We start from the raw sequence: 128,836 nt of genomic DNA, 5'->3' as shown, positions 1-128,836 counted from the left end.
GTCTATTCCATGGAGGAAATAATTCGTCTTCAACAAATGATGTTGGGAAAACTGGATTTCCACATGCAAAGAATGAAGTTAGACCCCTGCTTCGCACCACATACAAAAAGTTAACTCAAAATGGATCAGTGACCTAAACGTTAGAGCTAAAAGCATAAAAGCCCTATAAACAAAGCATACAGGTTAATCTTCATAAGCTTGGACATGACAATGGATTCTTAGATAAAACGCCAAAGCACAAGCAATGAAAGACACAGACGAGTTGAATTTCATCAGAATAAAAATTTTTGTGCACCGAAGGACACTAACAAGCGTGAAAAGGCAACCCTTGGAAGGGGAGAAAATATTTGCAAACTACATACCTGTGCGAGTTTAACCATCAGAATATATACATACGTGTATACGTAGAGCATTCCTCTGTATTGATGTACAGGCAGTTTACAATGTTGTGTCAATATCTGGTGGACAGCTGATGTTTCGGTCATACATACCAGAATATATTTTTTAAAACTTCTAAAACTCAATAACGAAAGCAAACAAAACCTTTTGAAACACATCGAAAACAAACAAACCCAAATTCTGCAACTAAAAACCCTCCTAAAACTCAGCAGTGCATAAACAAAGAATGAAAACACGTTCCACAGCGCCACAAGGGAACCTCATGCGTTACGTATAACGTAGCACCCACACACACGAATGTGGACATGCGGCTGCAAGGTGCTACACGGGTCGGAGCTGCGGGCACCGGGACCTGCCTGGGGACAGCCCTTGGCCAGTCAAGAATAGGCAAAGGGCCTGAGCAGATATTTTTCCAAAGAAGATTGATAAATGTTCAATAAGCACATGAAAAGCTGCCCAACATCGCTGATCATCAGGAAAACGCAGATCAAAATCCCGAGGGACCGCCTCACCCTCATGGCAATGGCTGCTCTTAAACGGGAAACAAGGGCTCGGTGAGGCTGTGGAGACACTGGAACCTCTGTGCACTGCTGGCTGGAATGCAAAATGGTGCAGCCACAGTGGAAAAAGTTCGGCAGTTTCTCAAAAAAGGAAACAGAATTACCATATGGTCCTGCAGTCCCGCTTCTGCGTATATACTTGCCAAAAATTGAAAGCAGGGTCTTGAAGAGGTGCCCGTACACCCAGGCTCACAGCAGCACTGTTAACAATAGCCAAAAGGGGGAAACGCCCCACGTGTCCACTGATGGGGGAATGGACGTGCATGGGGTGGTCCACCCGTGCAACGGGATGTTACCTGCCTTTAAAAAGGGGGGATGTCCTGACACGCACCACGACACGAACGGACCTTGAAGACCTTAGGCTCAGTGAAACCAGCCAGACACAGACAGACAAGTTCTGTGGGATTCCACTCATATGAGGTACCTAGAGTAGGCAAACTCATAGAGACAGAGAGGACAGTAGGGGCCACCCAGGCTGGGGGAGGGGAATTGGGAGTTGCGGCTCAGTGAGTGAAGAGCTTCTGTGATGGAAGATGAGATCGTTTTAGAACTAGGTAATAACGAGGGTGTGGATGTTGTTGAATCCAGTGAACGTGAACGTGGTAAAGGGGTGTCAGTTCACACACACCCGAGAGCGTGGCCACAAGTGGAGGTGCCACGTGGGTCAGAGCTGAGCGCCCCGGGACCTGTGTAGGGCCCTCCCGCTCTCCCACCCCCACCCCCCCAAGCCTGCCAGCTTTGAGGTCTGAAAGGGGCAGAATAGGTTGTGACGAGGGTCTGGCTCCCCAAATCTGTGGGCTGTGGAGGCGGAATCAGGCCCCAGCCTTATTCCCAAAGTCAGGGGCCTCAGGCAGCTGGGGGAAGGGCTTCTGGACCCCCAGACATACTGCATGCTCAGGGCCACCAGGTGTGGCAGGACAGTGTCGGAGGGAATCAGAACGCACCTCCATGGGCCTTCCCGGTGCCACCCCAGGCTTGAAGGAGCTGCCTGGAGAGTTTGGAAGGGGAGCATGGTGGGTCGGCGTTGGGGAGTCGGCTCAGGCCCCTGAGCTGAGAGGAGGGGAGGGGAGGGGAGCGGGAGCAGCCAGGAGAGGGGCTGCGAGTCCTTGTGTCTTGTCCTGGCCCCCAGCCTAAAGAGGCCATGGGGGGCTTGCAAGGGCAGCTCTCTCCTCAACACAGAACAGGCATCCCTAGGTGTGGGGACAGGGACACAGGAACAGGGACATAGGGACACGGGAACATGGGAACCTGGGGACACAGGGGTGGGGACACGGGGGCACAGGGACACAGGGACAGGGGCACAGGGCTGGGGACATGGGGATGGGGACATAGGGACATGGAGACATACGGACGGGGACATGGGGATGGGCACACAGGGATGGGGACACGAGGCCATGGGAGACACAGGGCCACAGGGACGGGGCCACAGGGACAGGGCCATGGGGGGATGGGGACACAAGGACGGGGATATGGGATGGGGACACAGGGTCGGGGACATGGGATTTGGCACACAGAGACATGGGAACAGGGGAGACATGGGGAAACAGGGATGGTGGCACAGGGATGGGGACACAGGGACATGGGGACATGGGGACACAGGGACCAAAGGATGGGGATAGAGTCACAGGGCCAGGGACACAGAGACTGTGGGGTGATTGTGGTGTGGCACTGGGTGACCACACCCGTAGGGTGGTGTCACACGATGGACAGTCACTGTCACCCTGCAGATTGCCACAGCAACAGTCCTGGGACAGTGGGAGGGAAAGCCAAAGGGCTGCACACATGGACCACACCCCACTCACCCCCCAGGCTGGCCCAGTTTCCTGATTTCACAGCGCAGTCAGAGCCCAGGGCCCCAGCCCAGCCTGGGCCATCCCAGCACCGGACAGGCCAGGCCTGGACAGAAGCCATGAGTCCTGCTGCCCAAGGACAGTCCTGGGAGTGGGTAGGGGTGACTCCCCTCCCCTCTGCTGCCTAGGGCAGGGCCACCTCCCCCCACCTGCTTTGGGCCTGGCTCACTGCCCACATCCCCAGCAGGACTGGCATGGTGCCCCCTGTGGCCCAGCTGGCCCCTCACCAGGCCCTGGATTACACACGGGGGCAAGGGTTGCCCCTCTGTCCTCTCGGTACTGGCACCTCCTGGGACCCCATCTCACTGAGGAGCCAGGACGGGACTAGCCCGAGGGGGAGGGGAGAGGACCCCAGATCCCAGCCCTGCATCCCAGCCCTCTCACCCGCCAGGAGCTGCCCTAACTCCTGCCTGGGGGTCTCCCGACCACCCGCCTCCTGCCGCAGCCACACCGGCCCTCACTGTCCCTGGGACAGCTGGGGCTCCGTTCTCAGGGCCGCTGACCCTCTTTCAGGGACCCCGCGACCATCCTCAAGGTCAGTCAGAGCCACCCCCGCAGGCAGCCTTCCCAGCCCTGCCCTTGGGAGCGCCCCTCCCCTTTGGCCGCTGGAACCCTCAACCCACTTCACGTGTCCCCATGGAGACAGTCTCCATGGTGACACAAGGGCTGCCCGAAGCTTGAGGACCTGGGCTTAAGGACCTGGAAGCAGGGCAGCTGGAAGAGAAGGAAGGACTAGCGCTGCTCACAGCCCCGCCCAGGCCTTCACGTGAGGGTGTCCCGCCATCACGTGACCTTGCCCACATGACCCGAAGCAAACGGGCAAAATGGACGTGAGCCCCCCGCCCAGGCAGGCCCTGCTCTGGGCCCTGGCCCTGCTGCTGGCGCTGGAGCTGCGCAGCCTGGAGGCCGTGGGTGAGTGCCGACCCGCGGGCCTCCCCTGCCACCCGCGCGTCCCCTGCCCGCTGAGCGTCCTGCCCTCCAGTCCACAGAGACGCAGACCCTGGCTTTCGGGAGGCCTACTTTGAGCAGCTCCTGGACCATTTCAACTTCGAGAGGTTTGGGAACAAGACCTTCCTCCAGCGGTTCCTAGTGTCAGGTGAGGTCACCCTGGGGACCGTTCCTGGTGACCGGTGAGACCCGGGGCGCCCCACACCTCACCCGGCCCCTTGCCTCTACCTGACAGAGAAGTTCTGGAAAAGGGGCGAGGGGCCCATATTCTTCTACACGGGCAACGAGGGGGACGTGTGGTCCTTCGCCAACAACTCAGGGTTCATCTTGGAGCTGGCGGCGCAGCAGGCAGCCCTTGTCGTTTTTGCGGAGCACGTGGGTACCCGCCGCGGCGGGGCCGGGGTGGGGGCGGCGCGGGGCCGGTGGGGGCGCGGGACCAGTGTCTGCCGGTCGCTTGCCCGCAGCGGTACTACGGAAAGTCACTCCCGTTCGGGGAGCGGTCCACGTGGCGCGGGTACACGGAGCTGCTGACGGTGGAGCAGGCCCTGGCCGACTTCGCAGGGCTGCTCCAGGCGCTGCGGCAGAAGCTTGGGGCCCTGGACGCCCCCGCCATCGCCTTTGGCGGGAGGTGCGTCCTCCTCTCCTTTCTATCCTGGAACAAACGCTTGCTTTTTCTCGGCCAGAATTTCTACGGGCCTTAGAAGTTTCAGGGCCCTTCAGGGGCAAGGAGTTGGGGAGTGGCGGCTCTGAGAAGGGAGAGCAGACTGGGGATGTAGGGGGCGTGTCCCGGCTGAAAGGTCGCCCTCCTGGGGCAGGTGGGCAGGTGCTGCGCGGGTTGGGGGCCGGCGTGCTAACCTTGCGCCCTCGCCCAGCTATGGGGGGATGCTCAGCGCCTACCTGAGGATGAAGTACCCCCACCTCGTGGCGGGGGCGCTGGCGGCAAGCGCACCTGTCATCGCAGCGGCAGGCCTCGGTGACCCCTACCAGTTCTTCCGGGATGTCTCAGCGGTAAGTGAGGGCTCGGGGCCCCTGGACAGCCCGGCAGCAGGGCCTGCAGCCACGCCCTCTCTTCCTCCAGGACTTCGAGGGCCAGAGTCCTGAGTGTGCCCAGGCCGCGCGGGATGCCTTCCAGCAGATCAAGGACTTGTTTCTACAGGGAGGTGAGGAGGCAGCCCCCCACCGGCCCCTGCCTCCCTGCCCCACCCCCTGACCCAGAGCCTGCAGCCTCCAGAGGCCCTTGTCCCGCCCCTCCTGCCAGACTATGACACGGTCAGCCAAGAGTTTGGCACCTGCCAGCTGCTCTCTGGCTCAAAGGACCTACTGCAGCTCTTTGGGTTCGCCCGGAATGCCTTCACCCTGCTGGCCATGATGGACTACCCATACCCCACCGACTTCATGGGGCATCTTCCTGCCAACCCCGTCAAGGCGAGGCGCCCGCTCCCGGCTGGCTGGAATCAGGGGAAGGCAGTGTCCCATGGACAGGGAAGGGGTGGTCAGTGCTGGCCAGCTTGAGGGCCTTGCACCTACTCTGCCACCTGGGAGCAGGGAAGGGTGAGCTGGGGAGGGGGCTGCATGTCTCAAGTGGGGGTCACCGGCTGAGGCACTCTTCTGGCAACCCCAGGTCGGCTGTGAGCGGCTGCTGAGCAAAAGCCAGAGGATCAAGGGGCTCCGTGAGCTGGCTGGTGCGTCTGCCCACCTTCCCAGGCTGCTGCCCTGTGAGGGGCCCGACGGTGGTGGTGGGCTGAGGAGTGAGGCCCAGTGAGGGCTGCATGGGGGCAGGGCACACAGAGGCCTCCACTTGGCCCCTGGGGAGGAAGTGGCCATTCCCTTCCTGGCCCAGCCTGGGAGCGGGGCTCCAAGGGCCCTCTGCAGTCCCCAGTTGCAAAGGGCGGCACGCCCTGCTGGGTGGGGGAACATCGAGTGGGCTGCCCAGCTGCCCTCAGCAGCCAGGACAGGAGCTGATAGCCCAGACCCCAGGCACCCCACTCCTCACTGGGCCCATGGGACCCCAGAGCTCCCAACACCTGCAGGAACCCTCCAAGGGGACAGGGTGGGTGTCCAGGCACCTGGCCCCAGCACACCTCTCCCCCAGGGCTGGTGTACAACTCCTCAGGCCTGGTGCCCTGCTATGACATCTACCTGCAGTACCAGGCCTGTGCGGACCCCACAGGCTGTGGCTTGGGTCCCAATGCCAAGGCCTGGGACTACCAGGTATGGGGGTGCTGGGGGCCTGCGACTTCCGGGTATGGGGGTGCTTAGTGAGATGGACCACCCCATCGACTTGACCATGGTGTGGGTGTCCCACAGGCTTGTACTGAGATCAGCTTGACGTTTTCCAGCAACAACGTGTCAGACATCTTCCCCGACCTGCCGTTCACCGAGGCCCTCCGCCAGCAGTACTGCCTGGACACGTGGGGCGTGTGGCCCCGGCAGGACTGGCTGCAGACCAGCTTCGGGGGGGGCGGTGAGGCTCGAGGCGGGGGTTGGGGCAGCATCCCTCCCTCTGCACTGGGCTGGCTCTGCTCCCTCCCACTCCTGGGATACAGCTGGGGTCTGATCTGGCCCCTGGACCAGAGATTTGGGGGCTGCGCCTGGTCCCCACCACCCTTGCTCTTTTAGATCTTACAGCCGCCAGCAGCATCATCTTCTCCAACGGCGACCTGGACCCCTGGGCAGGGGGTGGGGTGAGTCACGCCAGGCGGCCCCCGGCCCCACTGCCGTGTGGGCCCCAGCACTCTGGGCTCTGTAGCTCCTTCATGTACTGTTCCGGTCGTCATTGTTTCCTCCCCTCCCTCTGTTTTGGTTCTCTTCTTAACCTCTGATGGTGACCTTGCATCTGACTCATTAACCTTAGCCTTTCCTTTCTAACGGGACTTTTCCAGGCTATACAGCCACCTCAGTGCACCCTGAAAGCTGGGCTGTGTAGCCATCAGGTTATGCTGGGAGGGCTGAGGGTGAGCGCACACTGCACTCCTGACATGAGTCTCCTTCATTGACACAGATCCAGAGCAACCTGAGCTCGTCGGTCCTCGCCATCACCATCCAAGGGGGAGCACACCACCTGGACCTCAGGTACAGCCCTGCTTTGGGAGGGGTGCAGCTCCTGGCCTGGGCCGATGGCTGGTCACGGGCGAGGGTAGTATGAGTCTCGCTGAGTGCCCCCCACACCTGCTCCTCAGAACACCCCACCCAGAGGACCCGGAATCTGTGGTGGAGGCGCGCAAGCTGGAGGCCACCCTCATTGGCAAGTGGGTGGAGGCGGCCAGGCAAGAGTGGCGACTGGCACAGCACACGGGGCCTAGAGGCTGAGGGGCGCTCCCGCAGTGGGGCCAGAGAAGCCTTGCCCAGAGCAGCAGTCTGGGGAGAGAAGCCATGGCCCACCTTCCTAAACCCAGAGCTCAGCCCAGGGTGGGCAGGCCCTTGCCCGAGGGAGAGGCTGAACACTGGCAGCCTGGCAAGCATGTCCTGTCCTGGCTACGGCCAGGTCAGGAAAGCAGGACACTGAGCACAGACATGTGACCTCCTAAACTCACTGTTGAATAAAGCAGTCCTCAGCTCCACTGCTGGCTGTCTTGGGCAATGGGGACATGGCCTTTCCTGTGGCAGGCGGCTAACAAGGCAGGGCCCCTCTGGGGAGACTGGCTGCCTCCCAGGCTGCCTGCCTGGGGCCAAGCCTGGGCGTGGGCTGGAGAGTCGGCTTCTCAGCAGCCTCAGGCTGCACCCTGCAATAGGACGGGAACCGTCACGGTCAGGAGTCCCACACAGGTGCTGACTGGCTCCTGGCCTGGCAGGGGTAGGGGGTGACCGGGACTACAGGGCACCCCCCCAGCCTGGGGGGCTCTGCAGTGAGCAGCAAGCAGCCACAAGGGCCGGGACTGGAGACCACTGGAGAGACAAGCCACACACACTTTCCATGCACATAGCACGTGGGGCCTGTGAGTGAGGGGAGGCTGGGAGCCCCAGGGCACCCCAAGCCAAGTGGCAGGCCTGGGCCTGGTGACACTGGGACCGCCCCGGGTACATGATCCTGAGGGGCCAGAGGCTCTAGGAATGACAACTCTGAGACTCCCACGCCTGGCAGGGAAGCCGCAAGCAGGGGCCTGAAGCATCTTGCCCAAGTCCTTGCTCTGGGCACCACAGTGGCCATCACGGCCATCACCTGCCCCGTACAGCCGACACGTCCAAAGTCCCGCCACTGCTGGCAGATGCAGAGCTGACCTGTGGACCAAAGTGAGCCTGACCCAACTACTGCCCATCACTTCCACAGTGCACTTTCAGGGAGCCAAGACTTGTTTGAAGACAGCAGACACCAGATGGAACAAATGTACTTTTATCCCGACTGAAAGTCCATCTATTGGGCTGGCCTGGGAGCAGGTGACTTGCCTGCCCAGCCCCTTCCAGCCCGAGCAGGGCAGTGGGAGGATCCCTGAGTCCAACGTGTAAACACCACAGCCAGCCAGGAGCCCATATCCCCAGGTCACAGATGCCCCCAGACCCTCAGGTCAGGGCGTGTCCACAGGCTCTGAGACCCCAGGCTGAGCTGCACCCGGCTGTCCCCTCGGCTCCGGCCTCTGATCACATCCTGGGCTCCAGGGAGCCAGAGTAGCCCCGGGTGACAGAGGCCCCAGGACACCCACAAAGCCCTTGCACGGCCGGGAGGAGGACAGACGGGCCTCAGGAATGCAGTCAGAATTCGATTCTCTCAGGAGAAGGAAGAAGGCTCCCGGGTGGGCAGGGCCTCCCCGAATCACAGCGCTCATTTACTCCTGTCTGTTCCTGACGGTGTCCTGATGAGAACCAGGCGAGGAGCCGGGCCCAGCGGCCACCCCGAGCACCTACGGGGCCCCAACACGTCCCGGCCCTGTCGCCCACGAGGCCGCTGCCGTCAATCCGGCCTGGAGCACGTCCAGCCAGCTGGGCGGACATGGCACAGCCAAGGTCAGGGTCAGGGTCCTGATGACAGGAAGTGTGGGCCCGTGGGCAGCGCCCACTCGGGAGTCGTCCCGCCCTAGGCGGGGGCCCAGATGGGCAGGGGGTGAGCCTCGGTGTTGAACACGTAGGTGTCCAGGCTGAGCAGGTTTGGGTCGTCAGAGAAGAGCAGGTACAGGTACTTGAGCGTCTCCCCCAGAAAGAAGCTCTCCATCTTGTCCCTGGGCTGGGGATTGCTGGGGTCCTGCACATTGCTGATGGAGGAGTAGCCGCCCGAGGGGATCTGCACGAGAGCCCAGGCCTCAGCATCAGGACTGCGGGCTCGGCCCTCTCGAGGGCGGCCAGCCAGAGGCACCCTCTGAAGGCCCCTTCCCACCGCAGCACACACAGTCCCCCAGGGCAGGGACTGGAATGGGGAGATCACCAGGGCGCATAGGAGAACTTGCCGCCCTGGTGGTCAGCCAGCGTTCCTCTGGACGCCCCTGGGGGATGCCAGCAGCCCTCAAGTGACCAGATGGAAAGGGCCTTGGAGGTCTTGCAAAGGCCTTGAGGTCACGTGATGGGAGTAGACTGCACGGCCTCACATGCCACAGGGCAAGGGTCAAGTGACCTCTGAGCCGTGGCCCCACCTGTGAGACGGTCGGCCGGGCCTGAGCACAGTGCGGGTGGCGCCATGGTCATGGCAGCCGTCCTGGGGAGCAGCAGCCCAGAGGTCACCCCAGGTGCAAACGTGCTGTGCAGGCCACTCAGAGGACCCAGGAGGGACACGCTCCGTGCACCTCAGGCCCCTGCAGGGACCCTCGCCACACATGCTGGCCCCCTGCCCCTGGGTCGTGTGCACCCTGGGCCTCGAGGGACGTGCCGGGCAGCCGGGCCCTCCTGGCCAGGGTGTGGTCCCCTGGAGGCCACAGCGAGCCTGGCCGGCCCCCCTAGCCCCAGGCAGGTGGCCAGGGGCTCACCCTCGTGTAGGTGTTGAAGCTCTGCAGGATGTCCCAGCCCCAGTCCTGGTACTTGCGGTCGCCCGTGAAGCGGTACAGGTAGAACAAGCTCTCCACCGTCTCGGGCCGCAGCAGGTTGTGTCTGTCGGCCGCCTGGGGAGGAGCACGCGCTTTGGGTGAGCCCCGGCCACGCCACGCCACGCCGCGCCACGGCCCGAGCGCGCCCCGGCCTGGCCCACCTTCACCAGCACGTCCTTCCGGGCCGGCTGCGGGGACAGGTTGAAGTGCACGATCTCGGGGCTCAACCCCGTCTCCATCTGACGGTTCATCTGATAGCAGGTGTCCATGAGTGCCCGGGCCAGCTCCATGTGGTCGGCGGGCAGGCCGTGGTGGGCGCCCAGAGCCAGCGTCCCTGGCAGGAAGCACACCAGGTGGTCCTGAAATCAGAGGGTCTCCTCACCACCGGGGAGCCTGCAGCCACATGGACTCCACACTGGGTCCAGCGCCATCTCAGGCCACCCACGTCCCCATGAGGCAGCAGGCCTGGGTGCGTGTGACATACATGGTGGCAGAGCACCTGGGGCAAACAGTGGGCAGGGGAGAAGCAGCCAGAAGGACCCCCGCCTCCCGGGTCTCCCCCCGCTCCCTGCCCCAAACGCCGATGGAGCACAGGCTGCAGGAGGTGGGGGAGCTGGACCCCCTGGGGGAGAGGGAGGGCCCTGCTGGGAGAAGAGGGCTCTGGGGAAGGCGGCCTGGCACCCCACAGACCTCAGCTCCCAGGACGTCACAGGACAGCCCAGGCCGGGTAGCCCACGTCCCCCTGTGACAGCTCACACTCCGCAGTCAGAAGTGCGTGGTTCCCTCTAACATCCAGACTCTTGGAGCCTTGATACGTCAAGGACAGAGGAAGTGGCCCGAAGCCCCCCACACTGGACCCCCTGGACCGCCCTCCTGCTCACCATCTTGGCGCTGAAGCGGCCGTGGGTGAGCTCCCCCACGAAGGTGAGCTTCATTGGCTCGGACCTGCGCAGCAGGTGCCTCTTGATTCCCTCCACAGCTTCGAGGTAGTCCTCCAGCAGCCTGTGGGGACCAGCAGGTCGTGTGTGCGCACGCCAGGTGGGTGCACGGCCCCTGGGACCCGACGAGCCCACCCAGCTCTGGGGAATGCGGCCCCCACCCCCGATTCCGGGGCGCATCACCCCCGGGCTTGAGCCTGAGGCGAGTCCAGCTCCCGAAGGAGGCTGTATCTGCCCTCTGCACACTGTGGGACAGCTGCTCCACGGCTGTCCGGGGAAGCCTGAATTTCACGTGAGAGTGAAAATGCGCGTGACGAGGCCCACAGGTGCCTGGCTGCCTTGCTCCGGGCACCGCCGGGCAGAGCCGCGGGCCTGCTGAGCCTGGACCGCGGGGGCCGGCCACGCCCACCCCCTGCAGACAGGCCGGGCCAGGGAGGGGCCCGGGAGCGGGGGACCTGGGACCTGGGGACCCGCCCGAGGCAGAAAGCAGGCCTCACTGCGGCTCCTTCTTCCCGCCCTGGATCCACTGCTTCAGCAGGTACTCGTAGTAGCTGTCGGCCCTGGCGCCCAAGGTGAACACGCCCAGGTGGGTGAAGAGGCCGCTGTGCGTATTGATGAACATGGGCACCAGCCCGTCCTTCTTCCCCGAAAGGGAGTGGATGTGCCTCGTCACCTCCTCCGCGGCCTCCTGGGCAGACAAGGGGAGGTGCGGCTGAGGACCGGGCAGTCGCAGGGGGCTGCGTGCGCTCTGCCCCTGGTGGCTGATCCCTCCTCCATGGACACCCAGGCGGGGCCTCTGAAGAAGGATGCACCCCGCAGGGCAGGCAGGTCTGCGCCCTCCGAGGCGACGGGGCTGAGTGTGTCCTCTCAACAGGTCTCGGCCCCGCCGCAGGGGCCGGGGTCTGAAGACCACAGCCAGGCTCGGCGGGACCACCTGCCCAGGACGGCCACAGGCTCCTGCTTCCCACGGGGTGGGCAGGCACACCTGCTCTGGCCCCTGGGTTGCTGCCGAAGACACTGACCGCCTCGGAGCCCTCATCCACCTGGTGAACTCCTATTCACCCTTCAACACCTAAGCAGCCCGGGCTCCTCTGAGGTCACCTGTCTAGCCTGGGCAGCACCGTGTGTCTGTGCTGCCACAGCTCTGTGCACATTTTATCACAGTCCTCAGGACCCTGCAGGGGTGATTCCTGGTCTCCACCCGACACACACACCCACACCAATTCAGACAATTCTCTGGGGAGCGGGGTGGGGGCTGCCTGATGCCTTTTTGATCCCCAGCAACAGCCAAAGCCCGGCAGCATGCGGGTGCGGGGCGGGCATCTCCTGACAAGTGTTAGCACACCCACAGCGCAAGAGAAGATGGCAAGCTCAGTCCGACCACGGGAAAGGGACCTGAGAACGCCGTTCTACACAAAAACACACAGAGGCCGCCAAGTAAACCGAAGAGGCACCGCTGCTCGTGATAAGGGTTAAATCCAAAAGGAGACACCATCACACACCCCTCACGAGGTTTACCTTAACGACAGAAAAAACAGTGCTGGCTGGCTGGAGAAAAACAGAAGCTCCGTGCAGGGAGGGAACTGCGGACAGGAAACTGTTCTCACTGACCCAAGTGGCAAGGAAGTCACGAGCTCAGTAACAGGAAAAGACTGAAGAGGCCCTGCCTGGCGTCACGGAGGGAAGGGCCCGAGAGGCACCACACCCGTGAAAGCACGCCGACTGACGGACCAGACAGGCGGGCCGGGGTCGGGCTTAACGTTTGCTGTTCAGAGGGGCAACGTCTACAGGGAGGAGCCGAGTGTGGCGGGCAGGGGCTGAGGAAGGGCCCAGGGGGACAGTCACAGAGTCCGGGCTCCCCCTGGGGCCTGGCCTGGCCTGGCCGGAGATGATGGTGTTGGCCGCGAAGTATGAGTGCACTGCGACCTGCAAAGGAAAGTCACGACTTCCTGCTGTCTAAACTGTGTCTCAGTTTCCCCCCCCAAAAAAAAAAAAAAAAAAAGCTGATGGAACACAGGTCAAATTTAGAGGACACACACTTGCTGAAGGTTCACCCTCAAGAGAAGAGGCCCTTCCAACGTGGGACAAACACAAACCGCTCAACACACTTGACACATTACAAACAACATAGGTGGACCCGCCATGCCTCTTCCACAAGCGCAGCCTGTCAACAGCAGGGCGCCCCATCGGAGGAGCTGATCCCGGCCACCCTCCCAGCACGGACGTGTACCCAGGGTCTGCTCCAGCTGCCATCCGCACAGAAGCGGCTACAAACAACTGGTGTCCGGACACACAGCCCAGAGAGGGCAGCCACGACAGAGGCGGCCCCCGCACAGGCTGCAGGTGGACACAGGGCCACGCAGAGCACTGTGTGACAAGCCCCCAGCGCTGTCAGGGCCCTAAGGACACAAACAGGACAGTACAAACACAGGGCCGGGCAGAGGACTCACCCCCAGTCAGCGCCCTCAGGCCTACGCACCTGGTAGCAACGAGAAAACGGGACTCTCCAGAAAAAACAAACGCAGCAGGGGGTGGCCAACAACCAAACAACAGTGGTCTTAGGGGCCAGAATCCACGTCCCTGCGAGCCTGCACGGGCTTCCATGAGCCACGGCGCCTCCCGCACAAAACCTGCTCCAGCGAGAGACTCAGCGCTCCCTCCATACCTGAAACTTCTTAACTCCCGTGAGACGAGAGAGCTCTCGAAACTCCAGCTGAATGCTTGTCACCTCGGCCACCGTGCTGTCAGAGGTCCACCGGGGAGGATGCGCAGCGCCAGTGCCAATGTTTACATCGGAGTACGGGATCTTGGACGGTGTCTGGAACGCAGGCATTAGCCGATTTCCAAAATCCTCCTGACGCACAACACAGCGCTGAGTCAGCAATTCCTACACACGGTGGCCCCGTCTCCACACTACCACACTGACCCATCACCCGCTCCATCCAACTGAGCAGAGGGACGTTGAGTTTGCTGGCTTCACCCGGCCCCAGCACTCAATGGCAGCAAAACTGCTCTGAGGGAGGCTGCCTGCAGGCAGCAGGGGACAGGCAGGGCTGCTCCAGCTCAGGCCCGAGCACAGAGACTGGCTCCACGCACTGGAGGAGATGGAGCTGAAATAGCCCCCAACCCTTGAGGGAAGGAATGACTGCAGAACACTCGAGATTCGCACTCCCCAGGGAGACAGCCGACCTGGTGCTGGGACACTCACAGCCTTCTGCAGGAAGAGGACGTCCCCTGACAGGTGGAAGGCGCTCAGGAGCCCCCCCAGGATCCGGATTGTGCTCTCAAACAGGTTGACGTCCACGTTTTTCTGAAACTCTAACTTCTTGGACACCCACTTCCTGGCTTCTTCAAATTCTAACACATGAAACAGAAGAGGCACAGGAAGGCAATCATAGTCCCAGCGCCCCCCTGTCCACGGCCTCTGGCTCTACATGCATTCCCGTGTCTGCCTTTCCCTGCAGGGTCGCAACATCACTCCTAGTGCAGAGGCCCCGAGGCCTTAGTTCTGCAGACAGAAGGGAGGCAGCACACAGCTGGGAAGCCCCTGCACGTGGGGGCACATGCTCGTCACTCTAAGGCCAAGCTACACGGGACCACAGGAGTCACCACGTGGCAGGCAGTCTTCAGCCCAGGTCGGAAACCTTAGAACAGCTTTAAGATGCCACTAGAGAAACAGCTAGAAACACATTATCTTCATGTAACCCAATCCCTGTGGCATAATAGCGGTGTCGGGGAAGACTTGGGGCGCCAGTGGCTGCGTCGGGTCACGGGTCACCCCCCGAACCACAAGGCCCCTCCGATGCAACAGAAACATCCAGGGCCCACATTCGGCCCTCCAGGGGCCAGAAGGGACACCTGTCCTGAGCCAGCCCTGGACGCCTGGACGTAAGGGGACAAAGGAATTGCCCATGGCCAGCACGTCCACTCCTGGCACCCAGGAAGGGGGGATGTGCGGTCCAGAAGGGAAGAGCGCCACTTAGATCTCCTGGGCAAGGCTGGCCCATGGCCCGAGGGTCACCCACGGGGACCTGGCTGCACGGTAGACATGAGAGATACCTTTCTTCAGACCCAAGATCCACATGGTGTCCAGGGCGTCGATCAGCGTGAGGCCGAGGCCGAACCACTCACTGAAGGACCTGGACACGGGCCTCAGCTCGTCGTGGCCCCAGGCGAACTTGCGGTACCCGGCCCACGCGTGGCGGAAGGCGTCGATCACGGCCTTCTGGCGCTCCTTGGGGGATGCTGGGGGGTAAGCCGGCTGTGAGGACCAGTCAGCACTGAGACCAGCTGCTCTGGTCCCACAGCGAGCGACGCAGATGGGGGGACACTGTCCAGGCCACAGGAAGCAGGGGACCGCAGTGAAGGCCAGGACGCTCAGTGCCAGACCTGGCCGCCAAGCCCGGCCGTCCACCTGCACCAGGGGCCTGGCAGGGGTGACCCTCCGGGGCACCGGGACACTCAGGGAGCAAAGGTAACCGAAGCCCTGGAAGCAAGGCAGCTGTGCTGCGCGAAGTGGCTGTGAGGACGTCCAACGTGACAGGTGCCGGTGACCCGGACGAGAACACCTGAGAGCATCCCTCCCATGGCTGCAGGGCTGGACGCGGGATGACAGACCGTCCAGGACCCACGTGTCCTCACTAGCGCTCTAGTGCGTGCCTGGCCCCCGACGCCGGGCCCCCCGGGTGTCCCAGGCTGAGCAGCGCCCGGAGGCACAGCAGGCGCTGCACCGCCCGCCCCGCGGCGCCTCTGCGTGTCCACACCCCACCTCTGTCCAGATGCCCAGGTGAGGCCCGGGAGGGCGCAGGCGGGACCTTACCTGGCGGGTTCTGAATCCCGAGGGCCTGCGGGGAAGGCCTGGGGGGGCCCTCTGCCTTCCTAGAAGGGAGCTCGCTGCCCTGCTCTGGCTCCATCACTGCTCCCCTCCAGCTAGGAGGAGAGAAGGAAAAGCATTCAGAGCAGCTCAAGGGGGCAAATGCCCCGCGGTCGCTGCCCAACTCAGGCTCCCACGTGCCCTCCACGCGGCAGAACCGCGAGGAGGCGGGGCCCTGCCTCACCGGGCGCAGACTGTCTGCCTCAAAGGAGAACACACGGCAGACGTCACGCGGGTTCTCCCTGTTTTTCAGAAAAGCAAACAGCAAAGAGGCCAGCCTCCTGGTTGCTCACGTTCAGACCCGTCTGCCCGCGTACCTGATGGTTCTCTGCCCCTTTTCGTCCACCGCCTCTGCCCTCCTCTCGGCCTCATCCTGCCCCCTGTCCTTGAAAGTTCTGTCGGGGGCTCTGATCTGCAGGTTGGGTGGTCCCCGTCGGAAATGCCTTGGAAGCTTCTGGACAAAAACAAGAGTCACTCCTGAAAGGGCGCACCTGCCGAGGAGCTGCTGTCCTTTTCCCCCGGGGGCGCTCTCTGCGGCCAGACCCCGCCGCGCGGAGTGCCGTGGGCCGGCTGTGCGGCTGTGCTGTCCCAGGGGAAGGTCTTTTCACTTCTCCTGCGATGTGCAGATTTGCGGGGAGCTCTGGGTACCCGGACGGAAGCTTTGCCGACGGGCGAGGACAGCCCGGGACAGCGGGCCAGCCCTGGCCTGGACGTTTACAGGCGTCAGACCCTAAGGGTGGCCAAGAAGGGGTAGAACCACCGTGTCCCCATGGGCGGAGACGCAGAGAATGCTGTCGCTGGCCTGCGTCTGGGGCTCCCCAGCTTGGTCCTCGGAGTGCTGTGGCGGGGTGGCCGGGCAGCGGCAAAGCGCCGTGCGGGGAGCAGCCCCCATCCTGGCGCAGCCAGTCCCCACCAGTGGGTGTGCTCGGCCACTGCTCCGGGGAGAGAGGATCGCCTGCTTGTGAGCGGAAAACCCTTGCTCTTCGGGATCTGTGGCAGCCTCGGGAGAGGGTCTGTGAAGACATCTTCCTTGCAAAGATTCAAACCCCAGGAGCTGGGGCCCCTGGGCCAAGAGAAGGGGGCCTGGCCGAGACAAAGCACTGCGGCCAAAGTAGGCCTGGACGAGTGCTGGGGTCCGGGCGACAGAAGGTCTAAGAAGGTGGCCTCCAGAAGCCCAGCGTGCCCAAGGGGACTTGGGCCAGGGAAGAGGCACACACTCACCCCGTCACGTCCACGCCCCTCCTGGACACCAGCGCCCGGCTCATGGACATCGAGGTGTGGACGTGTGTCTTTCAGTTGGGGAAACGCGCCACCTTGTGCTTTCACACGACCGTGAAGGTCAGCGTGCGACAGCGCGGCCGCAGGAGGGACAGAATGCATGTGGGCTCTCGAGGGGAGAAATCTGGCCTTTTCCACAGGCCCTCACGCCAGACACGGGAGAGCGGCCTCCTGGCTCTCCCCAGGGCAGCCCTGCAGGGTGTGAGCCAGCACCTGGCCCGGATCCCCTCCTGGCGGCCCCGGCACCCAGCCAGCAGGGGAGGCTCCCCAGGTGCACAGCTCCCAGTTCTCCAAGGCCAGCCCCCGAGCCACCTGCCTTTGGAGGGGTCCTTCCCTGGCTCTCTGGCTGACCTTGGTGCCCTCTAGTCTCCACACCCTGCACTGCACGCGTGGAGCTGCCGCAGAGCTAGGCCTGGCCCTTTCCTCCAGCCTTTGTGGACGCCACGCACCCCTGCACCTGAGCACTCCCAAACCTGTATCCCAGGACGCAACTCTGACCCTCGGGGCCCCCACACCTCCGTCCGGGCACAGCCCGGGCCAGGACCTCCCAGAGAGAAGGGATGGGTTTTGTTCACACCCTGCCGGGGTCCGGCCCGGCAGGTGTGCAAGTAAGACGAGCAAAGAACATCCCTCCTCCTTTCCCTGCTACCACTTGTCCGACCAGCCCTGAGCAAGGAGGGTGAGGTTAAAGCCTGCAACAGACGGGAGAAAAAGAGTTCTCCCCAGTCTGCCTGAAACAGCACGTACTGCTCTGAAGTGCTTCCGGAACGGACCCGCTTACAACTCCACACACAGTGCATTCAAAGTACCTGCGGTGAGAGCCCCGGGAAGGTTTCTGGGTGAGCGTCTGCTTTCTGAGGGGCTGGCAGGACCGGTGGGTTTGCTGGTCTCATCCTCTGCCCTTCCGCCGACCTGTTCTCGGCTGAACAAGAGAACCTGTTTTATCTCAAATCCGCCACGAGGCCTGCAGGAGGTTCAGAGCACGCCGAGGACAACGTCCACACACGTGTTACTCCCTGCACAAGGACGTGGGGGACCTCAGAAGAGGCGCCAAAGGAAGCCAAGAATGGCCAAAGGGAATCCAACCTTTCCCAAAGCGCCTGGCGGTCCCGACGCCCACCCCACAGCACACAACACTCCCCTCGCAGTTTCGGTCTCAGCACGTATGGATGGTGGCAAGCGGGCAGTCTGCTCGAGCACCCACAGGGCCTTTAGTTTTCCTCCTCCAGAGCAAGTTCAGAGGAGCTCGGGAGGGGTCCTCCGCGTGTGTGCCGGCACCCTGCCCGCTCCGTCCCCAGCGCCCGGCAGCACGCGTGAGGACGTTCCCGGAACCCTCAGGACCTGCATCTCACCGTGAGACGGAGGAGCAGGTGCCAGCGCTTAACCAGACGCCTGGGAAACAGCCAGCCGGCCTCAAAGTGACCCCCACGTTGCAGCCAGGTGCTGGGGACGCTCTCGGCCTGTCTCTCCATTTCCATTTCCTGCCAGTCTGTGAGGTCCCCCTCCTGCAGCTGCGAGGTCGCTGCGCTACTGCCTAGTCACCCCCAGCCCCCTCAGCTGTCCTGTCAGGAGGGTGCCGCGGGTACCTGGCCACTGGTCAGACGTGCTGACGTAGGTCAGGAGGCCACAGAGCATCAGAAAGGCCAGCAGGAAGAGGATGGCGTTCCGCTGAAACCTGGACAGCTGCTTCCATTTCTGAGAGACGGGCAGAGAACGACGCTGTTTACCGACAGTAACACAACGGGAAACCTCAACTGTGACAAACTCCGTGAGGACGAGGAGGAATTCAGAAGGTCCAGTGAGGAGCCCTGTTGGTTTTGAACTGGGGGAAGCTCCGTCTCAGCAGGGACCACACTGCAGCTGACACACGGCACTGGTGGCGCGATGCGAACGAAAACACACGTCGGAAGCGCTTCCGCCCCACGCATGGGCATTAAAGACGGGCAACTCTCGTGTCCCGGCTCAGGCCGGGCGGGCCTTGCCTCTGCCGAGATGTGCTGGGCCTCCGTCCCGCAGCCCGAGACCCGGGACAGCGGGACTCGCGTCCCGCGCCTTCGCACCCCGAGGCCCCCAAGCTCCGCCCGCCTGCGCATCCCGGCCCCTGCGGCTCTGGCCGGCTTCCCTCCCGGACGCGCGGGGCCCACGCTCACCCGCCAGCACGAGCGGCGTCGCCAGCCTTTGCTGCCGTCGTAGCCTCGGCTCGGAATCAGCGTCACTGAGATGAAGTCCCGCTGCGGCGCCGGAGGCGGCGGCGGCGGATACATGGTAGCGGCGGAGGCCCGCGGCTCCCCGCCCGCCTGCGGCGTCAGGACTCCGCGCTCTGAGCGTGTCCCGCAGGTCCACCAGTCCGACTCCCGCGACCGGCCATCGCAGCTCCGTCAGCTCCCTGCCCTGCGCGCCGCGCCGCCAATGCGCCTTCGCCGCGCCTTCGTAGTCCTTTCGCGCCTGCGCCCGTCGTCCCCGCCCCTGCGTGCGGCTCCACGGCCGCGCGTGCGTACGCGCGCCTCCGTCAGTGCGCGGTGACGTCACTGCCGCCGTCGCTCGCTGCCCGCGCCTGCGCACGTCCGTCAGCAGTGCTTCCTTGGCTGCACGGTGGGAGGGGTTACGCTGGTTCCCGTCTTACTCGGTCCCAGTCGTTGCGCCCACTTGCGCCCACGGCCCGGCTCCCTTGAGTGCCTCTGGGCGAGGAGGATCGGCCGTGCCTTCTCGGGGTTGCGGAGACCGCAGGCAGGTGTCCCACCTCCCCGCAGCGTTAGCAGGGAGTTCCTGCGCACACGGATCCCGGGCTCGACCCCGCGCCCCACCAGGTGGATTCGAGGAGGGTTCCCGGCAGTGCTCTAGGGAGACGGGGGCAGTGGGGCGGCTCAGCGGGAGGACCAGTCCAGCTGCAGCGGAGGGCAGGGCGGCTCTGGGCGTTTTCATCCACTGGACCTATCGGCCTGAAAAATAAAGTAGCCAGTTTAGCAAAATGAGGAGGCGAGTAAAGACTTGAAAACTATAGCAAACAATAGGAAGTCCAGCGACCCAGGAGAGGAATGTTACTCTACAGAGAAAAAAGGGAATTTGGGAGGCGCTGCTTTGTAGGAAAGTTCATTGGAGGTGTTGGCTTTAACAGTAAAAGAGCCAGTTATTTTACCAGAAAAATGGGCCCCTTCAGTTATAGCAGAGAATTACAATTTGGGATAAGCACGCAATGGAAAAACTACAGGCAAGTGAGTAGAAACAACGGGGAGGAAAATTCGTTTGTACCTGAAAAAAAGGAAGTGAGTTATTTCGATAGTAGCCAGCTAGCCCTAAAAAAGTCTCGTAACTGGGGCTTAGTTTTCGGTTTGGGGAAGTTCAGATGTCTTGAAACCCACCTGGATGCAAACATCGTCCTTGTTTCAAGATCCTGTGCCCTAAATAGCAATCCCAACGTTGCCTAATTGCGGCCCTTGGCGCCTTTACGTCCCTTCAAGGCCAAAAGCCCTTACAGGTGGGTGCTGCTTTCTTAGGAAGAGGTTTGAGAGGGGGAGCTGGGAAGCAAATCATCTATACAGTTGGCCCTTGAATGATGTGGGGGTTCAGGGCGCCCCCCAACACACAGTCGAAATCCACGTATAAGTTTACAATCACCTCTGTGCATCTGCAGTCCCAAATCTGTGGATTCAAGCAGCAGTACTGTAGTATTTACTGAAAAAGGAAACCGCCTCTACGTGGACCTGCACACTTCAAACCCGTGCTGCCCAAAGGTCAACTGTACGTTGTAACAAATTTGAGCCTGCGAAAACTTATCATCATCCTAATCAGAGCTCAAGGTTTGTGGGAAGTAGGAGGGATTTTCTGCAAAACCTGGGGCATTCCTGTCCAGATGCACTGTCATCTTTCCCAGGTGAAGGCCAGAAGATCCTGGGCGGCAGCCTCAGCTGGAGTCCTAAAGTGCGCACTGCACAGATCAGTTATGGGGACGTTTTTGCTTTCAGTAGGAAGGGTTGCTTGTAGAATGTGGGTGTTAAGAACGGGGTGTCAGGGGGTAGCAGTGCTGACTGTTGCTTGGAGATCCTGGAAAAACCTCCATCTGAGGCCACTAGGCTTTCTCACAGGTTGAATAGGAGTATTGCAGGGACTGGTGCCAGGGGTACTGAGGCCCTGGGCCTTGTAATCCTCCTATGGGCTTTATATCTTAAAGGGCTTCTTTACTTTTAGGGGATTAGTTCCGGGGAGAGGTTATGAGGGACCTACTTGAATCTTGATGGGAGAATCACTGTGGATTTTGCCCCTGAGGAGCATGGTAGCCGGTTCAGTAGGAACAGATGGTCAGTGAGCGCCAGGGCCGTCGGAGACAGAGCAGAGCAGAGATGGCAGAGGGTCACTTAGTTCAGCTGGCTGGCCATTCTGATTGTTACCGTCAAATTCTAGAATTACTTCCCTCTTTGGTATGAAAAATTCCAGCACGCTATTTTCTAAGACATCTTGAATGGGGCAGAGGAGCTAAGGAGGAAAGGGTGGATATCTCTCAAAGGGCCTATACCAGAGGGAACAGGTTCTGGGACAGGGCCCTGTTAGGGTTCACGGAGACCCTACTATTTGGACCGTATTTGTCCTCCGAGGCAGGGGCTGCTTTTTTGCAGGGAGCTGAGCACTGAAAGTGTGGTCCTTGGTGTCAGTAAGAGAGAGACTCATTCCCCGTCCGGAGAGGGGTCTCTCTGAGCTGCTGAGGGAGGGATGGGACGAGCCCTGTGAGAGAGGGTTTGGACAGCGCTGGGAAGGCTGGGGAGAGACTGAGGCCCCTGAAGCTCTCAGGCCTGTGACGGTCTGTTCTGCAGTGTTCTGGCTTCTTTGGCAATAGTAGCAGAAACCAGGAGAGTTTTGTTTCTGTTTGGGGGCTTCCATTTGCTGCTGTTGGGAGTTGAGGGTTTCAGAGGTCTTTTGGCTGAATTCTCTAGGGTACAGGTGAGTTGCCCGGCTAAACTAACTAAATCTGGAATATTCCCATTCCGTCCTGGCCCTTTTAACCAGAAGGGACAGATCCCCATTCTGTCTGTCAGTGAACAGAGAGAGCTGAAGTCTACCTGAGTGGGTTCAGCCTCCCAAGGAAACCTGGAGTTCTCTTTCAAGACAACCTGAAGTTGGCTCTGACAGCCGTGGTCAGGCGTGTCAGTCTTCCCCTGCAATCCCGACAGTGTGCGTCCCCGACAGCAGGCTTAGGAAAGACGTTTGAAATTGTTCGGTAAAGATCTCCGGCACGTCCTCGGGCCTCCTGTCAACAGTCAGGGGCTGTTTTTCCAAATCCCTTCCAGGATTTCCCCATCTGGCAAGTCATGCAATGTTGGGCCCAACCTTCACCGACAGTGATGAGGACTGATACAAATCTGAGAAGCCAGGTTGGTAAGATGGAATAATGTTAAATTCTTCAGCAAACCTGTGGGTGTCCTGAGTTACCTTTGGGAAGTCTTGGACTGTGGCTTGCAACTCAACTTAATTTAACTTAGGGAACGTAAAAACTAAGAATTTAGCGTTTGGACCCCCAGATGGGCGGGTCTTACTAAGCTCAGGGGAGGGGGAAGCGAAGAGAGGTTTGGAGAAAAGGGGGAGGTCAGCAAGGGGGTTAGAAGGAGGGCGTGGGGGGCACAGAGGGGGCGAGCGTGGGCAGAGGGGCAGGGAAGGTGGTGCTCGGGCCACAGGAGGAGGGGAGGTGGGCTCAGAAGCCACTTCGTCCTTTGTTTATTGGCATCAGTTTAGGAGCGGTATTTCGCAAAGAGGCCACTTTAGACGCCTCAGGTACCGAAAAATAAGCATCGCGGGTGGGGAGGGTAGCAGCACGGCGGCAGAGCGCGTGCTGAGCGTGCGGGAGGCCCTGGGCCCCACCCCCAGCAGTTCCATCAGAGAGAAAAGTGAGCACCCCCTTCAGTCTGTGTAGGCTCAGGGCCGCAGCTTTCTGATTCGGTTCTGAAAGAAACAAGCTTGGGGAGGCCCAGAGTTCCCTGTGGTGGCCACTGGTGTTCTGAATTATTTTCGGTTAAGGGACCAGTTTTTCAGCATGAAACCAGCTGGTGCCCCTGGGGCCACCCTTAGAGCATGTGGGCAACTGGGACCCCACTTCTCAGAGGTTTTCTCGAGAAAAAAAAAAATCCTAGAAACCCAGTTCCTAAGGAGTTTTTACCCAAATTCCAGCGCACTTCCACCACGGAGATCAGACACGCACTCAGCACAGGGATGAGGCCTCTGCACACGCAGCAAAAAGGAAACCATGCCCCCAAAGCTGGAGCGCTCAGCCAGAGCGAGGGCTCGAACCCAGGGCAGGCCTGCCAGATGAGCGGGAAGGGCTCGGGGAACAGAGGCGGGGGCTCCTTCAGACCCCACTTCCGGACACCACGTGGCGTCAGCCTGAATGAGATAGCCACTTATTCTGCCAGCAGAAAGTTTATTTGGGAGTAACAGGAACTGGAACTCAGGACGTGCAAAGCATAGGCAGGTCCAGGGAGCAAAGAACAGGAACGTTATGGAGAAACGGGGGACGTCTGGCCTGCGGGAAAGTCCGCTGGAGGCGGCGGGGCACAGGTGCTGCTGCCGTGGAGGGAGTGAGGGAGCGGTTGTGTGGGCTCCCCCTTTGGGGCGTCCTGAGGATAGCAGGCTCCGGGACGCCCCCTGATGCTCCCCAGTGGGTGAGCCCACTGCTTCCTGCAGTCCTGTCCATGACATTCCTGGGTGTTACGGGAGCTCCTCGGTGCCTGCGCCTCCCGCTCAGCTCCTTGGCTTGTCTGAACCTGCTCCAGAAAGGCCTTCCTTCCCTCCTGCCCCTTCCTTTCTCAGGGCCGTCCCTGAGGTCTCTGTAGGTCTTACCCCACTCACAGCTCTGCTGGCAGTTCCAACAAGACCCTCAGGCACCCCTCCCTGCACAACCCCTTGTCAGGGACATGGTGGCATCTGGAGGACACAGTGCAGGAGTATGAGTCACGGGCTCTCAAAGCTGGGGGCGCAGGAGCCCATCCCTGGAGCCCTGGCTCAAGGGGCAGGTTCTGGGCCGGCCCCCAGGGTGCCTGACTCACTAGGTTGTCTCAGGCTCCCCTGAGAGCCTGGGCAGAGCTGGACGGGACTACGGGGCAAGGGGCAGCCCAGAGCAGCTTCAGCTCAGTGTGTGGGCTCTCGTCCCCAAAGGGCCCCCAGCAGGCTGCAGCCCTGGATGGAGGCAGACCTGTGAACACCCTGCACTGTTCCCACCACGTGTGCTGGTCAGAAACTGCACTTGCCAGGCCAGGGATCAATCACTGTACCTGGGGTTTACTGGGAGCCCCCCACACTGGAAAACCAAGTTTGGCAGTCTCTCAAAACTCAGTTATTTTATTAGCAGTTGTCTGGGTGAGAGGTGGTGTGGGGTGTGGTTACGAGGGAGGCAGGAGGGAGGTCTTTGTGGTGATGGCACCAACTGACCTTGCTGCCTCTTGAATGCAGAGTGGGCACAGGGAGCCACACCTGCGACAAATGGCTCAGCTCTACCAATGTCTCCTGCCTTGCGGCATCCTCCAACCACATAGGTTGCAAACATTATGGGAACTCGGGGAAGGGTGCCCTGGACCTCGCTGTGCTGTTTGAGACTCTATGTAAAGATATAATAAAAAGTTTACTGACTTGAAAATAAAGTTTTTCCAAAAGCAAGCTGTTTCAATAGCTTACCCAACTATCTCTACCTGTGTAGAAAAGAGCTTGCCCGGGTGTCCCACTGGGACTGGGGCGGTACCCAGCACCACGGCCTCTGCCCAAGGGACCCTCCTCTGCCCAGGCCCTCTGCTCGCCTGTGGAGCAGCCGGGAGGGCACTAAGGCACGGGGCTCAATTCTGAGTCTGAGAAGCCCAGCAGGGCCTGGGTGGGGCAGTGTCGTCCCCTGGGCTTTGGGCAGGGCCCTGACCCCACCGTCACGCCCAGGATGGGATGTGTGGACGCAGCCACCGTCCGCTCCAGGCTACTGGAGGGACCGTTGCATCTGAACCCACCCCTGGATAACACCCTTCCCTGGGGAAGCCATGGCTCCACGTGGGCCGTGCGCTGAGGTGGAGCGGGGAGCGGGCAGGCAGCCTCTGCCAAGCAGCAACATGTTTTGTGACACTCATCACATCAGGAGGAAGAGGTAGGTGCCACTGTGTTGCTCTCCAGAGCAGCAAAGCCAGGGAGGGGCGAGGGTCCAGGGTCAGCTGGTGTCTCCCGGCCTCAGCCGGGCTGCAGCGCTGCAGCAAGGGCGCCCCGGCCCCGAATGTGGAGGCTGTTTCCCCTTCCCAACCCCCAACACGGGGGGGGGGGCATGAGCACCAAAATCTGTCAGAGCGACAGGCATGCTGGGCAAAGGGTGGCACTGCCCTCCTGGTTCAACTCCTGTTAATCAGCCCCAACAGGAGGCCACCAGTATTGGTCCCACTGGTTCCTGGGGGAGCACCAACCCAGCAGCCTAAACCGGCTGCAGAAGAGAGACCAAGGGGCTGAGGCCTTGGATAGCAGAAATCGAGAGAACTCAGTCTCCAGTGCGCAGGCCCAGCTCCTGGGGAGCAAACTCCCATGGTGCAGCTGGCCCTTCACTGGGATGATCGGACGCCTGCTGCTGCCGGCCTCAGCTGGGCGGGGACAGGGCTGGGCCACGACCCCCAAGTTCAGCTGCCAGGGAGGGAGGGACAGCCCCTTCAAACACGGCACCCTGGAGGGAAAGACGTCGTCCCCCTCCTCTGTCTGCAGAAGAGCTCGGGGTGGCTAGTGCTCCTCACCACGGGGTCTGGGTGTGGGGCCGAGGAGCCACCACCATTCTGTCCAGGCACTCCTCCCCCAGAGCTCACCCTAGCCTCCTTTGAGCCCCACTGTCCGAGGTCCTGAGTCCCTCAGACCCCATGGCCAGGAGGGAAGCTGGAGAGCCCGTGCTAGCCCACAGCAGGGCAGAGTCGCTTGTGTCCAGGGGACCCAGTGATGGGAGAGTCCCCAGTGTCGTGGAGGAGACCAGCACGCTTCCCTCTGTGCTCCACGTTCCGCAGGCCGGAAACGCCTGGCAGCCTGCTTTCCCACCCAGAGCCCTGGCTGGGGCTGCGTCCTCACCCGTGGGGACCCGGGGCTGGCAGGGCCAGGAGCGAGTCAGGGCTGCAGTGCCCTGGCCTGGTTCTCGTCCAGGATGAACGGGGACCTGAACTCCCGGCCTTGCAGATACACCTCCAGACCCTGGAAACAAGCAAGTCATGACATCCAAGTGTCCACCTCTTTTGGCCCCGGGGTGGGGGGTGGGGTTCCAATTCAGTCTGGAGCCAGTGAGGGACAGGGCCAGAGAGGCTCCCAGGAACAGGAGTTGGATGCCTCCCCGAGACCTCAGGCCAGCATAAGCCCTCCCACAAGCTCCGGCCAGGACTTACCAGAGAAGGGAAGACGTGGCGCTGCCCGCCCAGTGGGGCTCCCACGGAAGCCCAGCTGGCCGCCCCAGCCGCAGACCGGCCTGCTTGTTCTCCCAACCCTCCCAGGCCTCTGGACACCTCACCACGCCCCACATCCTGGAAAGTCCTCCGCAAGCTGAGGGACTACTTACCCCACCGGTCAACCAGCGCAGAGCTGTGTCTTCCCCCCCGGCACCCTCCTCGCCCTGGCCCTCCTCTGATCACGCAAGCCCCACCCCAGAAGACCCAGACAGGCCGGGTGGCTCTCACCTCTCCAGAGTACGACACCAAGGGCGAGATCTCACAGACGGCTGCAGGTTCTCCGCTGCTGGGCAGGCTGCGGGAGCCTGCCTGTCAGCATCTGTGCTGGGATGCGCACCCCGGCACCACCCGCCCCAGCACCACCCACCACAGGAGCCGGCCCAGCCCCTGCCTGGCCCAGCAGGCTGTCCACCACACACTCTGCCCTGTCTCGGCAATCTCCTTTTTCTCTGGACACCAGAGCCCTGGGCACTGTCTCACCTGAGAAATAGGCCCTGATTTGGGCTGGAAAACACCCCTCCACCCCCCGCAGGCATCCCAGAGCCTGTGCAGCCAGGTTAGGTGGTGGCCGTGGACAACTGGGGAGGTGGACACCTAAGGGCCTTTTCTTTCCCAGCCCTGAAAGGAGATCTGCCCACTGCTTTCTGTTTGTCGGGGCTGGGTCTCGGCTTCAAAAAACTTCTGAATAAGCAGGGGAGGGTGCGGTCCCCACTTACCCCAGGGCCCTGAGCAGACTTCAGAGGGCTGGGCCAAAAGGCCGCAGGGGCAGGCACCACGGCCAGGCTGGGCACACGGCCCCGGCACTTGGTGCGGTGCTGGGCAGAAGCCCCCACCCCAGCTTAGACAGCGGCAGAGCCAGCAGGGCACCGGGGCTGTAACACCCTGACTCCCTTGTCCCGCTCACCTTGGCTGCTCTGGGAGCTGGGCTCCATGTGGACCCAGGAAACGGGCTCCCGCCTGCAGGGCCCACCGGTAGTGCTGAGCAAGCAGGGCTCGCCGGGCCGTGGAGGGGTTGTCCCTGTCGGCCGAATCTGCATTCTTCAGTGGGGAGAACTCCTCCTCCCGCAGCACTTGAAAGGCCACAAAGTTCCTGGTGGGGAAAATAGCTGAGGACTCAATGTCCTGGCCCACAGGCCCTGGTCCTGGGCAACTGAGGGCCAGACCAGGTTACAGTGACGAAGTGGGGGGCTGTTTTGTGGGCAGCAGGCCAGGGAGGGCCCCACAGGCACTGCATGAGTCTTTGTTCCTGAGCCCCCCAGAGCTACCTGAAGTCCTCCCTTCGCTCCCCTTCCCACCAGCCAGAACCCGGGACCCCACAGGGAGGACCAAATATCCTGGGAGCCCCCAGCAACCCCACCTGGAAACAGCTTTGAGCCCCAGGCCAGGAGCAGATGGTGGGTTCAGCAGGGGACACAGGTGTCTCCCAAAATGCACAACCTAAAGGGCTCTGGCTGCCCCAGAAGGTCCCTATGCTCACACCCCCAGTGCCTTTCCTCTGGCCTTCTCTCCCTGAGACCCACCTGCACCCCCCAGCCCCCTACTGTGAAGCCGTCAGCCTCCACTTCCCTGCCAGGCTGGGTCTCAGAAGCCACCACTGGGACAAGAAGGGAAAAAGGAAAAAGCAAAGGACTTCGCTAACCTGGCAAACGGCAGCACATCAAACACGAACTTCTCCATCTTTATTCCATTTGGCTTGAGCGGCTTTACTGGATTCCCCTCCTCGTCCACGTAGGGGACCTTTTTCACAGCCACGTGTGGCTTCAGCAAGGGCTCGAACTCCCTGGGGACAAGAGGACAAGGGAGGAAAGACGCAGTTCAGACAGGACACTCTGGAGCCCCCTGGAGCTGGGGCAGGCGGGCAAGTGGACACACCCAGCACAGAGCAGTGGGGGCCAAGCCACGTCGCTGGGAGGGTAAGACAGTCTCCTGCAACCTCACATGAGAGCCAGGCACCATCCGCCACATCCCTGCCCAAGTGCAGAGGCAACCGCAAAGCCATGGGGTGGGCAACAGCCACTCCACCGGAGGAGGGCCAGGCCAACTCTGGTGCCTCCTGCTTGCTGAAACTCAAGCCCCTTTCTCCACCTCAATCCACAGCCCCACCCAGATCAGGTCTGCCCCAATCCCTGTGGCCTGGCTGGCCAGCACCCACAGCTCCCTGCCGCGCACACCTGGTGACCCTCTGGAGGAAGTCTCGGGTGAAGAAGTGGTTGCAGATATTGCCTGCGTTGTAGAGCAGGCCCCCACCCGGCGCACGAAGCCGCGCGGTCTCAGGGCTGATCTCGCTGTACTCCACCACCTGGGGGACGCCGTCCACCTGGCACACCACGCCCACCGGCTCCTCGGGGTACGCTTTTTCCACCACCTGCGGCCCATGGGATGGGCTGGGATGGCTGACTGGGGCGGCGCAAGGTGGGCTGGGAGGAGGGCGGGGGCAAGGGGCGGGGCTGAAGTGAGACGCATGGGGAAGGGGGCGGAGCAAGGCGGGGAGGCGTGCAGACTCACCTTGGCGCCACAGTCTGCGCCGCGCAGGACACAGAAGCCGATGAAGACCGGGTCGGCCAGCCGCACCAGGATGTTATCCACACAGTACACGTGCACAAACTCCACTCCTCGCCGCTCCATGTCCTCTAAAATCTGGTGGTCCGCCAGCGCGCAGTACAGGCCCCCGTTGCCATCTGCGGAGGGAGAAAGGGATGGGCCTTGCGAGGCTTCCAGCCAGGCCTCAGCCAGCTAGTTGAGGGCAAGCGAGAGGCAGGGGAGGCCCCTCGGGGCTGGACCTTGTGCTTGAGGCAGCTCTCTGTCACTATCGAAGTGGCCCTGTGGTTGTTCCATGTGACAGACTGGCATCAAGGCCCAGAGAGGGGAAGCCACTCGCTCAGGACCACACATCCTCGGGGCAGCATATTCTGGCCTCCATCCGGGGTCTCCTGACCCCTAGCTAGCTTCACATTCCAGGCGTACCCTCCCTGCCTCAGGGATGGGGCGTACCTGGGGCCATGGCAACCTTGTCTTTCCGCTCCAAGATGGCCCTGCCATCGAAGGTCACAGCAGGCAGCATGCGCTGCTCAAACATGACCACGTTGTTGGGGTCCAGGTGGAAGAAGTCATGCTCCTTGAAGAACTCGGCCGTGGGCCCAAGCGTGAACTCACTGGTCATGATGTACCTGCAAGCAGAGGCAAGGGTCAGGGTTAGTCTGCCTTTCGGGGGGTCTGGCCCCCTGATAGATGGGGCTGGCATCAGGGCCCAGTCTTAGGGCAGCGGTCAGGCCTCTGTCTGGGTGGGCACTGGGCTGTCAGGGGTTGGGGTTCAAGTCATCGTGGGGGCAGGACTGGGGCTACGTGGGGCAGGTCACTCTGGGGCCAAGGTAAGGCAGAGAGGGCACACCAGGGCACTGTGCAGCGGGTCCCACAGCGTTCGCCAGCCAGCTGCTCCACCCTCCGAATCCGTTCTGCCTGCAGCTGATACAGGGTCTTCTGGCTGGGCAGCCCCACCTGATACATGCCCTTGGGGTAGGTCACGCCCAGGCGAGTGCCCTGCCCACCAGCCAGCAGCAGCACGGCCACCTTGTTCAGGGCGATCTGGTGGAAACCTGGGGGCATGGGGTACCATGAGGGGGTGCCTGGAACCCACCACACAACCGCCCCTTCATTTCAGAGCAAATCAAGCTTGTGCCTGGGACTATGAGATGTCTGACAGACACAGAAGACAAATTTCCAGGTAACATTCTGATCTGGGCCACAGCCTCATCCACACCTAACCTTGCCCTGACCCTGCTGAGGTTCTGACAACGTCCTCCTGGGTTCATTGCCAACCTGGGTCCTTCAGAAGAAACACTGGGTCAGCCTGGCCAGAAGGGTACAGCTGGGGCCCTGGGAAGTCTCCCCTCCAGGAATAACTGCCTCACATCCAGGCCAAGAAGCTAGAGTGCACCTGTGCCGGGCGCGAAAAGGAGCGTGTGCAAGTGTCCGAGAGGTCCCCTGCTGTCAATATGTGGGCTGGGCAGCTGGCCACCCAGATGTGCTCATGCACAAAGCATTCTCCCCAGGGAATGCGGCCAGGGGGCGGCTGCCAGCTTGGCAGCGCTCAAGGCTCGTATCATACCCCAGTTGCGAGCTGGTACGTATGAAAAGGGTTGGCACTTTCACGAAGGCAAGCTAAACTTTACCAAGTACAACTTCTCCTCTCGCCCCGCTCTGCGGGCGAGGCCCCCTTCAGGCCAAGAGCGCCCGCCGCCTGGATCCCCGCCCCGCCCCACCCAGCCTACCTTCCTCCTCCCAGAGCCGCCGCGACTGGGGGTCGCCCCCGCTCGCGGTGCCCATGCGCTCGGGAGGCAGAGGCCGTAGGCGTGCGGCCAGCTCGGGTGGAGGGCCAGAGGGGTGCGCGCGGGCGGCAGCCGCGCGCCGGCAGTGCTCGCCCAGCGCCTCGGGCTCCAGCGGTTCCAACTGGGCCAGCAGCGCGGCGCGCGGCCCGGGAGCCAGTTCGGCGCAGAAGCGCAGGAGGTGCTCTTGGCCGGCGCGCTGCAGCCGGGCGCGAATGTCCCGCTCTGAAGCCATGTCGCCGCCGCCGCTGCCGCCGCCGGCCTCGCTGGCACTCGTGACCGGAGCGCTCCGACCAGTGTCACGGGACTCAGAGGGCGGTGCCGAGCCCAGCGTGGGCGGGCCCAGGGCGCCCCGCCTTAACCCCGCCCCGGCCCGCCCCGGCCCGCCCCGGCCAGGTCAAGGATCCCCCACCCACCCGCCTCTCTTCCGCCCCGACTTCGCCCCGGCCCCGCCCCCTGAGTCCCCTCCTCTCTTCCTCCCCCGGAGGCCACTCCGGGCCCCGCCCCTGCCCGCTCAGGCCCTGGAGGGCTGACTGCAGTTCTAATGACCCCAACCCCGGCTCCCAGCCCTGAAGGGCAGGGCACCCGAGGGGGTTAGGGTCTGTCCCTGCCCGTGGCCACGTTTGCATTTACCAAGACTCCTAGCACCAGGGACAACAGTCCAGGGGCTCAGTGAAGAGGCCAGTAGGCTCAGGGCTGGGCTGAGCTGGGAAGGAGAGAGCCACACCGTCAGCAGGGCGGGAAGTCTGGATATCACCAAAGCCCCCAGAAGGCCACACTGCATCCCGGGGGGCTGCCTACTTCACACGCCTCCTCCTTCCCGTTGCCCTGTGACCAGAACCCAACCATGCAGGGGCTGCTCCTCCCTTGCCTTGTAATTGTAGCTATTGGGTTTTAAATACCTTGCTGTTTATAAGCTTCCTTGTGAAAAATATGAGAGTAGCTTCAGCCACATGGAGACAAAACTTCCTTTTAGAAACTAACTTTATTAAGTCTAGAAGTAATACATGAACTTGTTTTAAAACAAGTTCAGGTGGTGCTCTAAGAGCCAGAATGAGAAGTGAGATGTCCCCCAGCCTGTTCCAGCTAACCCCTGTTAAGACAATTGTGTCTCCTTGCCAGCAGCTTCTGCCCATAGATCCCCACCCCCTGCACAAACCGGTCCTGGGTGAGGAGGCAGAGCTTTACAGCAGGCTAGAGGCCTGCTATAGTTCTCATGGACCTGAAAGAAGTAGGCCTGCCTCAGGGCCTTTGCATTTGCTGTCTCCCCTACCTGGATGGCTCGTCCACACAAAGTCACGTGACTTCCTGCCCCACTTTGCCAGATGTCTCCTCACAGGTCTTACTGTGGGGAGACCCTCTCATCCTTTTCTGCTCCTTCCTGCTTTTCTCCATTCTCTGCTTCCTGACTTCCCCTTGAGAAGTAAACTCCACGAGAGCTGGACGTTTTTCGGCTCACTGCTCCACCCCATCACTTTAGAGCAATGCCTAGCACACAGTAGGCACTCAGAAAATGTTTGTTAATGTAATGAATGTGTTGGGTCCCACACATAGCACAGTGACTGGGCCATCCAAGTGTTTGAGAGCACGTGCTGAATGAGTGGACGTTCTGCTCCAATAGTCTGGCAGTTATAGGTGGTCTGGCGCATGTTGGAGGTGGGGGTGTGGGTGGGAGGCAGAGAACCAGGGAGCAGAGAGGGCTCCATATGCCAGGCCAGAGTCCATGGGAATTCTTATTGCCCCTGCACCTGTGCCCACAACATGAACTTGGGGTCCATCTTGGGGTAACCCCTAAATCCCAACTCAAGGTGGGGGTGGAGCTGAGATCAGAAGGGTCTGGACAATTGAGGCTGTGTAGTCCAAGGCACCTGCAAGGCCACGAAAAACGGAGCTGACCCACCTGGGTAGGCAGGGGCACAGATGGGCGGGAGTACTAGTGAGACAGAGGTGGGTAGCAACTTCTTGGACCACCTGCCAAGGGCAGACTTGTGGCCAAGAAGTCACCCTTTCTTTGTCCTAGGGCCTCATCCAAAGGGTTCAGGAGAGCAGCATTAGTTCCTGGTTGTCATTGCAGGAGTGGAGACCAGAGAGCCCTGGGACAGGACTCGGGGCTGGGAGGCAGTTGCCCATCCTTTGGTCCACGCCCAGTGCTGAGCAGAGGACAGAGGGGCCCAGCAGCCCTGCCCACTCCAAGGACTCTGGGCTAGCACAGTGAAAATTACAACTGCGATGAGTACCTCAAAAAGTACAGGGGCTGCAGAGGACCCACATGGCCTGGGGCTCCAGGAACCCCGCCCCAAGGGTTGGCAGCAAAGCTGAAAGCTGCAGGTGGGAGCATGCTGGGCCAGGCTGGAAGCAGTGTGGAAGGAGGAGATCAGGATCAGAAAGACACAGGGGCCTCGCCTTGGCACCATGCCCAGAGCATGCATGGACTCCAGTTCCTTCTGTACCTTCCTCCAGTGTCTCACCAGGGGCCATGGGAAAGTCCACAGACCAAGCCGACCTCCGGTCTCCATTCCTTCAATGACAACCCTTCCCCTCAGCTCCAGATGCCTTGAGAAGACCTTGTTTCCTCTGCATAGTGGGCTCAGGCTCTTGGGGGCCCTGGCCGAGCCTGGGTGCCGTGGGCCACGCGGTCCTGAGCTGTAGCATCGTCGTTCGCTGCCAGCCGCTGGCCCCCACACCCACACTGACCCCCACAGACTTGTCCCCAGGCCTGCCCATCCCACAGGCCTCACCCTGCTTTGGTGTCCCACACAAAGTTGCTGTTTCTGCTGTGACCCCCAGGATGGCTTCCCATGTGCCAGCTATCCACTGAGCACCACTGTGGGCCAGGCCCTGCTCCCAAAGAGCACAGGGATCAGCCAGGAGCAAACAGGAAGGGTCTTCCTAGTAGGAAAGCCACCATGAGCAAAGGCCCAAAGGTAAGGGAATCCTGGGACCCTAAGGATAGGGGCCTGGGGTGGGTGCTGGAAGCAGAGAGGGAGGGGGAGATGAACTACAGGACAAAAGGCTTGAATGCTGTCCTGGAACTTTGGCTGGTCCTGCCACTAAAGAGGAAGGCAGAGCTGGGCAGGGCTCCCTGGGGTGACTCCAGGCTTACAGCTTTCTATGTGCCCTCCAAGTTCCATACCAAAAGAACTCTCACTTTGAGGGATAACCCCAGGGGAGAAGTGGGCCCAGGACACTCCCTGGCCAGTGCAGCTGCCCTTACAGCCTGAGACGCAAACCAGTACCTTGGGGCCCAAGGACACAGAGGCCCAGGTCGGCAGGTCAGCCAGAGGGTGGATCCCGTACCTTGTGACAGGAGCCTCTCTGGAGGAGGTATTTGGCAACTCTTTGCTGTTTTATCCTGGAAGGTGGACAGTCTGCTTCTAAATCAGCAGGTAACACATGCGCAACATTCAGTGGCAAGGTGCCAGAAGCATGAGCTGTCTGCAAAGACGTCAGGGGAGGGTAAGGAGCAGGGCAAGGCCTGGAGGACAGGCTACGGTGAAGGCAGGGGTTCCAGGCAGACAGTGTCTTGGGCACCTCCCTGTCTTCAGGAGGGTTGCATCAGTCGGTCCTGATGGGGGGCTCCCAGTGCTGGACTGCAGGCTAAGCCCTGGCCCTTCCCAGACTAACCAGACAGAGTGACTAGATCCTGGCTAGAAATGAATCAGGGGCAGTGAAGGGGAGGACACAGGGCTGCCTGGCCTGCCTGAGGAGGCCATAGAGCCAGGCGAGCATCTGGAGGACGTGTCCAGCCAGAGAAAGGGGCCAGACCAGAGGACCTCGGGGGCAGAAGGAACTGGTCATCAGACGGGGATCTGGGGACAAAGGAAAAGTGGCTTTGTCCTGCAGCCGGCAGGAAAGGCCAGGCTATCCCCAGGGGCCAGAGGAGGAGCTAGCAGCAGTGGGGACAGAGAAGCCTCTGTGAGGGGAAGCGCCCAGCTGGCTGGAGCCCACAGTCCTCTTGGGATCCCCCTGGCACAAGAGAAAGGAGCCCCAGGATTGGCGGTGCTTGTTCCGGGGGACCCTCAGTGAAGACTGCCCAGGGGAGCTAGAAGGGGAAGGTGGGTCCCTTGAGGGCGGTGCTCCCCATCCTTATCCCACGAGGCCACCTGGGGACAGGTCTTCTGCAGGGCGCCTGGCCCCGCCCTTCGGAGAGGTGGCTGGGCGGCCAAACCCAGCGAGGGCTGAGCCGCCGCGGGAGGGCCGGCGTGGCGGGAGTAGGGGACTATGAGGAGGACTCTCGGGGCTCCCTCGCCCACCTGCAAGGTCGGGAGGGAGGCAGAGTTGGGAGGCCCCGCCCCCTGCCAGCCGAGCCTCCGCGCGCCCCGGGCCCCTCCCGGCACGGCGGGAGCGCGCAAGGCGCGGGTCCCTCAGCCCGAAAATCAAACCGGGCTGGCGGCCTCTCAGCCAATCGGAGAGGAGATTAGCCAGCCTGGGCCAATGGCCGCCGCGAATGCTAATGAGCGCTGACGCCACGAGGAGGCCCATTCAAAAAGTCGCAGCTATTGTCGCGGCGGGTTGCGAGCCGCCGGGCCCGCCGTCGGGCGGTGCGGACAGATCCTGGGCCACGCGGGGACCATCCCCGGGCGGGCCGAGAACCGAGCCCTGCCGGCGGGCGCCCATGGCCGGAGCCGCAAGGGCCGAGCCGGGCCGCGGGCCGCACCCAGCACCCGCGCCCGGCACGGAGGGGCTGCCGCGCGCCTTCCTGCAGAGCCTGCGCACCCTGTTCGACATCCTGGACGACCGGCGGCGCGGCTTCGTGCACCTGCGCGAGATTGAGTCCCGCTGGCAGGGCACCGACGCGCGCGAGCTGCCCCGTGGTGTGCTGGAGGGCCTGCGCCAGGTGGCCCCGGACAGCGGCTACCTGACCTTCGAGCGCTTCGTGGCCGGCCTGCGCACCTCGCTGCTGAGCGCCGACGGCGGCACGCGGGCTCCGGCGCGCGCCCCCGCCCGGGGAGGCTGCCCGGCACGGCCTGGGGGCCAGCCGCCGCCGCCGCCGCCGCCGCCGCCGCCGCCGCCGCCGCCCCAGCGCCTGGTGTTCGCGCCCGCCGACGAGCCACGGACTGTCTTGGAGAGGAAGCCCCTGCCCCTGGGCGCGCGCCCCACGCCGGCAGGTCCCGGAGGTGCGGCCCGGAGCCTAGAGAAGATGTGTGGCCCGGCCGAGGCGGTGCCCAACCCCGCGGAGCCCGAGAGTCCCCAGGGCGCGGCGCTAGAGCGGAGCCCGAGCACGGACGCTGGTGAGTGCCGGGCGGTCCCCGGACCCGCCTCGTAACTTCTCCTGGGCGGCGCCTGAGGCCCGAGCCCGAGCGGTACTGCCTGAGCATCTCCCACCGTGGGATGAGGGCCAGCAGCTCTTCGTGGGCTTGTGAGCCTGGAAAGCACCTTGCGGCCTGGAGGGAAAGAGAAAACGTTTCCATCCCTGTGTGCTCAGGGACGCGGGTAAAGGGGCTGATGGGCGACTCGGCAAACCCCATCAGGAAGCCACTCAGTGCCAAATCTGAGCTGGATACTGGGGAACCTGCCTGGTATGAGGAAGCTGTCCACCACTAATACCTGCCCACACCTGGGGACACCTTGGCCCTTGGGCTCATCTCTGGTGACTTAGACTCCCCTGCTGGTATAGGAGGAGGGTCCCAGACTGTGGAGAAGGGCCCTTGTTGCCTTTTTGGGTCCTTGTTCAGTTTGACAGTTCTGCCCAGAGGCCTGGGCCCACTGCCCCGCTGTGAGGCCAGGGCAGGCAGAAGCTGCTAGAGGTGGTCCAGGAAGACCTGACCGGGTTGCCAGGAAGGACAAAGGGGTGGGTGGTCTCCAGGCCTGGAGCCATGGTGCCTCTGATACCTGGGAGGGACCGACCACAGTCCCTGGGGATGGCCTGGCTTCCAGTCCAGTTGGCAGGAACAGGAGATCGCTGAATGGTCCTGTTTGTCCCCTAGAGACTGCCTTGGGAACAAGACCTGCATTATGGCCGGGGGCGGGAGCTGGGCCCCTCAGCCCATTCAGCCTGTGCGCGTGCCCGCCAGGTGCAGGCCTTCCCCCGGGGCAGCTGCCAGCCCTTGTTGTGTTGCCCACCTCTCTGCCAGCCTCGCTGGACACCCTGCCCAGCCTTGGACATATTCCCCAGCCCCATGACTGCCAGTTGGAGCTTCAGCAGCCCCCAGCCTCCCTGGTGAACTTATCGAGCCGCTCACCCCAGGCTGGAGCTCCTCCATCCTGGCTCTTCATTGCCCAACTTCCCTGTCCCCATGGTGTGTGTATGTGTTGGGCAGGATTCTGGGTGTGGCTGGCCCTGAGTGCACGGTGCCATCCACGTGACTGCACACAGTTGGAAATCAGCCACAGGACTGAGGCTTGGAGGCCCCTGGCCTGTGGCCCAGCCTTGCTCTGTCCTGGTGCCCTGTGTGGCACTAGGTTAGTTACTGCAGCCCTCTAAGTTCCAGTACAGGGTGAGGCATGTGGACAGTGCCCACCACGGGGTAGTGTTCATGCCAGTCCCTCTGGAGGGTCAGGCCAGGGCTCTTGCTGTCACCTTCCAGAGGCAGAGGCACAGACAAGGGGCATGACATACTCTTCGGGTGCCAAGCCTGGAGCTCAGAGAGCCAGCCCCCCACAGCCTCTCAGGCCCCCCTTCCTTGTGCACCCCAGGCTGGCCTGAGCCCCGTAGGCATAGGCTGCTTGCTCAGACCCAGACAGCGGCAGGGCTGCCTCTGCTTGCTGGTTATCTAGCTGGGTGTCCAGCATGCTGTCATCTGGGACCTCTGGAGTTGCCCTCCAGATGATAGTGCAGACTAGCCGAGCTGTTCTGGGGTGTCCTCTCCCCACTCCCTCTGCTGTGCCTTCTCTGCTTGCCCCGCAAGCGCAGCAGTTTGGAAGGTAAACTCTGAGCCTGCCTGGAGCCCGTCTGCCGGGGCTGGCACGGGGGCCCACATGGCCCCCCGTGCCAGCCCTTTGGAGGTGTCCCTGGGGGGCATGCCTGTACCTCTTCTTGCATCCTCTACTGCCGTGGCCAGGCGGGGTGCAGAGCTAGGGAACCAGGGGAGGGCGCCCTCCTCCACACCTGCACCCCACTCCTCCCCGCCTGGGAAGCCCTGCACGTACTCCTCCACCCCCAAGGAAGCTGTCTGGCCCTCCAGGAGGCCCGCACTGAGAAGCACCTGGCTTTCTGGCCCCCAGCCAGCTCTGCAAGTAGGCGTGTATACTGCAGGAGCTCCTCAGCTACCCGCTGACCGGGCTGCTGCTGCCCACATACAGGGACTCACTTTACAGCACGCTCACCTCCCTGGGAAAAATCAGGTCCCTGCCACCCACGCCCCACCTTTTTCCTGCACAACCTGTGGTCATCCTTAAAGTGCCAGTGCATATAGGAGACAGGAGTGGAGACCAGAGGCCGCTTCATCCCCCACTCTGTTCCGGCAGCCTCTAGCCCCTGAGGTGTACCTGATGGATCCGGGGCCCTGGGGGTGCAGGCATGAGCCAGATGAAGCCCCTGCCCTCAGGGAGCTCACATCTGAGGCACATGCGGTGTGTGTGCAAACGTGCCGCCTGGCCCTCCCCAAGGCAGGTGCAAGGGGAGCTTGTGGGGATCAAGGGAGGACCAGACCCCAGCCAGGCACAGGCAAAGGGGGTCGGGGCTAGGCCGGTGCCCCAAGACCCTGGGTCCAACTGAGATGGGGAGGGGCCCAGCAGAAGCCTTGACTTGCTGATGATCCCAGTGGCCTGCAGGCCTGGACACCTGGCTCTGCATTGCCAGGACGGCTGGGGGGGTGGGTCTAAGATGGACCTGGAAGTCAGGCTTTGGGGGGTGGGGGAAGTTGAGCTCAACTAAGCAGGCCTGGAGGCGAGCTAGGCCTTCACCTCTCTGCTGCAGGTGCAGTGGTCTGCAGGGCCAGGGAGCTAGGTACGGGGGATGCCCGGTGGGCCCCCCGTGCCCGAGGGGAACGTCGGAGACACACCATCACCAATGGTGTGGACTGTGACCTGGTGAGTAGGGGCCCGGGGGGGTCTGGGGGACTCTCCATCTTGCCTGGGGTTGGACTTGGCCCCCACCGTTGGTCTCCTGGAGCACACCTCTGCCTGAGAAGGGGCAGCTAGGTTCTGGGGGAGCCTGTGGTGGGAACATCAGTCAGTTCCAAGCATCTCTCCCCATCCTAGTTGGAATTCACTTGAGGGATGGCCCAGGGTCAGGTCAAGAAGTCCTTTAGGGAGAAGGCTGGGTCCCCTCCCCAGCACTGCCTGCTTCCCTGCCAAGTTAGGCCAGCTCCAGCTGAGTGCTGTCCACTGGCCATAAAGAGAGGAAGGGTCCCCTGGGGAAGCCGGCATGGAGGGGCTGAGGAAGGCCCAGAACCCCGGGAGGAAGAGTGGGGCAATGCTCCTCAATGCAGAAGCACGAGGGCTCACCCGTGTCCAGGTGTGTGCACCCAGGTTGGTGGACCTGCACCTGCGTGGACTGGCTCCTTGCGAACACACGGGCAGAGGCGGGCTTGCCCCCGGGTGTGTTCATGGGTATGTGTGCATCCCTGTGTGTGGCAGCTGAAGCAGATGAAGGAGCTGGAGCAGGAGCAGGAGGTGCTGCTGCAGGGTCTGGAGATGATGGCGCGGGGCCGCGAGTGGTACCAGCAGCAGCTGCAGCGTGTGCAGGAGCGCCAGCGTCGCCTGGGCCAAAGCAGGGCCAGCGCTGTGAGTGATGCTGCCCAGGGCTAGGCTGCCCCCATCCCCAGGCGGGTGACCCCCCCCCCAACACACACAGCGATCACCCACCTAAACCCAGGCACCTGGGGGGGATGGCGTAAGGCTGCCCTACTCCAGAGCACAGGGGCTGTCCCTCTTCCCAGGATACGGGGACCCTCCCCCCGTGATACTCCCCTCTTGCAACATGCCTGGGCTCCTTTGGCTCTGAGCACTGACTTCACCTGTGGGGACCCCCCCACACCCCGAGGCACTGGGCTGATGCCAGGCTGGGCCTGTCCTCTGACCACTCTGCCCCTGCTTTCCTCTCAGGACTTTGGGGCTGAGGGGAGTCCCCGCCTGCTGGGGCGGCTGCTGCCCAAGGTCCAGGAGGTGGCCCGGTGCCTGGGGGATCTGCTGGCTGCGGCCTGTGCTGGCAGGGTGAGCGTCCCCCAGACCAGCTGGCACCAGCTCTGTGCCACCCCTCCTCCTTGTCCTAGAGGCTGTGCCAGGGCATGCCAGGCCTGCCTGACGGTGCCCTTCTGCAGGCCCTGCCCTCGTCCTCCTCCTCGGGGGCCCCGTGCCCCGCCCTGGCCCCCACCTCGCCCTCCGCCCTAGGCCGGCGGCGGCAGCGGCAGCAGCAGGCTGTCCTCATCCTGAAAGAGCAGAACAGGCTCCTCACCCAGGTGAGGGGCAGGGAGGGGCACGGGGCGGAGGGGCACGGGGCAGGGAGGGGCACGGGGCAGGGAGGGGCACGGGGCAGAGGGGCACAGGGCGGTGCTGAGGCCCAGCAGGCCCTGACTGCCCCCCCCCCCGCCAGGAGGTGACGGACAAGAGCGAACGCATCACGCAGCTGGAGCAGGAGAAGTCTGCCCTTATCAAGCAGCTGTTTGAGGCTCGCGCCCTTAGCCAGCAGGATGCTGGGCCTCTGGACTCCACATTCATCTAGCCGGGCACCAGCCCCGACACGGGGCCTTGCAGCCTGGCCTGGCCCTCAGCCCCGGGCAGGCACTTCCTTGAGCCCCACCTCTCAGGCTGAAGGCACCTGGCCAGCCTGGACACCACCCTCCCTCCTCCCTTCCAACCTAGGCTGCCCCAGGGCCTTCCTCAGGCCTCCCCCAACCCCAGCGCCCAGAACTGACTCCATCCTGGTCATCAGGGGAGGGGGGCTGACCTGGGGTGGAACTCCATCGTGCCAGCACAGCCTGAAGCTGCTACTGTCACTGTCAGTGGACAGTGGCACCCCCCTCATGTTTACCTGATCTCAGGCAATCCTGGGCACCTGCCCAGGTGTTTTCAGAGGGCCTGTCTCCCCTCCCACCTGGAGTCTCCAGTAAAACGCACTCGTCACATTAGGCTGCACTTCCAAGAGCGGCCAGCAGAGAGCGCTACACGCACCGGTCACTGTGGCCCTAACGCCCCCACGGTGGTGTCTCAGATGGGGCCTGCAGTAGGGGGCCCAGCAGGTGATTGGCTCCGGGGGCCCAAGAGCATCTTCCTTCCCTAAAAACTAAGGGTCTGTCCCTCAGCCAGGAGCAGATGGAGGGTAGCTTCTAAGAGGGGTTCTACTTGCATCCAGTTCCAGGGGAGCCCCCAGGGGTGGTGTTCTGGATCGTGCCTGGACCAAGTTTGGCCTGATTGCGCCTCCCTACAGACCTCGAATGCTAAACAAACTTGGGTTAGCTGTCATCCCTCCTGGCCAAGACCACTGAGCAATCTGTGACCCAGGTGCAGAGCCTTGGGCTTGCCAGGTGAGCTGGCCAGGGCGGGCTATGGTCACCAGGCAGGCTCAAGTGTGCCCCTCCATGGGCCGGACGCTGTCTCCAGAAAGTGTGTCAGCCTGGGCCCCCCAGACACGCCTCAAGGGGCCTCTTGGGCTGAGCAGGACCTCCCTAGCGACCAGATTCAAGGTTCCCCAAGTGCGGGACCTGCCACCCCCTCCACCCTGCCACCCCCAGCTTGGCCTTGGCTCTGGGCCCCAGGAAAGGGACCCACAGGACATAGGAAGAGGCTGGCTGCTGGTCCCATCAGGAGTCATTCCCTGTGCCCAGCGCCAGGCCTGCTCTAGGGGGGACGCCCTGCTCAGCTGGGCCTGCTAACAGCACCTCCACCGCCGCCCCCCTCAAGCCAAGGACACAATGACATTACAGACAGGCTGAGTGGTCGAGAGTCCTGGATATGGTGTGGGCATGTTTGGGGACCTGGGGACTGGAGAGGTTGTGTGCATGGCCTCCCATGGCCCCGGAGGGCGGGCTGACCATGGAGGAGGGGTCCAGGGTGCAGGGCAGCCGCTCTGTGCCAGGCCAGCAGCAACCTGGCTGGAGCTGCTCCCCACAGCGTTCAGGGCTGGCGGGGGATGGACGCTTGTCCCCAGTCAGGCCCAGCCCTTCTCCGAGGAAAGGGGTGGGTACTCCTGGGGATCATGCGCTCTTTGACCTAGACCTCTTGGGCAGGTTCCCTGGGATGGGAGGCAGGAAAGGGAGCTGGTCCTGAAAGACCAGACCTGGCCTCCAGCTCCCAAGCAGACTTGTGGTGCAGGGCTAGACCGGTGCCCACTGAGGAGAGGTCCGCCCTCCATCAGGCTATCCAGCTGGCGCTTGCCCACCAGGACCTTCCTGAGGCCATCCAGTCCTGATTCTTGGATCGCTCCCCACTTCCATCCCATGACCAGTCCCCCCACTGGCACGGGGAGTCCCTCTGCCTGCACGTGCTCCCAACACAGCCCTTGTCAATTCCAGAACTGAAAATGGCTCCCTTCCCTGCTCCTCACCCCTCATTCACCCCCTCAGGACTCAAGGCAGACCCAGGCCCCAAGCAGGGTTCAGCCTCCACGGCCCCCACCCTGCAGCCCTGCAGGCAGCCAGGCCCTCCCACCTCTGGGCTTTGCACGTGTTGTCCCTGTCCTGGAGCACTGCTCCTGGCTATACCTGGCTGGCTCCTGCCCAGCCCTCCAGCACAGATGCAGGGTGAATGAGCCTGCAGAGCCCAAAACAGCAAAGGCGGCAACCTTGGGCAAGTGGCCGAGGTGGCCAGGACGCAGTGTCTGCTCGGGGCGACTGTCTTCAGTAGACCTCCCACTGAAAGTGGAGCCTGCAGCCTCAGGTGGAATAAACCTGAGACTCAGGGAGAGGCTGCTCGTGGCGTTGGCACTCTGCGCAGGGCGGGAAGTGCACCCTCTGCCTGCAGCCTGAAATCTAGGCTGCCTGTGTGGCCCCGGAGACCTCAAGGGGAGAACAGTAAGTTGTCCCAGGTTGGCAAGGCCAGGTGGCCGACAGAAGCACAACACAACCTCGCTACAGCAGTGTTTCTAGCTGCACGTGGGGGACGTTTGGGGCCAGGTGAGTTGAGGGAGTAGTCTGTGCACTGTGGGATGGTTAGCAGCGTCCCCAGCCTCTGTCCACTAGATGCCAGCAACACACACACACACACACACACTCTCTCTCTCTCTCTCTCTCTCTCTCTCAGCTCTGAATGACCAAAATGTCTCGGGGTGTTGCCAATGCCCAGGCATGGCGGTAGGGCAAAGTCAGCCTTGGCTGAGCATCTCTGCTCCAGAGCAATGCAGCTCTGCCAGGCCTCAAGGATTTCCTGTCGACTGAGCTCCAGGAGGATGAGCATCTCCAGGTTAAAATCCTTTCCACAGACACCACAAGGAAAGGATCTACCATGAAAGCCAGCAGGAACAACAGACTCTGAAGCCATGTCGGATGTTGGAATAATCAGACAGAGGATATAAAGTAATTGTTTTGTACAACTGAATAAAAGACATCCTTGAAAACATGAACAAGGACGAGCCTTTACAGTTTCTTATTCCGTTAAGAAAAAATCCGATCTTTTATTCTAGAAAAGTGATCAATTAATATGAAAAGGAATCAAATAGAATTAGAAATTTAAAAATATATAGTTAGTAAGTGAAATTTAAAAGTAAAATGGACTTCATGTGGGAAATTTCAGCACCACTAATAAGAGACTTAAGGACTTGCGAGACAGCACTTCAGAAATGATCCCGAACACGGCCCAGAGGGACAGGGCATGGGCAGGTGAGGGAGGAGGAGGGCGGGAAAGACAGAGGGAAAGGGCTGTTTGGATGGATTTCCTGAAGGAGGGACAATACATGAAGTTAAACTGGCTTCAATTTTTCCGGAATTGTCTAAAAAAAAAATCAATTCTCAGATCCAGGAATTCCCGTGGTTCCCAGGCAGGACAAATAAAAAGAAACACCCACTTTCTCTTACCAGACTGTTAAAGAATTGGAGACGGAAAGCCAGGTGCCTATAAGGGAGCCGCCACAGTGACATCAGAGGCCAGAGCGGGTGAAACGCCTTCAGTGGCCGAGACAGCCTTGCAACTAACCCCGAAGCCCGCGCCCAGAGACACTGTCTTTCAAGAGTGAGGGCGAAATAAAAGCAGGTTCAAACAAACTGACGTTGAGAGTTTCCAACCAACAGAACTTGACTAAAGGCAACTCCGGAGGAAGGACTTCAGAGAGAAGGCAAAATTCTAGAAGGAATCACAGACCGGGATGAATTAGTGACCCATCGCTGCAGAATACGTCAGCTTAAAACTTGGTGGCTTAAAGCAACACCTATTTTCTTGCCATTTCTGCGGGAACCAGATGGGCTTGGGGTCTCTTGAGGCTGCGGTGAAGACCGTCTGCTGCGCCCACGGTCCCCTCCAAGGCTGACCAGGGCTGGAGGACGTACTTCCGAGATGGCACATCCACTGGGCTGTTGGCAGAATGTCTCAGTTTCTCGTCTCCTTGGTAAAAATAATGATAATGATGATGCTCACAGGGCTGGGCAGGATAGAACCTAAACAGTGTCGATAATGGTATGCACGTTGGGCGGAGTGTGCGGAGCCGAGGCATTCTAAAGCACTTCAGCTGCTCCTCAGGAGGGAAAAGACACTAACTTTCTGTTTCACTGTGTGTGTTAAAACAACCAGGAGAACCAGGCCAAATTACCGCTATCCAGCACACACCTTCCAGAGAAGGGCGGGGCAGGGACATGGGGGAGAAAGGAAAAGAAGTTCAACTTAAAAAGAAAGAAAATCAGAAAACACGTAATAAAGTTGAAGAAATACATTCGTAACCACAATATATGTGACTTGATTAAACTCTAGTGAGTCATCAGATTGGATTTTGAGAAATTCAGGTATAAGCTAGTTTTTTAATTGCTGCCTTTTTTAAATTGCATTTTTTGTGGGGAGGTAATTAGGTTTATTTATTTACTTATTTAATACTTATTTATTATTATTTTTTTAATGGAGGTACTGGGGATTGAACCCAGGACCTCATGCATGCTAGGCATGCGCTCTACAGCTAAGCTATACCCTCCCTCCAGGTATCAGCTGTTTTAAGAGACACGTAAAATATAACAACAGCAGCAACAAAAAGCTAGAGAAGCTGTAATACAAAACAAAACAGATGCTAAGGGAAGAGACGTTACTCGTGACGAACGGAATAAACACCTCATCATAAAAAGTTGTATTTATGGGGAAGATATAAGAACCCTAAAGTTGTAATCACCCAATAACACGTTAAAATTCACAAGGATATGCAGACATTTCACCAAGGGAGATATACAGATGGCGTATAGCACATGCAAAAATGTTCAGTATCATTCGCCATTAGAAAAATGCAAACTAAAACTGCAGTGGGAGTAGCTATACCTCAATCAGAGTAGCTGAGATGAAGATCTGATCACACCGTACGCTGGTGAGAATGTGGAGAAACTGGATTTCTCACACGTTATCGGGGGAATGTCCAATGATACAACCCCTCTGTAAAATAATTTGGTAATTCCTTTTTTTTTTTTAATTGAAGTACAGTCAGTTACAATGTGTCAATTTCTGGTGTGCAGCACACAATGTCCCAGTCATGTATATTTTCAAATTCTTTTTCATTAAAGGTTGTTACAAGATATTGAATAGTGTTCCCTGTGCTGTACAGAAGAAATCTGTTTTCTATCTATTTTTATATATAGTAGTTAGTATTTGCAAATCTCTTCCCACCCCCTTTCCCCCAGTAACCATAAGATTTTTTACTACGTCTGAGTCTGTTTCTGTTTCGTAGATGAGTTCATTAGTGTCCTCTTTTTCTTTTTCCTTTTTTACTTGCACATAAGAGTGATATCATATGGTATTTTTCTTTCTCTTTCTGGCTTACTTCACTTAGAATGACAGTCTCCGGGTCCATCCATGTTGCTGCCAATGGCATTATTTTACTTTTTATGGCTGATTAGTACTCCATTTTATAAATATACTACAACTTCTTTATCCAGTCATCTGTTGATGGACATTTAGGTTGCTTCCATGTCTTTGCCATTGTAAATAGTGCTGCTGTGAACACTGGAGAGAATGTATCTTTTCAAATTAGAGTTCTCTATAGATATATGCCCAAGATTGCTGGATCATATGGTAACTCTGTTTTTAGTTTTTTTGAGGAATAATTCCTTTTCAAACTAAGACTTACTGTGTGTGAGGGTTAATTTCATGTGCCAATTTCACAGCTAGGTTATGGAGCCGGTCCTTTGGTCAAATGCTTGTCAAGATGCTGCTTTGAAAGTATGTTGTAGACATGATTAATGTTTACATCAGTAGGCTTTGAGTAAAGCAGATTGCTCTTCATGGATGGGTGAGCCATGTCCAATCAGGCAAAGGCCTTAAGAGAAAAGATTTCCCACGAAAGGAAGGAAGTCTGCTTGCAAACTGCCTTTGGACTCGACAGTGCTACACCAAGTCCTCCCTGGGTTCCACCTGCTGACCTGCTTTGCAGACTTCAGATTTGCCAGCTCCCACAGCTGCCTGAGCCAATTCCTTGAAATAAATAGACTTTGCTCCCTCTCTGCTTCCCCCTCAAGTGGACACATTCCTGTTGGCTCTCCTTCCTCCCTCTGGAGCACCCTGATTACTGTATCATACCTGGCAGTGATTGCAGACTTGGGCATGTATCCCAGAGAAACAAAGACTGATTTTCATGCAGGAACATGTACATGAGTGTTCATGGCAGCTTCACTGCTAACAGCCCCAAGCTGGAAACTACTCAAACGTCCTTCCTGCTGTGGGTGATGGTTTGAAGAAACCACGGTCCACCCACACCACAGGGTACGATTCAGTGACCCGAAGGAAGGCCCTCTTGGAACACACGACAACGTGGACGAACCACAGGGCAGTTGTGCTCGGTGATGACGGCTGATCCCAAGAGGATACATTTTGCAGGACCCACGTATGTGCCAGCTGTGAGAGAACACGACTACAGAGACGGAAAATGCGAGTGTGGCCGAAAGTGGTAGCGTGAGGAGTCCATGGGGGGTGGGTCAATTGTTTCTTGGCTGTGGTGGAGGTTACATGAGGCTACGCTTATGGTGAAACTGCAGAGTGCTACACACACACACACACGAGTGCACATAATCTGGTGAAGCAGAAGCTCTTCAGACTGTACCAGGGTCAGTTTCCTGGGTTGGCTACTGTACCACAGGTTTATACACACACACACACACACACACAAATATATACACATACGTAGGCAAGACTTGTCAGAACTATAAACAGAAAATGACAAACCCACCACCACAGTGAGGAATTTTAATACATCTCTCAATAATTCACAGGCTACCGTAGATTTGAATGTTATCAATAATGTTGATCTGCTGGACAAACCCAGACCAATGCACTCGCTAACTGGAGAACACTCTTCTAAAGCACACAGGGAACATCTCTAACTATTTATGACCACATAACAGGCGAAAAAGCCAATCCAACAAATCTCAGAAGATTGGGTGCATGCAGACCACGTGATGTAACCACAGTGCACGTACGTGAAAAAAGCCCAGACTTCTGGATGTTAAAACACACCCACTTCTAAACAATTCATGTCTCGAATCAGAAATCACAGTGGAAATGAAAAAAAAAACCTAAATGAAAATAAAAAGGGCATGCATGAAAAGCAGAGACCAGAGGGAGACTTCTACTCAGATGCATTAGGAAAGATGAAAGGCTCGTAAGTGATGCCTTACGTATTGAACTGCAGAAGCTGGAAAAAGAAACAGCAGAATAAATACAAATAATATAGATAAAGGAATTATAATAAATTATATTAAAATATTGTATTTAGTATATATATACCTGACATTTTCTTTTTAATTAATTGGTTAATTAATTAATTAATGTATTAATATACCTTTATATTTATTTTTAAACTTTTACAAATTATTTTATTTCTTTTTGAGGGGGAGGTAATTATTTCTTTTTGAGGGGGAGGTTTATTTGTTTCTAGAAGAGGTGATGGGGATTGAACCCAGACCCTCATGGACGCTAAGCCTGTGCCCTAGTGCCTGAGCTCACCCTCCCTCCTTAATACATTTTTATTAAAGTTCATTTGCTCTACAATGTTGTATTAGTTTCAGGTGTAGGGCAAAGTGATTCAGATATACACACACACACACACACATATGTATTCTTTTTCAGATTCTTTTCCATTATAGGTTATTACAAGATACTGACTATACTTCCCTGTGCTCTACAGTAAGTCCTTCTGTTTTTCACCTATTCTGTATATAGTAGTTTGTATCTGCTAATTCCAAACGTCTAATGTATCCCTCTCCCCTCTTTCCCCTTTGGTAACTGTAAGTTTGTTTTCTATGTCTGTGAGTCTCTGTTTTGAAAAATAAATTCATTTGTATCATTTTTTAAGATTCCACATATAAATTACATCATATATTTGTCTTTCTTTGACTTACTTCACTTAGTATGACAATCTCCAGGTCCAACGATGTTGCTGCAAATGGCATTATCTTATTCTTTTTTATGGCTGAGTAGTATTCCATTGCATATATACGCCACAACTTCTTTATCCAGTCATCTGTCGATGGACATTTACGTTGCTTCCATGTCTTTGCTACTGTATGTAGCACAGCTATGAACACTGGGCTGCATGTATCTTTTCGAATTAGCTTTTCTTTTCCAGAGTTATGCCCAGGAGTGGGACTGCCTGACACTTTTCTTGATGCTGGGAACAGCCAAGCAAAATAGACACAAAAACTTCTGCTCACACAAAATTATATTTAATAAGAATAATAAAGATTAGGACAGAAACTGCTAAAATTGAAAACAAACGTACATTATAGAAAACATCAATAAAGGCAAAAACTTGGTGGAAAAAACTATGAAGTACAGAAGTATCTGGCTAGATTAGTGATGAATAGAAGCGATAAGGCAGAAGTAAAATGATGTTGGGAATGTTAAAATAAGTAAATAGCAACCTATGCTGCAGAAATTAAACAGATACTCACCAGACATTTTAAACAAGGTTATGCCAACCCATGTGAAGTTGAAAAGCCCCTCGTGGTAGGTTCCTCACCCCAGACCCCAAAGGAGCAAAGCACAGAGCAGAAAACAGAAACATGCAGACCAACTGAGAGCTTCCACGATTTCACTGCAAAAGATTCACACCCAGAGCATACATGAAGAATTCCTGCAAGTCAGATTTCTCCAGTGAAGACATCCAGATGGCCAATAAGCACATGAAAAAAATGCTCAGCATTGATAATTATCAGAGAAATGCAAATCAGTCCACAGACGATAAATACTGGAGAGGGTGGGAGCAAAGGGAGCCTCCCACACTGCTGGTGGGAACGTAAATTGGTGCAGCCACTGTGGAAAACAGTATGGAGATTCCTCAAAAAACTAAAAACAGAGGTGGGGAGGGAAATAGCTCAATGGTAGAGCACACACTTAGCATACAGGAGGTCCTGGGTTCAATCCCCAGTACCCCCATTTAAAAACTTTTTTTTTTAAAAAGAAAGAAAACTAAAAATAGACTTACCCCATGACTCAGCAATCCCACTCCTGGGCACATATCTGGAGAAAACTCTAATCCAAAAAGATACAAGCACCCCCCCCCCAAGTTCATAGCAACAGTATTTACAATAGCCAAGACATGGAAACAACCTAAATGCTCAAGGACAGATGACTGGATAAAGAAGATGTGACACACACACACACACACACACACACACACACACACACACGAATACTACTCAGCCACAAAAAAGAATAAAATAATGCCACTTGCAGCAACATGGATGGACCTGGAGATCGTCATACTAAGTGAAGTAAACCGGACAGAGAAAGATAAATATCACATGCTATCACTTATATGTGGAATCCAAAAAAAAAAAAGACACGAATGTATATACAAAGCAGAGACAGATTCACAGACATAGAGAACAAATTTATGATTATCACAGGGGAAAGGGGTAGGGAGGGATACATTGAGAATTTGGAGCTAGCAGATACAAATTACCAGATACAGAATGAACAACAAGGTCCTATTGTATAGCACAGGGAAAGGAAGGAAGAGAGATAGGAAGGAAAGAGGGAGACAAGGAAGGAAGGAAGGAAGGAAAAAAAGAAAAAAAATTCCTGCAAATCAACAAAGAAAAGATAAATAATCCCTAAAGAATGAACTAAAGATTTGAACAGATGCTTCACAGAATACAAGAAAGACTCCATTTCTTAGTAACAGAGAAAACACCATTAAAAACTCAATAAGATTTTTCTCACCACCTTCCCCAAAATCCAAGAGTTGCACAATACCACATGTCGGCTACAATGTGGAGCAACCAGAATGGTGATGCATGCCCCTGACACCGCCAGGTGGCTCCAGGATTCCAAAAGTGGTACTGTATTTGCCCATGAAGCTGAATACACATGCTCTGTGGTCCCCAGTTGCTAGGATACCCCCCACCCCCAGAGAAACTTGCCAATGTGCAAATGTGCATGGCAGAATCTTGGTGAAAACAGCCTGAAGCCGGGACCCCCGACACGCTCACAGATGAAATGTGAGCTTTGTAACACTCACACCAGAAAACAACACAGCAGCAGAGTGAACCGTCCACAGCTTCACAGGTCAACATGATGACTCTCAAAAATATAACGTGAGTGAAAGAAGCAAGTGTCAGAACAGTATGTCCAGTACATTAAACAAAAAACCAGGAAAACAGCACAATGTGTGATTCAGAAACACACTGATGCTCTCCCCTGGGCAGGTGGAGGGTGCCCTCCCACACACCGTGGAGTCCAAGAGCACCGCACACTCACCGTGAATGCCTGGAACCTGGGGTGTCTCTGGCTCACAGGAGATACTCAGCAAGTGTTTGTTGAATGACTTAACGAGCACATATAGAAAGGGAGCAGTGAGTGAAGGAGCTTTACCAGCAAGGTGTTTCAAGACACTGTGGCTTCCAATGGGGAGACTCAGGCAGGAGCAGCTTCCCCTCCCTGAGAAGTCTGGATTCTGGGGGGTCGGAGGGAGGAGGGCTCTGAGAACCCCTTTCCCAGAGAACTCTCCTGGCACCTCTCTGCAGCCGCCTTCTTCTGCCTGGAGCCAGGGCCAACCCATGTGCAGCACATCTGGATCCGAACCCTTAGTGAGGTTCCCTGATGCCAGCGGCCCGGGGCTGCCCAGCCAGAGCCCCCTCCAGCCCGGTTGGCTCCAGCCAGGGCCTCCTCGTTGCCTGCCCCTCAGCCCGCCTTCCAGGCCCCATCTGGAGGATGTCTCTGGGCCAAGAGAGGCGTTCCTGCCCTGGTGTCTCCGGGAGAGGACTCACTCTCAGCCTTGGCCATGGCTGTTCCTTGTCCCCTGCCTCCTTTCTCCTCCTCCCAGGCTAATCTGGACTCTCGTCTGAGCACAAGCGCAGGGTCCAAGCTTCCGTTCCCCGACCTCCTCCTCTCAGGCCTGGAGGGGCTCTGTCCAAGCACAGCCCAATACATCGGTGACTCTGCTTGGGCCTAGTGGGGTATGGTGGGGGCAGGACCGGGCCGGCAGCACCAGCGTCTGGTCTGCTGCCCTTTCCTGAGCTTGGCTCCCTCTGGGCTGCCTTTGTCTCTTACTTCTCAGCCTAGACTGCATGCCTCTCCCTCCTCTGAACTTTCCAGGGTGAAGAAAGAGACTGGGGGAGGGGGAGGAGTGCTGACGGGAAACTGGGGCCCAGAGCCCTGTGCTGGCCGCACCCAGGGACTCTGCTGGGGTCCAGCCAGGCGGGGCTGGGGAGGCTGAGCGACCTCCCGGGGCTCCCATCCTTCCCGCCGGGGTCTTGAGCTGGAAGAAAGGCTCCTTTGCTGGGCCTGTGACACCAGACCCTCAGCCTGGGCAGCCATCCCAGCCATCCCAATTGTCCCTGCTGGTTCCAGCTGGCCAGGGCATTGCCCAGACCCTGTGCCCATCAAAGGCTGCCCTTCAGGTCCCCCATCGCCCCACCCCCAGGCGCTGGCACTCCTGGGTGGTCCTGCCACATGGCTACTGCTGCTGGGATTTCCATTTTGCACATAATGGGGGTGAACTCTGGCCAGGGTGGCATGCAGGGTACTGGGGGTTCAGAGCATAAAAGCTGGACATTCCATGGGGTAGAAGGGCAGAGCTGAGGTCTCAGGCCAGCTGAGCCCTTGCTAACCCCATTGTGCAGGCCGGGGGTGGGGAACCTGTGTGCCAACAAGCCTGGCCTGGGGGACCCTCTCCCTCCTCTCCAGGATGAGGCCTTCTGTGCAGAGGACCCTCCTCCTGTTCCCTCCTTGGGAAGCCCCTGACCTCCCCAGTCCAGGCTTCTGGGCCCCTAGGCCAAGGGGGCAGCAGCAATGGCTCTGGCCTTGAGCCAGGAGGTAGGGGCTGGGCCTACCTGAGCTTGGTTCTCTGGTTTCTGGGCTTGGTTTGACTGTGGCCATCGGTTCCTCTCTGCCTGTTTCCTCACCTGTCACCTTGGCCGTGTGAAGGAGATCTGGCTTCACACTGCTCCGTACTCAGCTTTGGGCTCTCAGCTCCTCCAGGGCAGGCCCAGCCTGGACCGGCTCAGTGTCTTGGGGGCTTGACCAATGCAGCCCGGGGCTGGGTCAGCGCCACAGGCTGGTTGGCCCTTTCCTGCGGGGAGGGCACGGCAGGGACCAAGCAGGAGCCCACGTCGGGGTCTTGTATCTGGTGGCGCCTCCATCCTTCAGGACCAGGCCAGGAAAAAGCCGGGCCCTCCTGTAGAATGACCCTCGGAACAAGCCTGCCTCAGAGCCAGCCCATGCCGGGCCTCCTGCCGCCAAGCCCAACGGCCGCCGGGACTGCTGGGGAGTGCTGGGGGTTCTCTGGGTCCTGCGGGAGTGGGACTCTGGAGCGCCCACAGGCAGACCCTGGGGGCAAGCACTAGCGGTCAGGCGGCTGGTCGGAAGGGAAGAACCTCTGGGGCTGAGCGGGCAGGAAGGAGGGAGGTGGGAGATGGCCCCAGGGCGCCGTGTCTGCAACCGGGGCGCTGGGAGGCGCAGTGCGGGAGACTCTGCAGCGCGGTCTCTCACCTGAGCTCCGGGGTGCGGGGGCGGGGCGGGCCGGGGCGGGCCGGGCCTTCCCTCCGGTGGGCGTGGCAGCCGTGGACCCGGGCGCTCCACGCCCCGCCCCGGGCGCCTACCCCGCGGCCCCAGGACCTCGGCTTCCCGGCTCCCCGCCGCCCCGCTGTGAACGCCCGGTACTTCCGCGCCGCCCATGGCCCGGAAGGTGCTGTCGCTGCTGCCGCCGCTGCTGCTGGCTGCGACCGGCCTCCTCGGCCTCCTGCTGCTGTGCGTCCCCACCCGCGACGTCCGGGAGCCGCCCGCCCTCAAGGTGCACGCTCGAGCGCCCGGGGATCCGGAGCTGCGGGCTCAGGCCGGGGCGCCGGGCGGGAGAGGCTCGGATCGGAGCAGGGCCAGGCTGCCCCAGCGTGGCGGCCCTGGCCCCGCGCGTTCAGCTCCCGGCCGGGTGGGATGGGGTCCCGGGTCCCCCTGCCGCTCTCGGGGCCCCGGTCCCCAGCGCTGCGGCGGCGCTTCTGGGGGACGTGGTGCTGGAGGCCGAAGTCTGAGGAACTCCCGGCTCGCCGCGCCCGCTGCGGAGCCTGTCAGGGCGCGGCCGCCAAGGCGCGTCTCTCCGCTCCCTGGGGCGCCCCAGACCGCCGCCCCCGACTCGCGCGCCCAGCCGGGTTCAGCCTCCAAAGAGGCCTCGGCTCGGGGTTTTCCCAGATGGGGTGCGACAGACCCAGGGACACCCCACCACCACCACCACCTCTCTGGTGGCTCCGACAGTGCAGGGGCAGCCCTGGCTGGTCCTAAAGGGATCCGGGTCGGCTGGGCCCAATTCTCCACTCACCCCCAAACCCATCCCCGCCAGACTGGGCGTCCTGGAGCCCGAGTTCCCTTAACTCTCTATTGCGCTGGCGGGTGGCTTGCTTTGTGGGGTGCTCCAACTAGGAGCTCAGGATGGAGGTCGCAGGGGTGGGCACTCTGTAGCCAAGGGTGACTACCGGGTGGGGTGGGGTGGCTGAGCTGGCCTGCTGCTGCTGGACTTCCTTGCTTCCGGGAGACAACTGGAGGTGTCTCTCTCTGGCGCTCAGGGTGCCATGCTCTCCAGCCCAGCCCCCCCTGTTGGAATCCACAACTTGGGAGGCAGGCACTAGAACGTGGCTCTTGCAAGCTGGGTGCTGGACTCGCCCAACCTGCAAGGAAGACCCACGCAGTGACCTTCAGCTCTTTGGGATTGAGCTCTCTCTGGCCCTGCCTTTGACGCCCAGGGAGAGGGCACCCTGACAATCAGAGGCCCATGCTCAGCCTCAGTCCAGCCTTCCCCAGGGGTCCCTGCTTCCACATCCTCAGGCTGGGCTGAAGTCAAAGAGATGGGGACAGAGGAGGAAGGAAGAGTAGGCTGGAGGGGATGTCTTCCTGCAGCTGGCTTCTCTCTTCCAGCCTGAGGACCCCATGCCCCCAGAGGCAAGGTTCCAAGGGCGGTCCCTCAGTTCGCCCTTGCTAGGAAGGCTCCTGCCGTTGGAGGGTAGGAGGCACATGGCCATCTACCTCTGCTCGCATTCTCCCCCTGGCTTTCTCTGAGGCTCAGAACTTCATTCTGAAACTTCCAACCTCGACGTAGGGTGGAGCAAGGGTGGGTGGTGGAGATCTGGGAGAGCCAAAGGGCATGGCCTTCAGGGCCCCACCCCACTCCCGAGGCTGACCTCCACCCCACCCCTAGTATGGCATCGTCCTGGATGCTGGCTCTTCCCACACATCCATGTTCATCTACAAGTGGCCGGCGGACAAGGAGAATGACACGGGCATCGTGGGTCAGCACAGCTCCTGTGATGTACACGGTAAGGGTCCCCCAAACACCAGGCAGCCCCTGGCCTGGATGCCCACGTGCTGCAGGGTGTCAAGAACCCTCTCTGGCCTTGGCCTTTGCAGAGCCGAACCATCAGGCCTCCCTGCTTGATGCCAGGTGGGGCCCATTCCAGGCAGGGGCTGCAGGAGCCCCCAAAAGGGAGGCTGAGACCCTGGGCCTTGGAGGGGCTGTGGATAGTTCCCAGAAAGGAAGCCCCAAGTAACAGCTGGAAGGTTTGGGCCTTGCTTGGCCCAAGACTGGCCTCTGTGTCCCAGGTGGAATAGGAGGGGCTCTGAGGAGCTGGTGGGCACACCCACACAGGCCCCTGGGGAGGTTAGGTTGGGCTGACAATGCCCAGTGCTTTGTCCTGGCACCTGTGTGCACATCCACTGAGCAGGTGGCAGCTCAGAGACTGTGGGTGGCACACGGGCAGGCACCTTTGTCTCCAAACACAGAGCGTCTCTGAGGACTTAAGTTGGGAAGGTTATGTCTAAGCTGCCCCCTGGTTTGGGAGCATGAGCCCTTGCCTGCCTGCTGGCCTGTGGCCCACCTGGGGGCTGCCCATCAGGCTTAAGCTCGTCCTGCTGTCTCCCTCTAGGCGGGGGCATCTCTAGCTATGCGGACAACCCTCCTGGGGCTGGCCAGAGTCTTGTTGAATGCCTGGACCAGGCGCTTCAGGATGTGCCCAAGGAGAGACACTCAGGCACACCCCTCTACCTGGGAGCCACGGCTGGTATGCGCCTACTGAAGTGAGTGTCCATCCCCTGCCTCCTGTCCCCAGGGCCCCATGACAGCTTCTGCGTGGGGTGGTCCCCTCATGGGATGGGTCCCGCACACCCCCAGCAGCCACCCTGGGCTGGGACCCCCTCGGCTGGCTGGGCAGATACCAGGGGGTTACCCTTCAGAGTCCTCCTGGTGTCACAGCCTGACTAGTCCAGAGGCTTCAGCCAACGTGCTCGCGGCCGTGACGCAGACGCTGACCCAGTACCCCTTTGACTTCCGTGGTGCCCGCATCCTCTCGGGCCAGGATGAGGGGGTGTTTGGCTGGGTGACTGCCAACTACCTGCTGGAGAACTTCATCAAGGTGGGCCTGGTGGCCAGTCCCACGAGCCAGGGGGTGTGGCACCCACCCATTGGCTGACCCCAACCTCTGCTTCCCACAGTATGGCTGGGTGGGCCGGTGGTTCCGGCCAAGGAAGGGGACGCTGGGGGCTATGGACCTGGGAGGAGCCTCCACACAGATCACCTTCGAGACAGCCAGCCCCATTGAGGATCCAACCAGCGAGGTCCAGCTGCGGCTCTACGGCCAGCTCTACCGCGTCTACACCCACAGCTTCCTCTGCTATGGCCGCGACCAGGTGCTCCGGAGGCTGCTGGCCAGTGCGCTCCAGGTACCCCTGCACACCGTGTTCTCCCGGAGCTGGGGCCGAGGGCCAGAGCGGAGCCTGAACTGCAGCCATGCTGTGGGGGCTTCTCTAGGTGGCGGGAAGCAAAGCTGGGCTTCCATCAGCTGGCGGGACAAGTGGGCAGGGTTCTGGCACGGGCAAAGGCCCTGGGGTGAGCCTGGTGAGTGCCCGGCTGGGGAGAAAGGAGGGCCAGGGCGGATCTCAGAGGGGCAGAGTGCGTGGCAGAGGAGGTTAGGTTTTGGTCCAGCAAGCAATGGGGAGCCAAGGACTGCTCCTAAGCTCAGAAGAGATGTTAACAAAGTGGGAGATTCATCAGGCTGGTCCTCTGGGGAAGTCCCACTTGGCCCTCAGGTTGGGGTGGTGGGCCGCGCTCTGGAGTGGGGGTAGTACCACACACACCGTTGTCATTTCCCCAGGCCCATGGCTTCCACCCCTGCTGGCCGAGGGGCTATTCCACTCACGTGCTGCTCCGGGACGTGTACGAGTCACCATGCACTGCGGCCCAGCGGCCCCAGACCTTCAACAGCAGCGCCAGGATCAGCCTGTCAGGGAGAAGCGACCCTGCCCTGTGCCGTGGCCTCATCTCCCAGCTCTTTAACTTCTCCTCCTGCCGCTTCTCTAGATGCTCCTTCAACGGCATCTTCCAGCCCCCTGTGGCTGGGAACTTTATCGTGAGTCTGGGGGTGGCTGTGGGGGGGCCAGTGCCCTGAAGGGCCTGGGTCCCGATCAGTGTGTGACTGTGACCCCCTCGCAGGCCTTCTCCGCTTTCTTCTACACAGTGGATTTCCTGAGGACTGTGATGAGGCTGCCGGTGGCAACCCTGCAGCAGCTCGAGGCAGCTGTGGTCACCATCTGCAACCAGACATGGAGTGAGGTGAGGCCAGCTCCTCGCTCCTCCAGGGCTGCACAGGGGCTCCACCAGCCAGTGTCGTGCCTCCCAGTCATTTGTTTGCTCTACAAGTAGAGGGAGCCCCAGGCCTCTCAGAGTGCCCACTGCAGTGGGGGAAATGCTGCTGATCAGACTTGAAACATGACCAGGATACTGCAGGGAGGCCAGGAGCCAGATGAGATGGGGTTGCAGAAGCCTCCCTGAGGCCTGACCCTAGAACCGAGATCTGGAGGGCAGAGGGAATAGGCAGTGCAAAGGCCCTGTGGCAGCAGGTAGCATGGAGTGGGCAGGGCAGGGGAGAACAGCCAACCAGGGGAGAAGTAGAAGGACACCAGGGAGACTTAACAGGTAGAACTGGCAGGGTTTAGGGGTGGGTGAGTGAGGAATTGAAAACAGCTCCCAGGTTTCTGGCTTCTGCCACTGAGCCACAGTGGTCCCAGGTGAAGTAAGATGGAGGGGTTTGAGCACCTGGAGGATAAGGAGACTCTAGGAGAAAACACTCAAGTGTCAGGTGGTGACGGAGGCCCCCTCCTGGCCTCTCTGTGTCTAGTCTCAGGCAGACTTGGACATGGTGGGAAGTGGGGGGCAGGGGGCAAGCCCAGGGGCTGGGGCTCAAGCCTGGAGCTTCTCCTGTTCCCCTGACCATGTGCCAAAGCTGCTGCAGCCCTCTTCTCCCTGCGTGGCCACCCTGGAGGTCTACCTCCCAGGCACAGGTGCTTGCTGCCATCCAGAAGTCACACTGTTCTTTCCCAAGGGGACAGCCTTGTCTGGGGGTGGCCCCCTCAGCCTCGTTCTTTCTGGGGCCTGCAATGGGGTCTCCCGCCCTGGTGGGGCAGAGACCTCCCGGTGGTTGCCGGCCCAACAGTCTCCCACCTGCATCCCAGCTGCTGGCTCGAGCGCCCGGGGAGAGGGCCCGCCTGCCGGACTACTGTGCCGGAGCCATGTTTGTGCAGCAGCTGCTGAGCCGAGGCTACCGCTTCGACGAGCGCACCTTCGGAGGCGTGACCTTCCAGAAGAAGGTGGGAGCCGGCGAGCAGGTGGGCGGGGGGCGGGGCCTGCGCGCGGGGGCGGGGCCGGGCGCAGGGGGCGGGACCCGGCGCGGGGCGCGGCCTCCCGAGCTGCGCAGAGACTGAGACCGCGCCTCTCTCCCGCAGGCCGGGGACACTGCGGTCGGTTGGGCGCTTGGCTACATGCTGAACCTGACTAACCTGATCCCCGCCGACCCGCCCGGGCTGCGCAAGGGGACAGACTTCAGCTCCTGGGTCGTCCTCCTCCTGCTTTTCGCTGCCATGCTCCTGGCCGCGTTCGTCCTTCTGCTGCGCCAGGCGCGCTCTGCTAAGTCGCCAAGTGTCATCTAAGGGCAGGCTGGGGGCAACTGCCCCAGCCCCCAACGCCCCCCATCCCCAGATCACCCCGTCCCTCACCCCACCCCACCTGCAACATCTCTGTGCCTAATGCAGCCTGGGAGCACGACTTTAGAGCCCACGCCCACAGGGGGTTAGGATGGGTGACTACTGTCACCTCCTGCCCACTCCAGCCTTGGCTTCCCCTCAAGGCCTCGTGCTCCTACTCCTCTTTCTGGGGGTGAGGGATTCAGACATCCCTCAGCCCTCAACCTGTGACTACAGGGTTGGGTGTTAGGGGAGTGGAGACTTTATTCTGATAATCAGGGTCCTCAGGGTGCCCCCCACCTCCAGTCTTTGGTATTAGGGGGAGTCAGAGCCCCCAGGCTGGGAATCAGCCCAGTGCCTATTTGTAAAACTTTTGTAATAAAAAGTTTTTCATAGAGCAGTGGAGAGAATGTTCGTGGGGTGGGGCCTCTCTGCTGTTACCTGCCCTCCCTCCCTACAGCTGTGCTGACCACACAGGGCCCCTTCTGGTCCCAAGGGTGGGCCTGGGCTGTTTCCACTTCCTCTCCAGGCCCATACCTGGGGTGGTGCCGACTCCAGTCCCTTGCCCCACCACTGCGGCCTGGAGTAGCTGCCAGCTGGCTGGCACAGAGAGAGTCCCTGAGTCCCCTGAGTTCTCTGGAGCACGGGCAGGTCTGCATCAGGGACCTGGGCCAGACTGGAGGCTGGGCCTGGGCTAGAGTTGGCCTGGGGTGGAGGTGGCAGACAGGGGAGTTAATGGGCAAGGCGAGTGCCTAGGATGCAGACAGTGCCCAAGACACTGGGGAAGAGGGCAAACCCTCAACCAGAGGTGGGGGGTGATGTTGAGATCAGAGTATCATTGCTCAGAGGGATGAACCCTGCGAAGGGCATGGCTCTAGAGCCAAGCTGCACAATCACACCAGACAGCGCTCACCTCCTGCCTGGCTGCTGTTTTCTGCTTCCCCAAGAGACATCAGCCAGCCCCCATCTGCTGTTTCTGCCCCCGCCCCTCGCCCTAAGCTCTGTTTTCTCCAGCGTGGGAAAGCGTGGTCTTGGCTGCATCTCCCCACCACCACGCCTTTCTGGGAAGTGAGCTCAGACACTATTTCTGTCTGGTCAGTGCCTTGTGGGAGAGGATGGCAGTCTTAGTTTTGCTCATCACCGCCCCCCCCCACCCCACAGAGACACACACACACACACACACACACACACACTTATGCCGGCTTCTGAGTCATTTCACAAATCTGAGGGCAGCCAGCCCCATCTTTGGAGTTCTGAGACACAAAGGGCTGAGAGCAAGCAGAGGGCTGTGGGGGCCCGCACTTCTCTCAATGACGTGAGCCTGGGAGGTTTCTAGGTGGGTGTGCTCTCAGGAGGCAGCAGGTCGGGCGGAAGGAGGTTCATCCCAGTGTTTGCTGTAGTGGGGCACTCCAGAGCTAAAAGGCTATCATCTGGGCACCGTGGACAGCTCCCAGCTGGCTGTCAGCAGCAGCTCCGGGTCACTCTTGCCCCCTGGTGGCCTCGCTGACAGCGGCCGCCCCACTCCAACTGTACTGGCCAACGGCTCTGGCCTAGTTCTGTGCGTGTTGTTTGCTTTTCCCGGGTGTCTCTGAGTGCCCGGTGGGTCTTGGGCACACTTGTGCATCCCTGTGCGCCTGTCCATCTGTATGCGCCGGTGTCCCTCTGTTCCTGGGAGAATGCGCCTCCAGGCCCAGGCCGGTCCTCTGCTCCAGGGGTGGGAGGGTAGCAGCCCGAGACACAAGGGGCCCGAGGGAAGCGTACCCCGGCGAAGCCCATTCCCAGCGCATCCCTAGCCTAGAGAAGGCCCCCGACTGCAGAGGCCGCAGAGGCTGAAGCACCCGGAGGCCTGAGTAGGTGGGTTGAGGAGATCTGAACTGGAGGGGGGGAGGGGGCGCAGCCTGACGACGCCGTCCCGCCCCCGCAGGTGGAGCGCGCAGGCGCACTCCGGGCACGCGCGCCTCTAGCCGCCTCGCCTCCATCCCGGATCCTTTGCCGCAGCGTCAGCTCCACAGCCGCCTCTTTTCCTCCTCCTCCGCCTCCTCGGCCTCCGCCTCCTCTTCCTCCTCCGCCCCCTCCTCCGCCGCCGCCGCCGCCTCCCTCGCCTCCCCCGACGCGGCGCCCAGAGCCCGCGCAGAGCCCCGGGCGGCGCGGTGCCATGCTGCCCCGGCGGCGGCGCTGAAGGATGGCGACGCCTGTCCCTCCGCCCTCCCCGCGGCACCTGCGGCTGCTGCGGCTGCTGCTTTCCGGCCTCGTCCTCGGCGCGGCCTTCCGCGGTGCGGCCGCCGGCCGCCCGGGTGAGCGAGCGGCTAGGCGCGCGCCGCGGGGCGCCCCGGAAACGGGGGTCGCCGAGCGGGGATCGGGCCGCGCGGCGCCGCCGGCACCCTCCCCGCCGCCGCCCTCGCCCGGGCCTCGGAGGCCCTGCAGGTCCCTTAGGCCCAGCCCGCGAGCCACCGCGCTGGCTCCGCCTCGCCCGGGTTGGGTAAACAGGCCCGGCGGGGAGGGCGCGGCGCGGGACCGCCGAAAGGATCCTCTGGATGGGGCTTCTCTCGGGTTCTTGGCGGCAAGCCTGAAGTTCATTCGCTTCTTGTCTTTGTCTGGGTCCTTGAGCCTGTGTGAATCAGTGTCTCAGGAGGGCTGGAGGCCTGGAGTCCGTCCCATGGGCGTTTCTGTGTGTGCGCGTCTCTGGAGCTGCGGATGCGGGCCTGGCCCTGGGCGCCTGCCGGCCTTACCGCCGTGTCTGTCCTGGAGTCGGAGTCATAGTGCTGGTCTGCCTGTCCCGGTGCCTTGGGTCCCTTGCTTTGCTGCCATGGTGTTGTCTGAAGTTTCCGTGGGCGTTTGACAGCTTGTCCCAGGCTTAGGGTCTTGTTCTGGAATCAGACAGGACGCACCTCCAGCCTCATTGCTTCATCCCTCACCCTCGCCCTGGAGGGACCCTCTATTCTGTCTTCTATGCTGGGGTTTGGGGGGTACCCGCCAGGGTGGCCTCAGGCAGAGAGGGATGAGCCCAGGGTCCTGGCAGACTCTCCCTGCTTCAGATGGGCACTGAGAATCAAAGGTCTGCAGGAGCCCAGAATCCAAAACGCGTCTGGCCCCGGAGGCTGCACTGGGAGACTCTGTGCCCATACCTTCAATCATGTCTCCTGGCATCCCTGTAGAAGAGGAGCTATTCTTAGCCCATTTTACAGATGAGTAAACTGAGGCACAGAGAAGATAAGTGACCAGTATGTGGTGCCGCTCGGATGCTAACCTAGGCGGTGGTGTGTGTGTGTGGCCTCAAGAGACCCGAGCAGGGCCAGCCTCCTCCTGGGCATAGCACCCCTGGACAGGGGCCTAGAATGACTAGGGGAGGCTCCTGAGGAAGCCTGAGGGCCAGAGCATGGCTGGAGGCTGCCTGCTGATGGCCTGGCTCCCAGGCATGCAGGGTGGGGCCTCCCGAGGAAATGGACTGCAGTCCCTGTGCTGAGCTTCTGGGGTAGGTAGGTGCCACCCCAGCTGCTCATCAGCTGTGTACTTGCCCAGATGCTGGGCAGCGTGCCAGTCACTCTCCAGCTGCCATTGTTCCCGAGACCTCCTCCTGCACGCTGAGGCTGGAGTGGGGGCCTTCCCAGGACTAAACAAGCAGCCATGTGCTCCTGGGTTGGGGGACTCGGAGTAGAGGGAGACCCCTGGAACCCAGAACCCAGAGTCAGCTTTGGGCATCAGTTTCCTACCCTTGGCCTGGCGCGCTCTGGGTTCTTGGCACCAGGGGCCGGGACTGCCTGGTTCCCCAAGGGCCCAGCTGGTGGGTGACGTCCAGATGGACCTGCTGGCACAGGCTCAAAGTTTAACTAGCCCAAGCCCCAGGCCCAGCTCACTGACCCAGGTTGTGCAGGAGGGGGAGTCCCGGGTATGGGAGCCTCTGCCCACCTCCCTGCCTGCTGTCGGAGCTGATGGAACTTCCTCAAAGAGATGCCTACCGCCAGGAGGCTGAGTATCAGGTTACCAAGGAAACCAAGCCAGCCTGGTCAAGGTCTGAAGAAGGACAGAGCCAGCATTCCCTGATGCCCCATGTCATCCTGCAGTGGGAGCTGGGCTGAGAAGAGTGGTCCTGGTCCTCCAGAGACACCCCCATCCCAACCTCCCCAAACAGGATTGACGGTTCTGCTGGGTATCCCACTGGCTCTGCTGTCCCTGACTAGGGCCAGTGTCCGAGGCCTTGAGATACTCCCTAGCCTCAAGGCAGTTCACCTTCTGCATCCAGAGAGGAAGCCAAGGTGGGGACGGCCAGTGCAAGGCCATGTGTACAGGACACTGTAGTCTGGGCCCCAAATTAGGACCTGGGCCTGGCCTGTAGTCTCAGGCACTCCCCAGTCCTGGCAGTGGTGTCTGCAGGAATGACCCCAGCCCAGTTTCTGTTTCCAAAGCAAGTGAGACTGGCCCACTCCATCCCAGCTTTCCCCCACCCCAGCAGCTCCGCTGTGCCCTATGGACAAGCTGGAGGTTAGACGTGGAGGGGACTGTTGGGCACCTGTTCTGTGCCATCTTCCAGCATGGCTCCCTGGGGCTGTAGGACGTCATGATGAGGTATTTGCGTACAGCTCTGAAATGGGAGGCGACCCTGTTATGCAGGGAGAGGAGAGAATCCTTTGCTGCCTCTGAGCCAGAGAGATCTGGGCCCCACCCTCTGGGGCTCCCAGTCTGGTCAGAGGGTATGGAGCTGGCTCCGGGACACGTTGAGACCGGAGGCGGGACTGGAGGGCTGTGTGGCCCTGCCCTGGAGAGCCCAGTGCTGTCTGGACAGTAAGGGACAGTTTCTGTGCAGAAAGCTGGCTCAGGCCTGGAAAGTGGACTCTGGGGAGTGGGTGGGGCAGGAGGAGTTCCGATATGTGTTAGGACTGTTTGTCTTCCTGGTTCTGATCCCTGGCATTTGGGAGGAAAGGCCTGCCCAGAACAATGGCCGGAGCCAGGCTCTTCCAGGTCTGTGGGGAGGGGTTGGGATGGCCAGGACAGTCCTGCTTCTGGGCAGGGGCTGAGTCAGGCAGGGGCTGAGTCAGGCAGGGCCGTGACCCTGCTCTGCCTCTGCTTCCTTCCCAGATGTCGCCACCTGTCCTGGGAGCCTGGACTGTGCCCTGAAGAGGCGGGCACGGTGCCCCCCGGGTGCGCACGTCTGTGGGCCCTGCCTTCAGCCCTTCCGGGAGGATCCGCAGGGGCTCTGTGTGCCCAGGAGACAGCGCCAGCCTCCGGGTACGGGAAAGCAGGCATCCTTCCTCCCTCCCCTACCTGATACATTCACCCCCATCCTCAGCTCCCAGGTCTCCTGAGCTTTGTGCGGTGCCAGGGACTCTCACGTCACCCTCCGAGCAGCCTGCTGATCCTTCCATGTGGCACTAGCCCAGAGCCGGGTGGTAGGCCGAGGCCTGGGCCACACAGCCCCTCCCAGGGTGAGAGGTATCCGGTGGGAAGTGCTGAGCTGACCCTGAGGGAGGCAGGGTCAGAGCTCCCAGGCCTGGGTCTCCACAGGGTTGGCCCCAAACCCCCTACTTTGCCCCCCCCACCCCGGGCCACCCCTGCTCTTTGCCCAGCGTTCCTCTCTCCACTGCTTGCTCGTCCTGTCTGCTTGATTGCACTGGTGGGGCCCTGCCCTCTGACCTGAGCCGAGTCTGTCGGGATGGTTCCAGCCAGAGGCTGAGTGACTTCAGGTGTGATGGGCATTACAAAGGGCTGCTGTGGGGGCCGAAGCATCCGGTGGGGAGGGAGGGCCCTCCTGGAGGAGGAGGCTCCTGCAGCGAGTTGGGTGGAGGCCTGCTGAAGAAGGCACATGCTCTGCTCCTTGGATGCTGAGCGAGGGTGTCTACTTGGAGCCTCTGTCTGAACCATGCAGCCCACGGCAGGGTCAGGGAGGCCCAGCCACCAGCCCTGCCCTGACAGCTGCTCTCCCTTCCTCCTGGTGACCTGGCAGAGGTGGGGGATAGAGAATGGGGCCTCTCCCCATTCCCTGAGGAGTCCTGCCCCTCCTGGCAGAGGAGGTGGTGGGCTGGGTGATATTTGGTTCCAGGGCTCTGCCCACCCTTCTGTGGGTCATGGGTGGGGTATGGGGCACCCCTGTCCTTCTCTTCCTGGCCTTTGCACATCCCCTGAGCACCCCTGCCCTCTGCCCACCTTCCTGGGAATGCTGCATCATTCAGTTGTCACCATGGCAACCGGGATGGCCAGGAGATGCAGGCAGGTACCTGGTGTTTTGGTGCCTGGGAGGGGCCTGCAGGAAGGAGGCCTGGGCCAGTGGCTGGCCCCTGGATGGGCTTCCCCCTTCTCCCTCTTGGAAAGCCACCCATAGCTGCTGTTGCCAGGAAAGGGCTGGGGGCCTCTCCACCTGATGGCCCCTTGCCCTCCCCAGGGGAGGGCTTGCCCCAGCCCAGACTGGAAGATGAGATTGACTTCCTGGCCCAGGAGCTAGCCCAGAAGGAGGCAGGGCACTCCAGGCTCATGGCCCCACCCCTCGGGCGACAGCAGCTCCTGGAGGCTGGTGAGACCCTGTCCCACCCCCTGCCCATCTCCCCGCTCCCCCCAGCCCCAGCCTGGTCTTGCTGTTCTGATTTGCCTTCTCTTGGCAGCTGCCACCCTGGGGCTCTCAGAGCATGGCCGGGGCCCCGACCTGGGCCTCTCCTCCACTCCGGGAGCCTCGTCGCCCACACCCCGCACCTCCCTGGGCTCCATGGTGTCATCTGGGTCGGTGCACATGTCCCCACTGGAGCCACGGCACGGTGATGGCCTCGCCCTCGGTAGGTCTGGGCAGTCAGGGAGGCAGGGTCCTGCCTAGAAGGCCACCCTCACCGTGTCCCCTCCCTGCAGCGCTGATCTTGGCGTTCTCCATGGTGGGCGTGGCCGCGCTGGCCATGGCGGCTCTCTGCTGGTGTAGGTGAGTGCCGGCCCGGGCTGGACTGAGGGCAGGCGGGCGGTGACCCTGCAGGCCTCAGGCTGCAGATCTCTCCACTCCCCACAGGCTGCAGAGGGACATCCGCCTGACCCAGAAGGCAGACTACACGGCCCCACAGGCACCGGGCTCCCCCGCAACGCCCAGAATCTCGGTGCGTGACCCCTGCCATGCTGCGCGCGCCCCCGCCCTGCTGCCACTGGGCCTGACTCTCCCTCCCGACTCCTTCAGCAGCCCGGGGACCAGCGGCTGGCTCACAGCGCGGAGATGTACCACTACCAGCACCAGAGGCAGCAGATGCGGTGCCTGGAGCGGTGAGAAGCCCCACCCAATCCGGCCCACACCCCAATCCCCGCCGGGGCCCCGCCCCCAGTCCCGGCCACGCCCACCCCAGGCCTGCTGCCTGCTATCCTGGGCCACTGGCACCTGGAGCGTGTGGGAGGACCCAGCCATCCTGTCCCTACCCAGGCATAAAGAGCCGCCCAAGGAGTTGGAGTCTGTCTCCTCCGACGAGGAGAACGAAGACGGCGACTTCACTGTATACGAGTGCCCAGGCCTGGCCCCGGTGAGTGCTGCGGGTGGGGGAGGGGGGGCCTAACCAGGTAGGGGCCCTCCGCTGCCCTGGACCCACCTAACGCCAGCGTTCACAGACGGGAGAGATGGAGGTTCGGAACCCACTGTTCGACCATGCCTCGCTGTCTGCACCCCCGCTGCAGTGACCCAAAGGCGGATACCCACCCTCTCACGGACATGCTGCCCACTGGTGGGGAGGGGCAGGGCCTGGCGTTTCCCATTAAAGAGACCCTCTTCTGACACTTGTGTGCTGGTGGCTGGGGGCTGGGTAGCTGGTAGCCCCTTGAAGGGGAGACTCCCCCTGCGGCCAGGGACCCTGTGTCCTCCTTGCTCCTGTGCCCTGGAGTCTGGACCCCCAATCAAGGGGTGGAGAACCCTAGAGACCAGGCATGGATTGGGAATCCCTGAGACAAGCCAACTGAAGTACATTTCCAGACTTTGCCTGGGTGTGCTGGAGACTGCCCTCCCCCTCAATTTGGGGCCCTGGTGGAAGGACCGTGGAGTGGGGGTCTCTGGCTTCCTCCCATACCCCCAGAGAGGGGGGAATCTCTGTCCCCTGATTGGGAAGACTCTGTCACCGTCCACTGGGAGAGAGGCTTTATTTTTGCACAGAGGCAGGACCACCCCCAAACTTCTCATCCAGGTCTCCCCCCACCAACACTTCCACCCCAGGGGAGGGGAGGAGTGCAGCGCAGGGCCAGGCCAGTTTGGAGTTGATGCTCCTGTTCCTCTCTCAAAGACCCCATCCTGGGTCTGATAGAAAGGGCTGGGAGCAGGCATCTGCAGACACCTGGCCATGGGCACCCACAGCCTTCATCCCTGCCCTGCGTCCACCTGGGCCAGAAGACAGGAAGGAACAGGCTGCAGGCCTTGGTTGTGGGTGTGTTATGGGGCCCACACAGGCTCCTGGGCCCTGCCAGAGTATGTCGGGGAAGGGATGTGCCAGGAGGGGGGGCCCAGGCTGCATACAAGCAAGTAGAATAGGGGTGCCAGGTGAGGGCAAAGAGGTGGCATGGGCCCTGAGTGCCAGGAGCTGGGTCTTGATCTGCCCCAACCCCCCACCAAGGAGCAAGGAGGCAGGGGGAGGGGGATCTTCAGCTGAAGGCCCAGAGTGGTGACCCAACTTGGTGGTCAGATTGCCAAGACTGGGCTGGGGAGAGGGATTTCCGGGGTCCAGGGAGTGGCAGGGCCTGATGCGGACAGGCTAAGAAGGTTAGACCTGTCTTTCCACCAAGGCTGTGGAGGAGGGATGGGTTGGGTTCAGAAGCCCCTTAGTGGTTCCTGGGGGTAGGGAGTCCAGAGATGGCTGGACCTCAGGCTCCTGGATGGACAGGGGTGGCCCTGAATGGGGAGGACAAAGCCATTTGGGACAAATGGGACCCTGAGGAGAGATGATGGGGGCAGACTTGGGGAAAGGGGTTGGGTCTGCTTAGAGCTCATGGCTTGTCCTAAAGCAGTACGTGTCTGTAGCTGAAGCCCACCCAGGCTGGAGAGTCCCCCCAGACCCCAACTGCCTGGCTGTGGCCTTAGGCTGGCCCTCAGCGGGGCGCCTCAGTTTCCCTTTGGTGCACTGGTGCGCCAGATGGAGGATGGTGAGCGCAGGGAGCTGGGAACCTGCGTGGGATGAGGGCAGGGTGATAGGGGCCGCATGTCCATCTTCATTTAATCTGTGTCATTAGGAGAGATGACCATGAAGAAAGCTGGGGTGTGGGGAGATTAAGGCCTTCCCCAAGGGCAGAGGCAGGCAGGCACCCAGGCCAATCTGTCGCTGGCCGGGCCCTGCAGATCCAGAGCCGGGGGTTCTCCTGGAGCTCTGGGGTCAGTCCCTGGGGTCATGGCACTTGTTTTTCCCAACTCCTGCTGGCCTGACTTGGGCAGCGCCGGGCGGGGTTGGGAGGGCCGGTGCCCCAGTTGACACCCACCTCCTTCTGGACGATGGCACCTGGGGCTTCAGGGGTGGGGGGCACCCAGCCCCAGAGTGCCGCCTTAGGGAGAGAGGGTCAGAGCCTAGCTGTCCACCTGTCGGCCCCAAGTGTTGGCCTGAGCAGAGAGTCCAGGCACTTGCCCAGAAGGCCCCCTGGTGGCTGTGATCCCAAGCAACCGGCTCCTGCAGGAGTGGGAGGGAAGGCAGCAGAGGGAGCCAGAGCACCCTTTATTCTCACCAAGAGGGTGAGGCGGGGATTCAGGGAGCCCCTGGGGGAAGGTGGGTGTACAGAGGCCAGCAGGTGGCCCAGGGAACCCCAGCTGAGGGGCAGCATGAGGGCAGTGACAGCAGGCGGCAGCCTTCAGCTTCCTCAGGGGCACCTAGAGGCCAGCCAGCCCCTCCATCCCTGCCTCCCTTCCTGCCCAGTCCACATCCCACCCAGGGAGAGCTCCCGGCACTGCGGGAGCCTCCTCCGGGTGCCTGTGCCCCACACCTGGATCTGCCTCACCCCAGACACTATTCCACTCGGATACCAGCTCCTCTGTCGGGATGCCCTTAGGGGCGGGTTGTAGGCTGGGGATTTGGAATCCTGGACCAGCCCGGCCACCCAGGCTGGCAGGAGGGCTCGTCCGAACAGCAGTGGGCGGGCATCTCCTCCTGGGGTCTGCAGCTGGGGAGGTTTTCATTTCCTAGGCTCCTGGGGTGGGGTGGCCACCCCGCACAGTCTGTACCAAGCATGGTCTCACCCCCAGGGTCAATGATGAGCTGGTGGGGTGCTACCCTCTGTCACTGTGCTCGGGAGGACACCAGGCTGGGGGGCTTTCTAAGAAGCGGAGGCACAGATGTGCCATGAGGCCCCCCAGCAATGGCCTCCCTCTGGTGAGAACCAGGCAGGGGTTGGGGGCTGCAGAGGCCAGGCCTGTGGAAGTCTCCAGTGGGCTCAGGACTCGGGGCTCTGGGTGGTGTCCGGCCAGAGGGCAGGGGTGAAATCACCCAGGAAGGTGCTCACGGGCAGGGGACCTGGGGCAGGGCTGGGCACAGCAGCTCCCACCCAGGACAGCCCGCTGCCTCCCAGGGCCTGTGAAAGGAAGATGGGTTGTGGGAGTTCGGACAGAAGCAGGGGCTGGCTGGCTGAGCTCACCTGGAGTCAATGGACGTCATGAAAGCCAGGTGAGGAGCAGGGGGATCCAGCTATTCAGGGCCTTGTGCCAGGCACGTGGGCTGAGGGAGGATGCCAGACCCCTGCCCTTCCTTCCCTGCCCGAGTCCCGCGGGCCCTGTCTCTTTGCAGGGGCCCCTGAAAGGGGGATCCTCTTCCCTGGGGCTCTAGGGGGTGGGCAGCAGGGACCCTGGGACAGGCTGGGAACCCTCTGTCCGGGCATGGCCCTCAGACTGCGGCTTCTTCAATTGGCCCCACAGGGAGGCTGGCCCTGGAGCAGGTCCAGGAGTGGCGGCACGCTCCTGGTTCTGAGATGCTCGCAGGTTGTGAAGCTGGGGTTGAATGGTGCCCACTGGTGTCCCAGGAACCCTGAGGCCCAGGGCTGAGCTAGCAGGAGGAGGCCCCACTTTCCTTTTGACTCACCGTCTTCTTTTTCCTCTGAAAGCCTCTCGTTCTGACCCATTTCTGGGCCAAACCATGGAGGCCCATTTCCCGGGCAGCGGGTTCCCATGACAAGGGCCCCTGGCTGCCAACCCAAGTTGGCAGATTTGTGAGGGGCCCTGGGGAGCAGCAAACCCAGAGCAAGGGGTGGGGGGGGCTCGTTCAGGTCCACCCAGGAAGGGAGCAGGCTGTGGGTGTGGGTGAGGCCTGGCACTGCAAACAGGAAGGGCAGGGGCTCTGGCGGCCAGGAACCTGGTCGCTGGCGGGCAGCGGCAGGATAGGCTCCTTCCGCCTGCCCCCACTGCCCGCAGGGTGCCCGCCGCAGGGAGGAAAGGTGGGCTCCTCGGGGCGATGCCAAAGGCCCAGGCTGCTGCAGCCATCTCCACGCGTGCTGGGGGCTGGGAGGGCAGGGCTGGCTCTGCTGCACATTCAGGTCGGGGCCTGGTGCTGGCCGGCGGGGGGCCAGGCCCGGCTGCCACACCCACACCTTGGGTCCACCAGCTGGTTTCCGACAGATCCCACGGCCCCACTCCCCTCCTCAAGGTTGCGCAAAACCTAGCCGCAGCTCAGCTCTCAGCTCGGGGGTTATGCAGGGGCTGGGGAGCCTCAAAGGGGCCACATCCCACCCCCACCCGCTCCCAGCCAGATGTGCCTCTATCTGCGACCAGCTCCCCGGCTCCTGCCCTCAAGGCTGTCTGTCCTTACTTGGGGGCAGGAGCTGGAGGAGGCCAGCAGCCCTGGAGCCCAAGAGTGGAGCAGGACAGGGCCTGTAGGGTGACGGAGACCCTGGGGTGGCCTGGGCGGCAGACCTGGCCAACCGTTCCTGGCTGTTTCCCTGACGCCCAGCCCTCAGCCTCCAAGAAGCCGACTGGCCTGAGGCCTCTGGGACACCAGCACGAGGGCTGGGCCTCGCCCTGCCATGTCCGGCTGGGGTGAAGCCGATGGATGCCGGCCGGAGCTCAGGGCTGTCAGATTGTACTGACTTGCCACATGTCCAACTCAGAGGAACCAGAGTGAAAGGGGAAGGAACTGGACCTCCAAGTCTGGGCCCCCGGGGCTGACTGGAGGGTGGGGGAGGAGAAGGCCTCTGGGCTTTAGCCTTCCTTTTCCTGGAGAAGGTACCAGCCTCTTGCCCGCCCACATCAGGGACACAACGACTCCTTCCCTTTCCAGCCTGGAAAGCCCCCTCCCTGCCCCCACCCCCAGCCTGGGCTGTGGGCCCTGGAAGAAGAGTCTGGAGCCCCCAAGTTCCTGCAGCTCTTCGGAGCCTGGCCGGGACCCAGGCCCACCCCCAGCCTGGGGCTTCTGCAGACGTGTGTCCTCGGGTAGGGGAGGTAGAGCAACGCCGCGGCTTGTCCGAGGCCAGGCCCAGCCTGGCGTCCGCCCACTGTGGGCACGTGCTGCGGCCTTGTGTGCGCAGGCACCCCTAGGACCCCGCGACAGAACCGCTCTCTGGGAACCTGGGTTCCGGGACAAGGTGCCGAGAGGCGCAGGGGTGGGGGGAGGAGGCCCGACGAGAAGCAGCGGGAGAAACCTCAGGCTCCCGGCAAAGAGCTGAACACAGCACATCTGCGGCCAGAGGGTCTGGGAGCCCGTGGCAGAGCTAAGCGGGCGGTGCGCAGGGGAAGTGGGTGATGACACCGCGTGGGGGGAGGTGGTGCTGGCCTGGGCTCGGGTAGCTTCTTTTGGAGCACCCGGGCCTGGGTGGCGGGCGGCGGCTGGGTCCTCCATGTCTGGGTCACCCTTCTGGGGAGGGGTCCTCTCCACTCAGGATGGCTTCCCCTTCCCCGGGGCTGAGCGGGCCCTCTCCTCCTGCCTCCCGCCATCGCCAGGCCTTTCCAGGGACCCGCAGGGGTAGGGGAAATGGTGCTGAACCCCGGCTGGGCGCCCCTCCTGCCCCCGCCACCCTCAGCAGACAGGACTAGAGGGGGAGGCAGGATGAGGAAGGCAGTTGATGCCAAAGGTCCTCACCTCCAGGGCGGGGCAGGGCGGGGCAGGAAGGCACCCCGGTTTCCCTCGCCCGTCCTGGGCAGATGAAAGGAGGGCGTTTCCAGGTAGGGCGAGTGCAGGAGCAGAGCTGTGATTTTAGGGCATCCCCGCGCAGAGGCGGCTGTGATTTGAAAACCTTGGCCTCCTGGGTGACTGATCTGGGAGCTGTCGATGCGTAATACCGGTGAGTGTCTGGTCTTTAGGGAGGCCTGGGCTGGGAGGATGGGGCCCGTGGGGAGCCCAGGGAGCGATCCTCTCTTCTGTGTCTTGTGCAGGGCTCAGCCCCGCTCGGAGCCTTCGGGGTGTGGGAGCCCTGGCCAGCGCAGCCCTTCTCGCAGCCCTGTGGCTGCTGTGGCTGCTCCAGTCCACCCCTGGGGCCGCTCCGGCGCCCCGGCCCACGCTCACCATCCTCATCTGGCACTGGCCCTTCGCCAAGCAGCCCCCAGAGCTGCCCAGCAACACCTGCACCAGCTACGGGGTGGCCCACTGCCGCCTGACCGCCGACCGCAGCCTGCTGGCCAGTGCCGACGCTGTGGTCTTCCACCACCGAGAGCTGCAGACCCGGCAGGCCCGCCTGCCCCTGGCTGATCGGCCCCCTGGGCAGCCCTGGGTGTGGGCCTCTATGGAATCACCCAGCCACACCCACGGCCTCGACCGCCTCCGTGGCATCTTCAACTGGGTGCTGAGCTACCGGCGAGACTCCGACATCTTCGTGCCCTACGGCCGCCTGGAGCCCCGTGAAGGGCCTGCACCCCCGCTGCCGGCCAAGAATGGGGTGGCCGCCTGGGTGGTCAGCAACTTCCAGGAGCGGCAGCGGCGTGTGCAGCTGTACCGGCAGCTGGCACCTCACATGCGGGTGGATGTGTTCGGCCGCGCCAATCGGCAGCCACTGTGCGCCGACTGCCTGCTGCCCACCGTGGCCCGCTACCTCTTCTACCTGTCCTTCGAGAACTCCCAGCACCGAGACTACATCACTGAGAAGTTCTGGCACAATGCGCTGGCAGCCGGCACCGTGCCTGTGGTGCTGGGGCCCTCAAGGGCCACCTATGAGGCTTTTGCCCCGCCTGACGCCTTTGTGCATGTGGACGACTTCAGCTCAGCCCGAGAGCTGGCCGCCTTCCTCACCGGCATGAACCAGAGCTACTATCGGCGCTACTTTGCCTGGCGAGACCGGCTTCAGTTGCGGCTGTTCCGCGACTGGAGGGAGCGCTTCTGCACCATCTGCGCCCGCTACCCACACCTGCCCCGCGGCCAGGTCTACCAGGACCTCAAGGGCTGGTTCCAGGCCTGAGCTCTGCCCGCTGGAGGAGGCACGGGTGGGTGGCTGGGTAGCTGGCAATGTGGGTGGAAGGCTGGGTGTTGAAATCAAACCACTGGCATCCGGGCTTCTCGGCAAACATCAGGCTAACTTGGAGGCTGGAGTCGGGAGCCAGGAAGCAAGGGTAATGGAGGAGCAGGCTAGTCTGGGCAGGCTGTGGGTAGGAGGGGGCCCATGGGCATCGGAGTCAGTGTTTAGGGGCAGGGAGGGAGGAATGGGGGTGCGTGTTGCTGAGGTTGACCAAACATGAGGGGCTGCTGGGGCCCTCCCTCTCCACCTTGCTCACATCGTGGGTGGGTCAAGGCTATCCTCAGACACAGAGCTGAGAGAGGCTGGGGGAAGGGCCCTCGGAGCTGGGGTCCCCATGTCTGGAATGTGCAGGCTGGAGCTTGGTGTGCAGACCTGTGTGGCCCACACCCAAGATGGCCAACCTGCTCGTAGGGGTTTTTGCAGCCGAAGTGCCCTTGGGGATAGGGCACCCATCAATAAAGAAACAAAGCACAAGAGCGGCATGTGTCGAGTCTGCCTCCCCCGGCCTCCCTGGCCACACGGGCCTCAGTCCTGCCCTGACCCTGCCCGCTCCACCCCAGGCCCCTGAGCTCCCGCTGCCTACTCATTCACCCCCATCAAATGGCACCGCAGCAGAGAACCTTCCCTGCCCCTGAAAGGCCAAAGTGGGTGGAAAGCAGTGGCTGAGGTCAGAAACCTGGTGGGGTGGTCAAAGGTGCCCATCTCGAAGGCCTTGGGGTTTCATTCTCATGCTGCAGGGGCGTCCGGGGTATGACAAGTTCTGGTTTCTGATGTGGGGTTCCCTCTGACAAGTGGCTGGTGGTTGCGTGGGCATCGAGGGGGCACCAAGGTTGCTCCCACAGCCAGGGGAGCCCTTAGGGGGCGCTGTGGGGCGGGGAGGAGAGGGAGGCTGGTGGTGAGCTTCTGGGTGGTGCTGACAGGGCCCCAACAACGGACTCGTCCCTGCCCCAGGTTGGGTGGGCGACAGTGGAGGCAGGAAGCTGCCCTCCCCTTGGCAGTGGCTTGTGGGAAAGGCCCACCAGTGACTTCCGGCCCGGGGACTTACTGGGGAGAAGGAAGTGTCCTTAGGCTTCGGGGTGGGGTGGATGGGGATTTTGCCCCACTCCTCCTCCCCGGCTGTCCCTCCTCCCACAGCAAAGGGCAGCTGGGAGCGGGTGGGGAGCTGCGGGTCCCCAGGTCTGCTATTCAGTTTAGGGTGAGCCCTTATTATGCCCCAGACACTGGACGTCACTCGGTGTGACCCTCCCACTCACAAGGGGGGAAACTGAGGCTGGGAGGAGCCATCAGAACCACCCATTAGGTGGGCGCTCCGGCAGGGGCTTGCCTGCCCTCTGCTAGCCACCTTGGGAATGGACCTTGCAACCCCCCAGCCTGGCTCAGACCGGACCTGGGTCTGTGCAGCCGCATTGCTCCAGCAGGCACCAAACTACCTCTGCGGAATTCACTGGACCCCAAACTCCTTGTGCAGAGGCGAGAATCCTCCTCGTATATAGGAAGAAACTGAGCCACTCACATCGGGGGTGGCGTCCTCAGTCTCCCCAGCACCCGGCCTCTCTGGCCTGCAGGAGGCAGTTCCCTGGGTCCTTTCCCTTCCTCCCTGTGCTGGGAAGCTGGAGCACCCACCAAGGCCAGCCAGGCCATCCTGCCACTTGGTCACCAAGTGGCATATTCACAAGGAACACAGGAAACTCTTCCAGGGGTTCACTTGCAGCTCTTCTCCCCCCACCAAGGGGTGCTGGTCAGTTTACACCCAGCTGAGCAGGAAAGTTGACTCTTCAAGCCTTGAGAGCAGTGCCCGCCCAGCACAGGTGGAATCTCCATCCAAGGGGAGCACTCCCTCCTCAAGTGTGAGTGGCCGCCCCCATCCAGCCCTGAAGTGGCCCTGGGGACTGGGACCTTGCTCTTAGGTCCAGATGAAAATCCCTGCCATCAGTGCTTCTGCAAGGAGGGCAGGAGAGGTGGTGACCTGGAAGGGGCCAAGCTTCCCCTCAGGGAGCCCTGGGGACCAGTGACCAACTTGAGGCGCCTCTGCGGGAGGATTTCAAGGGGGTGGAGTGCTGCACTCAGGCCCGGTGTTCCTGGGAGATAAGCGCCCTGGAAAGGGGGTGGGTCGGAGGTCTCGGTTTAGATGTGGGCTCTTGGGCACGTCACGTCAACGCCTAGTGACATGGGGGCGGCCACAAAGCCTCCCGTGGCAGAGTAGAGCTCCAGGAACGGCCCGGGCGGGACTGGCGCGGGTCAGGCGTGGCTGGGGGAGGCGAGCACCGCGCGGCCCCTTTAAGCGGAGGCGGCGCGGGCCGGGAGCGGGCAGGGGGCGGGTGCGAGCGGCTGTCGCCGCGGCCGCCGGGGCGGAGCCAGCTCCGAGCCGGTCCTGGACGCCCGAGACCCCGCCCCGTGCAGGCGATGCCGAGTGGCGCGGCGGGCGGCGGGCGGCGGGGCGCGCAGGAGAGCGGGCCGCGGCGCGGAGGCTGCCGGAGCGCGGCCCCGCCATGGGCTTCCTGCACCAGCTGCAGCTGCTGCTCTGGAAGAATGTGACGCTGAAGCGCCGGAGCCCGGTGAGCGACCCGGCGCGCCGCAGGCCTGCGGGAGCGAGAGGCTGCGTGCACCGGGGCCGGCGGCGCGCTCCCCGCGCGCACGTGCGGCGAGCCCGGCCGGGCGCGCGCAGACCCCGGGCGGGCGGCGGCCCCCTCCCCGCCTGCCCCCTCCCCGCCTGCCCCCTCCCCCGTCCCTGCCAGCTCGCGGGCCTCCGGGGAGGGGGCTCGGCAGTGAGCAGCCCGCCGCTTGCGTCCGCTGACATTCGTGGTGCTCGGCTGAGTCACGGAGCGAGCGCCCTCCGCAACGCGCTCTCCCGGGCCAGCTGCGGGGGTGGGGGTGCGGGGTGGGCGGCTGCGGGACCCTGGGGTCGCCAGAGGCCCTGCTTCCCGGGGCAGAGGGCTGGCTGGGGGTCCATCTCAGAAGCTCTGTGGTCTCCGGACCCAGCCCTCCTGGCACCCCTGCAGGGACCATGTCCCTTTCCTCCCTGCACCACCCGTCTGTCCTTGGGCAGGCACCTCTCCTCCTCCTCCTCCTCCCCCCTCCCGCACACCCACTGGCCCTAGCTCATGCTCTCTCACCACCAGCAACGTCCTTGCTGTGCCCAGCCTCGGCCACCCTGAGTCCCTTCACTCTTTTGTCCTTTGGGGTGATCCTCCCTGAAGCTGATCCACTCTCTGGTCTCCCCTACTCAGTTCCTTTGGGAACAGGGGCCTGCTGTTTGGAGCTGTGACCACCAGGCTCCCCTGCTCTCTGCCCTGTGCCAGGGGCACCAGGGGCCTGAGGGTGCAGGGCACAGCAGCTAGCAGGGACAGACGCCCTGGTGACAGGCAGGGCTGGCATGGCGTGGATGTCATCAGGCTGGCCATCACTGCTCTGGCCCTGGGAAGGGCAGGGTCATCTCCTGCTGGCCCGCCCAACTGGCAGCAGCACACGCACCAGAGAGCCCTAGGCATCTCGGGTTCCTGAACCGGCCTGGGGATTTTCCAGGATAGGGCCCAGAGCAGGTTGGGGTCTGGAGATGGAGCCTGAAGAGGAGGCATCCTCTTGCCCATCTGAGGTTTAGGCAGCTCCTGTCCCACCCTGGGACCCCTTGGGCCAACCGGTTGCTGCCAGGTCCCTCCTTGAGAAGGGCTTCCAAGTGCATGATGGGAAACCCAAGGCTGCAGAGGGGCAGGTGGCCATCATCACCATGGCCTGGCAGGATTCCCCGAGGCACCTGGCCCTGGCAGGGAGCCAGGGCTGAGTACACTCCCTGCTCAGGGCACCTGAGGCTGGCTGGCGCCGGGTCCTGCTGATCCGGCCTGCAGCCCCAGGTAGCCTCTGGTAAAGCTTCGCCCACCTCAGGTTTTGGGTCAGCAGGGTGGGGCTCCTGGGAGGAAGGGGGATGGGGATGTGGGCATGCATTAGTATCAGTCCCAGAGTTCTTGGTAGGAAGGACCCCCAGGGGCTGGGAGCAGAGGCCAGAATGATGGCCCCAGCATCCACTGGGGACCCCAAGGATCTGGGGAGGGAACAATGGCTTGTGGGTACCTGGCAAGCCAGTAGGAGGTGCCCATTGACCTCCACCCAGGAGTAGCCCCTGCATGCTAAGCTGGACTTCCTCCAGAACCATCCTGTGCCTCTGCCCCGTGGCACTCTCAGAGATTGGCCATGCCATGTGCCTGTGTGGCCACAGCAAACCAGAAATTCTCCCTCCAGGGTGGCTGGGGTCTTGCTGGGCTCACGCAGTGGGACCAGGGCTGGCTAGATGTTGGGCACACTCCTGCCGGACCCCTCCTTTTCTGGGAGGGTCTTGGGCTTCAGAGTTGGAGCCTGGGCTCCGCTAGCAGAGGCTTTGCCCTGCCTGCTGTGTGCCTCACTGGGGAGGGGTGGGGTCGCCCAGGGAAGCTTGGTCTACAGGGTCGGAACCCAGGGGCTCTGTGCCTGCTTGCTCCCTCCTCCCAAGCTCTGCGCCTCGGTGTCTTCATCTGTGAGTTTAACCTGTGACCTCTTAGCTGGACATGGTCTCGCCTGGGGCCACAGGCTGCTCCTGGGGGAGGGACCAGATCACTGTCGGCAAGCAGGACGCAGCACCTTCATCCTCAGGCCTCACCTTTTCCCCCTGACACAGCAGGAGGGGGCCTGGAGTGCAACAACATGGGGCACTGGGCTGATCTCAAGGGACAGGGATTTGATCACCTTGCAGGGTGCTGGGTGGGGCGCTCAGGTGGGGCTGAACCCCCGCCGCCTGCCGTAACCAGATGCCCCTCTGGCCAGCTGCCCAGCCAGCCGCCTGCCCGCCAAGCAGGCCTCGCCTCCTCCTGGCAGCTCGTGCGCCGCTGTTGCTATAGCAATAAGGAGGCAGCCATGGCCTACTGCCGCAGTTACGTGGTGGAGGTGCCCGGTGGCAGGGCTGAGGTGGGTGAGGCCGGCACCACGGCGGCCGTGACCCCGGCCTCCCGCATCACTGCTCGCACACAGCCCCCCTCGCTCAGTGTGTGCGTGCGTGTGGCGTGTGCCTGTCCCAGGCCTGTGGGTGCCCATGAGGCCTTCTTGGCTAGCCCTGGGCTGGATCCTGGCTCAGGGCGGGGGTGGAGGCTGGCACAGGCTGGGCCGGGTGTGGGGCGCAGACACACAACGGGGTGTTCCAGACCACAGAGCACTATTGTCAAAGCACAGTAAACACAGCAGCTGCCCCACCCCAAGGGACCCGGGGCCAGAGGGAGCGCCTCTGGGTGGGGGCTCTGAAGTCTGTTTTGGGGTGGGGGTGAGGATGAAGGAACCCTGGTGCCTCCGAGAAGAGCCAGGTGGGGGCAGGGGTCAGGGTGTGCCCTTGGGTTGGGCAGGGGGCTCCCCGAAAGAGCAGCTGGCCTGAGCTCCTCCTCCTTCCTCTGCTCCCTCCCTGAGGTAGGAGAGGTGGGGGCAAGAATGGTGAAGTCCTTCCGTTTTCCAGGGAGACAGAGGGAAGGCTGGACCCCTGGGCCCCTGGCATTTCTGCCCTGCTCAGAGCAGGGCCCACCAGGGTGAAGGCTGGTGCCCAGGCTGGAGTGGCAAGAGCCGTCCTGAAAACCCTGAGCAGAGACCCCGGGCAGGCAACGGCCCCTGTGCCCACCAGAGCCACCAGGGGTGGGGAAGAGGGGCCAGGGCGGAAGGAGGTGCCTGTACCTCGGGACTTGGGGTTGTCAGACTGCTGCCCAGGTCTTCCCGGAGGCTCAGGGCCCTGGGCTAAAGCCACGCCCCCTCCACCACCAGACCTCATCTCTGTGAGCCCTTGCATGGGGTGTAATGTTGCTGTAGAGGTAGGGAGGAGGGCTGACCCTGCAGGGCGGGTGGTGTGAGAGCTGCAGGCCCGTCAGAGACTGCCTCCAAGATCTTGCCCAGGCAGCCCTGCAGGTGGGAGAGGAGACGGCGAGCTGGGCAGATGCACGGTCAGAGTGGACCACAAGCTGGCTGATTTGTCCCTGTTGGCCTTCAGTGTGGCCGGCAGAACCTGGGCTGGGAGGTGGGAGACCTGGTTCGCTTAAGTCAGACAACACTGACCCTCTCACTCTTTCACGGGGTCCAGGAAGGAAGGGGCTGTGATGTCTGTGGCCCTGGAGGGCCTGGGTTGACCTTCTCCTCCCTGAGGGAGCACGTAGGGGCTGGGCTGGGCCGGCCCTGCAGGGAGGGTGTCTGTCTGGTAGGGAGAGGAGTGTTTGAGTTTGTCCTGTCCAGCCCTGGGCAGGCGGCCTCACTCAGCCTTCCCTTTCCAGTGGGTCTTGGCTTTCGAGATTTTCATCCCTCTGGTCCTCTTCTTCATCCTGCTGGGGCTTCGGCAGAAGAAACCAACCATCTCTGTAAAGGAAGGTGAGGGTCCTTTGGTGGGGGAGGGGGACCAGGGACCAGGTTCCAGCGGGGTGGGCGGGGCAGGGCAGGCAGCCCTCACTGCATCACCCACGCGCGCATGTCCTGTGTGCACATGGCCGCATCGGTGGGAACCAGCTCCCACGGCTCCTCCCCGTTGAGTCCGCGTGCCTGTTCCCCCTCATGGTCCCTGGCCGTGCCTCCTGGCTGGACTGGAGGATGTGGTCCGCCGTGGTGGCCGAGAGTGACCGAGGCACCAGTTTCTCACTGCTCTCCTCTGTTCTGTTTTGCCCCTCCCCCGCACGGTCTCTTGTCCTCCTCCTCCTCCTCCTCCTCCTCCTCCTCCTCGGCCTGCATGCAGTCTGTAAGTGAGCGGCCGCCTCCTCCTTGCTGGCCCAGGCGGCAGCCACAGGACGGCCCTGCGGCGCCCCCTGTTGCGGCTTGAGCCCCCCTCCCACCCCATCGCTTGCATTAACAGCCTTTCCTGGCCAGCCGGTCTTGCAGAGGCCCCTGCCCGCTCTCAGGAGCAGCTGGCTCTTGGTGGGGGATGGGGTGGTGGCTGGTGAAGGATGGAGCCACCCAGACCACAGGGGCCCCCAGGTCCAGATCCCAGGTGTCTCCCTCTCTGTAGGGTTGCCTGGCAAGGGGGGCCCTGCTGCTCTCCCCTCAGATCCTTGTGGGCTCCTGCATTCCATCCACTAACCAGCTGGCCAGAGAGGTCAGAGGTCGCTGCCTGGTAGGGGCCCCAGTGCTCCCCTGGGCTCTGTGGGCAGTGCCACAGCCAGATTCTTTGGGGAAGTGTCAGGGCATTTTGGCCTTGGCTGGCTGAGGGAAGGGGGATGCTCTAGGAGTTGTGGGGTAGGGATGGCGAGATGCCCTTTGACCTCTGACCTGCTGAGGTCATTTGCACTAGAACTCTCAGCCCTCTGTTTCCTGTCTGCTGCCTGAAGCTGCTTTCCCTTCCTGACTTTCTCTAAATCTCTCTTCTTGGCCTCTGTCTCCCTTCCCTTTCTTGATTCCTTTCTCCCCCTGCCCTGGGCCCTCTCACCTGCCCTGTCCCCCACCGCCCTTCAGCCTTCTACACGGCAGCCCCCCTCACCTCCGCCGGCATCCTGCCCGTGATGCAGTCACTGTGCCCAGATGGCCAGCGGGATGAGTTTGGCTTCCTTCAGTATGCCAACTCCACGTGAGTGTCCCCTGGGGACCCCTGCTGCCCCTCCCCCCAGCCCAGGCCTGGTGACCTGCGGGTGACATCCGGTGGTGGTGCAGGGTCACACAGCTGCTGGAGCGCCTCAGCCGCGTGGTAGAGGAAGGCAACCTATTTGACCCGGCGAGGCCCAGCCTGGGCTCGGAGCTCGAGGCGCTGCGCCGGCACCTGGAGGCCCTCAGCTCGGGCCCGGACGCCTGGGAGAGCCGCTTGAGCAGACCTTCAGGTGCGCCTCAGGCAGGTGGGGCGGAGCCAGCGCTGGGGGGCTGTGCCCGAGCTCTGCCGTCAGCTGGGTTCGTGCCCTGCCTCGGTCACTTCCTGCCACGGGCCTGTGTCTGTGCCTCAGGCCCCGCCCTCTGACCCATTGCCCTGAGTTCCCAGGGCACAAGTGCTCCGGGTGTGGCCCAACCAGTGGCCCCAGGGGCTGAGCTGTGGTGTCCTGGGCACAGCTCTGAGTCTGTCTGGGGTGCTTCGGCCCCGGGCAGGGCTGGCCTTCAGCCCTGTCTTTCTGCCTGTCCAGTGTCCTCCTTCTCTCTGGACTCGGTGGCCAGGGACCCGAGGGAGCTCTGGCGCTTCCTGACGCAGAACCTGTCGCTGCCTAACAGCACAGCCCAGGCTTTCCTGGTTGCCCAGGTGGACCTGCCCGAGGTGAGACGGGGCGGGCATCAGCCACGAGCCTGTGTCTGCTCTTGCTGTGGCTGCCAGCCCTGGCCACGCTGCTCTGCCCTCCCCCGGTTGCAGGAGTGGGGGTGGGGGCATGTGGGGCTCTAGAGCCATCGGCCTGACCATGGCCCCCTCACACTCCAGGTCTATCGTCTGGTTTTTGGCCCTTCACCTGCCCTGGATGTGGGGTCAGGCCTCCCCAGGAATCAGAAGCCCTGGAGCCACAAGGGTAGCAACCCGCTATTCCAGATGGAGGTGAGGGGGACTTGCAGTGGGGTGGGAGACGTGCTGCGTGCTCCTGGGTGGGTGAAGAAAGGGATCCCCTTGGAGGTGAGGGAGGGTCCCTGGGAGTCTGTGGCTGGCATAGGGAGGGAGCAGGCAGGATGGTGATGTGTGTCCATTCTTACACCCTACCCCACAATGCACAACCTGGGTGGTTTCAGGCCTGGCACAGTGGGTGGGGAAGGGAAGGCCTGAGGTCACCTCAGGCCAGGCCCCTGGTTTTCTCTCCATCGGGGCTCCTTCTCAGCTGTCCCCTGCCCCTGCCCCCAGGAGCTGCTGTTGGCCCCCACCCTCCTGGAGCAGCTCACGTGCTCGCCTGGCTCCAGGGAGCTAGGCCGGATCCTCACTGTGCCCCAGGGTCAGCAGACAGCGCTGCAGGGCTACCGGGACACTGTCTGCAGTGGGCAGGCTGCAGCGCGTGCCCGGCGCTTTTCTGAGCTGGCTGCAGAGCTCCGGAACCAGCTGGATGTGCCCAAGATCGCCCAGCAGGTTAGGCCCTGCCTGCCAGCTGGCCCTCGGATCAGCTGCCTGGGCTGGAGGAGGTGCTGGGGCTCCTTGGCATCACAGGGGACTCCTGGGCCCAGGCTCTGCATGGGGGTGCCTTGTGCCCCTGCCCTGCTCCATGCCTTGGTCCCAGTCTGTGTCACCCAGCCCCCAGCTGGGGCTCCCCTCACCCGCAGGCTGTTCCCTTCCTCTCAGCCTGTGTCCCCTGCTGGTGTCCTCCATGTTCTGCCCCCGACCTCAGCACCCAGCTGCAGATCAGCCCCAGATCCTGGTCCCTTCCCTGAGCCTGCGTTTCCCCACTGGCCCCATTTCTCCTCAGCTGGACCTGGATGCCCCCAACGGCTCCGCCTCCCAGCAGCAGCCACCACCCCCACGGCGGCTGCAGGCGCTGCTGGAGGACCTGCTGGATGCCCAGAAAGTTCTGCAGGACGTGGACGTCCTCTCGGCCCTGGCCCTGCTGCTGCCTCAGGGCGCCTGCACCGGCCGGACTCCGGTGCCCCCAGGCGGCAGCCCTGGTGGGGCGGCCAATGGCACTGGGGCTGGGGCGGGCGTGGGCCCCAACACCACCGCGGAGGAGGGTACCCCGTCCGCTGCAGCCCCGGCCTCCGGGGACACTCTGCAGGGCCAGTGCTCTGCCTTCGTGCAGCTCTGGGCGGGCCTGCAGCCCATCCTGTGTGGCAACAACCGGTAGGTGGTTGGCAGGGGGGTGGGTGAGGAAGACAGGTAGGGGCCAGGCCTGACCCCGAGGCTTGGCGCGGATGCCCCCTCCCTGGTGCTGCTGCACGGCCTGCTCCGCGTCAATCACCCGCGCGCACTCGGAAGCCCCGCCCCCTGCCGACGCCCCGCCCCCACCCTGAGGTCTCATCTGCCCACCCCAGCACCATCGAGCCTGAGGCGCTGCGGAGGGGCAACATGAGCTCCCTGGGCTTCACGAGCAAGGAGCAGCGCAACCTGGGCCTCCTTGTGCACCTGATGACCAGCAACCCGAAGATCCTATACGCGCCAGCTGGCTCCGAAGCAGATCGTGTCATCCTCAAGGTGCACCAGTCTACTGCTGCCTTGAGTGCTCAGGCTGCACTTGTCCCCTGGGGCAGGAGCTGGAGGAGCTGGGCAGAGGGTTCTGCAGGCCAGGGACCCCCGAGCAGAGGTGGTGGGGGCGTCGGTAGAATTGGCATGGGAGGAGTGCAGCCCTGGCCCTCCAGCTCCAACTTGGCTCTGAGTGGGGGGGACCTGTGGGGGGGGGTTCAAGGTACAGGGGCACTTGGGGGCTGCCCTGGGGATGCACTGGACGGCTGGTGTGGGGCAGGGTCCTGATCTGGCTGGGCATGGTCAGGGTTGGGCAGCGCTGGTGAGGATGGAGGAGGGGCCACACGCGGAAACCATCTAGAGCAGCAACCAGTGGGCGACATTTGGGCGGGGTAGCCAAGTGGTTTGGGGCCTGCTGAGGGCGAGATGTCTGTGGCCACCCCAGGGTAGAGGTCCTATCTGGAACAAGCGGAAACTAGGGCTGGAAGCGGCCCAGGAAGGGGAGGGGCCGTGGAGGGGACCCTAGAATGAGCACAGGGAAGATGAGGGACAGGGGTTGCTGAAGGGACGCTTGGAGGCATCCCACGAAGGAGCAGGGAAGGCACAGCTGGTGAGGTGGGGGGAACCGGAGGCCATGCTGCCCGGAGAGCCAGGGCACAGGGAATTCTGGGGGAGGCGCTGAAGAGAGGCCTGGAGGGGGAGGGCTTGGAGCTTCCCCGTGGCAGCCTGGCCAGAGCAAGACTGGTTGTTGTTGGGGCCTGGCTGGTGGCTGGATCCGGCCATGGGGGCAGGCAAGGAGTGAGAACCCCCTCGATGGCTGGGGTCTTTCCATGAGCCCCTTGCTCTGTCCTCACCCTCTGCAGGCCAATGAGACCTTTGCCCTTGTTGGCAATGTGACTCACTACGCCCAGCTCTGGCTCAACATCTCGGCGGAGATCCGCAGCTACCTGGAGCAGGGCAGGCTGCAGCAGCACCTGCGCTGGCTGCAGCAGGTGCCGAGGGGGCTGGGCTGGCGGGGGTGGCAGGGAGCCCTCTCTGTCCTGGGGGTGGCTGGCCCAGGCCACCCGCTGAGCTGGCCTCCCATCCCCAGTATGTGACAGAGCTGCGGCTGCACCCCGAAGCTCTGAGCCTGTCACCAGAGGAGCTGCCGCCTGCCCTGCGCCAGGACAACTTCTCGCTGCCCAACGGCTCGGTCCTCCTGCAGCAGCTGGACACCATCGACAATGCGGCCTGCGGCTGGATCCAGTTCATGTCCAAGGTGGGTGGGCGAGCCCGGAGGGGCTTCTCAGGTTCCCAGGGTCAGCTCTAATGACCCCCCCTCCCCCAGGTGAGCGTGGACATCTTCAAGGGTTTTCCTGACGAGGAGAGCATTGTCAACTACACCCTGAACCAGGCCTACCAGGACAACGTCACCGTGTTTGCCAGTGAGCCGGGGCCCCTGGGCAGCTCCCCGAGCCCTGCTCCTTCGCCTCTCCCCTCCCCCAGTCCCTGCATGACCCGCACCCCTTTACCGGCCACTCCTCGATCCCGCCCCCTCACCCCGCCCCTTCCCCGGCCCCGCCCCTCCTGTGCCAGGCGTGATCTTCCAGACCCGCAAGGACGGCTCCCTGCCGCCCCACGTGCACTACAAGATCCGCCAGAATTCCAGCTTCACCGAGAAAACCAACGAGATCCGCCGGGCCTACTGGCGGCCGGGGCCCAACACCGGCGGCCGCTTCTACTTCCTGTACGGCTTCGTCTGGATCCAGGGTGAGGGCCGGCCCTGGGGCCGCGGGGGGCGGGGCGTGGCCGCCGCTGACCGCTGCCCCCCATCGCAGATATGATGGAGCGCGCCATCATCGACACCTTCGTGGGCCACGACGTGGTGGAGCCGGGCAACTATGTGCAGATGTTCCCGTATCCCTGCTACACGCGGGACGAGTGAGTGGGGGCGGCCGAGGGCAGGGCGCCATAGGCAGGCAGCGAGCCCCACCCTCACGCCCCTCCCCTCCCTCTCCCCAGCTTTCTGTTCGTCATCGAGCACATGATGCCGCTCTGCATGGTGATTTCCTGGGTCTACTCTGTAGCCATGACCATCCAGCACATTGTGGCAGAGAAGGAGCACCGGCTGAAGGAGGTGGGGGGTTGGAGCAGAGGAGGGGGGGTGGAGGGGGGAGATGGAGGAGGGGGAAAGGAGAGAGATGGGGAGATGGAAGGGGGAAGGGATGGAGGAAGGAGCGAGAGATGGAGGAGTAGAGGAGGGGGAAGGATGGAGGTGGGGGAAAGGGGGGATAGAGTTACAAATGTTAGAGGTGGGGGAGGAATGGAGGTGGGGGGCAACTTCCCTCCCTGGCCCTGGGCTGGTGGGGCTGGGCAGGGCGTTCCTTCCTGGGGACGCTGTCTCAAGGCCCCATGCCCGCTGCCTGCCCACTGCCCACAGGTGATGAAGACCATGGGCCTGAACAACGCGGTGCACTGGGTGGCCTGGTTCATCACGGGCTTTGTGCAGCTCTCCATCTCGGTGACGGCGCTCACTGCCATCCTCAAGTATGGCCAGGTCCTCATGCACAGCCATGTGCTCATCATCTGGCTCTTCCTGGCCGTCTACGCTGTGGCCACCATCATGTTCTGGTGAGTGCTGTATGGCTGGCAGCAGGCTGGAGTATGGGCTTCACGCATGGGGCCGAGATTCAGGTGTGGCTGATGGCCCGTGGCCCTGCCTGCCCCCAGCTTCCTGGTGTCCGTGCTGTACTCCAAGGCCAAGCTGGCCTCGGCCTGCGGCGGCATCATCTACTTCCTGAGCTATGTGCCCTACATGTACGTGGCAATCCGCGAGGAGGTGGCCCACGATAAGATCACCGCCTTCGAGAAGTGCATCGCGGTGAGGGTCATGGTGGTGGGGGTTGAGGTGGAGTCCAGCCTCCTCTCCCCCCTGACACTGCTGTCTCCTCAGTCCTTGATGTCCACGACGGCCTTTGGCCTGGGCTCCAAGTACTTCGCCCTGTACGAGGTGGCAGGCGTGGGCATTCAGTGGCACACGTTCAGCCAGTCACCTGTGGAAGGGGACGACTTCAACCTGCTCCTGGCTGTCACCATGCTGATGGTTGACGCAGCTGTCTATGGTGTGCTCACATGGTACATTGAGGCGGTGCACCCAGGTACCGAGTCCTTGGAGGGAGAGGGGGAGGAGGCTGTCTCTAGGGGGAGGGGCGCGTGGCCTCAGGTAGACAGCGACCCGGGCGCTGGGTCAGCCTCCCCTTCGACCCCGCAGGCATGTACGGGCTGCCGCGGCCCTGGTACTTCCCGCTGCAAAAGTCCTACTGGCTGGGCAGCGGGCGGGCGGAGGCATGGGAGTGGAGCTGGCCGTGGGCTCGCGCCCCCCGCCTCAGCGTCATGGAAGAGGACCAGGCCTGCGCCATGGAGAGCCGGCGCTTGGGTGAGGCAGGCGCCAGGGTGGTGGCTGGGGCAGTTGCTGCGTCTCAGGGGCCTGGGGTGGCCCCGGCGCTGACCCTCGGCCCTGGTGCAGAGGAGACTCGGGGCATGGAAGAGGAGCCCACCCACCTGCCGCTGGTGGTCTGCGTGGACAAGCTCACCAAGGTCTACAAGAATGACAAGAAGCTGGCCTTGAACAAGCTGAGCCTGAACCTCTACGAGAACCAGGTGGTGTCCTTCCTGGGCCACAACGGGGCCGGCAAGACCACCACCATGTGAGTGTCGGGGTGCGGGGACCCACCCCGAGTTCCTGACTGCACGGGCGGTCGGGAGGGCTCCCTGCAGGAGGTGGGGGCCCTGACCCTGCCGACCCGCCCAGGTCCATCCTCACTGGCCTGTTCCCGCCGACGTCGGGCTCAGCCACCATCTACGGGCATGACATCCGCACGGAGATGGACGAGATCCGGAAGAACCTGGGCATGTGCCCTCAGCACAACGTGCTCTTCGACCGCCTCACGGTGGAGGAGCACCTCTGGTTCTACTCCAGGCTCAAGAGCATGGCCCAGGAGGAGATCCGCAAGGAGATGGACAAGTGGGTGGGGCTCGGGCGGGACCAGAGGCTGCAGCCGAGGCCCCGGCTCCCCACAGGCCCGGTCCTAGGCCCTGCTGTACCCCCCTCAGGATGATCGAAGACCTGGAGCTCTCCAACAAGAGGCACTCGCTGGTGCAGACACTGTCCGGTGGCATGAAGCGCAAGCTGTCTGTGGCCATCGCCTTCGTGGGCGGCTCCCGTGCCATCATCCTGGATGAGCCCACAGCCGGCGTGGATCCCTATGCGCGCCGCGCCATCTGGGACCTCATCCTGAAGTATAAGCCAGGTGAGCAGGCCGCTAGGTGGGTGTGTGCGGCCCCTGCCCGGCCCCGCCCAGCTGCCCCCTGACCCCCGCCTCGGCCTGCCGCAGGGCGCACCATCCTCCTGTCCACCCACCACATGGACGAGGCCGACTTGCTTGGGGACCGCATCGCCATCATCTCCCACGGGAAGCTCAAGTGCTGCGGCTCCCCACTCTTTCTCAAGGGTGCCTACGGGGACGGCTACCGCCTCACGCTGGTCAAGCAGCCTGCCGAACCCGGGGACCCCCAAGGTCTGTGCTGAGGCGGCCTGCCCCCAGATCCCTTCCTCACACCCATGAGGTTGAGGGCCTGAGCTCTCACCGTGGCCCCGTGAGGCCCAGGATGCTGGCTGGGCCTGGCTCCCCCTCTCCCCCCGCCCCTGAGTGAAGCCCTCCCTGCTCCTCTTCCCTCCTAGAGCCGGGTCTGACAGCCAGCCCCCCAGGTCGGGCCCAGCTGAGCAGCTGCTCCGAGCCTCAGGTTTCCCAATTCATCCGCAAACACGTGGCCTCCTGCCTGCTGGTCTCGGACACGAGCACTGAGCTCTCCTACATCCTGCCCAGCGAGGCGGCCAAGAAGGGGGCCTTTGAGCGCCTCTTTCAGGTGTGAGGGTGGGGCTGAGCTGGTGGAGGAGGTGGGACCAGAGGAGGGGGTGGGGCTCCGGGGAGGGCCAGTGCAGGAGGTGGAGGCGGCAGGGGAGGCGGGGTTGGTTAGGGGGCGGGGTCCGTGGAGGGATGTGGGGTTTGAGGGGAGGTGGGGCTGGTGGAGGAGACAGGGCTGGGGTAGGCTTCGGGGGCCGGGCTCATGGCAGAGGCAGGGCTGCAGAGGAGGTGTGTTCAGCAGAAGAGGTGGGGTTGGAGGAAGGCGGGGCTGGGCAGTGCTCAGGGGCGGGGCCAGGGAGGCGGGCCCGTGGGGTGGGGCGGGGCTGCAGAGGAGGCAGGCACCACCCGCCCTGCGGCCCACGCTGGGGTGGGCCTCACCCAGCTCTCTCTAGCACCTAGAGCGCAGTCTGGATGAACTGCACCTGAGCAGTTTTGGGCTGATGGACTCGACACTGGAGGAGGTGTTCCTTAAGGTGTCAGAGGAGGACCAGTCTCTGGAGAACAGTGAGGCAGGTGAGGTCCCGGAGCTGCGGATCAGCCCTGCCCTTCTCAACCTTCCCCACTCCCCCAGGCCTGAACTTGGGTCTGGGGCTGCTCACTCTTCCCCTATCTCTGGGCACCAAGGGTCTTAGGTGGCAACAAGGAGCCAGGACCTCCCAGGGTCAGTCTGGGGCTAGGGTCCTGGGTGGGTGGGCGAGTGTGGGGGCTGGGGTCCCAGGCAGGCCTGCTGGGGGCCGGCAGCCCTGAGCCCCTCTCCTGCCTTCCCTGGCCCCTCTGCCATTGCAGATGTGAAAGAGTCCAGGAAAGATGTGCTGCCTGGGGCTGAGGACTCGATGTCCGGGGAGGCTCACGCCAGCAACCTGGCCCAGAGCGCAGAGCTGGCCCAGTCACAGGCATCGCTGCAGTCCGCGTCCTCGGTGGGCTCTGCCCGCGGTGACGAGGGAGCCGGCTACACCGATGTGTACGGCGACTACCGTCCCCTCTTCGACAACTTGCAGGACCCTGACAATGTCAGCTTGCAAGGTGGGGGGCAGCTGGGTGGGGCCGGGAGTGTCCTGGAGGGTGGTGTGGGGTCACCTGCTCAGCCCCTACCTCCCTGTGCAGAGGCCGAAGCGGAGGCCCTCACACGGGTCGGCCAGGGCAGCCGCAAGCTGGAGGGCTGGTGGCTGAAGGTGCGCCAGTTCCACGGGCTCTTGGTGAAGCGCTTCCACTGCGCCCGACGCAACTCCAAGGCGCTGTCCTCTCAGATCCTGCTCCCCGCCTTCTTTGTCTGCGTGGCTATGACTGTGGCTCTCTCTGTCCCAGAGATCGGTACGGCTGCCTGGCCTGGCTTCGGGGCGTGGCTCCGTCCTGCTCCTGAGCCACCTGGGGGGCCCACACTTGCTCCGGGCCTGGGCACTGCACCTGAGCCTGGCAGGCACACCCCGGGCTTCATGCCTTCCTTGGGTCCAGACCCCAGGCTTGGGCCCTCTGGGTACGGGAGAGAGGGAACCCAGGCCTGGGGGTTGCTGGCAGGCACAACCTGCTCAGGCTTGCCCGTGCACCCTGCCAGGTGACCTGCCCCCACTGGTGCTGTCGCCCTCCCAGTACCACAACTACACCCAGCCCCGCGGCAACTTCATCCCCTATGCCAACGAGGAGCGCCAGGAGGACCGGTGAGGCCGCCAGACAGACAGCCATTGGGGATGGGGGCCAGTGTGAGAGCTGGGAGTGGTGGGCACCGTCCCCCAACCTAGACTCATTCTGGGGTTTCCCAGGTTGCGGCTGTCCCCTGATGCCAGCCCACAGCAGCTGGTGAGCACGTTCCGGCTGCCGTCGGGTGTGGGCGCCACCTGTGTGCTGAAGTCTCCAGCCAACGGCTCCCTGGGGCCCACACTGAACCTGAGCAGTGGCGAGTCGCGCCTGCTGGCCGCACGGTTCTTCGACAGCATGTGCCTGGAGTCCTTCACGCAGGGGCTGCCGCTGTCCAACTTCGTGCCACCCCCACCCTCGCCCGCACCTTCTGACTCCCCTGTGTCCTTGGACGAGGACCTGCTGCAGGCTTGGAACGCCTCCCTGCCACCCACCTCCGGGCCAGGTACTGGATCGTGGGGTTGCACGGGGCCTGGGGCAGTGTGGGCTGGGCTGACTGCCTGCTGTGCCCGCAGAGAACTGGACGTCCGCACCCTCCCTGCCACACCTGGTGCGGGAGCCTGTCCGCTGCACCTGCTCTGGGCAGGGCACTGGCTTCTCCTGCCCTGGTGGTGTGGGCGGACGCCCACCCCAGATGCGAGTGGTCACGGGCGACATCCTCACAGACATCACCGGCCACAACGTCTCTGAGTACCTACTCTTTACTTCTGACCGCTTCCGGCTGCACCGGTGAGCCAGGTGGGAGGGGCGCACTGGCCATGGACAAGGAGCAGACAGCCTGCACCCGCCTGACCTCACCACTCCTTGACTTGCTGCCCAGGTATGGGGCCATCACCTTTGGCAATGTCCAGAAGTCCATCCCAGTCTCGTTTGGCGCCCGGGCCCCAGCCATGGTGCGGAAGATCGCGGTGCGCCGAGCAGCCCAGGTGAGCACCACTCGGTCCCGGGCCCTGCAGCGTCCGGCCCTCGCCCACGGTGTGCAGGGACCCACCGGGCTTTGGGGTCTCTCTGTGCCCCCGTCAGGTTTTCTACAACAACAAGGGTTACCACAGCATGCCCACCTACCTCAACAGCCTCAACAACGCCATTCTGCGTGCCAATCTACCCAAGAGCAAGGGCAACCCTGCGGCCTATGGTGAGCTGGGGCGGCCGGGGTGGGCTGGGCTGCGCGCAGAGCAGGCCCCTGAGGCTGCTCTCTGCTGTGCTGCAGGCATCACCGTCACCAACCACCCCATGAACAAGACGAGTGCCAGCCTCTCTCTGGATTACCTGTACGTGCAGGGGGTGGGAGGGGGCGGGGCACCACTGCGGGACTGCGTGCGGGCAGGGCTGAGGGCCACCTTGCCCCCAGGCTGCAGGGCACAGATGTAGTCATCGCCATCTTCATCATCGTGGCCATGTCCTTCGTGCCGGCCAGCTTCGTGGTCTTTCTGGTGGCCGAGAAGTCCACCAAGGCCAAGCACCTGCAGTTCGTCAGCGGCTGCAATCCTGTCGTCTACTGGCTGGCCAACTACGTGTGGGACATGGTGTGCCCCTGGAGCCCTGGCCGTCCCATCCCCTGTCCCCTGCCGGGCCCCCCAGTCCTGCCCCCGGGCCCCTCACCCCTGCCTGCCCCCAAGCTTCTCCCCCACACCCCCCAGCCCCTCACCTGCCGCCCCTGCTCCGGTAGCTCAACTACCTGGTCCCGGCCACCTGCTGCGTCATCATCCTGTTCGTGTTTGACTTGCCGGCCTACACGTCGCCCACCAACTTCCCTGCTGTGCTGTCCCTCTTCCTGCTCTACGGGTAAGGGGGAGCGGGCGAGGGGGATGGGCTTGGGGCAGGCTAGGGCCACCAGTGACCACCGCCCGCCCGCTGCCCACAGCTGGTCCATCACCCCCATCATGTACCCGGCCTCCTTCTGGTTCGAGGTGCCCAGCTCAGCCTACGTGTTTCTCATTGTCATCAACCTCTTCATCGGCATCACGGCCACTGTGGCCACCTTCCTGCTGCAGCTCTTTGAGCACGACAAGGTGGGCCAGGTGGGGGGCGGCCAGGCGGTGGGCAGCGGGACGGTGGGGCTGAGGCTGTGCCATGACCCCCCGGGACCCTCCAGGACCTGAAGGTTGTCAACAGTTACCTGAAAAGCTGCTTCCTCATCTTCCCCAACTACAACCTGGGCCACGGGCTCATGGAGATGGCCTACAACGAGTACATCAACGAGTACTACGCCAAGATCGGTGAGGCCGGGCGGGTGGAGGGGGGAGAGCCAGCGCCCCTGGACAGGGGGCCGAGGGAGACCAGGGAGCTCCAGGCATGGGCCGAGGAGGGGCTCCCGAGGCCCCGGGCACGGCCCTCAGCCAGCTGCCCCACAGGCCAGTTCGACAAGATGAAGTCCCCGTTCGAGTGGGACATTGTCACCAGGGGGTTGGTGGCCATGACAGTCGAGGGCTTCGTGGGCTTCCTCCTCACCATCGTGTGTCAGTATAACTTTCTGCGGCAGCCACAGTGAGTGGGGGTGTCCTGGACGGACGGTGCAGGGCGGGGGGCCTGGCACTGCCCACCTTCCTACCGTGGCCACGGTGAGTGGGGGAGCACGGGACAATGCGGGGTGATCCAGCCGGGCACTGCCCACCCTGTCCCCCCAGGCGCATGCCAGTGTCGACGAAGCCCGTGGAGGATGACGTGGACGTGGCCAGCGAGCGGCAGCGTGTGCTGCGGGGGGATGCTGACAACGACATGGTCAAAATTGAGAACCTGACCAAGGTGGGGCCCGGCCCTGGTGGGGCGGGGCCCAGGTGGACACGCCCCGCTGAGCCAGCTGCCCCCTCACCTCTGCCAGGTGTACAAGTCGCGGAAGATCGGCCGCATCCTGGCAGTGGACCGCCTGTGTCTAGGTGTGCGTCCTGGCGAGTGCTTTGGCCTCCTGGGCGTCAATGGCGCGGGCAAGACCAGCACCTTCAAGATGTTGACGGGTGACGAGAGCACAACAGGGGGCGAGGCCTTCGTCAACGGGCACAGGTGCAGGCGGGCGGGGGCTCGGGGGCCGGGCGACCGCGGAGACCGCGGCGACGGGGCTGACGGCTCTGTGTCCCCAGCGTGCTCAAGGAGCTGCTCCAGGTGCAGCAGAGCCTCGGGTACTGCCCACAGTTTGACGCCCTGTTTGACGAGCTCACGGCCCGGGAGCACCTGCAGCTGTACACGCGGCTCCGGGGTGTCCCCTGGAAGGACGAGGCCCGGGTGAGGGCTGCCCCTCGGGGGAGGGGGCTGCTGTAGAGGGTGGGCCCCTGACATCCGCTCTCGCTCCCAGGTGGTGACGTGGGCCCTGGAGAAGCTGGAGCTGACCAAGTATGCTGACAAGCCTGCCGGCACCTACAGCGGAGGCAACAAGCGCAAACTGTCCACAGCCATTGCCCTCATCGGGTACCCCGCCTTCATCTTCCTGGTGAGCTGGGGTGGGATGGGGGTCCGCTACCCCACCTTCATCTTCCCGGTGAGCCTGGAAGCAGAGGGTGGGGCCAGCTGGGGTGAATGGGGTACAGCAGCTGAGCCTGGCACCACCCCCAGGATGAGCCCACCACAGGCATGGACCCCAAGGCCCGGCGCTTCCTCTGGAACCTCATTTTGGACCTCATCAAGACGGGGCGCTCGGTGGTGCTGACGTCTCACAGGTGCACACTCCCCCGGCCTTCTCCTCCCCAACGCCCCCAGTGCCCCCCTCTGTCTGTGCCAGCCAGCGTGTCTCTGCCCGCAGCATGGAGGAGTGCGAGGCTCTGTGCACACGGCTGGCCATCATGGTGAATGGGCGCCTGCGCTGTCTGGGCAGCATCCAGCACCTGAAGAACCGGTGAGCAGTGGTGCTGCGCGGGGGTGGGCTGTGGGGGCTGCGGCGGGGGGAGGCCGGACTCCCTGCGGCTGGTGCTTGGGCCATGGGCCTGTCCCGCAGGTTTGGGGACGGCTACATGATCACAGTGAGGACCAAGAGTAGCCAGAACGTGAAGGACGTGGTGCGGTTCTTCAACAGGAACTTCCCTGAGGCTGTGCTCAAGGTGGGGGGGCCCCTGGGGCTGGGGCGCGGTGGGGGGCGCCACTGCCCGAGCGGCCTCTGACCCCTGTGCCCCACAGGAGCGGCACCACACGAAGGTGCAGTACCAGCTCAAGTCGGAGCACATCTCGCTGGCACAAGTGTTCAGCAAGATGGAGCAGGTGGCGGGCGTGCTGGGCATCCAGGACTACTCGGTCAGCCAGACCACCCTGGACAACGTGAGTGCCGGGGGCGGGGCTCCGGGGCTCCGCTGGGCCGGCCCCGCCCACCCACCTGCCCACGCCCACCAGGTGTTCGTGAACTTTGCCAAGAAGCAGAGCGACAACCTAGAGCAGCAGGAGACAGAGCCGCCCTCAGCCCTGCAGTCCCCCCTGGGCCGCCTACTCAGCCTGCTCCGGCCCCGACCCACCCCCACCGAGCTGCGGGCACTCGTGGCTGATGAGCCCGAGGACCTGGACACGGAGGACGAGGGCCTCATTAGCTTCGAGGAGGAGCGGGTGAGCGGGGTCTGGCGGGTCAGGCAGCTGGGCAGGCCTCAGGGCTCAGGCTCTGGATGTTGGAGGGGCTGGAGGGGAGTGGCCCTGGGGCCCCTGCTGTCCCGAGCTCCAGGGGACAGAGGGACCCACCTGATGTTCAGGACCAGAATGGACATGGGAGGCGTGGGCACAGGCAGAGGGGACAGCCCCACCCCAGACACCACAACACTGAGCAGAGGTGTAGGGAGCAGAGCCTGAGGACAGCAGCCACCAGACTAGCAGAGGGGCCACGTGGGGTGCCCACCACTGAGAAAGCTCAGGTCTGGAGTGGGGTGAGCCAGCGGCAGGCCCAGTTCTGGGGGGAGGGTGTCAGACGTCCCAAGCCAGGCCTGTCTGCTGTCCACCAGGCCCAGCTCTCCTTCAACACAGACACGCTCTGCTGACCACAGGAGCTGGATGGATGACGGACCTTGGGAACAGAAGTCAGGCGGTGGCCGAGGTCCCACCCTATGCCCCCAGTGCCCACCTGCCAGGCCCTGGAGCAGGAGGTCCAGGACCAAGGGCCTCAGGCTCCGCCTGCTCTTGGCCGCTGTGCCGCCCTCCCCGCATTGTGCCAAAGGCTGGCCCGGCCCTGGGCTGTGCTCTCCCTCACCCTGCTCTGCCTTAATGCCTGGGGGTCTGGCCGGCCCCTGGCCTCCACCCCTGCCCAGCTCTGTCCACCACCCCAGGGGCCACTGGGGTGACCCAGGCTGCCAGGTTCTGCCCAACCTGCCCCCGGCCGGCCTGGCTCCTGAACCGGCTCTTCTCTTACAGCCAAATTTGGGTGGCGGCAGCTGCTGGCCTGGGGCTGAGGGTGGGTGTGGGTGAGGTCCCACCCAAAGCGCCTATTTATTTTGTTAGGAAGAGGCTCCCTCACCCTGCTTTTCTGCAGGAAGGCCACCATCGAGGTCCGGGGAGGAGGCTGCCATCGGGTGGCGGCCTGGGTGGCAGGAACGGAGAAGCCAGCCCCACCGGCCAGGCCAGGGGTCGGACCCCCTCCCTCCCCCTCCAGCTGCCATCGCTCTTCCGCCCAGCTTGGCCCCCTGCCTGCCCACCCAGGAGCCGGACCTGTGCGTAGGGCATAGGTGTTTGTTTTAAATAAATAAACATGAAAGCCCACGCGAGCCTGCGTGTGTGGGGCTTGGTGTGGGACGAAGACGGGCGTGCTCGATGCCACGGCTACAGCCCCTGCCGCACAGGCGCCAGGTCAGCCCAGAGAAAGGGTGGGCTCCCCCCCCGCCTCTCTTCAGAACAGAGTCGGGGAGATGCCGCTGGGGAGGACCTGCAGGCAGGGGTTCAGGACAGAAGAGTCCCACGCAGGGACAAGGATGAGGCCAGCAGCCCCTGGGACCTTGGGCCACGGCTGCCCCGCAGGGACAGTGGAGGGAGGGGTCAGGCCACCCTCGGGGGCCTGCTTCAGGGCTGCTGTGTGGACGTGGTGGGGATGGCAGGGAGAGCTAGAGACAGCCTGAGCAGTCGAGCAGCCCGGTAAAGGCTGGTGACCCTGAGTTTGTTCTCATGTCTTCAGAAACATTTTAAAGATACGGTAGAAATTTCAAACCATGCAGGCGGAAGGAGCACAGATGGCATGTGTGTGCGTGTGTCAGAGGTCATCCTGCAGGCGGTCGCTCCCACCTGTGCTCAGACACAAGCAGGAACTCGGAGTGACCGTAACTGACACAGTGTTTGCAACTTGCTGGCTTCTCCCTCCCGCTTCAGCCCGCTTCGGCTGACCTGCTAGGGCCCCTGTAACACAGCGCACAAACCAGGGGCTGAAACAGCAGATGTTCACTCTCGCAGTCCGGAGGCCAGAGGGCCGAGGCCAAGGTGTGGGCAGGCTGGTTCCTCCCGGTGGTTTTCTGGCCATCTTCATTTTTTTGTGGGGGACAGGGGTAAGGGTTAGGTTTATTTATTTTTTTGTGGAGGTGCTGGCGATAGAACCCAGGACCTCGTACATGTTAAGCACGTGCTCTACCACTGAGCTGTACCCTCCCCTGGGCCGTCTTTGGAGCCCTTGGCTTGAACGAGTGCCACACCCATCTCTGCCTCCACTCAGTGTGTCCGTGTCAAAATCTCCCTTTTATAAGAACATGGGTATATTGGCTTAGGGCCCATCTTAATGTTCTCATCTTGATTACCTCTGTAAAAACCCCATCTCCAAATATGGTCATACTCTGAGGTGTTGGGGGCTGGGGGCTAGGACTTCAACATATGAATTGGGTTGGGAGAAGGGACACAGTTCAGCCCATAACACCACTGACCCTCAGGCTAACCAGACCCACCTCCTCCATCCTCTGCTGCGGACACGCCAGGACTGTCCCACACCCAGGGGGATGGTGAACCTGTTTATTGGTCCCTCGTGTACTTATGGGGACTTCGAGGTGATGGCTGCTGATTACCTGGTGATACTCACCCCCAGGAATGTGCTTCCCAGAATATGGTTGCTATATTTCTGGCTGTTGTGACCACAAACTGTCTTGTTCTGCTTTGTCCCTGAAGTAAGTGCAGTGAAACACTTGTGTATTCTGTGGGTGTGTTTTATTTCCTTTCTTGGGAACCACCTGCTCACGTGTCCATTTCGCCATTTTCCTTACGACTTGTAAGGGGGTTTTAGACACAGGACATCTGATGAATGGGCGCAGGTGAGGAGGGGAGGCATCGTGTGTGCCAGGGAAGCAGGAAGCAGCTGGGGTGACCCCTCCCCCCCGGTTGTGGAGCAGCAGCCCCCTGGTGCTGGGACAGAGGCAGGTGGAGGGGAGGTCCAGGCCCCAGAGGGGAGCCGGGCGCTGAGCTCTGTAGTATGTCGAGGTCAGCCCCAGGCTGGAAGGGTAGCCTGAGCCAGGAGCCCTGACCAGTGCTGGGTTCCAGGAGAGGCGGCCAGGCAGGAGACCTGGGCTTGGAGAGGAAGGCTCCTGCAGGTCCCACGTGCTGCCGCCAGGCGGCGCTGGGCCTCGGCGGCCCAGGGCCTCGCTGCCCCTCCCTGAGGCCCCTCCCACCGAAGCTGAGCCCTGGTGTGGGAAGCTGGGAGTGTGGCCCCTGCAGGGACTGGCAGGGGCACACCTGTGGGGCACCAACTCCCCCAACCACCCCTGGGCTTTTCCTTCTAGTCCAGGGCGACTGGGGGCTGGCTGGCAGTCTCTCTGGGTCAGAAGACTGTAGCTTCTAACCACCTCTCCCAACCCCCTTGGGGTTCTTCCTTCAAAGGTTGAGAGCAGAGAGAAGCCAGCCCCGAGCCCACGAGGGAGGGGCGGGGTGTGGGGCCGTCTGGGTAAAGACGCCTGAGCCGGCCCGTCCTCCGCGGGCAGCTTGGAACGTGGCCCCGCCCCGCGGGAGTGGCGCTCTGTCCGAGCTCAGGAGGTGGGAGGGGGAGTCCCTTCCAAGCGGCTTGTCACTTGTGATGCCCTGGTGGGCGATGGGGTAACAGGCTGTGGCCAGGCTGTTCACTTCTCCTGCCCACTCCTTGGCTTTCCGGGCTGGGCGCCCTGACAGACAGCAGGGTGTCCACTGCCAGGAGGGCTGCTAGGCTTATGGCAGGGGTGGTCCTGATCCAAGGCTGCCCCCTGTCCCAGGCAGGCAGCCCGCTTTCCCTGACTAGCAGCCCACTGCTCTCATCCTCCACCCCTGCCCCCCTCACCCCAACACAGAGGCCCTCAGGTCCAGCTCCCAGCACTCAGCTCCCCTCATGGTCACACCCTTATGTTCCCGCCGCCTAGGTGTCTCCACAGGGCGGGACCCTGGGCTGTGGAGGGCGGGGCGCTCAGGGAACCTTAAAGAGCTCCCCAGGTCCCCGCCCAGGCCTTGCTGCCGCAGTCCCCACCATGGCTGAGACGGCCAAGCTCCAGCTGTTTGTCAAGGTGCTGGGCTGGCTGGGCTGGGGGAGGGCTGGGGAAAGGGGTTCTCTGCGGGCAGGCTGAGGCGCGGGTGGGTCTCTGGGACAGCGTCTGCACTAATACCCCTGCGGTGGGCTCAGGCTGTCCCACCGAGGCTGCTTAACGTGGGGGCAGCAAAGCGGGGGGAAGGGTTGGGGGTGGCCCCAGCCCAATTTCCTCTTGACTCCTGGGCCCTGCCCAGCCCTCCTGGAGAAAAAACCCCTTAGTAGGGATGTGCCAAGCAGGGAGCCAGTGGCCCAGGCCCAGGTGAGGCTGGGGTTGAGGCACAGAAGGGACCTGGGCCAGGCAGCCTCACTGAGGCCCAGATCTGTGGATCCCGGTGTGGGGGATGCCAGAGCCTGGCCTCCTCCCACCCTCAGGGCCCAGGGCAGCAGGATGCCCAGTTTGGCAGAATGAATCACTCAAAAAACAACTCACTTGGCCCACCCCACCCTGCCACCAGCCTGCAGGGCCTGGTGCCCAGGGGCCCAGCCTCTGTAGATAAGGGTCAAGGGGCCAGGCCCCAGAACCAGGGTCCTGCTCCACACCCCTCACCCCTGTGCCCTCACCCAGTCTTCGGGCCCTCAGCATCTCTGCACCCTCCCTACCTCCCAGGGACCAAGTCAAGGGCCCTCAGCGGCCACTTGTCAAGGCTGTGCTGGATTGAGCTGGGGCCCTGGCACCGTGCCAGCCTCTTGGCAGTTGGAGGCCAGGTCCCACCCAGCCTGGTGGCAGGATTCCAGGGTCTGCTCCCTCCCCGACGCCCCTCTACTCCACCCCTCCAGGCAAGCGAGGACGGCGAAAGCGTGGGGCACTGCCCTTCTTGTCAGAGGCTTTTCATGATCCTGCTTCTCAAGGGCGTGCCCTTCACCCTCACCACCGTGGACACCCGCAGGTAAGCCTGCCCAGGACCCTCCCTGGCCTCTGCCCTCCCCGGGCCAGCCGCTTCCCTCCCTGCCTTGTGCCCACAGGTCCCCAGATGTGCTGAAGGACTTCGCCCCTGGCTCGCAGCTGCCCATCCTGCTCTATGACGGTGACGCCAAAACGGACACGCTGCAGATCGAGGAGTTTCTGGAGGAGACGCTAGGCCCACCTGAGTGAGGACCCGGACCAGTGGGAGGGACAAAGATGGGGCCCTCAGGAAGGACACTTCCAGGACAGAGCCCAGGAAGGACACAGTGGGCCTGCAGCGCGCGGCCAAGGCCTGACCCGAATCCCCTCCACCTGCAGATTCCCCAGCCTGGCGCCCAGATACCGGGAGTCCATCGCGGCGGGCAACGACGTCTTTCACAAATTCTCCGCCTACATCAAGAACCCAGTGCCCGCCCAGGATGATGGTGAGGAGGGCCCGGAGGCGTGGCGAGGGTGAGGGGAGTGGCCCCCGGCCGGGTCCTCACCGTGCCGCTCCCCCGCCCCCAGCCCTGTACCAGCAGCTGCTGCGCGCCCTCGCCAAGCTAGACAGCTACCTGCGCGCGCCCCTGGAGCACGAACTGGTACGGGAGCCGAAGCTGCGCGAGTCGCGCCGCCGCTTCCTAGACGGCGATCAGCTCACGCTGGCCGACTGCGGCCTGCTGCCCAAGCTGCACGTCGTCAACGTGAGCACCGGGCCGGGAGGGGCGGGGTGGGCCAGGACAGACCCTGGAGGAGACCCTGACCGCGCCCTGCGCCCCTAGACGGTGTGCGCGCACTTCCGCCAGGCGCCCATCCCGGATGAGCTGCGCGGGCTCCGCCGCTACCTGGACAGCGCCCTGCAGGAGAAGGAGTTCAAGTACACGTGTCCGCACAGCGCAGAGATCTTGGCGGCCTACCGGCCCGCCGTGCGCCCTCGCTAGCGTCCCCGCCTCCCCCGCCACCCCGCCCACTCGTCTGCAGCCCCATAAAGGCATCTCTGCCTCAGTGAGTGTGTCCGCACATCCGAAGGACCGGGACCCCCCGATTTCTGCCACCTCTAAGCTCCCACTGTGAGTCTCAGCTCCAGAGGACAGCCCGGAAGGATTGGCGGAGAGCCAGGTGGGCGGGGCCATCCCTCTACTCGTCAGGGATGGTGGGACTGGACTGGGCTCCCAAACCAGTCAGGCCAGGGCAGGGTGGAAGGATGGCCGAGGAGGGTGGGGAGCAGAGCCTGATCTGGGCAACTCAGGGCTCCAGGCCAGAGGACAGGCGGGCCCACATTCCTCTGCTCCGCCCCAGGTGGCATGCAGGCCACTCCCATCTCCTGCAAGATCTACTGTTCCTCGTGGGGGTCTGCATCACTGAGGCGTAGGCCCCTGTGCCCGGTGGGGTGGGAAGAGTTCCACCCTGGCAGAACCCTGGCCCTGCCTTGCACAGCCCTGTCAGCTCCTGGGCTGGCCAGGCAGGACAGCTGGGCAGGGCGGGAGAGCTCAGGCAACTCCACCTGGGAGCTCGAAGTCTGATGCATCTGTTTACCTTCTGCGGCCCAGTGCCCAGCTCACAGGCAGTGGCGGGGGGGGGGGTCCCTGCGCCCTCTCCTGGAGCCAGCCCCCAGGAGCCAGAGCATGGCCATGACTTCTGCCAGAGGAAGATGTTTATTTGATGGAAAAGGGGCTCGAGGAGCAGGTTTGTTCCTGCTGGGCAGCAGGATGGGCAGGTGCAGGTGGCAGGGTCTTTGAGGCTGCCCCTCCCCTCACAGGCAGGGTCAGACTTTGTGCTGCACCTTCAGGGGTCATCGAAGTCTACACCACCAGCTGGTTTCTTACTGAGAGAGAAGAGAGGATGACACTATAGGGTTGTGGAGGGACGGGCAGGGTCTGGGGCTGGACTCGGCGCAGGAGGGAGGGGTGAGTGGGTGGGTACCTCTTGAAGCCGGGGTTGATGAGAGACTCTCCTGGACACCGCCTCTTGACCCCAGGTCCAGGGCCACTTCTCTGAGGATCCGGGTCTGGGGGGAAACAGGATGAGGGGGAGCACCTAAGTCCAGCAGAATCCCAGGGCCACAACCCCTTTTCCATATAGGCAGATCCTTCCTCTGGAGCTTGAGGCTTGTTCTGGGGAAACTGAGCCACAGAGGAATGAGCACAGTGCCACCCCAAGTCATAGGTGACAGGCCTCACCTGGTAAGAAGAGCTGAGGCCCCGCTGGCCGGGAGCTCTTCCTGGGGCTGGTGGCTGTCTCCCCCGCAGCAGCTGCGGGAAAAGCCGGAATGGAGGCACGGGCAGGTGGACCCCAGTGAGGGTGTGAGATGCCCACCCTCCATCCTACCTGCCAGCCGCCGCTCCAGGCTGCACACACGCTCTGCCAGGCCCAGTGTCAGTGCCTGCAACCTGGAGGCTGCCTCTGGGCCTGGCACCTTGGAGAGGTCAAAGCCCAGCACCGAGGGTCCCCCTGACAGGGTCAGGGATGCTCCGTCCTCCTGCAGGGTGAGAGCCACAGCTTGCTGCTCACAGGCTGCCCTGGGAAAGGAGGGTGGCTGAGTGCTGTGGCCACACTCACTCGCTCCCCACCCACCCCTCCTCCCTTCTCAGGGGCTCACCTGAACCGCGAGGTGATGTCTTCAGCCGCACTCAGGCCAAAACGGGCTTTCTACAGGACACAGGGACTGGTCACCAGGTGCCTGAGACCCTAGAACCACTGGGAACACCCCAAACCTGCCCCACCCAGATGTGCCTGTGACCAATCTTAGGACCACAGCTACAGAGCCGTGGGAAGGGTGCCCAGACCCTTCCAGGGAATCCCAGACTGACCCCTTCGATCCCACAGGTGGTCCGCCCTGCAGGTGTTGGGTGCTGGGGGCTACCGGCCGCCCAGGAGTCCCGTTACCCACCAGGGCCGCCAGGCTGTCCGGCGTGAAGCAGGTGCTCCAAAGCTCCGCGGCGTCTGTCACACTGGTGGAGGCGGGGGGAACTGTCAGGCGGGACCGCCTGCAGAGCTGCCCGCGCCGCTCACAGGCCTACGGTCCCCTCTACTCACTAGAAGTTGAAGGCCCCACGGTCCCCGGCCCCGCTTCCCTCCCCCTCGCAGTAGCACACGAAGCGCGGGGGCCCAGGGCCGGGCGGCAGCGTGCAGAGCGGCGGCGACAGCGGCGGCGGCGACACCATGACACTTCGCCGGCCGGAGGGATGCGATGCACACGGCTCCGGGCCTAGGGCGCCTGCGCAGGCGGATGCCTTCCGGAGCGGGGGCGGGGCCTGCGCCAGTGGGCGGACTTGGGAGCGAGGTGGGACAGAGCCGAGAGGCTCCCACGGGGCCTGCGCGGGGCGGGGCTAGCTGGGCCTCCTCATGGGGCGGGGCCTGCGCTGATGGGGCGGGGCCTGGCGCGGGGCGGGGCTCCGGGGCTGGCCAGTCCCGAGCTGTGTTCCCGCGTGACAAGGGCTGCGCAGCGCAGTCCGGGCGTCTGAGCCCCACGCCCACTTGGTGGCCTCTTCGGGCCGTACCCTGCTGCATGCCCGCAGGGTATGTCCCCGCTGAGTGCCCGGTTCCCCTAACCGCTCAGGTCTCAGCCTGCTTTGACCCCCGTGCGGTCCCCGCGGCTTCCCCCGGCCTCTGCAACCAGCTTCCTAACATCAGCTGTAACAAGTCAAAGTACAAAAGTGAATGAATTACGGTAACCGGTTTAAAAGGCTTCTGCCACTCGTGCATCCATCCCACAATGTTCACCCAGCACCTCGTCTCTGCCTCGTGTTGTCCCAGGCCTTGAGCTCACCGTGATCAGCAGACAAGGTCTCTGATCTCCTGAAGCTTGTGAGAGCTTATGGGATGGACAAATGAACAAGCGAAACATGAAATTCTCGGGTAGTGCCAAGTGCCGTTTGAGCTGTGACCTGGAAGAAGAGAGGGACGGAGCACACCAGGAGAGGGTGTACCAGGCGGGGGGCGGGGGGGCAGTCACTACAGAAGCGCCACAGCGGACACAGAACAGTTATGCTCAGGGCTTTGCAGAAGGCCAGGGTGACCACACTGTGGCCATAAAGAGGCGGCAGGTGGGTTTGTAAGCTAAGCTAATGTATTTCAAATATGCCTGCAGCCCAGCCTGCCTAATCTCCTACTTTCTCCTATTTCACAACCCTCAGTTCTCCCCTCACCCCCAGGAGGCTCCTGCCCCCAGAACCTTTGCATATGCTGTTGTCTCTGCCTGGCACGCCCTTTCTCCAGACTCACTCACTTCATTCAGACCTTTATTCAAAAATCACCTTCTCAAGGAAGTCTTCGCTATTGCCTTATATATGATTTCAACGCCCTGATCAGCATCTCAGGTCCCCTCTCCTCTTCTTTTTATTTGTTTTCCAACTTGTCACTGTATAAAGTACACTCTCATGTACATGTGACAGCAGCCTCTAAGATGGCCCCCAAACATGTCTGCCTCCTGTGTTTACACCTTTGTGTATCCCTCCCCCGAGCATGGGCTGGATCGAATAACTGGCTTCTAGGCAATAGAATATGGCAGAAGTGATGGGCTGTCACCTCGTTCTTTCTCTGGGATTGCTCACCATGACATGAGGCGGCCCCGTGGAGACATCCATGTGATGCAGGACCGAGGCCTGGCCACCACATCCATGTGATGCGGGACTGAGGCCTGGCCACCACATTCATGTGATACGGGACCGAGGCCTGGCCACCACCAGTGAGGGAGCTAGAGCACTGCCTCCCTTGCAGCTGAGCCTTCTGATAAGAATGCAGCCCCAGGCAGTAGCTTGACTGCAGCCTCATGAGAGATCTTCTGCCAGAGGGCCCAGAGCACCCAGGACCAGACGCCTAGCCTTCACAAATTGGGAACAATACACGCTTATCTTTTTAAGCCATTGACTTTCGGGGTAATTTGTTTTTCAGCAATAGGTGACTAATACATCTAAATAAACATTTATCCTGTTTATTGCCCATTTCTCCCATGAGGTCCTCAAAGACAGGGCTTTCTTTCTGTTTTATTTGCCATTGTATCCTAGTGTTTAAACAGTGCCTGGCACATAGAGATATGCAATAAATATCATGAAAGAATGAGTGCAGAGTGGGGAGCCGTTGGAGGGTTTAAGCAGCAGTGGGGTGGGGAGTGGCACTTCTGATTTATGTGTACAAAGCATGTTGAGTGCCATGAAGAGAGGGGACCAAGGGCTGCAGGGGTGGAGGGGAGGGGGTCAGGGAGAATAGTAGGGGGGAGGGGAGGGAGGGGTCACAGATGACACTTGCATATAGGGAGAGTGGAAATGCCCTCCCTGAGATAACTGGGCTGAAGCAGGATCGGAGAGGACATGGGGGACTCTCCGTCATGCGAGCTCCTGATGTGGCTGTATGTCTGATGGCGCTGTTGTGTACACAGACTCTAATCTAGAGGAAGGGTCAAGTCCAGAGATGTCAGCGTGGAGTCACCAGCCTTCAGCACGTGCTCAGGACCTGGGAGATTGTTTCTAGGTAAAATGCGGTAGGCTGCATAATGACCCCTAAAGATGTCAGTCCCAATCCCTGGAACTTGTGAATGTTACCTTGTATGTGTTGACCTAAAACAATAACATACCCAATTATTTTGCCAGCAAAATGTTCATTGGGGAACAGCAAAGAATTTCAATTCAGGACATGATCTATGGCGAACCACAGGAAATCTGGAAAACAAAGAAGAAACTCTTTTATAGAGGGGAAAGGGGAGTTGGGAAGGGCTGATCTAAACAAAGAGTCTGTTGGAGGAAACTGGGAGTTGGAGGTGTAGTGGCTTTTCACTGGCTGAGCTGTGATGGTCTCTCGTTGGCTGGGCTGTTGCCGGGCAGGGAGAAAATCTCCCTTCCTCCTGCTGGGTAGTAAGTAGCAACCTTCTTCCTGTTGGGTCTGAAACTGAGGCTGAGCAGTAGATGTGAGAGCTCCCCTTTCTGGCCTCCTGACTCCGTTTTAAATGAGGTTTCCGTCTCTTAATTTTCACATTTCCCCTGCTTTGCTCAAGATCTTACTCTGCAAGCATTGCTGATCAGCAGTCATGTCTTTCCTGGGTTCAGTGACTTTTTCTCTCCCTATGCCAGGAAAGACCTTTCCTGGGTGTCGTGTCCCACGTGGAAGTTCGGAAAGTGCATGGGCTGGAAACCTACTGAGGTCACATTCGAGTAACAAGGAGGAGTAGGAGGGAGATCTCTCAGGAATTTCCCATCTGAAGTCTGTGTCTTAGAACAGCAAGTGCACACTCACAGCTGAAAGAATGAAAAAGCACTTTGGGAAGATACAGTTGATGAAAAAGATTTTCACATATTGAATTATGGGGAAGTCATTCTGAATTATGCATGATTTGACTTGAACTTTATGCTAACTAGAACAGCCTGTCTATGTCAAACATAGATTGTGTATCTGCTTTAACCAAAAGAGGAAAAAGGAGGAGGAAGCATCACCAGGTTGTTTAGAATGTCCACTTCGAAGACAGGGATAAATATCCTTCCCCTGTCCAATGACGCCAATGTCCTTCGCAGGTGAGAATCCTTTCCCAGATACCAAGGTCCTGCTGCCTTGCTGTGCATGTGCTGATCTGTCTGTTCTGAGACTGTGAAGACATGTGCCCCTCTCATGTCTGATGTTTGCTCATTGTTCTGACAAGATATAAAACTGTGGTTCAGGTATCCAGGGTGCAGCCAGGCGATCACTGTGGAAGTGGTTTCAGACAGTTCCAACATCACTGAGAACTTGAATTTTCTGAACTATATGAGAGTCAAGGACACCACCAGCCATTCTCAGAATGGTATCTGCCAGCATCTGTCACCAGTTACCATATGGTCTCAAGGTCTCTCCTTGAAACTATGCATTTTGGGCCCCAACCAATTCTTGCTTAATAAGCACCCTTACTTCTTGCCAGCTCTGATTTTAATTCTTGACAAACAACTTCTATAACTCTGCAGTTTTTACCTGTGTAAGCCTCCCTTCCTTTGTAGCCCAGTGAACACAGTTCAAGTGTTTCTTGCATCTGTGTCTTCTGGGGTGCAGTCCTCAGTTTAGTGCATAGAGAACTCTTTTCTATTCCAATTGTCAATGGAAATAATCAATAACCAATCAGAGGTGACTAAGAGGGAGGATTGGAAAAAAGAAAAGAGACGGTTTAGGGGAAAAAAGAGACAGAGAGAGCTTGGGAGGAGCATTTACAGTTCCTTGGAACCCCGTCCGTGGGGGTTAGGAGGACATCGGAAAGGCTGGTTAGAGGGCTGAAGGGACCTGGAGTGCTTAAGCTTGGGACAGTCTTTTTTCCAACGTCCTGGTTCTTTGCAATAACAGTGGTGGGATCAGACGAGGGCCGATTGGAGGGACTTTGGCCTTTACTCTCAGTGAGATGGGGTCCACTGGGTCAGCTGTGAGCAGAGGAGGGCAGCAGCTGACCTTGCACACACATCCCTGGGCTGCAGGGTGGAGAACAGGCTGAGGGCTGCCCTCGTGTGGCCGGAGCAGGGAGTGCAGGACAAGATGATCCTGGGCTGATCTGCAGGTGCCAAGGGGTTGACCCTTCCTGGGTCCACAGGGGCTCTGCGGGGGTTGCCCCTCCAACAGACCCTCCCTCGGAATGAATGGTGTCCATGAGGTCATGAAGTGTAAACTGCGTCTCCTCACTCCGGATCTTTCCCAGGGGACCTGGGAGGGAACGGTCAGTGGGGGATGTCGGGGGCTGGGAGCCTGCCGGAGAAACTGCCTGTGCAGGTCTCCCCTCTCTCTGCCTTGAATCTCTCCTGTTGCCACCGTGGCACTTTCCACCCCTTCTTCTCTCGGTCCACGTGGAAGCCAAATGACAACCAGTGAATCAGTGACTGATAGGTCCGTCACTCAGTAGATCAGCTGACTTATCACCAGCCTCTCTCTGCAGACGCTGGTCTAGGTGGGAGGATAGGAGGGGTGTCAGCCCAGACTGGTGTCAGGCTGCAGGCAGGGGCAGACCGGCCAGGTCCCCGCCCCGGTGGTGTCCACGGGAGGCCGGAGCTCGCAGGTGGGCTGGGCAGCAGAGGCAGCGGCGGGCCCCAGGCGTTGGGTGCAGGCGTGGAAGGGCTGTCCGGGGCTCCCGGGCTGTGGGGGCTCTTCACTCAGAAGGGCCCAGATCGTGTCTGGCAGGACAGGGCTGTATTTTAATGGAAAACGTCTAAGCGGCTGAAGAGCAGAAGTGCTGGCGTCACAAGCCATCACCCAGATGGAGCGGCGGTCAGCGTTCCGACGCGCTGTCGCCTGGTGGTGTATCTTTCTGAACTAGTCACGTTACAGACGCCATTTTACCCTCCAGCGCTTCAGGGCTTCGGGAAAGGACAGCGGTTTTTCCCTCACAGACACGATGGCAGGACAGAGCTCCGCCTTGCAGGAGGGAGTCAGAAAGAAGGGGTGCTGGAAGGCCACCCGCGGACGGAAGTGGCCCCGACACCCATCAGGTTGGGGTTTGGGGGGACCCGCGAGGCAGAGAGGTCTGTCCCCCACTGGAGCCCAGCTGCGCACTTGGCGTCGGTCCGGCACCGCGCGCTTTCCCATGGCTGCGCAGAGGTCTGTGCTGCGGAGCAAGGACAGCAACTGGAGTCCCAGGGCCGGGGTCTGCAGGGGACCCAGGGAAGCCCCAGCCGGCCCTTGTCCAGCAGCCCAAGGAGCCTGCCTCCCACAGAGCCAGGCCTAAGGCCTGCCTGGCCCCGGGACCCAGTCGTGCAAGCGCTGCCCTTGGGAGTTGGGGTTGGAGCCAGAGACCTGCACTGTCCCTCTTGGGGAGGGCCGGTCCCAGGCCCGGGGGCTGCAGGCCCTGGGGCACCTCTACCCCAGTCCACTTGGCTCCTCTGCCCCTCCCCCCATTCCTGCCCTTACTCCCCAGAAACGCACAGCTTTGGCTTTTAGAGGTATTGTTTATTGTGCTGGAAGGGTGGGGGTGGAGAGGAGTTTATTGTGAGGAGGGTCGGGTACACGGAGCAGCTGACATCATGGCCTCCTCCCCGCTCACACTCCATGGCTGCAGCCCTCACTGGAAACTGAGTGGCACCTGTTGGGGTGGGCAGCATCCTCTCACCTCCTCCTGCCCTCCCCGGGCCCAGCCTCAGGGGGCCCCACTCTGTCCCTCCCCACCGCTGCTCGTGTCCCAGCTTGATTCTATGGGACAATCCCCACCCCTGCTCACAAGACCCCCATAGCGCAGCCCTCTGGGCAGGAGGGGCCTCCCTGGGTCAGCAGGGCGCCAGGCACTGTGGTCTTAGGAGGGGTGTCCAGGCAGCCCCCGGGAACTCACCTAGAAGGCGCCCGCACACTGGTCTGTGGAGAAGAGTGGGGCCTGAGGAACCACCTGGAGGAGGCCCCGGGCCCTCCCCTGAATAGCCACACCCTCTTCCTGTGACCCCCTGTGGGGGCACCGCCCACCCCCCACCCCAGGCCCAGACAGGCCAGGGCTGCCCCAGGACTCCTGTGCTGAGTCTGGGCTCAGCGGAGTGAGCCTTGGGCCTGGCCCTCCCAGGCTGGGTCTGGGGTCTTCCACCGCCTGCAGCCCTGAGCCGCTTCGGGATGTCGCTCACCTGACTTGGGCAGCAGGGCACCCTGGCTCGGGTTCAGGCCCACTTGGGGTGCCAGCTGCTGCATCTTCTGGGCACCTTCAGGAAACAGCTCTGGGGCCCGGGCTGAGGGCAGGGAGGGCCAGTGAGCCAGGGGACAGGGCCGGGGGTGGGGGGGATGGAGGGAGGGGCGAGGAGGAGGGACTAGGTGGGAAAGGGTCCCAAGGAGGCACCGGAGATGGTGGTTCCACCTGCCAGAGTCAGAACTTGCTGGGAAGTACACACTGGTGACACTCCAGACCAGACCTCACACGTGGCCCCTGGAGGAGAGGCCTGTGCCTGGTGGAGGTGTGGGGGGTGTCAGGGCTGCTCCCCCGGGGCCACCCACCGTAGAGCTGCAGCCAGACGTTCCTAGCGCCCCCCTTCTGCGTCTCCAAGTACAACACAGCAAAGTGCTCGTAGTCGGTGGACACCACCCGGACGTCAGCCTGCTCCATGGCTGAGGGGGGAGGGCCTGCTGAGCTGGCTGCACAGGATGCCGGCCCAGCTGCCAGGAAGCCCCCCAGGCCGCCTCCCCAGCGGCCAGCCCTGCCTGCTGCGCACCCCGGCCCCTGTGCTGCCCCGCCTCACCCGCGTTGCTGAACTGCCCGTCCACAGCACCCCTGGTCAAGGTCTCCTCCATCTTCTGGCACCTGCCATCTGGCCTGGGAGGGAGGACCCCCAGCAGCCTGAGCAGGAGCCCCCTGAGGATGCTGCCTGACCATGGTGCAGACGGCTGCCACTTAGGTGCTGCCAACCAGCTCGTGTAGAGGGCCGGTGTCCCGCCTGCACCAGGGTCCCCTTGTCCCCCCATCCACACTTAGCACTCGTAGGTGCTTTGTGGCTTTCTTCCAGGTGAGGGGACACGGCCAGAGGATGTGGCGTCTAGGAGGTCTCCCGGTCCCCCCTACACACACACACACACACACACTCAGGCACAAGGACACCGTTCCTCCACACCCAGGTCTCAGGCAGAGCGTCCACCTCAGACGGGCCCCCTTGGGGAGCAGGCCAGATGCTGCGGCTGTTTCAACGGCCCCTGCCCCCTGGTGCCGGCTGGGGCCTGGCTTGAGGCCTTGATGTGTCCCGGACACCTCTGGTTCCTGCTGGCTCCCAGCTGGCCTCACATTGGCCGCATCTAAGGCCCCGTGTGAAGTGAGGCTCATGGGTCACTTACGTGGGGTACCCAAACTTGAGGTGCAGGTCGCCGTTGGCCAAGAGGGTCACCAAGGCCACAGGCATCTTCATGTTATCCTTGGAGTCGAGGAAGCCCTGGTCGTCGGACACCACCCCAACCACGTACAAGGTGCCCTGGAACTGCAGGGGGGTTACGGGGGGAGCTGAGGGCAGCCCCTGTGCCACCTCAACCCTGACCCGGAAACGAGGAACAGCTACCACGCACCCGGCTTGCGGCCTGAGGAGTGGCAGGCACAACCCTGGGGCCTGCAGTCCTACCCAGCACACCCCCGCCTGAAGTTGGATGAGCAGATGGATGGGGGCTCTCTCCCTGTCCCCCAGACTTGAGTCAAGCTCGGATCAGAGAAGGTCTGGGGAGGGCGAGGCCGCCAGGCCCTTCGGACCAGCGATGCTGGGCACACCTGGCTGGCATCGAAGTTGGCCTGGATGGGGACCTGGGCCCGGCTGGGGGACGCCCCGTGCAGGGCAAGGGCCAAGCCCATCAACAGTGTCTGCAGCATCATGGCTCTCCTAGACTGCACGGGCGCCGAGCAGGGCAGGAGAGTTGGGGTTGCCTCTCCCACTGCACTTTTATGCCCCCAAGGTGCCCTGAGGCGCTGGCCTGCTGGCCTGGGACAGAGCCCACTGCGATAGGCTCCTGGCCAGGTTACACCCTGCAGCAGCTGGCCCAGCCCCCTCCACCTGGCTCCACCCATCCCCAGTGTTTCCTCCTAGGGAGGGGCCACCAGATGTCCCAAAGCAAGAGGAGGTAAGTTCTGGCCAGATGTGGCCCCCAGCCCTCAGCTCAGGCAGGACCCCAGGCCCCTTCTTCCAGGAAGCCTTCCCAGAAACTCTCCCTCACCTTTGAGCCTCACAACCCCTGGTGCATCTGCAGGGCCTGGCTGAAGTCAGCCTGGCTGGGGGCCTGGTGGGCGGGCTGCAGGGAGCACTGCACATTGTGAGCCAGGAGGGCCCGGGACAGGCGCCTGAGAACGGCCACTCCATCCGGGAATCTGGGGGATTGTAGGAGGTCAAGGGCAGGGCTGGTGGGGGGAGACCGCGCCCCGGGGCACTGGGTCAGCTTTGGTGCCAGAGGCCTGGCGAGAGGGCAGGGCTGCGTGCTCTTGAAGCCCAGGCCAGAGGCTTGGGGATCTCAGAGAGCCAGAGGGGAGGTGAGGGTGGCCTGTCTCCAGCATGTCCAAGTCTGGGGGTCACGGGCACTCCAGCTACCTCCCCCACGCCCTTCCCCCTGCCAGTCTGAGTGCACTAGTTCCACACCTTCAAACACTCCCCGAGGCCTCACCCCTCTCCTGGCTGGGGGCCGGGGGCAGGCTGTGGGCCCTGCCTAGGGTTAGCTGCTGACCAGGCGCCAGCTCCAAGCCAGCCCAGCCTGAGCTGCAGCTTGAGGGGGCGGGGCTGGATGGCCCCGCTGAGATCAGAGCCCCAGGAGGGGTGGGGTGGGGATGGACACGACCTCAGCTGTCCTGGCTGCTGACCCAGCCCCACTCCTCCACCCCACCGGGAGCAAAGTTAGCGGGCCTCTGCCCGCCCCTCGTGGGTGTCAGCTAGAACCAGCCTCCCAGGTGAAGGGAGACCCAGGCCCAAAGCAAGAGGGGGTGCTCGGCTCCCCGGGGAGTTGGCCAGAGCCAGCTGGGAGTAAGGGCTGAAGGACAGACAGGCGGGAGCCAGGCCACTGAGTTGCTTCCGGAGTTTATTCTCAGAGCTGGGATGAAGCTGAGGGGCAGAGGCAGCGGTGGAAGGAGCCGGGGTAGTGTCTCAGGGTATTGGAGGGAAGAGCCATCAGGGCAGGGTGGCCAGGTGCCGAGGCTGAGGTCACCTGCCAAGAGAGCAGGACCTGTCGGTGGGACAGAAAACACCACCTCTCCCGGCCCCAGGGTCCCCAGACTCCTTCCGGTGTCAGGCCGAAAGGGGCTCCCCACCATGTCTCTGGGTGAAGGGCACCAGCCTCTGATCTCCCCTCCATCTCCCCCACCCCTTTCCTGTCCCAGCCACCAGCTCCTTCCACCCCCAGGGACCTCCCTGAACCCCAGCGGAGCCTCCTCCTCCTTGCACCAGCCCCCGTCTGCCTGGGACCACCCTCTCCTGGCAGGTGGGTGGCTGTTGGTGGGTGAATGCTGAATGACTGAGTGAGTGATTGGGGGCACCACTGGGTGAAGCCAGTCTGCACGATCACACTCACCTATGCATGCTCCCCCATGCACTTGTCTGCCAAGAAAGGAGCCGGGGGATGGTGGTCAGTGCCCTAGGCCAGGGCCACTTTCTGCCAGGGCTGCCGCCCTCCCAGCCCCCGCAGCACTGGTTGACTCCCACTCCATCACGTTCCCACCCCGTCCTAGGCCTTGCTTCTCCAAAGAAGGAGTGGGTTCTGTCCCACCTGGGCCAGAGCAGGCTGCCTGCCCCAGGGAGGCTGTGGGCACTGAGGCCCAGGGTGGTTGGTGTCTCTGTGTGCCCCGGGCACCCCACTCCGCAGGCTCTGTTCCTTGTGCCTGCCCCCCACCAGGCTGGGGGCCTGCGTGTCCTGGAGGATGAGCCAGGGCTGGCACACAGTGGGAGCCTGGTAAACCCAGGGAGGGGGGGTTTCCTGGAGGAGTATCTTTCTGGGCCCGGCCCAGGGGCTGCAGGCCAAGGTCACGCGGTGAGGACAGAATGCCCCCACTCTGGAGACCGTGTACCGGTCAATGGGCGGTCTGGCCGGACGAACCTCACCCTTCAGCCTCCCTTGAATCAGGAGACCGTCTGTCTGCCTCCAATCTGACCTTAATCCCCTCCCTGTCAGATTAGGGCCCCCTTACCAGCCTTCGGCAGGAAGACAATGCTGTCCTCTGTGAAGCCCTGGGCCTTGGCGAAGGTGCTGAATTTCTCCTTTACCTGGGCACTCGGGGCCTGGGTGCGGCCTGGGGTGGGAGGAGAAGCCGCTGGCCTCCATCCGGGGAGATCTTGGCTCTTCCCCCGCCCTGCGGCTTGGGGAGCCCCCAGACGCCCCTCTCAGATGGGGCCTCAGTCCACACCGTGGGCCTAGCGTGGGGTCACATACTGTAGAGGGTGGCCATGCGGAAGTCCTGGGCCAGGCCTTTAACACCCTCAGTGTAGAGCAGTGCGTACACGTCGTAATCGGTCTCCACCACCGACACCTCGTGGTTGTTGCCCCAGTCTGCGAACCCAAGAAACAACCCCGGTAGGCCAGGGACCCTGCCCCAAAGCTCCGCGGGGGCAGGGGCGCCCTTCGTGAGCCTGCTGTGTGCTCCTCCTTCTGTCTGTCTGGCTGCCTTTCCATCCACTCACCAGGGCAGGCGCCCACCCACTGCTTCCTGCCTGCACAGCTCTTCAGCTCTGTGGGGTCCAGTGACCCCAAACCAGAAGTCCTGGGGTGCCAACAAACACGCAGGCTCAGGAAATGAGGAGTTCATGGTACAACCACAAGGCCCGCAGCCGAAAGGGGAAGAGGAGAGGTTCTCTCCCAGTGAGTGAGGAGGGCCCGGCTGGGGTCCCAGGGCAAGGAACAGTGGGAGGTGTGAGGGGACCGATGGGGGACTGCCTGCGTGTACTTCGCCTGGCCAGCAGAGGTGGGGCCGCAGACCTCTGGGGACAGTCCATCATGGAGCAGAGAGGGGCCTGGCAGGAACAGCCTGGGGCAGATCCAGACCAGGCTAACCCCGGTGGAGCAGCCATCATCCTATCCCATGCACTTTTGGGTAGGGGGTTTGCACAGAGTCCCCAGCCAGCAAGTGTCACTCCTGGCTGGACCCTGGGGTCCGGGAGGGGCCCTACTCACGGGGACTGACGTAGCTGTAGCAGCCTGGGGGGTCTGCAGGACGCAGCAGCAGAGTCCGGGTCTCACACTGGTCTTTTCTGTGGGCAGATCACCCTCGGGGTCAGGGGTCAGTGTTCAGGGGGTGGGTGGGGAGCCCTTGGCCCCAGAAGCCCTACCGCCCACCTGAGGAAGGTAGAGGTGAGGTTGAGGCCACCATCTGCCGCCCGGACCACCACAGACTTGCACATGGACAGCATCGCCTTCTTTTCCAGGAACCAGCTTGCGTTGGAGGCGAGGCCCGCGGTGAACCAGCGTCCCAGGAACTGCAGCGAACGACCCCATCCGGGTCTGCCAGGACCCTCTGGGACCCATGGGGGTGGGCGCCCCTTTCCTCCAACTCGGGTCTCCAGCCCTGCCCCGCCCCCGCCTCGCGGCCCCGCCCCCCGCCCAGTCCCGCCTCGCCTGCGGGTGGAGCTGGCGGCGGGGGGGGGGGCGCCGAGGCCATCCCCGGAGGGGTCGGAGCTGGGCGCGGGGCTGAAGATTCGCTCGGAAGTGCTCCCGCGCAGCCCCCCGAGCGTGAGTGCGCTGCCGGCTGTGTGTGTGTGTGTGTGTGTGTGTGTGTGTGTGTACACGCGCGTGCGCGCGCTCTCGTGTTTCTGTGGCCACCCCATGCTCCCGTCTGCGCGCTGGCGCACGGAGGTGCCTCCTAGGACCCCAGTGTGGAACATGTGCCTGTTTCCCCTGGGCGTTGTGAGCTCAATGGGCTAACTGCGTTGGGTCAGGGATGACCTGCACGCAGTGTCCCGCGTGTCTGCGTGTGCCAAGTGGACACAGGTGCTTCCCTGCCAGTTGGGGATACCGGGCTCCGATATCCTGGTTGGCGAATTGCCCCAGGGAGGGGCCTCTCGCCGTCAGCCTCCTCCTGTCTGCCCAACCCTCCTTCTGTTCAGCTCCCCTCTTCCCCTGAAGACAACTGGGGTCCAGAGAGCATCCCGTCCCACAGGGCACTGTCTCGCCTTGGGGACCAGGCAAAGAGCCCCTCACCTTCTCCTCTTGGAAGTTGGGCTGCAGGGAGACCTGGGCCTGGGTAGGGATCTGCAGGGCCCCCAGGACCCCCAGCAGGACCAGCCCCGTCCACAGAGTGCTCTGAGTGGCCATTCTCCCCGAGCTGAGCAGGAGTGCAGGCAGAGTGAGGGAGACGGGCCGGAGGAGCAGAAGCCACCGGGGAGACCCCTATTTATGGGCTGGGCTTGGCCTCCACCGAAGGCACAAGGACAGCCCACTGGAAGCTCGTGATGCTGGGGGAGGACAGGGCAGCTGAGCCCAGCCGCAGCCTCGCCCCCCACCGGGCTGCTTATGTAAGAGGCACTGATCAGGCAGGCCTGGGCCCTGCCACGCAGGGCTGAGTGAGGGGCGGGCAGGCAGAGGCCCCTGTGTGGTTAGTCCCTTCTCCAGTCCCAGAAAGACCCACCCCAGGAGCCCCGATGGGGACAGGGGCAAGTGCCTGGGCGAGGCCTTGCCTCTGGGGCCTCTGGCCACTTCCCTCCAGGTCTGGAAGCCCCCTTCTCACAAGCCTGACCATTGTCCCGTCTCCAAGCCTGGTGACCCTGAGAGGGGACTCGGGGCCCCACTTGCACTGTATGAGTTTGGTTCTGAAAAGCCCAGCAGGCCCCGGGGGGTGTCGGGAAACTTGGACCAAGGCAAAGAAGTCAAATCTGCCCCCAAAATGGAGACCAAGGGCCAGGTTGCCACACAGCCAGCTGTCGAAGCTCTGGCCGGGGCCTCGAGCAAGGCCCTTCCTCCCGCGGAGCATCCTCAGTGGCACCGGTCCGCCCACGAGTCTGGCCTGGCAGCGACCTGAGGGACTCAGCCTGCCCTAGTGCCTGGGGCGCTGAGGCTGGTGCCTCCCCCAGCAGAGGGCTTGAGAAACCTGCCCACCTTGCAGGGAACTCCGCCTCCCTCCGGAGGCCTCCCTGGGTTGGCAGGCTGTCTCTGAGGTCCTGGGCTTGGTTCAAATCTGGCAAGTCACCCATCCCTCTGGTCCTGCCCAAGGCCTCCCCAGACCAGCCAGGGCCTCAGCACAGGACAGAGTGGGGTCATCAGCTCTGAGCAACAGTGGGTGGGGCTGGGGGAGATGAGGCCGTGGTGCAGACACAAAGGGGATGCAGCTGTGGCGAGTGGGGAGGCGGGGGCTGGTCAGCCCCACACACAGGCCCAGCCCACCGCAGGGTACAGGCTCCCATCCCAGTGCCTGGCACCTTCTGCCCGGAAGCTGGATCCTTGGCAGCTCTGGCCTCTGGCTTTGGAATGGCCCCAAGGCTGTCCGGAAAGAATCAAAGGGGAGGCGTGGGGTCAGGTCAGCTCCCTGAATGGGACCAACGTGGGCACTGCCACCCACCTAGTGGGGGCAGGATGGTGGGCACCAGGCCCACAGGGGTCCTGGTGAAGCTGGGTTGCCCTTGTCTCAGCCCCCATGGGCTTTCTGGCCCTGGCTGGACCCCTACTGTGGGGCTGTGGCCTCCACCCCTGGTTGGGATGTGAGGCCGGCAGATACTGCCCTTTGTCCCCCTCCCCATGGCCAAGGCACTGGGAAGCACAGACTCGCATTGCTTTGGGAGGCAGCCCGGGGCTCCATCAGCATGGTGGGGCTGCCTGGGGGAGGCCCTGGGTGAGCAGTGCCATGCAGAGCGCCTCCTGCTTTCTCACTGCTGCTGGGGCTGGCGGGGGTCGGTTGGTGTCCCAGGCAGAGGCCAGGATGAGCCGGATGGCCGAGAGAGACAGGGCACCTGAGAGGGGCTGGGGTGGGTCGGGCATAAGGAATGCAGTGGTACCGGGGAGGGGCCACAGGTAGGCCTGAGACCCTCTCCGCTCTGCCCTGGCCGTCCCCCTCCCAGCCCTCCGTGGCACCTGGACGGCTCTGGACGCAGCCAGCCCAGGCCATCTGTGGGCCCGTGAACACGTGAGCCACGGAGGTGGTTGCTCAGCGGTCAGTCCGGGCCGAGGCCGCAGCCTGCCTGGAGCCCTGGGCCAGGCCTGAGGGCGAGGACGGGCATCGGCTGGGAGGGCAGGGGCAGGAGGGCATCGTGGGCCCGGGGATGCAAGGAGGTCACGGGTGCCTGCCCTGCTTCTGGCCTGGCAGGTCGGAGGCTCGGGCTTGATCTCGCCCTTGGCGGGCAGTGACGGGTCCCAGTCTCCACGCAGTGTCCCCCAGAGGTGGCTGGCCCTCCAGGGCCGAGGCTTTCCCAGCCCCTGGTGGCATCTCGTTGACCCGTGGCTGACGGTGTGTCCGCTGGCCTCGAATGGGCGACTCACAGGGACCTCGTGGACCTCACTTACTTGTTGTTTGGCCATCAGCTCCTTGCACCCTGTGGGAAGCGGTTCTGAGTTGATGGCCAGGGGCAGCCACACTGGACCCCACCCCACCCTACCCCCGCAGGCCCTGTCCCCCGCCCTCCAGAAGGGCCGGAAAGCCCAGGGCTCACCCCATCCGTGGAGATGCTGGGGAGATTGGCTGGTGGCTCGCCAACCAGCAGATTTGAAGTGGAAGGGTGGTGCCCTCGGTCACCTAAAAGCTGTTAAGACAGAATATTCTGGAAAATCACCGAAGGCCTCATCCTCCTTCCCTGCCCCCCTCCCCAGGCTCCTGGATGGGTCCAACCTCCGGGGCTGGCCTGAGGCAGCCAGGTGGAGAGCAGAGAGTAGAGAGTGGGGCCAGCGTGGCTGTGCTCCCTGGTGGGCCACCAGGGTCCAAAGTGGGGGTCGGGGCAGCTTCTCTGAAACACCCCGAAGCCAAGACTGTTTCCTGTGGGTCTGCCTACCCAGGGCCCAGAGGAGTCTCCTTATTCGGGAAGTTTGCTCGCCCCTGTGAACTGACCATGTCAGGCTGGCCCGAGGGTCTGCAGCATCTCCTGGTCCACCCTGGGCCCAGGGCCCTTGGTCCCTGGCCTAAGGTGCCCTGTGGTGGGCACTCCTGCCTTTCACTTGGGCCCAGAGGTGACCCCGGGGGGTGGGGGCCACAGCTCTGAGCAAAGTGGGCGCCTAGCCGGTGAGGTGCTGGATCCTGTGGGGCTGGGCAGGGGGCCCTTGGCCACAGTCTGTGTCCTGGCACCCCGGGGGGCCCAGCTGGGTCACCCGCTGCTCTCTGCTCCCCAGGCTGGTAGCCGGCCTCTGTGGCCCGTGTGTGAGGACGGGTCTGGCTCTGTTGGTCCTGAGAGCCCAGGCCAGGCCAGGAGAGTGCCCAGGCCTCCCTTAGTGAGGACAAACATCAGAGCGGACGCTGGGCTCCCCGCCTGGGCCTGGCACCCCGGTGCTCTGGAAGCCACCCCCAGTCTGCCCCACAGCCCCTGTCCACCCCATGTGGTGTCTGGCGGTCACGCTGGCTTCTCCTGGCACCAAGTGTTATTTCTGGTGGGGGAGGGTTGTGGGAACAGATGTGGCCTCGGGGGACAGGACACAAGGAAGGCCCTGACAGGCTGTGAGGATGGGGTCAGCCAGGGGCCAGGCTGGGCTCCGGAGGGACAAGGCCACCATCTCAGGAGAGGGGGCTGACCTGGGCCATCTGAGAGTCGGGGAGGCCAGGCAGACGGTGGGTGGGGGGAGCTGGAGTGAGAGAAGGAAGGGGAGACAGTCCCCAGAGGAGGGGGGAGAGCGAGAGGGTGTAGCAGGGCAAGGAAGGGGCCGGACCTCAGACTGCCTCCTGCCACCTTGGTGGGTCCCAGCATGGGCCCTGGGACGCCCCCAGCTCCCCAGCCTCACTCCGCCCCCCCAGGCCTCAGGGTCGCACTGTGAGGACAGAGTGCTGGGCAGCAGGGACAGGGCCTGTCTGCACCACCACTGCCCCCAGCCCAGGCTCCTCGGGAAGCACCCCCCACCTCACGCCCCTGACCCCCAAACTCATCGCAGACCCAGGCGACTGGGCACCGTGGGTGTGCAGTGCGTGTGCTTGTGGCGTGTGTGCACCCGAGTGCACATGTGCGTGTGAGTGGGGTGTGTGTGGCATACGCTTGTGTGTGGGCTCTGCACGTCTGTGTGTGTGAGCATCTGTACGTGTTTTGTGCACATGCCTGCCAGCTGGTGTGCCTGTGGTTATGCACATGCAAAGGGCTGGAGGCAGGGAACACAGGGCTAAGGGAGAAACGCTCCTGGAGTGAGGAGTGGGTGGCCCAGGGCGGGCGGACCCAGGTGGGAGAGGATAGGGCCCAAGTGAGGGGGCCCAGAGGTTTGGGCAGAGATGGAGAGGCCCCTGGGTCGGGGGCAGATGGGGCTGTGGAGAGTCCCGGCTCTGGCCGGCAGCCCTGTTTCAGGTCCTTGGTGCCCAGAGTCACAGCCTTCTCTCACCTGCTTGGGCTCTTCTGAGGCCCTGAACCTAATTTTGTGTTTGTAATTTTAATCTCTCATCTCATGAGTTGTCCCTCCCCAGCCCTCCAGCACAAATCCCACGGGCCTGTCCCCTCCCTCAGTCACACAGATGGGCCCCTACGAGTTTTCTCTGTCCTCAAGGGTGACCCTCCCCTACCCCGGCCTCCCCCATCTGACAAGCTGTCCCCCCCTCGGTCCCCTATTCCATGCCACTAGCCCAAGCCTGCCCTCATGCCCCCCTGCCTAGCTGCTGAGACAGCCAGCTCCCGGGAGGTCCCCTGGTCTGGCCTCCTGGCACTCATGTGCCCCTGCACCCACTGTTGGAGCAGTCTGCACCCCATGCCGGACACCAGAGCCTCCTGCTGGTGGGAGCTCCCAGCTGGATCTGGGGGGTCATGGCCCATGTCTGGGGGCCGTCACAGCAGGCCCCAGAGCCAAAGGCCCATGTGCCCAGCTGGGCTGCTGCCCTGAAACCTGCCCCCGCCTGCTCTGGTCCGGCGGGCACAGACCCGCTGGGAGATGGCTGAGCTGTCCTCTGGTCCCAGGGCACATGGGTGGCGGTGGAAAGGGAGGGCAGGGAGGGACAAGGAGGACAGAGACTGTCTGTGCCCGGCTGGCCGAACACTGACCCTGTTCTGCAGCCCCAGCCCTGCTCCTAGGCCCGGGCAGCCGCAGGTCAGTGTCTTCTCTCCTGCCCCAACCCCAGCACCTCTGCGGGCAACAGAGGCCCCCACCCTCTACTCTCCTAGTCCTGAAATGGGTGCCCCTGGGTGAGGCTGGACCAGCTGGGGAGTCCCCCAGAGAGACCTTGGCGTGACCGCTGTCTCGGCTGAGCAGTTCTTAGGGGCCTGGGGGGGACATGGGAGTTTCTGGTTTCAGGGCTTGGTGGCCTGGACCCTGGGAGGAGGCAAAGCTCCCACACCCACAGAGACCCTCCCCATGATGCACAGAATGAGCTCTGAGCATGGGACCCGCCAGAGAGGTGACGGGCAGGTGGGGAGGGTGCAGGCTGGAGGGTCCGGCACCTCCCTTTGGCCGGGGCCTGTCCTCTCCCAGGTCGGCACGGTCCGAAGCGACCCCATCCTGCCCAGAGCTCAGCCTGTGTTGGCAGAACCAGAACTTCTCACAGGTGCGTGGAGCAGCTGCAGCCCCCCCCCCCCCCCGGGCAGGGGCTGGGGGCTCGGCCCGCCCGCCCCCAGCAAGTGCCTGGCTGACAGTGGGCGTGGCCTCGGAGGCCCCCTTTCCCCACTGTCTCCTCCTCCTGAGGGTCCCCTCAAATGGCTCAGGCTTCCCACAGGCTCCCAAGTGCGGGGGTGCTTCCCCCACACCCAAGGCGCTGGCTGACTTCACATGACCTCTTGCCTGGGTTAAGGGCACCCAGGGGGCAGCAGCCCCTCATTTCTGGTGTGTCTGGGAGGGCGTCCCTGGGAGACCCTGGCATGTGGTGTGGGCGGCCTGGTCCGGCCCCTCGACGGCCCAAATAGAACAGAAAGGTGGCAGCAGCATGAGGTCCCTCTGCGGGGCCAAGCCGCTCCCCACCCCGCCGCGCCCTAGGACACCGGTGCTCCTGGTTCTTGGACTTTCCAACTCTGATGGGCCCTGATCTGGCCCCTGACTCCCAGGCCGTGGATTTGGGCTGAAGCGCACCGCCCGGCGGCCCTGCGTGTCCAGCTGGCGGGCTGCGGACGGCAGGGCTTTGCGGCCTGCACAGCGTGCCAGCCGAGCCCCAGGGTAGACTGCAGACAGCTCACCGTTGTCCCTACACGCAGCCTAGTGACCCTGTTTCTCTCTGACGTGAAAGTCCAGTGGCGGCAGCCAGGGCCCACATGGGGCTTCATGGCTCACGGACCCTCCTACCGGCTGTGTCAACACTGTGTGCGGCCTCTGCCCCACGTGGCTGGCTCGGGGCTGTCCCTGGCAGCACCAAGGCCAGGGGCGAGGGGAGCCCCTCTCTCAGAAGGCATCTGCAAAAGTGCAAATGTCACTGCGAGTCTCTTGCCCAGACTTAGCCTTGCGCCCGCTGCCAACCACCCAGAAGGCCGGGAATCGGAGCCTGAGTTCCGAGTGGCCGCGTTGCCGGCTGACACGAGGCCCCACTGTCCACCGGAAAGGGAGAAGCTCACCCGCCGCCCAGACACAACGGCCACAGGCCCCACTGGGCGCCGCACAGGTCCGCGTCCACCCTGGCCGTGGCCTGTCCTCTGGTTCTGGATGGCCTTCTCACGGTCCCGAGCCCCGAAGCTGAGACACAGGCCATCTCCTCCCGACGGCTGCCGACATTCCAGCCTGAACATCGCATGTGTGAGAGGAGTGCACGTGAGCAGAGCCTCACCGGGGACGGGCAGGGATGATGGGGGCCCACGAGGGGCCAGGACTCCTCTCTGGGAGGAAGGGAAGGGCCCAGTCTGACAGCCTCTGGTTCTGGAGCCTGGAGATGACTCCTTGTCCACCATCTTCTGTGGCCAGCCTCCCCACATCACTCACAGTCCAGCCACCACGCAGGCCCAGAGGCCAAGCAGGAGCCCGGATGACCCTCCCTCACCTTCCACATGAGGGTCAGCTTCCTCTCGGTCAGAGCTCTGTGGCTCCCAGGTATCAGACCTTCCAAGGGCGCATCCTGGCCCCCGGCAATTGGTGCTGGAGATCTTGGCCATGCTGGGAGATCTGCAGACCCTTCCCCTGCCCAGTGGCCAGCGGGGCCCCCACACTGGGCAGAGATAGGGGTGGGTTAGTGGCAGGCCACCGTGGAGGACACCTGGAAAGGGGGCCCAGCAAAGGACTGCCTTGGTGGCACACAGTTGAGATACTTGGCGGGGTCCCCCGGGTTAGAGAGGGACGTCTCGAGAAAGGGTCGGGGCGCTGGGGTCCAGGAGGGGAGGAGCTGCAGCGGGCTGGGGCTGCCTTGGCCTGAGGCAGGGGCAGAAGGGAGAAAGCGGGCCGAGTGAGGTCCTCGGGGTGGTTGTAAGCCCAGGCTTGAAGTCAGGAAAAGGCTGAGGTCACAGATGGTGGCCGAACTGGGGGAGGAAAGGGCGGCTGGAGGCCTGTGCCTGGGGTCCCAGGGCCCCGCCACAGGAATCAGATTCTTAGAGGCTGCAGAGAGGAGAGACGAAGGGGACTGCTGCGCCTGGGACTTCGCCTGGCCGTGGGGGAGGGAGGCTGAGGTCCTTGCTCAGCTCTAAATGAGGCGGGACCGGGACCGGAGGATGGCGCTGGGGCAGGTCAGGAGGGGAGGGGCTGAGAAGTGAGCAGGAGTTCTGGGGCTGAGTTCACAAGGCCAAGGCCCAGGCTCAGGGCTCCGTCCAGCTCGGCCGCAGCTGGTGACGCGGCCCTGAGGTCCTCTGGGCATCAGGCAGGGCTGAGCTGGGTGGGGCCGTGGACCAGGGTCCCTGCTGGATTCGGGAAGGTGGTGTGAGGGCTGCGGGCAGCTGTCCTACGGAGGCAGGTCAGACGCAGGGCAGGGGCTCTGCCAGACAGTGCAGCGGGTGGAGCACCAGATCCCTTCCACTGGGCAGAGGCGGACACATCCCATGCTGCGGGGACAGCTGTCTGGTGGCTCACAAGTCAGGGTCTGCAAGGCAGCCTCAGCCGCCTCCTCCTTGGATGGGTGCGGGGACCAGCTGAACACGGACCACAGCTTTAGGACCACCGTCGCCAAGCAAGGGTGATGGCAGCTTCACGCGCTTCGCTGAGCCCTAGCAGAGGGAGGCCCTCATCTTGGCTCAGACTCAGGCTGCAGGGTTTGGGGGCTGGTCCTTCCTTCCCTTCTCCCAGGCTCGGAACCAAGTCCTTGTCAGTCCCCATCCCCTACCCAGGGATGGCCCATGAGCCCCCTTCCTGGGGACACACACAAGCATGCGCACACACACCTGCACACCTGCGCCCATGCTTGCACACGCCCTCGTGCTTGGGCTCATGACCACTCTGTTCCTCGCTCAGGGCTACCTGAGTCTGCAGTGGGTCTGGGGGCCAGACGGGGCTTCCTGTGTGTGTCTCCTCCACCCTCCATTCGAGGCTGTCTCCCTACGACCAGGTTGTCACACATCAGGTGCCTGTGGGTGGGTGGCGTGGCTCCTCCTGCCGCCAGGCAGGGAGGTGTGGGAGTGGGGTGTCCCCACTTCCCTGTGCCCCTTCCCATCCCCAGGAATAAACAGGCCTGACGGGGTCAGGGGTCCCAGCATCCTGATCTGCAAAACCAGCACTGGACGGTGAGAAGGGGCCACACACTGCGCACGCCCCGCACCAGCCCCCAGGGCTTTGTCACAGCTGTCTCCAGATGGCTCTAGGAGGGCCTCTCGGGCACCCCTGGTTGGTTCTGGGCGGGGGCAGCTCCAGGTACTGGGGCACCATGCCCACTCCACCCTGGCGAGGAGGGCCCAGGACGCTGTGAATGACACTCTCCAGGGTCCTATTCCCACGGTTCTGTGGGACTTGGGGGCACCCAGGGCACTGGCGCCCCAGAGCCCCTGAGGGCTTTCTGGGAGGTGAGACCTGGAGCAGGTCTCAGAGACGTGGGGAAGGTTGGGGTGGGGGTACTTAGACCAGGCGTGTCGGACCTGCCGGAGCGGGGTCACTTCCAGGGCAGCCCCAGCCGTCTGCTGGCCTCCCGGCCCAGATCCAGGGCGGCTGTGCCGTCCAGCCTGGCCCTCCCCTGGGCTCAGAGCCGGGCATCCGGCTGGAGTGCTGTCACTTCAGGGGATATCTGCAGTCCAGGGTCCCTGAGTTCCAGCAGCTGATAAAACTGGAAAAACCCAGCTCCCAGTCAATCTGCACAAACCCAAGAAATAAAATCACTTCCTTCAAAACAAAGTAGCTTTCCACTGGAGCACCCCCTCCCCGGTGCGGCCTGCCCGCCCCGCCCTGCCCCGCGGGGAGAGCTTTCTGAACAAGCACAAGAGACAGTGTGTCTCAGAGCAGAGGCGTGCGTGTGCGCGTGTGCGCCTGAACACGGTGGAGACTGTGTTTCAGGGTCCCCCTCCCACCCCAAAAGCCTGGGAGCTGTGACTTGCTCACCAGGGAAGGGGGGTGGGCGGTCAGACCCTCCCCGTGGTCCTGCAGTCCCCAGGCCTCTTGTTCCCTGGGCTGGTTCCACGGTGACCAGGCCCCGCAACCCTCCCTCCCCTAGCCCCTCCCCTTGAGCCCACTCCCGTGTCCTCTCTGCCTGGAGGACACCAGAGGTGGTCCCAGGATGGTCGCCCGGGGGGGAGCCCCTCCCGGTGCCCTTTCCTCACTGTCAGCCATCGGTGGCAGGTGATGCTGGACACTCTGACATCCAGCCCCGGGACAGTGCGGGCTGAGCTGTGGCCACCGGGCACCTCGGCCTCCCAAGCCTCCTCCAGCAAGCCCACCAGCCAGGGAAGACTGGCCATGATGGCCCTGGGGTGCGCGGGGGCTGGTCAGAAAGGCTCTGCCTGCTGGACTGGCGGTGGGCCTCTTCACCTGCTAGGACCTGTCCCTCCCTCCTAAGAACTGGTCAGCTTACCTGGGGCAGGGGGAGCCTGGCCTGTCAGCCACCTCACTGCTGGGGTCCCACCCTCCCACCTGCCTCCCTGGCCAGGCCAGAGGGCCTGCAGAGGTGAGCAGCTTGGTAGGGGCCCCCTTGTCAGGCTCAGATTGGCCCTGAAGGCCTCACCTGGCCCCTGTCCCTGGGAACCTGCCCCATGGCCCCTGGGGGGTGCCCTGCCCCCTCACCAAGCCCCCTCTACACACAAGCCTCGCCCCCTCTCTCTTCCCAGCAGAGGTTCCCTGGAGGCTGGGAGGACAGATCTCGCAGGCCTCCCCATGCCCCAGGTGAACAGAGGGACTTCCCCACACCCTGTCACTCTGGACTGGGGTGGCCCCGGGCTGCACGTGGGGTCCCCAACCATGTGGCACCATCCTCCGCAGGGTCCCTGTGTCACCACGGTGTGTGTGTGTATGTTGGCGGCCCATGGGGGACTCCTGAGCAATCAGCCCACCAGGCCCTTTCTGACCAGCCCCCGGGCACCCCAGGGCCATCATGGCCAGTCTTCCCTGGCTGGTGGGCTTGCTGGAGAAGGCTTGGGAGGCCGAGGTGCCCGGTGGCCGCAGCTCAGCCCGCACTGTCCCGGGGCTGGATGTCAGGGTGGCCGGCATCACCCTCTGAGTGGCCTGCAGGGAAAAGGTGCTTCCCCAGGGGCCAGAGTGGGCGAGGCCTCAGGACCCAGAGGAGGGCAGAGGCCAAGGCCGGGGGTGGGAGGGGCTCCAGCCCAGCTCTGCACCCACAGGTCCGGCCCCCCTGGCCGACCACTTGGTACCCCCAGCCCACCTGCCCCCTCCCTTCCTTTGCCAGAAAACAAGCAGAGTCAGCTCTGGAAGCCCCCAGGGGGCTGGGCCTGGGCCCAGCAGGCCCAGATGGTGGTGGAAGATCTCAGGCCAAGATAAAGAGACGCGATCTGGCTGCCCACAGGGCCTGAGGCCATGGCTCAGGGCCCACAGTGGGGGCCAGCCACATGGCTCCAGCCAGCAGCCCTCCCGGGTCCCAGTGCCACCCTCACAGGCCAACATATCAGGACAAGCCCTGCCTGGTCTGCCCTCCACATTGTCCCAGCACGGCCCCCATCCCTGCGGGGCCTGAGACAGGATGGAAGGGGCCAGGGCTTCCCACGAGGCCCCTGTCCCCGCCACCCAGGCCTCCCACACCGACCTTGTGCTTAGCCTGGCTGCCTGGTCACCGGGTGGGGAGGGCGACATGTGGGAGGAGTGGAGCTGGGTGCCTGCCTCCTGGCCCCTTTCTGACACTCGCCCACCGAGTCTGATGGGCAGGCTGCGCTGGGCGGGCCCACGTCACCATCGTGGCCCACAGGATGCCACCACATCCTGGCGTTCTGCACAGAAAGGAAGTACGCAGGGTGGGTTCCTGCCTTGGACAGCCCTGTCCTCATGTGCGCCCAGTCCCTGGAACCGTGGACTGGCTTCCTGAGGATCGATGACGGTGACAGCGGGGGCAGCGCCCAGAAGGAGCGCTTCCGTCTCAGAGGATGCAGGGACGCTCTCAACCCCAGAACATGCACATGCTTGTGAACATGCATGTGGCGCCCGCTCCCCCAGTGCCAGCTGGGGTACAGAACCAGGGGTCTGGGGGCCTTTCTCACTAACACATCCCGTGGGCTACTTCCTGTCCCGACAATGTTCAGCTCGGCCCCCACCAGGGGACACAGTAACTGAATTAGAGAATGTGGCAGCCCCCGGCAGGCCATCTGGGGCTGTCATGCCCCCAATTGACGAGCAGAAAGAGGGATTCTCCTACTGGCTGAAGTGACCGGTCCCAACCGGGAAGGAAACCGGGTGTCTGCGCAGAACCGGGGGGGGGGGGCGCTGTGGCTGCAGGGGGCTCCCCGGAGGGCCACGCGGGCCTCCCACGCCTACAGGACCACAGCCCCCAAACGGAAGGCCTCTGGGAGGCTCAGGCACCTGGGAGTTAAGACGAGGGTCGGTCCACGGGGAGAACCCCGGCTTCTGGGCCGCGCCAGCGTCTTTGGGCTCCCCTTCCTTCTTCCCACGCCTGCTGCGTGCACGTGCCGCTGAGATGAACGTCACAGCTTTGTATTTTGGAAGCGGAACCTTCAGCAGGACTGCGGCTGGCTGTGAGAAGGGAGTGGCCCGGCGACCGCGGGATGGGGCGGGGACGGCGCGCGGCGCCCGTGCCGGGAGAAGGGTGCGCCCCTCCCTCGCCTGTAGGAGGGACCCCCCGTTGGGGGGAGTCACCGATTCCCCATCCTGTCGGGCAGTTCGCGAGCGCGGGGAAGGGAGCGAGCGCGAGGGCGGTGTGCCGCCCAAGGGGCAGGCGCGCCCGGCATCGCGTTAGTAACTCCCGGCCCAGATCTGCCCTCTGCTGCCCTTCGTGTTTGGGAGCCACACCCTGCGGACAGATCTTCTCTGCTGCCCGGCAGGATGTTAGTCAATGTGGGGGCTGGAGGCGCACAGTGGGAGGAGGGGCTTCGTGGCACGCTCCCGCGTGCCCTCCTCCCCTCCTGGTCCTGCCCTGCTCATCGGGGACGCCCGGCGGGCGCGTCCCACAGACGGCTGTCCTGTGGCCCCAGTGGGCACCCCGGGCACCTCCCGACGCACCCCCGGGGGGGCCCGCGCCGGCAGGTGCAGCGACGGTGGGCTTCCGTCTCCCATCCTCCGCCAACTTCTCTGCCCTCTTGTGCCAGCTTATTACGTGTTTTGCTTTGTTTCAGAACTTCCCTAGTTTGTCTAAATATTCCACTTGAGGGTGTCAGTGTGACCCCATGAGCGTCTGGCCTCCGCTTCAGTCACCTCAGGCTTCCGTCTGGGCCGGTGGCTGCTTGAACCCCTCCCTCCTCTCCCCCTCCCCTCCCTCCTTCCCGGGTTTCTTCCCTTAACCTTTGGTGGTTCGCTCACCCAGCTCCTCCTTCCCTGGGGGTTGAGGGTGGGGCTGGACATGGCCTCCCTCTAACCTCACCCTGTCTTGCCAGAGACCAGCCCCCAGCCTTCAGTTTTTCAGGGGCTCCCAACTGCCCCCCACCGCCAGCCCCTGGAAACCACTGACCCACTTTCTGTCTCTAGATTTGCCTCCTCTGGACATTTCATATGAATGGAGTCTCACAACGGGCAGCCTTTGGTGTCTGGCTTCTTTCCCTCAAGAGTGTCATCGAGTGTCAGAATTTCCTTCCTGTTTCTGGCTGAGTAACATCATGGTGTGGTGTTGGCCCACACCCTCTGGAGTTCCGATGAAATCCGAAACTGGCCCCCCGTACACGGAGGGCAGGGAAAGACGGAAGAAAGGTGGACACTCCAGATCGGCTGGGGTCACCAGCACAGGACCATCCCTACAAGGCTGTCTTGGGTGGCACAGCTGGCAGCTCTGCATCCATCACAGAGTCCTAGCTCACGTGCAGGCCCTGCGGACCCAGCGGTGGGCTCCGTCCAGGTGGCCCGACCACACGGCGCCGTCTCAGGGCTATCCTTGAGATGGCTCTGCGGTGGCCAGAGACCACGTCCCCACTCTCTCTGAGCTCCCACGGTCCCGCAGCTGCCCTCCCACCACTGTGGCCTCTGGCTGCTCTGGCCTGTCCCCACCACGCAGTCAAGCCCCAGCCAGCTCAGATGCAGACATGGGGCCACAAAGGGTCCCAGACCTCAAGGGCCCTCTCTCCCTCATGGGGGCTGCTCTCCCTGAAATGGTCCCCCAGGGCCCCGGGAGGTCTCTCTTGCCAGGGCAGTCACTGTCCATCCAGATGCAGCTCTGTCCTCCCCTCCATCTCACCGCCCTCAGGGACCCGGGAGATGCAGAAGAAAATGGAACTGCACTGGCCCAGCAACGTCACGGCTGCTACTCAGACTGTGCCCGCGCGTCCACCCAGCCCAAGCCAGCTGCGTCAGCACCCCGTTGTGGGGGGTGCCGCCTGGGGCCCTCGCCCACCTAGGTCCCTGCCTGTCACACAGCTGCCACACATCCTGACTGCAGGGATGGATTACTGAGAGAAGTGAGGGGCTGAGCCCACCTGGGGGTTGCAGGTCTTCTGGCCTCTAAAGGTTCAGGTGCTGGTGAGTCTGTGTCCAGAGCTGGCTGGACCCACCTGTGTCTTTGGCCCCAGGCCCCCGCCATTTTGACTTTCCAGGGTTTCTGCTCATGGAAAAGGCGGAAGGTAGGGTTTCAGGTGATGCTGACCCAGCCTGGGGACAGGCTGGTAACCACACCACCCAGAGCATGAGGGGGACCGTCCGGCCAGGCTCAGAGAGAGGCTGCAGTGGGATGGGCCGAGGTGGGTGTCCCGGGCAGCAGGCCAGCAGGACAGCTGTGACAGCCCTCAGGCCAGCAGGGGTGGGGGCGGGGGCGGCTATACTGACCCTGCAGGGCTACGCCTTGACTTTGGCCAAAGTCGGGGCCATCTGGACCTGCTGGGCTGGGGGCCACCAATCACCCCACACCCTCTCTGGGAAAGGCCCTGCTCTTGGAGGACAGGGCCAGGCAGGAGGGCAGGGGGTCAGGGACATTCTATAGGGTCCCCAGGGCTACCTGTCAGGGAAGGGTGGGGACCCGTCCCCTCTGCCCACAGGCCTGAGTCTTTGAGTCAGGCACTGTACTTCCAACTTTTAAAGGAGGCACCTCTGTCCTCCTATGGTGACACACATGGCAGCTGAAGCCCCTTGAAATGGGTCTGTGGTTCCTCCCTCCCTCTGCTGGGGGGGAACCAGCAGCCCTGTGACCCAGGTGTCTCACTCTGCTTGTGCCTGTGTCTAGGGAGCCGGCCACCACCCGAGGGTGCAGCCCCAGGTTCAAGAGGAGACGGCTCCCGCCTGCACACAGGGAGCCGCACCGTGGAGCTGAGTCCGTGCTTCCTGCTGGGCTGAGCATGAACCACAGACCCGGCACTCTGGGGAGGCCAGGGGTCCAGTGACCCTGCCAAGCGGTCAGCATTCCTGAACCTGTTTCCCCATCTGTGGAGGGAGCTGAAGACCCTCTCCTGCAGGTCTGTGCAGGGTTAAGGGGGAGAATGTGGCCTGTGAGGTCCCACTCACGTGGTTGGGGCAGGGAGGGGCCCGTCCTCTTCTCTGCTTGGTCCTGCATCCAGACCCCACCCCAAGCTGCTGTCCCCTGCCTGGCCCAGGCCCTGGGCTGGTGAGGGCTCGGACCTGACTCTCAGGATGAGCTCTGCCCACAGGCATACCATGGGTCAGGGAGGGAAGGACCAAGGAGCGAGCGAGGCGGGAGCGAGACCATGGCCTTGGAGACCCCTGGGCTACAACCCAG

The 128,836-nt window shown here is 62.4% G+C and overlaps 12 protein-coding genes across 28 annotated transcripts; 7 read left to right on the top strand and 5 right to left on the bottom strand.

The window, feature by feature from the left end:
- Positions 1 to 3,566: 3,566 nt before the first annotated feature.
- DPP7 (dipeptidyl peptidase 7) lies at positions 3,567 to 7,317 on the top strand. 2 transcript variants are annotated; one of them, XM_074362726.1, is made up of 13 exons: positions 3,567 to 3,721; positions 3,792 to 3,905; positions 3,993 to 4,132; positions 4,222 to 4,385; positions 4,630 to 4,765; positions 4,836 to 4,917; positions 5,016 to 5,182; positions 5,379 to 5,439; positions 5,850 to 5,968; positions 6,097 to 6,221; positions 6,377 to 6,441; positions 6,759 to 6,829; positions 6,937 to 7,317. In XM_074362726.1, the coding sequence occupies exons 1-13, from the start codon at positions 3,634 to 3,636 to the stop codon at positions 7,057 to 7,059; spliced, it is 1,455 nt and encodes a 484-aa protein (XP_074218827.1). In that variant the 5' UTR covers positions 3,567 to 3,633; the 3' UTR covers positions 7,060 to 7,317. The 2 variants fall into 2 exon arrangements, with proteins under 2 accessions (XP_074218827.1, XP_074218826.1); XM_074362725.1 differs by having other exon boundaries at positions 6,065 to 6,221.
- Positions 7,318 to 8,071: 754 nt separating this feature from the next.
- Positions 8,072 to 19,768, bottom strand: MAN1B1 (mannosidase alpha class 1B member 1). Of its 3 annotated transcripts, none has more exons than XM_074362722.1 (13): positions 18,942 to 19,768; positions 18,378 to 18,486; positions 17,601 to 17,713; positions 15,831 to 15,967; positions 15,460 to 15,569; positions 14,700 to 14,885; positions 13,849 to 13,997; positions 13,306 to 13,458; positions 11,138 to 11,328; positions 10,584 to 10,704; positions 9,864 to 10,061; positions 9,646 to 9,777; positions 8,072 to 8,969 (listed from the first exon to the last, which is right to left on the bottom strand). In XM_074362722.1, the coding sequence occupies exons 1-13, from the start codon at positions 19,053 to 19,055 to the stop codon at positions 8,766 to 8,768; spliced, it is 1,917 nt and encodes a 638-aa protein (XP_074218823.1). In that variant the 5' UTR covers positions 19,056 to 19,768; the 3' UTR covers positions 8,072 to 8,765. The 3 variants fall into 3 exon arrangements, with proteins under 3 accessions (XP_074218823.1, XP_074218822.1, XP_074218821.1); XM_074362721.1 differs by having other exon boundaries at positions 13,306 to 13,494; positions 15,831 to 15,964; positions 18,942 to 19,766; XM_074362720.1 differs by having other exon boundaries at positions 13,306 to 13,494; positions 18,942 to 19,759.
- Positions 19,769 to 24,095: 4,327 nt separating this feature from the next.
- Positions 24,096 to 30,842, bottom strand: UAP1L1 (UDP-N-acetylglucosamine pyrophosphorylase 1 like 1). Its single transcript, XM_074362724.1, has 9 exons — positions 30,479 to 30,842; positions 29,599 to 29,803; positions 29,202 to 29,377; positions 28,716 to 28,888; positions 28,382 to 28,575; positions 27,850 to 27,990; positions 27,115 to 27,300; positions 26,439 to 26,505; positions 24,096 to 25,962 (listed from the first exon to the last, which is right to left on the bottom strand). Exons 1-9 carry the CDS (start codon positions 30,765 to 30,767, stop codon positions 25,879 to 25,881), a joined length of 1,515 nt encoding a protein of 504 aa, XP_074218825.1. The 5' UTR covers positions 30,768 to 30,842; the 3' UTR covers positions 24,096 to 25,878.
- A 4,166-nt stretch (positions 30,843 to 35,008) lies between these two features.
- SAPCD2 (suppressor APC domain containing 2) lies at positions 35,009 to 43,000 on the top strand. Of its 4 annotated transcripts, XM_074362714.1 has the most exons (6): positions 35,013 to 35,763; positions 38,391 to 38,503; positions 39,053 to 39,199; positions 39,521 to 39,628; positions 39,736 to 39,873; positions 40,008 to 42,999. In XM_074362714.1, exons 1-6 carry the CDS (start codon positions 35,148 to 35,150, stop codon positions 40,134 to 40,136), a joined length of 1,251 nt encoding a protein of 416 aa, XP_074218815.1. In that variant the 5' UTR covers positions 35,013 to 35,147; the 3' UTR covers positions 40,137 to 42,999. The 4 variants fall into 4 exon arrangements, with proteins under 4 accessions (XP_045372263.2, XP_074218816.1, XP_074218817.1 ...); XM_045516307.2 differs by lacking the exon at positions 39,736 to 39,873 and having other exon boundaries at positions 35,009 to 35,763; positions 40,008 to 43,000; XM_074362715.1 differs by lacking the exon at positions 39,521 to 39,628 and having other exon boundaries at positions 35,011 to 35,763; positions 39,688 to 39,873; positions 40,008 to 43,000.
- Positions 43,001 to 52,535: 9,535 nt separating this feature from the next.
- ENTPD2 (ectonucleoside triphosphate diphosphohydrolase 2) lies at positions 52,536 to 58,421 on the top strand. The gene is made up of 9 exons (XM_074362713.1): positions 52,536 to 52,820; positions 54,213 to 54,330; positions 54,937 to 55,087; positions 55,263 to 55,422; positions 55,502 to 55,729; positions 56,161 to 56,415; positions 56,499 to 56,618; positions 57,518 to 57,652; positions 57,788 to 58,421. Exons 1-9 carry the CDS (start codon positions 52,704 to 52,706, stop codon positions 57,989 to 57,991), a joined length of 1,488 nt encoding a protein of 495 aa, XP_074218814.1. The 5' UTR covers positions 52,536 to 52,703; the 3' UTR covers positions 57,992 to 58,421.
- Positions 58,422 to 59,974: 1,553 nt separating this feature from the next.
- On the top strand, positions 59,975 to 65,747 carry NPDC1 (neural proliferation, differentiation and control 1). 3 transcript variants are annotated; one of them, XM_074362717.1, is made up of 9 exons: positions 59,977 to 60,318; positions 63,098 to 63,247; positions 64,398 to 64,526; positions 64,615 to 64,782; positions 64,853 to 64,919; positions 65,004 to 65,088; positions 65,166 to 65,248; positions 65,403 to 65,499; positions 65,585 to 65,747. In XM_074362717.1, the coding sequence occupies exons 1-9, from the start codon at positions 60,207 to 60,209 to the stop codon at positions 65,651 to 65,653; spliced, it is 960 nt and encodes a 319-aa protein (XP_074218818.1). In that variant the 5' UTR covers positions 59,977 to 60,206; the 3' UTR covers positions 65,654 to 65,747. The 3 variants fall into 3 exon arrangements, with proteins under 3 accessions (XP_074218820.1, XP_074218818.1, XP_074218819.1); XM_074362718.1 differs by having other exon boundaries at positions 59,978 to 60,318; positions 65,169 to 65,248; XM_074362719.1 differs by lacking the exon at positions 64,398 to 64,526 and having other exon boundaries at positions 59,975 to 60,318.
- Positions 65,748 to 70,142: 4,395 nt separating this feature from the next.
- On the top strand, positions 70,143 to 72,843 carry FUT7 (fucosyltransferase 7). 4 transcript variants are annotated; one of them, XM_074362711.1, is made up of 3 exons: positions 70,143 to 70,355; positions 71,120 to 71,203; positions 71,295 to 72,843. In XM_074362711.1, exons 2-3 carry the CDS (start codon positions 71,191 to 71,193, stop codon positions 72,308 to 72,310), a joined length of 1,029 nt encoding a protein of 342 aa, XP_074218812.1. In that variant the 5' UTR covers positions 70,143 to 70,355; positions 71,120 to 71,190; the 3' UTR covers positions 72,311 to 72,843. The 4 variants fall into 4 exon arrangements, with proteins under 4 accessions (XP_074218812.1, XP_074218813.1, XP_045372261.2 ...); XM_074362712.1 differs by lacking the exon at positions 70,143 to 70,355 and adding an exon at positions 70,489 to 70,507; XM_045516305.2 differs by lacking the exon at positions 70,143 to 70,355 and adding an exon at positions 70,530 to 70,644.
- Positions 72,844 to 74,750: 1,907 nt separating this feature from the next.
- On the top strand, positions 74,751 to 94,605 carry ABCA2 (ATP binding cassette subfamily A member 2). Of its 4 annotated transcripts, none has more exons than XM_074362706.1 (48): positions 74,751 to 74,922; positions 78,634 to 78,727; positions 79,799 to 79,910; positions 79,994 to 80,157; positions 80,452 to 80,579; positions 80,739 to 80,849; positions 81,147 to 81,365; positions 81,700 to 82,067; positions 82,259 to 82,418; positions 83,270 to 83,398; positions 83,497 to 83,664; positions 83,734 to 83,830; positions 83,982 to 84,155; positions 84,224 to 84,326; positions 84,408 to 84,522; positions 84,826 to 85,016; positions 85,116 to 85,266; positions 85,339 to 85,543; positions 85,657 to 85,821; positions 85,912 to 86,092; positions 86,197 to 86,409; positions 86,499 to 86,695; positions 86,780 to 86,962; positions 87,127 to 87,311; positions 87,703 to 87,823; positions 88,097 to 88,333; positions 88,415 to 88,621; positions 88,863 to 88,965; positions 89,068 to 89,387; positions 89,458 to 89,671; positions 89,763 to 89,868; positions 89,966 to 90,077; positions 90,153 to 90,213; positions 90,294 to 90,468; positions 90,612 to 90,727; positions 90,807 to 90,954; positions 91,038 to 91,161; positions 91,297 to 91,429; positions 91,570 to 91,687; positions 91,764 to 91,942; positions 92,020 to 92,155; positions 92,232 to 92,366; positions 92,489 to 92,592; positions 92,676 to 92,768; positions 92,868 to 92,970; positions 93,047 to 93,184; positions 93,257 to 93,463; positions 93,850 to 94,605. In XM_074362706.1, the coding sequence occupies exons 1-48, from the start codon at positions 74,857 to 74,859 to the stop codon at positions 93,883 to 93,885; spliced, it is 7,305 nt and encodes a 2,434-aa protein (XP_074218807.1). In that variant the 5' UTR covers positions 74,751 to 74,856; the 3' UTR covers positions 93,886 to 94,605. The 4 variants fall into 4 exon arrangements, with proteins under 4 accessions (XP_074218807.1, XP_074218808.1, XP_074218806.1 ...); XM_074362707.1 differs by having other exon boundaries at positions 74,752 to 74,922; positions 89,608 to 89,671; positions 92,020 to 92,161; XM_074362705.1 differs by having other exon boundaries at positions 74,752 to 74,922; positions 92,020 to 92,161.
- A 2,586-nt stretch (positions 94,606 to 97,191) lies between these two features.
- On the top strand, positions 97,192 to 99,246 carry CLIC3 (chloride intracellular channel 3). The gene is made up of 6 exons (XM_010954486.3): positions 97,192 to 97,335; positions 98,136 to 98,245; positions 98,322 to 98,447; positions 98,581 to 98,687; positions 98,770 to 98,945; positions 99,024 to 99,246. The coding sequence occupies exons 1-6, from the start codon at positions 97,300 to 97,302 to the stop codon at positions 99,180 to 99,182; spliced, it is 714 nt and encodes a 237-aa protein (XP_010952788.3). The 5' UTR covers positions 97,192 to 97,299; the 3' UTR covers positions 99,183 to 99,246.
- A 631-nt stretch (positions 99,247 to 99,877) lies between these two features.
- PAXX (PAXX non-homologous end joining factor) lies at positions 99,878 to 101,465 on the bottom strand. Of its 2 annotated transcripts, XM_010954485.3 has the most exons (7): positions 101,278 to 101,463; positions 101,132 to 101,192; positions 100,841 to 100,890; positions 100,570 to 100,760; positions 100,422 to 100,493; positions 100,165 to 100,249; positions 99,878 to 100,066 (listed from the first exon to the last, which is right to left on the bottom strand). In XM_010954485.3, exons 1-7 carry the CDS (start codon positions 101,403 to 101,405, stop codon positions 100,027 to 100,029), a joined length of 627 nt encoding a protein of 208 aa, XP_010952787.2. In that variant the 5' UTR covers positions 101,406 to 101,463; the 3' UTR covers positions 99,878 to 100,026. The 2 variants fall into 2 exon arrangements, with proteins under 2 accessions (XP_010952787.2, XP_074218810.1); XM_074362709.1 differs by lacking the exon at positions 100,841 to 100,890 and having other exon boundaries at positions 100,570 to 100,720; positions 101,278 to 101,465.
- A 5,644-nt stretch (positions 101,466 to 107,109) lies between these two features.
- On the bottom strand, positions 107,110 to 110,509 carry LCNL1 (lipocalin like 1). Of its 2 annotated transcripts, XM_074362700.1 has the most exons (6): positions 109,834 to 110,509; positions 108,387 to 109,112; positions 108,145 to 108,255; positions 107,781 to 107,882; positions 107,501 to 107,523; positions 107,110 to 107,257 (listed from the first exon to the last, which is right to left on the bottom strand). In XM_074362700.1, the coding sequence occupies exons 2-5, from the start codon at positions 108,607 to 108,609 to the stop codon at positions 107,501 to 107,503; spliced, it is 459 nt and encodes a 152-aa protein (XP_074218801.1). In that variant the 5' UTR covers positions 108,610 to 109,112; positions 109,834 to 110,509; the 3' UTR covers positions 107,110 to 107,257. The 2 variants fall into 2 exon arrangements, with proteins under 2 accessions (XP_074218801.1, XP_074218802.1); XM_074362701.1 differs by lacking the exons at positions 107,110 to 107,257; positions 107,501 to 107,523; positions 107,781 to 107,882 and having other exon boundaries at positions 107,894 to 108,255; positions 108,387 to 108,460; positions 108,973 to 109,112.
- Positions 110,510 to 110,665: 156 nt separating this feature from the next.
- On the bottom strand, positions 110,666 to 126,428 carry PTGDS (prostaglandin D2 synthase). Its single transcript, XM_074362699.1, has 14 exons — positions 125,530 to 126,428; positions 124,763 to 124,943; positions 122,655 to 122,865; positions 122,044 to 122,121; positions 120,644 to 121,793; positions 120,225 to 120,387; positions 116,226 to 116,315; positions 113,788 to 116,108; positions 112,927 to 113,066; positions 112,765 to 112,841; positions 112,027 to 112,143; positions 111,785 to 111,886; positions 111,172 to 111,197; positions 110,666 to 110,808 (listed from the first exon to the last, which is right to left on the bottom strand). Exons 8-13 carry the CDS (start codon positions 113,899 to 113,901, stop codon positions 111,172 to 111,174), a joined length of 576 nt encoding a protein of 191 aa, XP_074218800.1. The 5' UTR covers positions 113,902 to 116,108; positions 116,226 to 116,315; positions 120,225 to 120,387; positions 120,644 to 121,793; positions 122,044 to 122,121; positions 122,655 to 122,865; positions 124,763 to 124,943; positions 125,530 to 126,428; the 3' UTR covers positions 110,666 to 110,808.
- Positions 126,429 to 128,836: the final 2,408 nt, after the last annotated feature.

This window comes from Camelus bactrianus, chromosome 4 (genome assembly GCF_048773025.1).
Source record: "Camelus bactrianus isolate YW-2024 breed Bactrian camel chromosome 4, ASM4877302v1, whole genome shotgun sequence".
In the NCBI taxonomy this organism is placed as follows: Eukaryota; Metazoa; Chordata; class Mammalia; order Artiodactyla; family Camelidae; genus Camelus; species Camelus bactrianus.
Note: the sequence above shows the minus strand (reverse complement) of the source record. Positions and strands in the feature narration are given on the sequence as shown.

What these genes read in the sequence shown, in the direction of transcription:
- ABCA2 (XM_074362705.1), top strand. Translation starts at nt 74,857, where the DNA reads ATGGGCTTCCTGCACCAGCTGCAGCTGCTGCTCTGGAAGAATGTGACG. An exon ending in TCCCTCTTCCTGCTCTACGG is followed by an intron (nt 90,728 to 90,806) that starts GTAAGGGGGAGC and finishes CGCTGCCCACAG; the next exon opens with CTGGTCCATCACCCCCATCA. An exon ending in ATCCAGCACCTGAAGAACCG is followed by an intron (nt 92,769 to 92,867) that starts GTGAGCAGTGGT and finishes CCTGTCCCGCAG; the next exon opens with GTTTGGGGACGGCTACATGA.
- SAPCD2 (XM_074362714.1), top strand. Translation starts at nt 35,148, where the DNA reads ATGGCCGGAGCCGCAAGGGCCGAGCCGGGCCGCGGGCCGCACCCAGCA. An exon ending in ATGGTGTGGACTGTGACCTG is followed by an intron (nt 38,504 to 39,052) that starts GTGAGTAGGGGC and finishes TGTGTGTGGCAG; the next exon opens with CTGAAGCAGATGAAGGAGCT. An exon ending in AGAACAGGCTCCTCACCCAG is followed by an intron (nt 39,874 to 40,007) that starts GTGAGGGGCAGG and finishes CCCCCCCGCCAG; the next exon opens with GAGGTGACGGACAAGAGCGA.
- LCNL1 (XM_074362700.1), bottom strand. Translation starts at nt 108,609, where the DNA reads ATGGGGGGACAAGGGGACCCTGGTGCAGGCGGGACACCGGCCCTCTAC. An exon ending in CGTCTGGCTGCAGCTCTACG is followed by an intron (nt 107,883 to 108,144) that starts GTGGGTGGCCCC and finishes CCCTGCCCTCAG; the next exon opens with CCCGGGCCCCAGAGCTGTTT. An exon ending in TGCCCTGCTGCCCAAGTCAG is followed by an intron (nt 107,524 to 107,780) that starts GTGAGCGACATC and finishes TCTTCTCCACAG; the next exon opens with ACCAGTGTGCGGGCGCCTTC.
- NPDC1 (XM_074362717.1), top strand. Translation starts at nt 60,207, where the DNA reads ATGGCGACGCCTGTCCCTCCGCCCTCCCCGCGGCACCTGCGGCTGCTG. An exon ending in GCGGCTCTCTGCTGGTGTAG is followed by an intron (nt 64,920 to 65,003) that starts GTGAGTGCCGGC and finishes CACTCCCCACAG; the next exon opens with GCTGCAGAGGGACATCCGCC. An exon ending in AGTGCCCAGGCCTGGCCCCG is followed by an intron (nt 65,500 to 65,584) that starts GTGAGTGCTGCG and finishes CAGCGTTCACAG; the next exon opens with ACGGGAGAGATGGAGGTTCG.
- MAN1B1 (XM_074362720.1), bottom strand. Translation starts at nt 19,055, where the DNA reads ATGTATCCGCCGCCGCCGCCTCCGGCGCCGCAGCGGGACTTCATCTCA. An exon ending in GACGCCGCTCGTGCTGGCGG is followed by an intron (nt 18,487 to 18,941) that starts GTGAGCGTGGGC and finishes CCCGTCTCTCAG; the next exon opens with AAATGGAAGCAGCTGTCCAG. An exon ending in GGCGGGAAGAAGGAGCCGCA is followed by an intron (nt 10,705 to 11,137) that starts GTGAGGCCTGCT and finishes TGGTCCCCACAG; the next exon opens with GCTGCTGGAGGACTACCTCG.
- UAP1L1 (XM_074362724.1), bottom strand. Translation starts at nt 30,767, where the DNA reads ATGGCTTCAGAGCGGGACATTCGCGCCCGGCTGCAGCGCGCCGGCCAA. An exon ending in GCGGCTCTGGGAGGAGGAAG is followed by an intron (nt 29,804 to 30,478) that starts GTAGGCTGGGTG and finishes CCATGCCCCCAG; the next exon opens with GTTTCCACCAGATCGCCCTG. An exon ending in GCGCAGACTGTGGCGCCAAG is followed by an intron (nt 28,576 to 28,715) that starts GTGAGTCTGCAC and finishes CATGGGCCGCAG; the next exon opens with GTGGTGGAAAAAGCGTACCC.
- DPP7 (XM_074362725.1), top strand. Translation starts at nt 3,634, where the DNA reads ATGGACGTGAGCCCCCCGCCCAGGCAGGCCCTGCTCTGGGCCCTGGCC. An exon ending in CCAGCGGTTCCTAGTGTCAG is followed by an intron (nt 3,906 to 3,992) that starts GTGAGGTCACCC and finishes TCTACCTGACAG; the next exon opens with AGAAGTTCTGGAAAAGGGGC. An exon ending in CCAAGGCCTGGGACTACCAG is followed by an intron (nt 5,969 to 6,064) that starts GTATGGGGGTGC and finishes GGTGTCCCACAG; the next exon opens with GCTTGTACTGAGATCAGCTT.
- PAXX (XM_010954485.3), bottom strand. Translation starts at nt 101,405, where the DNA reads ATGGTGTCGCCGCCGCCGCTGTCGCCGCCGCTCTGCACGCTGCCGCCC. An exon ending in CCTGGAGCGGCGGCTGGCAG is followed by an intron (nt 100,494 to 100,569) that starts GTAGGATGGAGG and finishes CTTTTCCCGCAG; the next exon opens with CTGCTGCGGGGGAGACAGCC. An exon ending in GCCTCAGCTCTTCTTACCAG is followed by an intron (nt 100,250 to 100,421) that starts GTGAGGCCTGTC and finishes GTTTCCCCCCAG; the next exon opens with ACCCGGATCCTCAGAGAAGT.
- ENTPD2 (XM_074362713.1), top strand. Translation starts at nt 52,704, where the DNA reads ATGGCCCGGAAGGTGCTGTCGCTGCTGCCGCCGCTGCTGCTGGCTGCG. An exon ending in CAGCTCCTGTGATGTACACG is followed by an intron (nt 54,331 to 54,936) that starts GTAAGGGTCCCC and finishes GTCTCCCTCTAG; the next exon opens with GCGGGGGCATCTCTAGCTAT. An exon ending in GCAACCAGACATGGAGTGAG is followed by an intron (nt 56,619 to 57,517) that starts GTGAGGCCAGCT and finishes CCTGCATCCCAG; the next exon opens with CTGCTGGCTCGAGCGCCCGG.
- CLIC3 (XM_010954486.3), top strand. Translation starts at nt 97,300, where the DNA reads ATGGCTGAGACGGCCAAGCTCCAGCTGTTTGTCAAG. An exon ending in GAGACGCTAGGCCCACCTGA is followed by an intron (nt 98,448 to 98,580) that starts GTGAGGACCCGG and finishes CTCCACCTGCAG; the next exon opens with ATTCCCCAGCCTGGCGCCCA. An exon ending in CCAAGCTGCACGTCGTCAAC is followed by an intron (nt 98,946 to 99,023) that starts GTGAGCACCGGG and finishes CTGCGCCCCTAG; the next exon opens with ACGGTGTGCGCGCACTTCCG.
- PTGDS (XM_074362699.1), bottom strand. Translation starts at nt 113,901, where the DNA reads ATGGCCACTCAGAGCACTCTGTGGACGGGGCTGGTCCTGCTGGGGGTC. An exon ending in CCAACTTCCAAGAGGAGAAG is followed by an intron (nt 113,067 to 113,787) that starts GTGAGGGGCTCT and finishes CGTTCGCTGCAG; the next exon opens with TTCCTGGGACGCTGGTTCAC. An exon ending in TGTCTTCCTGCCGAAGGCTG is followed by an intron (nt 111,198 to 111,784) that starts GTAAGGGGGCCC and finishes CTTTCTTGGCAG; the next exon opens with ACAAGTGCATGGGGGAGCAT.